The 144,179-nt window shown below is 42.5% G+C and overlaps 3 protein-coding genes across 4 annotated transcripts; 1 reads left to right on the top strand and 2 right to left on the bottom strand.

Annotated features, from left to right (window-relative positions):
- Positions 1-4,546: 4,546 nt before the first annotated feature.
- On the bottom strand, positions 4,547-12,188 carry LOC127231747 (cholesterol 7-alpha-monooxygenase). The gene is made up of 6 exons (XM_051197480.1): positions 12,022-12,188; positions 10,055-10,295; positions 8,594-9,180; positions 7,803-7,933; positions 5,931-6,106; positions 4,547-5,369 (listed from the first exon to the last, which is right to left on the bottom strand). The coding sequence occupies exons 1-6, from the start codon at positions 12,099-12,101 to the stop codon at positions 5,070-5,072; spliced, it is 1,515 nt and encodes a 504-aa protein (XP_051053437.1). The 5' UTR covers positions 12,102-12,188; the 3' UTR covers positions 4,547-5,069.
- A 40,096-nt stretch (positions 12,189-52,284) lies between these two features.
- Positions 52,285-78,954, top strand: Sdcbp (syndecan binding protein). Of its 2 annotated transcripts, none has more exons than XM_051197468.1 (9): positions 52,285-52,361; positions 62,499-62,564; positions 64,651-64,729; positions 66,195-66,304; positions 70,106-70,264; positions 72,109-72,284; positions 74,743-74,914; positions 75,715-75,806; positions 77,828-78,954. In XM_051197468.1, the coding sequence occupies exons 2-9, from the start codon at positions 62,514-62,516 to the stop codon at positions 77,880-77,882; spliced, it is 894 nt and encodes a 297-aa protein (XP_051053425.1). In that variant the 5' UTR covers positions 52,285-52,361; positions 62,499-62,513; the 3' UTR covers positions 77,883-78,954. The 2 variants fall into 2 exon arrangements, with proteins under 2 accessions (XP_051053425.1, XP_051053418.1); XM_051197461.1 differs by having other exon boundaries at positions 70,103-70,264.
- A 514-nt stretch (positions 78,955-79,468) lies between these two features.
- Nsmaf (neutral sphingomyelinase activation associated factor) lies at positions 79,469-130,171 on the bottom strand. Its single transcript, XM_051197411.1, has 31 exons — positions 129,877-130,171; positions 118,012-118,101; positions 114,613-114,691; positions 114,444-114,511; positions 114,333-114,369; positions 112,182-112,232; positions 109,890-109,961; positions 109,472-109,519; positions 109,311-109,363; positions 106,353-106,482; positions 105,936-106,007; positions 104,399-104,507; positions 102,509-102,685; positions 100,718-100,797; positions 100,223-100,313; positions 100,074-100,137; positions 98,930-98,981; positions 98,716-98,836; positions 98,193-98,324; positions 97,565-97,607; positions 96,810-96,973; positions 95,393-95,501; positions 93,218-93,276; positions 90,400-90,467; positions 89,924-89,991; positions 89,399-89,522; positions 87,532-87,615; positions 81,733-81,883; positions 81,261-81,363; positions 81,032-81,141; positions 79,469-80,123 (listed from the first exon to the last, which is right to left on the bottom strand). The coding sequence occupies exons 1-31, from the start codon at positions 129,933-129,935 to the stop codon at positions 80,029-80,031; spliced, it is 2,763 nt and encodes a 920-aa protein (XP_051053368.1). The 5' UTR covers positions 129,936-130,171; the 3' UTR covers positions 79,469-80,028.
- Positions 130,172-144,179: the final 14,008 nt, after the last annotated feature.

Below are 144,179 nucleotides of genomic sequence, written 5' to 3'. Positions count from 1 at the left end.
ATATAATGTGCTACCTGTATAAGATGTAAGGCAGATCTCTAGCATAGTAATCTCTTGTCTCAGTTTGCTGACAGTCTCTGTTCTTTGGCTTCTGTAAGTGACAGGTAACACGGCTTGAATCCCAGTTCCAGAAACACCACCCAAACACTGTTTCCCAGATCTTGTTGTTTCAGAGGCAGAATTCCTTCTCAAAAATCATTCAGGGGAACACTGTCCATTTTTTTCTCTGAAACGTATACATGTGTACACACACACACACACACACACACACACACACACACACACAGGCAAAGTAGCACACCCTCCCACCCTTTCCTCTTTATTTCAAGCCGGTAAGACAAGGTTCTGGTCCATCTGGGTTTAACCGAGTTTCCCTGCTTTTCTTGGCAGAAGAGCAGAGGGCTGTGCATAGTGTCGTGTTGATGCTGGTGGGAAAGACAATAGTCCAACTCGCCATTTCCCTTGAGAGCTCCCCACTCCTGCTCACTGCAATGGACCCAAGAAGCTAGATTCAAAATGGCAAACTTGGAACTTGAAATCATGAAAATCATCAAAGACAACCTCACCAGCATCACACTTCTCAAACCACCTGAACGAAAGCGAGCATGACCAAAGGAAGAAAGGAAAGAATATGCAAACGACTACTCAATCTAGGCCAAAGTGGAGGCCCACTGTGGTTTTTTTTTTTTTTTTTTAACTTTTTTCAAAGTTAATTTTCTCTGTCAGATTCACACAAGTGCTCGTGACTCTAAGGGCCACTTGTTTGACCTATGATAAGTATTGTCAAATCTATAGTCTAATTGGTTTACTACTGCTTTACTAGATAGCACTGAATGGGGAACAGCTCTTTCAAATGGAGTTGACACCCCAGACTGTGTGTACTCACTTATTTTAGCAAAAGCGAGCATTTGGGCCTGGAAGTAGACCCCAGTGATCAAGCACTTGCCTAGAGTGAGTGAGGCCGTGCATCTGATGCCCCATAGGAAAGGTAGACGCTTTTACACATGGAAATATTTCTAGCATTACTTCTTCTTAATTCTTTTGTTTTCCACAGATGTGCTTATAGATGAGCAGAGTGTTAGAAGTCTAAAGCCTGTTATTTGGAGGGTGAACAACATATTGGGAAATGCACAGTTAGCTCAGTGCAAATACCACATAGTGGAAAAATAAGTGATTTCTAGAGTCCCATGTGCCCTATTTTTGCACTGTGAAAAATTTTAAACACAATGCCTTTTCTGTTTACTGACTATCGGCTCCTAACTAAAAGGATCTGGACTACAGACTGTAGATAGGGTGAGAAGGTCTGAGGAGTTTTACCACTGCCTTCTTTCTCATGGTATGGGTGGGACTGGGTTACTATTAGTATGTGTGGTGATAACCTTTGAGAGATGCTTCATAACGAATGCCATCCGTTACTGAGACCAATACTAAAGCCTTGGTTTCCCTTTCTTAAACATATATAACCACAACCCTAAGAACATCACAAGACTACACAACAAGTAGCTCATGTTATGTCAGTGGTCAGAGACCTTTGCTTTTGTCTGAGCTGAGGTGAGGATGACACATAGTTGATATGTGACAGCCTGCCTTGGTTCTCAGAGCCCTCAGACACCTCTCTATTCCTGTTGACCAGCTAATCCCAGGCTGAAGTACCCATACTTTTCGACTGAGTGATGTTCCCAGCCAGTGAAGACCTGGGAACGGGAATGATCTCATAGATTGTTTTTTTTTTGTGTCTTATTTTTTACTGATATGAATTAAACCAGTCTGCTATCTGGACCTCCTGCCAAATCTTGGCTTTGAAGCACATAGCAGCCTGGGTACCAATTCTCACATCTCTGCCATTTGTCACAACATTGGGATGGAGGGCCAATGACTTACCTTCCTAGACTCTCCTTCTTGTGTGACATACAGAGGTGATAGGAACATGAGCCCCAGGGTGGAAACTGCAATGACACATGAGCCATGTGCACATTTGGAATCTACACTGGAAAGTTTCCATTGCTTTGCTCATGCCCATTTCACCTTACATTAGGCTATTATAATAGTTATTAATTATATTTAGTTGGTATAAAACAGGACTTATTAAGATATTTTAACATATATATGTATATGTGTGTGTGTACAGAATTGTTTTTTAATGTAGATTACTTTTTCAAATAAAGTTTTTTTTCTTCAAATTGAATGGTATAGTCTTTAATTCCTAAATTAAGATTATTTCAGATAAAATTATATCTACAGCTTTTTAAATTAATCCCCCTCGTGTATTTAAATTTTAACAGATACTGGTATATTTTTAATAATTTATTTAGTTTTATGTGCATTGGTGTGAGTGTGTCAGATCTCCTGGAACTTGAGGTATAGACAACTGTGAGATGCCATGTGGGCATTGAGCATTGAACCTGGGTCCTCTGGAAGAACAGTCAGTGCTCTTAACCGCTGAGCCATCTCAGGTACTGGTACATTTTTAAGTGGTTTGTTATACAGTTAGAATTGGCAAATACTTGGAAGCTTTTGTCTTTGGCTTTTTGGGTTTGTCTTGTTTGTTGCTGGGTTTTTTTGTTGTTGGTTTTTTCCCCCCCTATGAAGAAGAAACGGTTAAGCTCTGTCTCCTTCTTGTCTGTGCTGCAGCCTCCTGGCTTTTCAATTTCATAGCAAGAAGCTGTAGACAATGGGCCCAGCAGGCAGAGTACTTGCTATTCAAGTGGGAAGATGGAAGCACATCCCCAGCACCACTGTAAATGCAAAGAGGGTGTGGTAACTTCATGCACATCAGTGTCCGGTGCTCAGGAGGCAGAGACCGCACCGGCTGGCCACACCAGCCTATGCATGTGAGGGACCCTGCTCAGTAGAAGGTGGGGGCAACGGAGAAAACACTCAGCATCCATCTCAGGTCTCTACACACTGGCACACATATGTGTGTGTACATGTACTCACCACACACCACACGTGCCTCTACACAAATGCACACCACACAAATACACACACAATAAAAAGGGGAACCATATATGTAATGCGAAAAAGTAGGCATATGGTGTTCCAATAAAAATTTATTCATGGGTGCGCCAATCTGAACTTCATATACTTCACATATGACACAAAATAGTCTTTTGCCTTTTTTCTAAGCATTTAAAATGTAAAAACACTTTGGCTGCACCAAAACAGAAAGAGTAACTTTGGACCGTGGGCTACCAGTTACCAACCATCACCGCACGGGGCTAAGGACATGGAAACAAGGCATCGTCATGGCATCCATCATTCTGTGTATGAAAAATACACCTTTAAAAAGCCATGGAAAGGTGTGTGGATACATTGAATTCAGAGAGTCATAAAACTTATTTGAAAACACACATTAGGAATCCAGTTTAATACATATTAGTATACAACAGAATTCTGTTACTGTTATGCCTCATCTGAACAATTTAATTTTCTTGATTTGGAAAATAACTTCCTAGAAAAGAAAAGGCAAGGGTATGGTGAGTTCAAAGCCTGCTCAGCTATGTGAACCACTCCAGCCAGCTGCATTGCTGTGGGACTCTGTCAATTGAAAAAGAAAGGAAAAATATCCTACTTAGGTAATAACTCCATGACATTATTTAGTGGTAAGATTTAAGGAGTCTTACAGGTTCAGTTGACTGTTGGAGTACTTGCCCAGCATTCCCTAGACCCTGAGTCAGTCCCCCACGCAAAAACATTTTACTAAATTTTCTGTAACCTTAGGGAAACCTTTGAGTGAATGATTACTTTGAATAATTTTGGGTTTCTTGAAATTATGAATATTTTAAATAAATCAGATAAAATTATTTTAACTTATCAGTAGATAAATAAACATTCTATTTCAAAGTTTCAAACACAAATTGTTCATATTTTCATTTCTAAAAGGTAGGTAATTTTAAGCTTACTAGATGTTAAAATATTTTCTTATATTTGTAGTACAAGATAAAAGATAAATATAATTTACATATAAATATATATAGATATGTCAGTAAAAATGGCACAGCTGATAATACTCGTAAAGTACATAGGTAAGGTCTTATTGACTCAGTATTTAAACACTGTTATTGCTTTCCATCTACAAGGTGTTCAGAGATAAAACATAAGACATTTTAAAGGAACATATAATGTTAACATGCATTTAAGGAACTCCACATAATTCATAGTTAATTTTAACTAAAACAGACTATTTAAATGGTCATTTCCTTGGAGTTCTGTTTTTAAATTTCTCCTTTATATTGATTCATAATCAATTATGACATAAAATTGACCTCGTTTATTTCTTTAGGAGGCAAGGTCTCATTCTGTAGCCCTGGTTTGCCTGGAACTCACTCCGTAGACTAGGCTGGCCTCGAACTCACAGAGCTCTGCCTGCCTCTGCCTCCCGAGTGCTGGGATTAAAGGCATCAAAACATCAGAGATGGGGTTCTGGGGAGGTCTCTTTGATCTCTGAAAAACTCTTCTCATTGGTGTGAATGTCAAAAAGAAGAGAGAGAGGCAATTAAAAACTGGGGTGAGAATTTCCAGCAATGATATATTAAAATTGGCAGCAAAGTATAAAAACTTCCCATAGTGTTTCCAGAGCAGCAGCATCACTTTCAAAGCTCTCACCACTAGACATCAAAGAAGTTGAATAACATTTTCCTTTCCCTTTGTGCAAAGCATGATATGATCCCTTAAAACGTTTTTGTAATATATGCTCACACCTGAAGAACTGCACTAGTGAAAAAATAACAATTTCACTAAAACGTGAATTTGAAGCCTTTTCATAATTAATCAGTAGTTTTCATTTTAAAAAGAAAATAAAGCAATTTCCTTAGGAAAAAAAACTTCTGCCAATTGGAATATCTTCACCTTGAAAACAAAAACAAAAGGGAGCGGTGAACCTCAGGCCTCAGCATCTGAGCACCCAGGAACTCAGCGAGGATGCAGAGTGGTGCCCTGGGTACCAGTTCTTTTCACAGGCACAGTCAGTTGCTGGGAAGCATTGGTGAGCATCTGTTCCAAGGGCCTGTTTAGTGAGCCTCCCTGCAGTCCAGCAACATCATCCAGTGCCCTCTGCTTCCAACCACATGTCACAGATGTTTCAATTTATATTTAAACTCAATATCATTTAATGGTGGCAAAATCCCCAAGCCTGCCCTGGATTGGTCTAGAGGAGGACACTTGACGTGGCTCTCCACAAGTTTCAGTTCAAAGTGTGAGAGCATCAGAATCAAAAATTGCTTGATTTCTTGGACAGCAAATAGTCTTCCGGGGCATATTGTGGCTCCCGATCCAAATGGCATGTAGAAATACTTTAGTTTGTTTCCATTGCTATAGAAGGAAGTTTTTGCCTTCTTGTTCTCATCAAGGTATCGATCATATTTAAAAGTCTGCAATAAAGAGACAAGAAGCCAATGAGTTATTATGATAGAAATTTGTCTCATTCTTGACCCATAAGATCCAGTGAGTAATTTTCTACTAATAACACCATTCTCTGAAAGTTAGCACACACCCATCACTGAACAAGGTGATACTGGAAAGAGCTTATGAAGAGCTAGTGGACCAAGAAGCCTCTATGTGCCTGGAGACTCATTCTTCAGTTAGTCAAAAGAAGCAAACGGCTCTAAACGGACATTGGAAGTAGCAAGTCAAATACATTACCCTTCATCAGTGTGAATTTGGGAGAAGGTACTTTTTAAGGGGGGTTAGCTTTGCTATGACTGAAAATATAATCTAGCAGAAACTATGAAATGAATAATATTAGGTCTAAAAGTTCAAAACTCTTGCCTCTATCCAAAGTTTCCAAAAACATGAACATTTATTGTAATAAATGAGACGATCTCCATGGCTTCGATGAGTAAATCAAAGCCGTAACTGCAAATCCATTCCTTATTCCTATTCCTTATCCAGGCTGTCACCTGGATACTGAACTTAGATGAGCAGGAACTTACCAGAGGGTCTGGGTAGATGTCAGGATCCAAATGCATTAGCTGTGGATAAAGAGCTATGATATCATCTTTTCGGATGTTATAGGAACCATCCTCAAGGTGCAGAGTGAAATCCTCCTTGGCAGTGCGGATATTCAGGGATGCACTGGAAAGCCTCAGAGCCTCCTTGATGATGCTATCTAAAGAATTCCAAACAAAAGAAGTAAGAGGGGAGGGAAGGAAAGAGGGTGGGGCACAGGAAATGTCAGTCGGGAGAAAATAATTTACATAGTAAAAATATTTCCAAGTTATTTATTTTTATGTTGCTGGGTGTTTTGCCTGCATGTATGCATGGCTGCTGTCTGCAGAGGTCAGAAGGCGGCGTCAGACCCTTTGGAACTGGAGTCATGATGGTTGTGAGCTACCATGTGGGTGCTGCAAGTCAAACCTGGGTCCTCTGAAAAAGCAGCCAGTGCTCTTAACCACTGAGCCATCTCTCCAGCCCTGAATTGTTGCCTTTAAAGGCTACATTCACATAAAGTCTGGAATGCTTCTGACAATCTGTATACAGAATGAACCAATGGCAGATAACAAATGGCAACTGCCCAAAGCTGCTTCTGTCACCACTGTGCTGTTCTTCTAGACTCAGCTGCTCTGAAAGAGACTTTCAATCTGAGCATCTTAGTCATTGCTTCTCAACCTGTGGGGGTGGGGGTGGGGGGAGTAGAATGACCCTTTCACAGGGGACACCTAAGTCCATCAGAAAACACAGATATTTACAATATGCTTCACAACAGTAGCTAAGTTACGGTTGTGAAGTAGCAGTCAAAGTAGTTTTATGGTTGGGGGTGTCACACAACATGAGAAGTGCATTAAAGGGTCACAGCATTAGGGAAGCCGAGAACCACTGATGTAAGTTAATGACATTTTGGATGATATAATGTTCCTCACCATCAATGGGAACTAGATAAACACCTCTCACTTGATAGATTAGTCTTATTTCTGTAGAACACTAAACAGCTAATCCAACTGGAAAAATTAGTGATCAATTTTGTGTGAATGGTTGTTGACCATTTTGGGGATTAAACATACTGATAAGGAGTCTTTCCAAGCATCTCATGAATCTACTGCTCAGTGTTGAGGAAACCCCATTTTCAGCCATGCATTATCTCTCTGATGGTGTGTAACCACACCCTGCTTCTAGGTAAAGTAAAGCAAGATAAACCTCAGAACTGCTGAAGTCTAGGTGAGGTCCAGTCCTGCCTGCCAGCCTCTAGGTGCCAACTGCCGTGTTCCCAGGGTGCAGGCTACAGTGAGTATGTGATGACAAATGCTTAGCCTTTATTTGCAAGTGAGAGAAGGGAGGCGTCCAAAGCAAAGTGACAAGGCCATCTCCCAAATCAGGCAGCGCTGGATCTAGGCTCTTTCACTTCTAATAAGCTAAACGGCCCTCAAAACATATGGGGGCTTCTGTCCTTTATAGAACAGGATGTAAAAAGGCTGTTTTACTATAACACGTGGTACTACTGTATTCTAGAAAATACAGAAACAAGGGAAGAAAAGCCTCAGCCCCAACACACAAGCCAACCATGCTGCTTTGTTCACATTTAATTCTATGCTTCCTCAACCCTGAGATTATGGTTTTGGAGAACTAAAAAAGGAGGCAAAGGACACAGAGCAACTGAGTATCGAATGTTCTATGCTAGGGCTGCCACCATCCCACCCTCTGACCCTGGTGTTATCCCACCCTCTGGGTCTCAGTTCCTTATTTGTTAGGTAAAAATGGAAGCATCCCCAGTTATCAGACTGCTTGGCGTAATATGGAGAATGCAGTACATGATGTGTTGAGCATTGTTACTGGTGACATGTGAATGAGGGGCAGCCTAGAGAGCACACCTAGTACTGGCAGGTCGTTCAGCTGTATTTGATCCAAATAAATGCCATTCCCTTCAGAGCTGAGCTTTTGGCCAGCACTCTGTAATAGTCCGTTCACTTCTTCACAGGCTGCTCTCAATGCTTCAGGGCTCCTATGAAAAGAGATGTATGGAAAATATTTCCTTATTCAGAGAGCTGCAAATGAATAAGAACTCCATTTCTTTAAATGGAGTGATCGTGTTACCAGGGAGTATGCAATGGAAGGGCATTGCCATTTACTTGTCCTGTATTCTGAACTGGATTCATGTCCTTGAACTCACGAAGGGTCATTGCTATGCAAAAGCAAAGCTTTGATCAGATTTCTATAAACCAATGATTCTAAGAAATTGATGTTACAACTCTGCTATAAATATATAGGCAGCAGGAAAACAGGAATATTCAAATTAGTAAGGCGTGGCCTCTGCCCTTACCACATTGGCAAGTCAGCCATCATTTAAAATCATGATGAAGATTGCAGTCATAGATCTGGCTTGACATTAAGAGGAACACTATGGGGCTAAGAGCAAGACTTGGCCAGGGGACCTGTATTGACCAAGTGCCATCAGATTAAGTTCTGTGGCTTCTGAAACATCCCTTTCTGGTGAGACTCTATTCTTACAAAATGCTACTTCTGAGATATATATGTCAAACACAGGCACGGAGTATCACACTCTTGACCAACAGCAAAGAAAGCTCTGCTGGTCTTTTTGGGGTTTTAGTTAAAATTGTAATTTCTGTCACTATGAAGAATAAACACTTAAATTGCTAGTCACCTGATCATTTGAAATAAGCTCCAGAAAGTTGCAGGAATGGTATTTGCCTGAGAGGCCCAGAGGATAGCGAGGTGTGTCTTGGCCTTCTCCGTGTCGTCAAAGGTGGAGAGAGTGTCATTGAGAAACATGCGCAGACGGATCAGTTCGGAGACCTGATCCCTCACAGAGAGGTTCTCATGCTTCAAGCCCTCAGCCAGCTGCTCCCGGGCCTTATGTGCTGTCTTGAACAAGTGAATAGGGAGGCCTGCCACCAACGCCGGGAAGACTTGGTCAAATTGCTTGAAGTTGTCAAGGTTGTTTAGAATAAGCGCTCTTTGTGTGTCCGGCTTTGAAGTATCTCTGCCAAACAGAGTTAGATACCCGGCTTCGAACATCACTCGGTAGCAGAAGGCGTACATCCCCTCAGTGACCCAGACGGCACTCTTTGACTTAGGAAGATCAGGAGGCCTCAGGACAAATTGGAGGTTTTGCATCATGGCTTCGGAAAGAAGAAGCAAAGCATCTCCCTGGAGGGTTTTGGTGAAAGTGTTGTTTATGTTTTCCGTGGTATTTCCATCACTTGGGTCAATGCTTCTGTGTCCAAATGCCTGGTAGAAAATAAAATCCGTCAAAGGTGGAGGAGCTAAACCTGGGTGTGAGGAAATGGCTGGAAGATGGGCTAAATACATACATACATCTCTGTGTAGCCTTTCCGCATACGATTTCACAGCATTTTCCAAAGGCAAACTAAGATATACTCTTCCTTCTAGGTCAAGTTTAAGTCCCAGATTTTCAGGGAAGCCTCTCTGAACTAATGGAACATTGATTTTTATCTTTACCTTTCTTACTTTGCAGATGCCCTTTAACCAGACTTTAATCTACTTACTGACAGAGACCATGTCTAATATTTTCTTATAAAAAAATCAGTGTTATGTTCTTTAGAATAGAGATTCTTGATAACATGTGCATGATTCTTAAATATTCTGCTGACTTCTTAATGAACGAGACATTCGTGTGCATGATGTGGTAATAGATGTGTTGAGTGTTAGTGTGCCAGCACCCTACTCTGAATGCTGTGTAGATGGCAGCTTGGATGTTACAAGTTTGTACTTTCCTATAGTGTCATTTGGCTCAAGAAGCACTTACAAAGTAATTTATGTATGTCATCGTTAATGACAAATTCACATACATCTACTTTGACTTTTTGTTTTGTTTTGTTTTCTCTGTGGCTTTGGAACCTGTCCTGGAATTAGCTCTGTAGACCAGATCAGGCTGACCTCAAACTCACAGAGATCCGCCTGCCTCTGCCTCCCAAGTGCTGGGATTAAAGGCGTTCACCATCTTGACTTTTTAATACTTGGTACCAAGAGACTTCCTGATTTTATGTTCCCTCTATCCTACAATCTGAAAACATTGGATCAATTGAATAAACTAATACATGAACAGGCTAGGAAATGAATCAAATCTGTATAAACTAATTACCTTCGCAGAAGTAGTGTAATGAAATTTTTTCCAATCAAAATATTTTCCATGACATAACACTTTATGGTATGACAAGGAGTTTGTAATGAAGTGGACATATTTCCCCATTAGTTTGCAGGTAAAAACATGACCATGCTTCCTTTGGTTTGCTCTCAGGAACTCAAGAGGATTGGACCCAAATTTCAGAGCACAGCCCAGGTATGGAATCAACCCATTCTCCAAAGGAGGTTCTCCTGCTTTCCTGAGAGACAGATTTGAGAGGTTTATGAAATTACATGTTTAGCATTTGTATGTAAGCCAGATTTTTCCTGGTTTCTACCACTTATTCCAAGCTACATAACTACAGTTTATAGATACTTCTTTTGGTAGGTTCTACACTCTTTTACTAAAACAGTGGGCTTTTTAGCCTACTAAGATATTGGTGAAGATGGTTACTAAATCTACCCACTCATCAACCCATCCACCAGCCCATCTACAGTCTATCCAGCACCATATATACATACATACCTACATACCTCAAGCACCCATTAAATTGTTTACTATGTCTATGTCTGCAACACAAACAATAAAAGCCCAGAGACAGGCATTCACGCTGAAGATCAGAAAAGCAAAGCAGCCAACCACCAGAGAGTTCTCTACCAAGGCTGGAGCGATCCTACCCTCAGCGTGACTGCAGACTGAATACACTGTGCTCCTGTCTCTACCTGCTTTATATTCTTCTCTAGAGCTGGGAATCGTCAAGTACCACAAACCCCCATCCTCTATGGCTAACTGGTGTGGCTGCTGGGATTAAAGATGTGTGCCACCACTGCCTGGCCTCTATAGCTGATTGCTGTGGCTAGCTAAGCACTCTGATCTTCAGGCAAGCTCTATTTTTTAGATCATAAAGCATCACCACATATTTCTGATTGCTTTTCCCAGTGACAGGGCTGAAATTGTTAACAGAGCTATCAAGATTCTTGCTCTCATTGTAGAAATGAAGCTATCATCTAGTGCTTAAACTTGTTCCATGAATCATTTACCCATATGTCTAAAATGTTTCCTTTTTCCTTTTCTTTGAAGATGTGAAACACCAACTAACAGAAAAGGCTACAGGACTCAAGTTTTTGAACTCTACATAGTTTAAAAATATTGGCATTGAGGTATGGCTCAATGGTGGGGCTCTTTCATAGCACACATGAATCTTCTGTTTGATTGCCTACTCTGAAAGGAGATTATTATTTTGTGTTGATATCTGAAGAGAACATGAATCCCATTTGAAAAATTGTTATAAAATGAAATTGAGTGAGGTAAACATTGGCAGATCATTAACTATAATTTATTGGTGTTTAACTCTCTTAAATGTTTTTATTAGAAATTATAAGCTCATTTATTTATTTTCCAACATAAACGAGTGATCTCTTGTTAGAATAACTAAATAGAATTGATTTGTCCTTTCTTAGCATTAAGACAAGCTATTTAATTAAAACTAGAAACTATCAGGCATAAATTCGAATAAATCTGAAGGCAAAGAAGTTCTTAACAGTAAGACAACAGGCACAGTCTACCTTGCTGAAGATACACCAGGGGTATTCCTGTATTTTAATGTTGGTGTAGCAAAAAAACCCCAGAAGAATACGTACATAGCTAGAGCATCTACTCAGTTCTTGTGACAGAAAGAACCCTTCCAAATGTCACCATTGCCAATTGCACCCTTCGCAGCTTAGTTGTGCCCCATACAAGTACACACAAACATGCATCAACACTTACAATATTTTAGTTATGTTTAAAGATCTGCATTACCATTAGTGTATATGAATATTCAAAGGGAAACTCTACATCTTATTAGGTTTAGTCAAAGAAGTATGGCTTTAAATTTTAAATAAAAAAAGCTAATGTACTAGTATTTTTTGAAACTGTATAATGGTGAGGGTAAAGAACACTAAAAATAAGCTAAAAGACAAATTAAAGAAAAATTCTTTCCATACCTTCTCCTTCTGCCAAAGATAACCCATATACAACAGCACACTACCACAGCAATCCCCCAAATCAAAGAGATGGTCATCATTTTTGCAAAGCAGGAAAAACTCCCAAGAGGAGAGTCTGCACTTAGCCAGGTAAGGCTGCCCCTAAATGGCTCAAACTAGACTCTTTATACGCATAGGACCATGATCCAATAACTTGAACTTGGGTGACCAAAGCAAACAACTAACTATTTGTCCTCCTAGTAGAAAAAAGAAAAAAAATAGTATTACCCGGCCTTGAACTAAGTCCATAGTATCAAAAGAGGCTCCAAAACAAGCAGAGCACTTCAATACTCGATAAGCCGAAGATCTGTCCCTTGTGCGCTGACATAACATCCAAACCCAGGGACGGCAGCTAACTTTGTGCTTCGGTGTGTGTAAAAGGCAGAAGTAAACACACTGCAGATGAGCACATCTCTTACAGATGCTGCGCATGATGTAAACCGAAACAGGCAGGAGATTTTTGTCACGATAATGGTTGTTTATGCTGTTACCTTTAGGAGAAATTAATTTAAGTAATTTTCCAGAAATATACAGTATCCAATCCAAAAGATGACAACAGGTGGGACAACTTTCTTGTTTGATTGCTAGTTTTGTTTGCAGCTTCACAGGTGTTTCATGTTGACCATGACGTGTTATTTTGCCATTATCAAAGAGGGAGGGAGGGAGAGAGAGAGAGAGAGAGAGAGAGAGAGAGAGAGAGAGAGTATTTCTCGATACCTCATCTTCCAGGTAGCCATAGCTTATTTTGAGAATACAATCTCTACTGATTGTTACTTATATATAATCAAGATGTATTTTACTTCAAATAAAGTCTAAAACACTTCTTGGTAGAAAAGTAAATACAAAGCCATTATTTACCTCTTATGCCACCTGCACTATGAACTGCTATATATCCTCCCAAACTTTATTCAACATAATATTTTATTCTGTGCTGGAAATTGAAGCCATGGTCCTTCTTCTCCAAGACAAGCACTCTACCACTGAGTTACACCTGAGCTCCTATTTAATGCAATTATTAATTGAGCACTTCTTTTTACATCTCAGAAACTCTTTAAAGATATTCGGTTTCAGGTATTAACAAGATAGGGAGCTTCACTGCTCTCATGAAGATTCTATTCTAGTGGGGGGGCTGGTATTAAAATATGTTATACATGCATAAAATGAGGTATGGAGAGCTATTGAGGGTGAAGGCAGCTTGAGTATATTGACCAGAGCAGGTTTTTTTTGAAGAGAGGATGCTTGAAATAGAACAGCAAAGGAAAACCATTTCCAGAAGAGGGTAAGGGCGGGGTTCCTGAGCAGAGGATGAACTTGATGTGCTAAAAACCGGAATGAAGGTAGCATCTATTAGAGCAAAATGAATAGAGTACCGTTGGGTTAAAATACGAGACAAGAAGATAGGCAAAAGCTGATTCATATAGCAATATTTGGAAGTGGGAGAGGATCTTGAAAGGCAGCAATAGGTCAGTGTACTATAGTGAACATTTGTAAATCATGGGACAGTGTCAAGTTGACAACTGAATGTAAGAGCCTGTGGTTAGGAGAAAAGAGGGCATTGGAGATGTGCATTTCAAGCCATCAGCACTGGATTGACTTAGAGGTCACCTAGAAGAAAGTAAAGCTGGTGCAGTAAATAGAGTATGACACCACAGTGATCAGTATTGGTCAGAGAGGGAAGAAGAAGTAATAAAAGGAAGAAAGATAAAATATACATACATATATGTCTCTAGATACACATACACACACACACATACACACATATGTCATTGCTATTAATATGTGCTTTGATTTCTACTGCATAAAGTTATTCTACAGGACAACTTATGTAACTAATTTCCTATTGGTGATAATTTGTGTCCTTTCTAGCTTTTGCTATGGACTCCATAGTTGACAGTTTTTGCCTCCCTAATAACAGAGCCCAATTTATTATGTGGTTTATGACTATAATCATTAACATTAATTGCTACACAGCAGGATCAATTTTCTCAGAATCCATTGAGACCTCCTAATGCTTTGTGCACATTAATATAGAATATGACATCTTCTTCTCACACGGCTCTTGAGGAGCCTAACCCATAAGCACCCAGTTACCACAGAGTAACTGAAGAAACAACAATCTCATCTCCAAACAAACCAGCTCTCTAGAGTTGCCTGACCCATAAATCACAGCAAACAAAAATAGACAGGAGGAGCTATAGGTGGCCTTAGTACTGTCTTTGCAGCTTCCCACGAGTCTGTAATCCTGTGGAAATAAGGAGGCTTCAAAACAAGAAGGGAAAAGCACTCTCGTAGCCCTTGGAAGCTTCCTGCAGACTGTTCTTCTTTACAGAGAACAGTGCAAACTCTTTCCAGTGCGACGTGGCTGCCATTTATCTGGACATCTCTTTACCCTGCCCTTTTCTGTCTCACTCTCTCACTGGTAACACCTTCCCAGTGTCGAGCACCCAAGCACACATGTGGAGACAGACACATGCGCAGGACTGTGTAGACTTGAAGAGTCAGACTTCAACACTGATCTTTGTTATGCATGGGTTATGGCTTTCCTTATGAGAAGCACAATTGCTATGTATTCACAAACAGCATCTAGCAGAGCTTCTAACCTGGGGCTGAAAATTCTAATGCTGGTTACAGTTGTCAAAACTACTAGTAGACATCAAGGGGACATCTAAACAATTTTCTGCTAAATACAGTGCACAGAATTACATGCCTGGGTTTGATGACATCTTGGTGTGTTCCTAGCCCAGGACTGGCACTCTGCAGTGTTCAATGAATTCTGCCTCAATGCACAACTCTTTTTCTTAATTCCCTGTTTCAAGTGTTAAAACTTTATTAATTCTCTGTCTCCATGCCGCCCCACCTCTCTCTCTCTCTCTCTCTCGCTCTCTCTCTCTCTCTCTCTCTCTCTCTCTCTCTCTCTCTCTCGCTCTCTCTCTCTCTCTCTCTCTCTCACACACACACACACACACACACACACACACAGAGTGGCATCTACTGCTTGCCAGGCCCTGACTTAGCACTGGGAACACAGTGTAAACACAACAGTGGCCCTGACCTATGGAGTTTCTATTGCACCAGTGTAGGCAGGTGCCCTGAAAAGACGGTTATTTTTGTCAGAAGATGTGGCATTCCAAATTGGGTTTATTTTAACTCTAATGCCTCTTTCATATGTCAGTTTCTTCTTCATTTCTATAGAATATTATAGAAGGCCATAAATCCTGCTGTTTGGAAGAACTTGATCTTGGCCTCAGATACTACAAGGCCCAGTACCCCATCATCACAAACAAAAACGAGCAAAACAGGGTGAAGATGGCTCAGAAGTTAAGAGCCCTTGCAGACGATTCCCTTTTGGTTCCTAGCACCCACACAGGGAAGCTTCCAACTGCCTGTAAAGTAACTGTAGCCAGGAAATCTGATGCCCTCTTATGGTCTCTGTGGATACTTGCACACCAGTGGTGCATACAGATTAATGCAGGAACACACAAACGCACATATGCATAAAAAGAGAAATCTATAAAAATAAATCAACAAAACATGGGAACTTAGACCAGAAGAGTAGGAATGAAAAGGAGACACTGGAGCTGTCAGCATGTAAATGCTGATGGCACATTTAATTGGTCTGCCTATAGAAATACACTAGCGGAGCTGGGGGGGGGGGCGGGGAGGGTAGAGCTCGGTGGTAGCAAAGCTTTCCTGGAATATGTGAGTCCCTAAGTTCAACTCCCAGAGCTGAAGAAAAGGAGGACTGCAATAAAGACCAAACAAAGCAAGTTGATTGCTACAAATGAAGTCAATTGTCAAACTAAGTCACAAGTCTTCTGGTGACTAATTGCCTTTCTGAGCTCACAAATCATTATGAAGGAGCACAGCTGAACTAAATTAAGGTGATTCTTTGCCTTTTCCAGGTCTTTACAATCAAAACTCCATGAAGTACCTATCTCAGAGCCAGTTAGCACAAGGGTATGCTAGAACTGGGCAGTAAATCATCCTTCGACTACTTCAGGCTTTCCTAATAAGTTCTTGGGAACTAAATGAAGCTATAGAAAAGAACTACCTGCATCATGACAAAATAGATTGATTCTCAAGACAGTTTTAACTAGGAAAGGTAGCCCATGGCTGTGAACTCAGCACTTGAGATACTGAAGCAGGACGATTACCTTGACTTCAAGGACAGCCTGGATACATAGTCAGTAATCAAGCAGGACTATATAGCAAAAATCTGTCTGGGGAAAAAAAAACACACATGTAATTTTAAAACCTGAAGTCCTAGATTTAGAGCTATAAGTACCTAGTAAAACTCGGATCCACAAACTTATGTGTAAGTCCTTGGCAACTTCTCAATTTAAGGGTAGTAAAGGCCACCTTATTACAGAGGGAAAGTGGGACATGCCACCATCTAGCTATGTACTAACTAGTTCCTATTTCATGAGTTTTGTTCTCATTAACTTACCCTTTGTGAAAGATACTTCTTAGATGGCGGAAATACAGAGATGAATACACACAAGGAGCCTCTCCTCCCCATGGGGATTCAGCTAATCAAAAGTTAGGAGAGACACTGCTTAGCTTCTGGCATTATTTCTATTATTAGGAAAGGTTAAGCCAATGCATTAGTATTTTGTGCCAAGCCCTTCACTGTCTTGCTCTCCTTACCCACATGACAGTGTTGTGAGATGAACACTGAACACTGTTATCTCTATGTGCAGATGACCTGATTCTGTAAGGCTTTGGCTCCAAGCCTGAGTCAGTCTTGGCTATACTATGCTGCATCCAGGGAAAACTGTATTGCCCAAGCTACTGGAAATCAAGGATAAGTCTTTGCTTTTGTGATAATTCACATCCCAATCTCAGCCTAGTCTATGAAGCTCAACTGTGCCATCCGTTGACAGAACCAATTTGGCATCATGGGGCCGGGGGGCAGGGCAGAGAGAGACAGACACAGAAATGGAGAGAGACACATACAGAGACACAGAGATGGAGAAACAGAGAGACTGAGACAGAGACATGGAGAGAGATACAGAGATGGAAAGAAACTGAGACAGACATGGAGACACAGAGATAGAGAGACAGAGACACAGAGATGGCTTGACACACAGAAACAGAAAGAGAAAGACACTCAAAAAGAAACAAAGACACAGATCTACCACGAGTAGATTATTTTCTTACTTTCTGCATAATGTCCTAAGATGCTCACAGGATTTAACACCAGCGGAATATATCTATAGTTTTCCTATAGATGCTTATGCTTTCTATGTCACATCTAAAATATTTCTAAATCCTGAGGTATGATTTATACTTACATTTTGTTCTCGTGGTTTTTAAATTTTTGTTCTTAAATTTAGACTTCTGGTTAACTTTGAGTTGGCTTTTGTACATGATATGATATAGGTGGCCAATTTCACTCTTTTTTATGTATAGATATTCATCTGTTTCAACACCATCTGCAGAAAAGATTTTCCTTTCCTTAGTAAAAGCTTTTTTAAAATATTATGTATGTGAATGTTTCGCTTGCATGTATGTTCGTGTACCACATCTACGCATGGCGTAGCTGGAGGTCAGAGGAGGGCATTGGGTCCTCTGGCACTGGAGTCATGGACATGACTGCCCTGTGGGTGCATTCACAGAGGGTTGCTGCTGGTTCTACATTAGATGTTAGGTACAATTTGCTCAGTAAAGCAGCTTCTCAGAAAATTTACAAAGTTTTCTACTTCAATCCTCAGTCCAGGACAAGTCTACTAGTCTTCTTAATTTCCTCTTGAATCTACTTGTTTTTTCTCTTTGCCTTTTCTCGTCTTTGCCCTTTGCCTTTTGCCTTCTTTTCCTTTGCTTTGCTTTGCTTTGCTTTGCTTTGATGGCTCTGGGTTTGTGTTTTATTTGTTTATTGTGGTTCTGTTTGGGTTTTTTGTTGTTGTTTTGTTTTTGAACCACAGTTTTATTGCTGCCCTCAAGCTCACAGTGATATTAATGCCTCAGCCCCTCTAGTGCCAGGATCACAACCAGATACAGCTGGCATTTGGAGACAGTTTTGATAGGCTATGTGTTTCTAAAATGTATTAAATGAAAAGAAAAATAGCTTTTATTTATAGCCTTTTATTTTTGTAAAGTAAGCAGCTTCTTTCTTTACTCTCTTTTAATAATTTGATCTCAATTTCCTTTTGCTATGGCTTTGGTGGTTTTTATTTTTATAAGGAACTAATTCATGGGCGTATTGGTTCTATTCCTCTCCCTCCCATCCTCCCATGCCCCCAACTAGTCTCCACCCCTCCCCCAATCCATTCCTCAGGGGGAGTGAGGCCTTCTATGGGTTATCTTCTAAGTCCGTCACATCATTTTGGGCAGGGCCTAGGCCCTCTCCCATGTGCCTAGGCTGAGAGAGTATCCCTTCACAGGGAATGGGCTCCCAAAGTCCATTCGTACACTAGGGATAAATACTGGTTCTACTGTCAATGGTCCCATAGACTACTCAAGCCTCCTAACTGACAGGGGGCCTGGTTTGGTCCTATGCTGGTTTCCCAGCTGCCAGACTGGTGTCCATGAACTCCCACTTGCTCAGTTCAGCTGTTTCTATGGGCTTCCCCAACATGGTCTTGACCCCTTTGCTCATCACTCCTGCCTCTCTACTCCAGGAGTTCAGCTCAGTGTTTAGCTGTGAATCTCTGCTTCTGCTTCCATTAGGGACTGGATGATGGCTCTAGGATGGCCTATAAGGTAGCCATCAATCTCATTATAGGGGAAGGGCATTTAATGTAGCCTCTCCACTATTGCTTAGATTCTTAGTTAGGACACTACTCCTTGTGGATCTCTGTACATTTCCCTAGTGCCGGATTTTTCTTTAAACTTATAATGGCTTCCTCTATTAAGATATCTCTTTTCTTGCTCTCTTCTATTCTTCCCCAGACTCAATCTTCCTGGTCCCTCGTGTTCTCCCCCCTCCTCTTCTCCCCTCCTCCTTCTTCTACCTCCCTCCCTGAAACTTTTGTCTGTTAATGAGCTAACTACAGAGAGACAATTGATTATGGGGGCTGCTGAGCTAAAGCAGCATGTATATTTTAAAGTTATTTTGACTTCAAAATTTTGATCTAAGGATATGTTGCTTTGGAAAAGAGGTTCTGCTTTTGTTTCCACAGAAGATGAAAAGCTGTGGATTCCTTCCAGGCCAATATGGTTTTATCAAACAAGACCCCTTGAAATGGTGACCCAGGTGATCCTACATTTATGACAGCTTCTTCAGGACTGCTGGCTGAAATGACCAGCCACACAGAATACCCCAATCAGGACTTAACCATAATTCTAAATTTTCTCAGGGTCCTCATTAGATTACCAGCACCCCCAATCAGCAGGAAGTAGTCTAGAAAACTATGCCCAAGTTCCTGAAATATAAGTTTATAAATGTTTGTTTTCATTTAAAGGGGTTTGGTGATAAATGGTCAATGGTCACAGTTAATCTCTTTCTAAAGAAAAAAAGGAGGATGTGATATAGAAATGACTGTGTTGGTATGAATTTTGGTTTATTGATACAAATTTAAGGTCAATTTTGTTTTTGGGGTTTTTTGTTGTTGTTTTTGGTTTGGGTTTTTTGTTGTTATTTTGGTTTTTGTTTGTTTGGTTGGTTGGTTTTTTTGTTGTTGTTTTGTTTTTTGTTGTTTTGGTTTTTGAGACAGGATTTCTCTGTGGCTTTGGAGGCTGTCCTGGAACTAGCTCTGTAGACCAGGGTGGCCTTGAACTCACAGAGATCCGCCTGCCTCTGCCTCCTGAGTGCTAGGATTAAAGGCGTGCACCACCAGTGCCCAGATTAAGGTCAATTTTGTTATGCTGTATGTATATTTCTACTCTTAATTAAGGAATTGTGTTTATACAGATCATTTAAAATGTATAATTAAGAAATATAGATTAATATATAGGCATCTATAAAGGTCAAACTTGTAATCGTGTTAGGTTTTCTAGATATACAGAGATATATTTCAGATGGATAGGTAATCTTCAAACACTTCAAAGACTTACAAAATATGGCATTGAAAATGTTTTTAAGAACTTATATTTTCTCTACAGTGAGACACGTTTTCTCTTGGCAGCACCAATTACTTCAAAGAGGATTGAACTGAAGAAACTCATTATGGAGTTTGCCTTCAATGTGGCAAGACTAGCCATTTGGGCAAGAAACTGCTCTTGCCTGGACTGCTTAATGGTATGCTGTATAAACTGGACACACAGGACCCACAGGAAAGTGACTGCTAAACTTGCGAAAACAAGATGGGACAGTCCTTCAGGATTCCTGTTACATGGGAGAGTCTGCCAGACATTCTATAGGATATAGAAAAAGTTTGCCAAAATAGGCAGGACAGTCCTTGAAATTTTCTTGCTTCACTGAAAAGTCTGCCAGGTACTCTAGGCCTGTAGGCTGAAGATGGATGCTCCAACATTCCAGAAGAATTTTGGGTGACTGTCCAGGCAGCCAGATATCTCTGTCATTTCTAGAGTTTTAGAAGCTGCTTACAAGGCACTTCCAATTTACTTAGGAAATATTACTTCCTTCTAGAGTCTTTGATGGAGTTGAAGACAGTTATAATGATAGTTTTCCTTAGTTGTGGTAAAAGATGAATTAGTTATAAAACTTTAAACTCACAAATATAGAACAGATGATGCAATATTTTCTTTAGTACACTAAATATTGATAACTGTTTTGTTATATATAATTTTACTATGTTAAAATTAAAACCTTCTTTTTTTAAAAAAGAGAGAAAGGGGGAGATGATGTGGGATGTCCTTCTGTATGCTGCGAATGTGTCGATAAATAAAGCTGGTTTGGCCAATGGCCAGGAAGAATAGAGAAAGACTGAAAATCCAGACAGAGTTACTGTGAGAAAGAAGGCAGAGTTGGGGAGAAGCCATGTAGAAGCCAGGGAAGCAGATCTGAGGTATCAAGCCATGAACCTCATGGTAAAATATAGAATAATAGAAATGGGTTGATTTAATTGTGAGACCTAGTCTGTAATATGCCCGAACTACTGGTCAAACAATTATAATTAATATTAAGCTTCCGAATGATCATTTAATAAGCAGCTGCAAGGACTAGCAGACAGGAGAGACGCCAGTCCACTGGGACTGGGAGAGACAGAGAAAAACCTCAATTTACACAGCCTTGTATGAGGAATAGGTTCTCAAAATTAGGAGTCCCACATGCAGACCAGCTACACAAGTGTAACATATATGCCAAGGGACTACATCAGTCCCATGCAGGCTCCCTGGTTGTTGGTTCTGATGTGCTGATGCTGGAATGTGTTTATTGTATACCACTGAACTGAACAAGGAGGCAGGTTTAGCTAATCTCAGTAGCAGCTCTCTGCAGGGGAGCAGTCTCAGGCTTCTGTCATCCCAGAGGAGGAAGCTGTGGCCCATAGATTTGTACACACAGTCAACGTTCACACCTAGACCAGAGGAAGACTTTGTTATCTCTTTGAACCTCATCCAGGGAAGCCTGTGCCACTGCAGTGGGGCTGAGCATTGGAGTCCTTGACACAGCTCTGTCCATGTCAACTACGCACATTGGCTCAGGGGGTCCTTTGCTCTCCACATATTCCTCCCTTATATTTTGTCAGTTCGGTTCCTTCGTTTTTTGGAACTTTGCTGTGAGGTGCATGTGTGTTCATTATTGCTTTAACTTTATTTGCCTACTTCTTTGAGAATTATAAAGTGTTCTTTGTATATAAGACAGTTTGTGGTTTACATTGTCTTACCTTTTCCCTATTGTACTCAGCTCTGGCAATAATTGAATACTTTTACCTCATTTTATGCATTTCTGGCAGTTATTAAATGTTTATAACCATGTTACAAGCCATAGTGATATGAATATAAGATAAGATTTTAGTTTGTTTATTCTTTTTTTTTCTTTCTCCTATTTTGTGAATATATTTGTACAAGAAATTTGGTTAGACATCAATCTAAAATGATTAATGCATATATTGCCCTCTAGTGGACACCTTGTCTAAATTATGGTAGTCACCTCACTGGTAGACAATAAATTCCAAAACCCATACTGAATGCCTGAAACTGCAAATAATGTCATACCCATTATTTTTCATATATATGCACACTTGTGATAAAATTTAACTAATATATGAAGAAACATAATAGCAACTAAGTAATAGAAATGGTAAATACTGTAATAAATGTCATGTAAATATGTCCTCCCTCCTTCTGTCACAGCTTGAATGTGAAGCATACTCCACAAGCTCATATGTGTGAAACTTGGTCTCATGTTGAATGGTACTGTCCTGGACAGTGATGAAACCGTAGGAGGATGTGGAATCCATAGCCCCCCCCCCAAAAAAAAGGTCACTGGGGACAAGCCTTAAAGGTTTCATATGCTTCCGGCTCTGCCTCAAGCTCCAATATTCCTATTATGCCATGGTGTAAAAGCTGCTGCCTCACAGCATCAGTGACACAGACTGAGCTACTCCAGCTGCCATGCCTTCTCTGATATCATGTGCTGAAATCCTGGGGCCAAGCAAACCCTTCTCCCTTAAGTCACTTCTGTCAGGTAGAATGTCAGGGCAGTGAGAAAGTGAGTATGTATTGTCTCTCAAGATTTCCTCCTATGGTGTCTTTACCATGCTTCTCTGGGTGATATGCAATAATGCAGTATCTATACACACAACATAGCCTCAGCGAAGTCAGGTAACAGGTATCACTTTGCTTGTTGGTTAAGTGTGTGAGACTATTAGGAACTCTTCCCAAGTGGTTTCTCAGTCTCAGACGGAAACAGACCCCTCTGTTGTGTCTTAATACCATTGATGTATCCACATACATAATTCATATTTTTTCATTCTACTTGCTCTTGCGAGTCTTAATGTCTTCCACTTTCCATACAGTCTCTGCAATTTCATTGACTCTAAGGATGTATTCTATGAAGATGAAAAATGTCTGCCAATCTCCAAGGGATGTGGGCACTTGGTATAGAACCAGGATGCCCCTAGTTATTCCACAGCCCATCTTTCCTTCTAGAACATCTCCATCCCTTTGTGGCTCCACCAACCCACAGAACTTCTCTCTGCCAGGTTGTCACACTAGGCCGGGATTCAAGTCGGGGGACTTTATCCTCCTTCCTGTCCTCCATTCCAGTCTGTCCAGATTTACCCTTAGACCCGCTATGGCCCATAGCCTGAGTCCCTATCCCCAGCTCACCTCCATTGCCTAGGGACTTGCCCTGTTTGTGCACATACAGAGTCCTTTAATTCTTCCCGACTTCCCCTCTCAACCTTCATTCTAACTCATCTCAATTCCTTTGTGACTCCCCCCCCCCCTCCACTGACCTTGAGAACAGTTCTTCATCAAGGACCCCAAGGACACCACACTTGGCTAGGACCAAAGTGGACAATGATGACAAATGAATAGAATAACTATCCAACAAAGACAAGAACAGAAATCTATACCAAGAAATACTTCAGACATCATGGCTTCAGATGCTTAGGTCCCAATGCAAAAACCACAAACATAAATATCCAAGATAATATGCCTTCACCAGAAGCCATCGACCTTATTGTGTTAGGCCCTGAGAAAAGAAATGGAGATGAAGCACAAGACAAAAACTTCAAAATAGCAATTATGAATGTGTTCAAATACCTTAAATGGGATATGGATACATGCCTTAATGAAGATTGTGAACAATTCAAGACATGAGAGTCTAATTTAATAAAGAAATAGCATCACCAAAGAAATAGAAACTGAAATAAAACATGAAAGAAAAAACTCTGGATGTCAATCAAAGGCCTCAGAGATAAGACTCAACAATAAATTAATGATAGTGCATGTGACCCTTCCCACCACCAAGAACCACAGTGTGTTCTGGGACTATTTGGATTTTTGAGGGTGTGCCCTCTAGCCTACATACCAAAAGACTGGGGGAATCGCCATTTTGGAGAAGACTTTTCAACAGGTTTAAGCTTTAGTGCAGGCTGCTCTGCCATATGGGCCCCAGCAGACCCAATGGTACTTAAGGTGTCAGTGGCAGATAGGGATGCTGGGCAGACAGGGATGCTTTTTGTAGCCTTTGGCGGGCTCTATGGGTGAATCACAGGGGAAGACTTTGGAGTTTTAGAGGAAGGCCCTAGTGTCGGCATGTCTCCCTTTGAGAGACAGCTGGATTGCAGGCCTCAGTGGAAACTCAACAGTTGACCACTGAATACCATGAAACCTGAACTGCCCATCATGAGCAGTGTTACCTGACCCATCCAGCCATGAAGTTTGCACAGTAGCAATCCATCACCAAACGGAAGTGATGAGGTCAGGCCAGAGTGGGTCATGATGGCACCATCAAGTTCCATGAAGTTCCTGCTCTTGCTTTCTCCTAGCAGGTACCTGTGGAGGGGAGATTAGGGGTATGGCTTAAGACAGTTCTATGCAGGAGGCAGTTGCCACCCCAAAGCTGACAGCCAGAGGAGGCAACCCTGAATGAAGGACACTGGTGACGAAACCTTCACAGCAGACAGGACTTCGGACAGTTTACGTCTGAAGTTGCTTAGAAAAAAAAAAATGGTTTGATACACAATTATATACAGATCCATGGGCTGTGGCCAGTGATTTGGCTAGGTTATTGGGACTTGGAAAGAGTTGGTTGGATGACGACTAAGGAAGAGATAGCTTCGAACCTGGGCCCCACAAGATGGAAGGAGAGAACCGACTCCCCCAAGTGTGTTTTCTGAACTCCGCACACAGTAGCACGTGTGCATGTGCACGTGCACACATATACACACACACAAGAGTTACAAAATGTTTAAGCATACTCGTACAGTCTGCAATTCACTTGCTACTGGTTTCTAATTTGTTCCTACTATGATGTGTTGAGGTTTTTTATTTTTTAAAATATTTTGATTTTTTAAAGTATGTTGTTGTGGAGTAGTTTTTTTACAGATTTATTTATTATGTATATAGTGTTCTGCCTGGATGTATGACTGCTGGCCTGAAGAGGGCACCAGATCTCATTACGTGTCATTACGAGCCACCATGCGGTTTCTGGGAATTGAACTCAGGACCTTTGGAAGAGCAGGCAGTGCTCTTAACTGCTGAGCCAAATCCCCAGCCTTCATTTTGATTTTTTTTTTTTTATTTACTAGATTTGGTTTATTACTTTAAGTGGGATCTAGTTTGGAGAAAGTTCAATGGGCTGCTGAGAAAAATGTGTCTTGCATAATTTTTGACATATGTCCATTTGACATATCATGCAGGTTAACTCTGAAGTTTCTTTATGAATTTTTATCTGTATGATCTATCTATTGATAGTAGGTGGAACACTGAAGTCAGCCACTGCTATTGTATTTGGATTTCTTTGTCCCTTTGTGTCTGGTATCATTTGTTCTGTGAGACTGAATACACCCATGTTTGGTCCACAGATACTTTTGATGTCATGTGCCCTTTGTCAATATTGATTGACCTGACTTATCTCTTCTGAGTGATTTTGACTTAAATCTTCTCTGTCAGATGTGAGCTGCCCTTGCTCACTTTCAGAGTCCACTTTCCTGAATATAATCTTCCGTTCCTGCATTTTTAGTCTGTGCCTATCTTTGCTAATGAGATGTCTCCTATAGACAGCCTGCAGCCAGTCTCTCTGTCTCTGCATCTCTGTCTTTCTCTGTTTTTCTCTCTCTTTGTCTGCAACCGGTCAGGCTTCATCCTTCCCTTACAGAATTAAGAAGAATATATATAGTGTTATCATCAAGAGAACTGTTTGGCTTCCTGTTTGTTCATCTCTAGGATTTAAAAATGTTGGGTTCTTTCCTGTGTCTCACTGGTTGATTTCCCGGTAAGATTCATTCTTTCCCAAGCTCTCCTGTCTGTGTGTACCCTTCTTTCTTTTCTATGTGTTTTACTCCTTTAAGTATTTTCCACAATTCTGGCCTGGTGCTCATTAACTGCTTTAGTTTCTGATTACTTTGCCTAGTCTTTATTTCTCTTGATTTTAAAGGATAAAATGCTGGGTGCAGTATTGCAAGTTATTTTATTTTATTTTTTTTTACTTAAATGTGAAACAAGCTTGTTTTATATGTCAATCCCAGTTCCCACACCTTCCCGTCCTCCCCTGTTCCCCTCACCACCCCCCATCCCAGCAAGTTATTATATTTCACATATTTAAATATGAGTTCCTCTTTTCCTACAGTTAGTGATTATCATGGCATTTCAGAAATATGAGCCATTATATCCTTGTTGTTCATCCTTCTCCTCCCCCTCCCCCCTCCCCTCATTTCCCTGTCTCTTCTTGGTGGTTCCCTCACTTCACCCCCCCACAGTCCCTTCTCTTCTTTAATGTCATATGAATTCTATTGTTCTCTTTTTTCCTCCATCCCCATTCTATTAACATTCCTTCCTCCCTTCTCAGAGTGCCCTCTCCGATTTTGTAAAACACACACACACACACACACACACACACTAATCTACAGTCTGCATATAAGAGAAAATGTGTTGTTGTTATTTGTCCTTCTGAGCGTTTCATTTCCACTAATGTTCCATTCTTCAGATGCCACGATTTCAATCTTCCTTATGACTTGGTGAAATCTCATCATTCTATATGTACTATTTCTTTACTAATTAGTCGGTTGATGAATATATACGCTAGTTCTGTTTCTTAGCTATTGTGAATAGCAGAGTAGGGTAGCACTAAGCACGCATGTGAGAGGATCTCTGGGGTGTGCTGACTTAGAGGTCTTCATATATATTCCCATGAGCTGTGTGACTCCGTCATGTGGTGGTGGGAATTGTAGGTTTTGGGGGAACCTCCACAACGGCACTAACAGTGGCTGTACTACTTTATTCTTCTCCTAGCAGTAAATCGGGAATCCCTTTCTCCAAGCCCTCACCAGTATTTATTGTCTTTTCTTGACAATGACCACTTTGACTGGAGTGAGGCAGAATAACAAAGCAGTTTAAATTTGAGTTTTCACAATGGTTAAAGACGTTGGTGACTTTCAGAAGTATGTATTGGTTGCTTCCGTTTTTCTTTTGGTAACTGTCCCTTCAATTCGGTAGCTTGTTTATAGATTGCATGATGGCTGGGTTGTTTAAACCTCTCATTTCTGTATATACTTCAGATAACAAGCCTCTGTCTAGAACATAGTTGACAAAGACTAGTTCCCATCTTGTAGGGTAGGCTGTTATGGTATACTTTGTTGTGTACCCTTTTGATCTCACGTAACCCTAAATGTCAATTCTTGAGATTATTTCTTGTGCCATTGTTACCTTTTTCAGAAGGTCCTTGCCTAGACATCCTATGACTTAAAGGTTTTTTTACTCCTGTTTTTTTATTTGCTATTTCAAATATTTCAAATGTTTGGGATCCAAGTACTGAAAACCTGAGAACATTCAGATAAGTTGTATTGCTTTGTTTTTAATATTTCTTTTGTTTTAAAGCTTCAGCTTTGGTAACTGTTAGGAAGAGTAACCCTTCCAGTTTATTTGCAGTGTCTTGTCAAGCAACCTTCTCTTGAAGATTCAACCCCCAGTACCACCGCTCAGAGAGGAGAAAACAAATTACCACCTCACCACCAAAGCAGGAAAGACACAGAAATACAATGAAAATCACTTACAATTACTACACCATCAACAGCTGTCAATAATGTGGAAAAGGTGTGAGGTTAATATTTAATTTAGGTAACAATAAATGAATGAACTAATAGAGTAGGGATGGGAAGAGGAAGTGAAGAAAGGAGTAGAAGTAAATGAAAGAGAATAAAAAGGGAGTAAAGGAGAAGATTGTGGTGGGGAGAAAGAGAATGAGCCAGAAAATTCAGCTGTGGCTTTGATGTCTAGGATGAGGGGCCCTGAGCAGCGTCCTACCCTTTGGCTCTAGTTTTGTTTCTTTCTATCTATCTATCTATCTATCTATCTATCTATCTATCTATCTATCTGAGTTTTTCAAGACAGGGTTTCTCTGTGGCTTTTGAGGCTGTCCTGGAACTCGCTCTTGTAGACCAGGCTGATCTCGAACTCACAGAGAACTGCCTGCCTCTGCCTCCCGAGGGCTGAGACTAAAGGCGAGCACCACCACAGTCCAGCTTGTTATTTTTTAGAATGAACTGTCACCTTAATCAGTCCCTCAGGCTCTTCTTGTCTTCACTAAGTTGTCTCTTGTTACCCTGGGTCTTTTCTCTCTAAAACATGGATGGAAGGTGGCCTAATCCAGCTTTCCCCCCAGAACTCTCCTCCTTTGTAGGGGCAAGGAAGTCTTCGCTCAGAGACATGTCCTAGGGTAGCCTGGAATGTCACACTTAGAGTGGAGTTCCTTCAAGGGAAGAAATGCAATACCTGTTATCTACCTAGAAGGCTAGCAAAGGATGAAGGAGGTCTGCTGCCATAGGCAGCAAAAATGTCACCAGGTCATTGACAATATCCACTCCCAGCCTCCTGGGCCATGTGTTTGACATCCCCGGTTACCTAGTACTCTGAGGGGCAAGGCCCTTTCGCTTCCAATACTTTCTTCCTCAGGGAGATTCTGTATGCTTTCCTGTGCATGCAGTATTGAGTGAATTATCACCAGAATAGTTTTCAACAAATTGTGCTGTGCTTAAATATGCCTGAAATGATCCACTTGAGGTCAGACTCCCGAAGTTTGATCTGATACTGGCTCCTGAGCCGTGCTGAGCCAAGCCTTCCTCCCCCACTCTGCTGTCTGTGAAGCTCACAGGGACCCCTGCACTCCTGGTTTCTAGTATTTCTTTTTAAGGTTGCGTTTTCTCTTGACTCTCATTTAGCCTTTATTTTGACTGAAGGTTAGGGATTACTTTCATAATAAGCAAATCAATTATTTTCCTAATGCAACGAGATTCAGAACTCGAAAATGCAGGCACAGCTGAAGTAATTCTTCAAGCTAGTTCCTTCCCCATGTTTCTACTTTAAGCTCATGTAAGTCGTCAGATATTTCTGCTCTGACATGTCAGTCAGTTTGTGTTAGACGTTACATAGTGTCTGAGTGTCAGAGTTCTGGACAGTGGAGGTGGCTTATGTGGTTTATCTTCTCTCCCCCCCCCATGAAGCTTTACAATATAGTATATGGGTGAGAAGCCTTAGCTTGAAAGACACACTGTCTGCTTCCCTCCAGGTTTTCATATCTCTGCCCATGTCGCATGACTCAGCACTTGTTGCAGACTAGAACATGACATATCTTTTGTATTTGGCCATTATTGTTTGTTCCTGCTGCAACATATAGTTAATTCAATAATGACATTCAAAGGCAAGGCTGGCACCCACAAGGGACTGCAATGCTCTCAGCATTGGGGGTGTAGCGGGGTGGCAGCTGTGAGAACATGGCGTTAACAGGTAGTGTCCAAAGCTACTAAGCTCAGCAGTGTGGTGGATAGCGGGATAGCGAAGCATGCATGGCAGTGATGCAGCAGACAGAAAGACGTCTTTCAAAGATGTCCTCAGCCCTTGAGAATATGTGGAGCAGCTTCTCTGCAGACCTCCGATGAGTTCAAGCGGCACAGAATGTCCTTGGGCATCACATGAGAAACAGATGATCTGAACCCAAAGCATCGCTATTGACTGGGAAAGGAGCCATTTGGACAGTACTAGTTCCTTCTTGCTATGGAAAATTGCCATAACTTCAATGTCTTGAGATAACACGAATGAATATGATCTATGTTCTGAAAAGCAGAACTCTCAAATGGAGCTATGGATTAAATCAAGGGTTTTGCCAGAGCTGGGACCCTCTGGACACTGTAGAACAGAAATGGTCTCTTTGTTTTTGTTTTTTATTTTTTTCCCAGTTCGAGAAACTTCCTATATTCCCTGACACATGCTGATCTGTTACTTGGAATACATCATCCCATGCTCCCAACCCATTTGGATGGGGGTGGGGTGGTCCATGATGCTCTTAATTCCTCCTCTTTCTTTTTCAGCAAGCAAAGAGGAAGCATGTTTCATCTAGTTAGGATTTTATTCAGATGTACACAAAAGCATAAATTAAAGTGGCTTAGGGAAGGTCAACATCTTTTGTTGTTGTTACACAAAAAGAAATTTAGAAGTGAAACCCCAGGATACAAAAATTTCTGTCCTGCTAGTTGACACACCCACATTCCAGACAGCAGGAGGGAGCTAAAGTAGTTGAGCCAAAACCTCCTCGGGGTTTCAAAGTGCTTGGAGTATGTCTCAACAGCCATGTCTAGCCGCCAGAGGTCTACAATAGCCCTGCTTTGCCCAGCAGAGTTCCCAGGTCTTGCTTTTAAGGAAGAAAGGAGAACAAATGTTTGTGAGATAATTGGCTTTCTCTAATTCATATTGCTATTCAAAGTATAAATATCATATACCGTAAAATCTATTAAATAGTGGGAAATTCAAACTTGGCTCCTCTCGTTACAGACACGTATACTGTGATATAAAGGTTCATGGGAGAGGCCGGGAAGGTAGTTTAGTTGGTAAAAGTGCTCTGGCCTCCACATGCATACACACACATGTGCACAAGTACCCGCGATCACACATAGACACACACATATACAAACATGCAAGAATGAACGGAAGGCCGTAAGAAAAGGATTTAGTCACAGTATAGTGTCCAGATTTTGATCTGGTTAATTAATTGCCATCTGCTTATGGGTTGGCACAGATTTTCCTCATGTAGGAGATTAAGAACCAATTTGGTTAATGAACTCCCAGACTTCCTGTGAAGAAAAGAACTTAAGCCCTAATGTTTATTCATTAAGATTTGAGGTTATAGAAATCTTCCAGAATCTTTCAGTGTGACGCAGATAAAATTCCAGGTTGGGTATGGCAACAGAAGCTAGAAATAGAATTACTACAGAGTGGGACCAGCTCTGATGTAGACTCAGAGAAGAGCACCTTGGTCATGTGAGTTTGGGACCTGGATCCTGGGTTTGGGCCTCACACCATTTGGAATACATGAATTATGAGATGGGATGATTGCCCTGAATCACTGGAGTGGGTTCATGGTGAAAGACAAAAAAAGTAATGTTAATGAAGGACTAACCTGGAAACCAATATCTGTTCCTTGGAATTTGCTAACTTCCTATCACAAGGCCCTGAGATAAGAAGAATTCACACTGCCCCTCCTTTCCTGTGAGTCAGCAGGTAGCGAATAGGGTCCTTAGGAAACAAAGAGACAGCTGCAACTCCGGTTTGCCCAGACAAGATTAATTAGCACACCCTGAGGCCCTAAGGTCTGTTGACCTTAATAGCAGACCATCCGGCCTCCAAGGGTCAGGTACTCAATGGACAGAGGGTCCCACCCCCTCCCTAAGCTTGTGGGTTTGCCTTTAAAAACACCTGGGCCCGGGGGAGGGGGCTTCTCTCTAGCCTGCGTGCTGGAGGAGCCCGTTTGTGCAAACGTTTCCTGTTCATTAAAGCCTCTTGCGTGTTGCAGCAACTGGACTGGACATTGAGTTCTTGGGGTATCGACCGAACCTGGAAGACTCCTCATTCTGAGGGTCTTACAGTGGTAATCTCCAGGCTCCTAGATGCCTGGGGCCTGAAAGCGTATGGGACATAAAAGAAGAGTTTAGTCATGTGCTTTTAAGATAAGAAGGGATCTTTTTAATTAAAACAGAATTATATCACTTTCCCCTTTCCTCCCTCCCTCCCTCCCATGCACCCTCCCTCCAATTCCTCCCAGCCCCCCCCAATTAATCGCTTCTTTTTCTTTGATATTTATATATATTGCACAAATATCCAAATGAAACCTGCTGAGTGTGTTATTGGTGCTTGTGTTTATGTAGTTTAAAGGCTGACCACTTTGTATTGGACAACTAATTTAGCCTCTGGGAGAGGCTAAATCCCCCTCTCCCAACTACCACCTCTCATCATAAGGGCTTTTCTTTACAGCAAATGGAGATCATCACAGCAAGCCACATGTTTAAATCATGTGAATTAGCTCACATGAAACTCATAAATGGTGATATCAAAGCAGCTTGAATCACGTGCATGAGATGCTCTCACTGGGCAATCATCTCCTTGTACTTGGGGATGACTTTTCTCCACAGCCGAAGAACAAACCTCAATGACACACATGCCCAGAAGAAGAACCTTCAAAGCAGTGCTTTCTTTTAATGAATCAAAGGCTAAGTTGGTGGTTTCAGGAGCTGCTATGAATTTCTGGTGTTTAAATGATCTGTAGAGTGTGGTGACCTCCGGGAAGGAAGCTGCCAGAAGACAAAGAAAGAAAGATTAGAGGGAGGGAAGAAGGGAGGGAAGGAGGCAGGAAGAGAGGAGGGGAGAAACAGAGGAAGAGAGAGAGAGAGACAGAGAGAGAGAGAAGCTTGGCAGGACAATTGGTCTTTGACAGTAATCTTGTGTACCTTGTATGACTTTCAAACTCCTTGCATCCTGGCAAATACAGTTGTGTTGGTCCTGACAAATATATTGTTTCTGATAAAGGCATAAAAAGCCCGATTGCTGTCAGCAAACATTGTCACCTCAGTCTCCTGTGGGCCCTGGTTTCATTCCTCTCAGCCACATCAGGTGACCTTGGCCCAGTAAATAAGCACGGGCACTTGCAACCCATTCTTCAGACAAACTTGGCTTTCTAGACTGCTTTGCTCCCTGCTTCCTTCCATGACTTCATTTTATTTAACTCCCAGAACCAGTTCTTTGTAAAGACAAAGCTTTAAGCACTCTCCTTTTGTACTCTTTCTGAAGAAGCTGCTAAACAGAGAGTGACAGGCTTGGGACTCTTCCACTCAACACCGGAGGGACATGTCCAGAAGCTCAGGAAGATGGACAGCAAAGTCAAAGGCAGATGGCCATGTGGCCCCCTAGAGTATAAAGTTGTTCATTTGCTACCTGCTTAGAGAGGTTGCTGTCAGGAAGGGGATGGAGACCAGAACTGAGAACTGAGGGATTGCAACAGTCACCTCTGTATACAGGATACATTCCAAGACACTGTGGTAGGCTAGGGCATATATACTATGTCTTTTCTATCCATGTAAGCTTTTACCATAAGTTAGTTTATAGACTAAACGTAGTGGGTGTAAGTAAGATGTTAACAATGGATAGTAACATTTAGAACAGTCACAGAGGACTGGAGTAACTGTTACAGGGACACTTCTTTCCCTTCTCCTGGAGTATCTGTGGGTTGTAATTACCTTCTCTCTGTGATAATGGGAATAAGACAGTGCTGACAGGCTCAGCTGGGGGCCAGGGAAGAGGTATGTAAGGAGCCAGGTGATTAAAGACAATGTATACAGTTGTTGGAAGATGTGACATAATTTATACAGGACTGAATTAAGTGTTCTTGGTTCCAAGGACATTTAGTAAAGAATCACCCAAAAGTGGCTTCTTTCCAGAATGGGTTAACATAAAGAGTTACACATCGGTCACACTTACTGCTTATTCATGGTTCCACAAACATCTGGTAGCAGCTTCTTAACTAAGTCAAGCTGGATGCCCACACGGGTGCCATGTCTATTCCCTTCATCCCACCCACACCAGACTTCATAAGAATAGCCCAGGACACTTCTTGGACCCATAGGCCACAGCAACACTACAGAGAAGACAACATATGACCAATAAGAGGCTCTGTGCGCTCAGGCTACGGTAGTCCACTTTAGGATGGTGGAGATGCTATTCTAGCATCTCTCTAGGGCATCTCCAGTGAAATGCAAGATTGTCTGCCTCACTGTCTACCTTTCTTTTCTTTTCTGGTTTGGTTTGGCTTTTGTTTTGTTTTTCAAGGCAGGGTTTCTCTATATTGCTTTGGAACCTGACCTGGAACTCGCTCTGTAGACCAGGCTGGTGTCGAGCTCACAGAGATCTTCCTGCCTTTGCCTCCCAAGTGCTGGGATTAAAGGCGTGTACCACCAACTCCTGGCACTGTCTACTTTCCATAAGGCAAAATGTTACATTTATGGTTGTCTGTGACACACACACACACACACACACACACACACACACACACACACACACACGGTGCACGACAACAGTAAGAGGTTCTATCTGTCCACTGCTCTTATGTCCTGAGGAGTCACAAGCCCCTTGCAATGTACTCAGACCTTTCTTTCATCACAGCATGTGCTGGCAACAGCTGATCCTGAGGTTCAAAATGTGGGATGAAAGGTGATCCTCCGCCTCCTCTTCCTCCTCCTCTTCCTCCCCCTCCTCCTCAAGGAATTCTTCTGTTTTTAATTAGAATTTTTTTCTTTTGCTTTTTTTACTCATTTTACATACCAACCACAGTTCCCCCTCCCTCCTGCCCCTCCTCCACTCCCCACCTCCCTTCAACTCACCCCTTCCACGCCTCAGAAAGGGTAAGGCCTCCTATGGGGAGTCAACAAAGCCTGGCATATTCAGTTGAGGCAGGACCAAGCCCCTCAACCCCCTCAAGGCTGAGCAAGGCTTCCAAATGTCAGCTCATGCACTGAGGACAGATCCTGGTCCCACTGCCAGGGGTCTCACAAACAGACCAGGCTATGAAACTGTCGCCTGCATGCAGAGGCCCTGTGTCAGTCCATGGAGGCTCCCCAGCTAGGAGTCTAGTGTCAGTGAGTTCCCACAGGTTCCGGTCAGCTGTCTCTGTGAGTCTCCCTGTCAGGGTCTTCCCCCTTACTCCTCCCTCTCTCCCACTAGACTCCCAGAGCTCAGCCTGTGAGCAGGGTAGAGGTAGAGGTGGATCTCTGCATCTGCTTCGATCAGTCACTGGATGAAGGTGCTATGATGACAGGTTAATCACCAATCTGATTACAGATTAGGAGCCCTCTCCACTATTACTAGGAGTCTTATCTGGGGCCATTTTTGCGGATTCCTGGGAATTTCCTTGGCACCAGGTACCTCCCTAGCCCCATAATGGCTCCCACTATCAAGATATCTCTTTCATTGCTCTCCCACTCCATCCCTCCACCAACTTAACCATCCCTATCCCTCATGTTCTCATCCCCATCCCCTCCTCTTTATCCCCCAGTTTGCCCATGAAATCTTATCTATTTCTCCTTCCCAGGGTCCCTCTTAGGGTCTTCCCTCAAGAAATTCTCAAGGAATGCCATGCTTTCTGTTGCAGACCCTCAAATGGAGGTGGCAGGCTCTTCCCAGACAGCTCATTTAGGATATGCACTGCTCCAACCAGGCAGACCTTCCCCTCCTTGAGGGACAGGGCATCTGCTCGCATACACAAAGTGTCTTTTAACAGACTGTTATACATCTCCATAACCCCCGTTTTTCCAGTTTGCTTTATGGTGCTGTGATGAATACTACAGCCAAAAGCAACTTGGGGAGGGAAGGTTTTATTCCCTTACACTTGGCAGTTCATCACTGAGGGAGAAGGCAGGAGCTTGAAGCAGAAACCACAGAGGCACCCTCCTTACTGGCTTGCTCTCTATGGATTGTTAAGTTTTCTTTCTTACACGGTCCAGGGTTGCCCACCTGTGGTCAGCCCACTGTGGACTGGGTTCTCCCATGCCAGTCATCAAGGAAAGGCCCCCACAGTATGGGATACTTGATCACACTGCGAAGCTTCAAGACCGTGTTAATAAATTAACCTTCAGTGGAGGCATCAATGGAGCCAGCAGACAAGAATTAGCCGTAGAGAGTGCAGAGGACCTGGAAAGATGGATAGAGAGATGCATAGTAAGAAGTAAGGAGGCTTGCAGTCCTTTTGGAATGAAGGGGAGATGCTTTCTTGCTGGGTCTCCAGCCAAAAGGGAAGGTCAGCTGGTTGCTTCTCAGCTTCCTGAGCTGGCATATTTTCACCTCAACATCTGAGCCTTCACTGGCAAATAGAGCAACTTAAAGAAAAATAACCAATGTCTGCAGGCCAATCTGATGGAGGCTCCTTCTCTCCAGGTGACTCTAGTTTGTGTCATGTTGACAAAAACAACACAAAACAAACAAACAAACCTAACCAGCACACTTGCTTCCCAGGGGCAGTATGACGCATGCAGTTTCCATTTAATGTTCATCTGGAGGCTTGAGTACCAGTAAAGTGAGACATCGTGGCCAGCTATAAACCAGGCAGAGGTGTGTCCAGGCCCGTGGGGTTGGGACCTTGCCAATGGAGAGAATAGCCCTTGCTGAGGGTATGCCAGGAGATCCGAGGACATAGCTTTTATACTCCTACTGGCCCAGACGGAACCTCTGGTACCACTGAGAGAGGGAGGCTTCAGCTGGTTCCACAGGACTAACAGCACCTCCTATGGCTGGTGATCTATTCCAGGTAGAATGAGAATGAGATCTATCCACATCTGTGCTCCTGACTTCTGCCTGGAGGGTGACTTAGCCTTTGTTTCTCCTCCTGGATGGGGGTGGGGGATCATCTGGACAGGTCATAGTGTTCTTCCTTCTTTTCTGACTTCCCACGCTGCCCAGGACTATCGTCACCTCCTATGTATGCTGGCCATCATAGTCGTGCAGAGAAAGATCCAAATGCACGTCGAGATTGGCAATGGCAACAGTCAAACCCCTCATTCTGGGGGTGAAATGCCACATATCGGGGCCACAATAGTTCACATCACACATATCCCCTACTGTCTGAATAAAGACAGAGTATACACCTATCCCATATTATCTGAATAAAGGCAGTGTACAAAGTCCTTTTAGTCCTAAGCCCTGGCAATTTGCCAGTACCACACCATACCAGAAAGGTTGCAGCTGCCATCCAGCTCGTTACCAAGTGTTCTCCCAGACTCTATGGTCTCAGGACAAGCAAATATTTCCTTCAGAGGGATGCGGGGGGGGGGGCAGGGGTGGATTGGCAAGGCCAATTTCTCCACCCACTCTGCAGTGCATTGTCTGCACCTCCAGAGCTGAGTGGGGTGCAGCAGTCAGGCAGGGCCTGGCTCCCCTGGACTCTGCCCTGCCTTCCCAGCTGCAGCTCTGTGCGATTACAGGGAATGTAGGGCGTGGTGTCTGTGGCTATCATCTGCATTGGGCCTGATGACACTGACCCAGGGGCTGCTCTGCCTCCACCCTCTGCTCAATCACCAGTGGAGCTTGCAACAGTAGGTGGGGCATTTCCTCATACTTTGCCTCCCCTCGGATGGAGGGTCCTTAGGGAGCTAGTGCTCCAGTCATATTCCCAGGATTCCAGCTCCTCCACAGCTCTGACTCACTCACTGGCTTCCCACTGCAGGACATCTTTGTGACAAGCCTCTATGGCTAGCCAGCATATCCTTTCTGCTGTCTGTGGTCTGTTCCTTTCCTGTCAGAGCATCCACCCAGACCCCCAGAGCTATTCCCCAGGAAGAGGACACTGCACAGCCTTCTACTGGGGGCCCAGTAGGCAAGAAAGGCCACCTCACTCCTATGTGCCTCCTTCAGCCACTGTGGAGGATGGTTCATTTGTGTCTGGGGCCCTGCCCTACACTGCTGCCTATGCCAAATGGTGAGGCTGAGTTCAGGGGTCAGAGTGGAGGGTCATGCAGAGCTGGGAGATTTAAAAGGATGCCTGGATACGCTGGGAGATGAGCACTTTTTTTTTTTTTTTTTTTTTTTTTTTTTTAGTCCCATTTTATAGAGACATTTCATAAGGAAGCACACAAAAGTGGCGTCTTGCCAGAGCTGGTTACATAATGAGTTACGCAACAATCACATTTATTGCTTACTCATGTTTCCATGGATATCCTGGGGCAGGTACCCGGACACCCATGCCATTGCCATGTTGCCCGTGCTGAGAATGAGGTAGGTGCTCTAGGCGCCCATGCCTTGTTGGATTCGTGTGGAAGAGGGACGCATGCACTTTGCAGTGGCTCACAGTCTGTGGGGATTACAAAGGGTTAAGAGGTAAGTGGCATAAGCAGCACCCTGGAATGGGATGACTCATGTCTTGGATGGGACACGACAGGATAGAGCAGATGGTCCCAGAGTACTTCCACACTCAACAGCTTAAAATTGGTAAATCATTTATTACTAGGCATTTCTGTTAACATTTTTACCATTATTATCAGTAATTGAAATAGAAGGAACTAAGACCACAATTAGGGAGGGTACAATGTGTCTGAATAGTTTTGAGGGATGTCTAACTTTTTGCTAGACATTGAGATGAATAATGTGTGAGGGTCTAAGCACCCAGTTTTAACTTGATTTGCAAAAGATGACAGTTGAGGGTCCTCGCATTCCCTTGCTATGTAGAGTGGATTATGGGTCCTGGGTCCTAAGAATAATGCTTTGCGTGTATATGTGAGAAGGACATGTGGTGTGCATGTGACCATATGCACACACATGTATGCGCGGGACAGAAGACCTTAGGTGTCATTCTTTCTCAGGAGCCATCACTTTGTGATTTTGTTGTTTGTTTTTGAGGTGGGTTTCTCATTGTTAGACCTAGAGGTTTCTAGTTAGGCTAAGCTAGCTGATAGGAGAGTGGGGTGGGGATGGGGGGGGGGCCGGAGTGGGGGTGGGGAGGGGAGTGGGGAGGGTGCTTCCAACTCCACTCTTCACACATCACAGACATTTCCCCAGTGCCCAGCCTTATACTCAAAGCAGGTTTGTTTGTGCTGAACACATGGAATACAAGCTCAGTTTTATGCCAGTGGCCTAGCTCAGAGGATTAGTCTACCTTCCCCAAACACGGCCAGGACCCTATCTATCTCCGTGTTGTAGAAAGCCAAGCCAGCGAGGGCTCTGACTGTGTTCTGTCCACGTTGCTTCTGCTGAGACTGCTCATGGAGACTTGCAGCTTTAACGCTTGCAGGCCTCTTCTGTCTCCCAGTTCCCGGAGCCACACACAGATCTTTCTCCCAAGACTCACTTGTTGATTCTCTACGACTCTTTGCATAGAAGCTCTATGTGTGGGGCCAGTTATGTGCACTGAGATGTAGCTCCTTCACAGGACCAATTATTGGGGAAGAATTCAAAACCCTTAAAGGGGAATGAGGTCTTTTATACAAAGCCAGGAGCACAGTGCTCTCTGACCTCCAGGTGTAGCCTCTGGCGGTCTTGAGGAACCTCGCCATATAATATAGGCTTTTTTTTTTTTTTTTTTTTTTTTTTTTTTTAGTATTTTTTATTTACAAAAGGAATCCCAAGATCCCAAGTTAAAGATTTAACAGATGTTGTAGCTGCAGATGTTGCAAGAGAAGTCCATTCTTCTCCCAGCACAGCTACAGCTCATGACTAAACTTGAACAGGCAAAGAAAAGCATCTCAACTTACTTTTCTGACAGTCGCCACGATGACAGAAACCTAAAGTCCTAAAGTGCTAAGATGTATATAAATACTATAGGTTTTAGAAGAAGGAAAATAAGGTTCCTGTTCAGTTCCTCAGGCATTGCTCCAATATCAAAGATTACCAGAAGCAGAGGCGGCTCAGCTCTCAGGCAGATGAAAAGAGACAGCAGGAAGAAAAGACCACTCCTTAAAAAAAGTGAAAATGTAGAAAGGCTATAGCGAAAGCTGAAGGGCATGGCTAAGATCCAGTGCTCAAATTAGTGTCGTTGTCCAATTATCTACATGCAGGAAAATCGGTGAATAAAAGAGCTTGTAGGCTGAAGTTTCTGTCCCTCCTGGTCCCACAGCCCTTAAATTCCAATAAACACACAGAAGCTTATATTAATTATAAATGGTTTGGCCAATGGCTCAGGCTTCTTTTATGGCTAGCTCTCTCTTAATTATTAACCTATTTCTATTAATCTATGTATCTCCACGAGGCCTTGGCTTCCTGGAGAATGTTCGGAGTCCTACATGGCATCTCCCTGGAGGCTCCTCTCTCCGTTCCTTTCCCAGAATTCTTCCTGCCTGGCTATATCCTGCCTGTCCAGTGGCTGAAATAGCTTTATCCATCAACCAATAAGGGAAACATATTCACAGCATACAGAAGGCCATCTGTCATCAAGAACTATATAATTTTCTGTAGGAATATGATCAGACATATCTTGTACTCCAGGATGTGTACACAACTGTGTCATTGAGGCTAGCATCTGGAACATGCTCTGCCACTTGGAAATGAGCCTTTGGCACCATTCCTAAGGGCATGTGTATTCATAACTTAGAGTGGAGTCCCAGAGAGAATTCCACACTTGAGAGCAAAAAGGTTATCACGCTGAAGGCGTTCCGGCCATGTCCTGGAAAGAACAGGTCAATAAACGATGGTACCAGTGTCAACATGGCACACACCTGGCAAAGGACAGATTATTAAAATTTAAGATGAATACAAATGGCCACAAGATATTGTAGTATTCCTGTAAAAATTGCCCCAAACACTGGTGCCTTACATCCTCTTTACTAATGTAGTAATATCAAAGCTACTATACTACATCCTTGCACGTTTTCTATCGTTTCTTTTTATTATTTTCTGTTATAGGACTCTTGCTTCAAATAGGCTAGCATGTTGTAAAATCTCTCTCCTTGTAAGTAGTGTTGGTGACAACCAACTCAAGAAGACGGAGTTTTGAAACACAATGAGTCACCAACAATCTGTGCAATAACTGAAACTCCCTTTCCAAAAAGAGTCACAAGTCACTTTAGTTCTGTCTTAACTCTTCTATATACTACAGATACTTTTTAGAGGGAAGATATTTCAAAACAAGGAGGATTTTAATTAGAGAAGCAGAAGGCAGACTAGAGATACAGCTCAGTGTTAAAGTGCTGGCTTAGCTTGCCAGCTAAGGTAGGGGGTGGGTGGGTGGGGACAGGGGTGGCAACAGAGACAATGCATTACTTCTGAAACAGGGTTCAATGAAAAGGTCTGGGGATTCAAGTGTCGCATAATTACCTTATATTGCTCAAGTGTTTTAATATGCATGGCTTTGGTTAACAGTGTTTTTACCAGATGGAAGAGGTTATGCGACTCTATACATGTTTCACAAGGAAACCTGTTAGGCTAGAGCAACTTTAAAAACAGCCTTGTAACATGTTCAGTTTAGCAACGGGGACTTTCTAACTTACATAGGTGTCATCTTTGCTGAATCTGTGTGTTAAATGATATTAAGGAATAATTATTCACCTTCACGAATACCTAAGCTTTACACAACGATCTATTGTGATGCTCTTTGTGTTGTTTGTGTTGTTATTGAACCCACAGCTTCTCACACAGCAGGCAAGCACTCTACCTCTAAGGAGTCCTGCCGGTCTTCAATGTTCTTATTAAATAGGGAACTACTCTCGTACATTCTGGGTGCCATTCAACAGACAATGTGATGTGTTCAGAGACATGTTTTCTTCTCCATGAGTTTCTCTAGGATGATGAGCAGCTGCAGTTGCCTGCTTATGACCTGTACAAGATCTAGTCAGTGGCGATTCCAGGACAAATCTGCGAAGCTGAGGAGCTATTGGCAGCTGATGACTGCTGGGAGAGGGAGAGTTAGTTTTCTTAAAGGGTTCAGCCCCAGTGAGTTGCCCATGTTCAGGTTGGTGGCCTTGGACCATGCTCTTATGAGGAGTTCTAGTGGCCCATGTACTTACAGGGAGGTCTAGTTGGACTGATCGGGTTCTAAAAAACAGAAAGGAGGACATGAAGTTGAGAGGGTGGATGGGAGGAGTTGGAGGGAGATATAATCAAAATACATTGTATACATCTGTGATATTCTAAGGATATATATATATATTAGAAATAGATATATTATATATTATAAATACATATTATATATTAGAAATATATATTATATGTTAAAAATATATATTATATAATAGAAAAACAGAGCCAGGGCCTTTTTATTCCTGAGGAGGGTAGCTGGGGAGTGTTTTCGGGTGGTCTTCCTGATTCACAGTGTTCACAATCTTGCTGCTATAATTAGCACTCTCTGGGCAGGATGGGTGGGGGGAGTTCTGGGACCAAGGCTGATCTAAGTAAGGACTTTCGGGAAGCTGCCTGTCATGTGGCTGAGACTTTTCAAAAGTGGAAGTTACATCCCTCAGCAGAATGGCCAACTCCTTTGAGCTTTGTGGCAAAAGCAGCAGTAATTTCCGAGGAGGAAATTCTTAGTCCTGAAGATTAGATTTTATGATAATTACTTCAGTTTTACTTGGTTCAAATAAACAGTAATACACTTTAGGCACAGCGTGAGGCAGGTGCTTAGGGGGTTTTATAAGCAGCTGTTGGTTGACCATGGCCTACCAGGATGATTGCCAGGGTATGTACACATTTACAGACTTTTCTTTCAAACCAGGCTATTGAAAATCCTAAATAAAAACATGTTCTGGAAAATAAAATTAGGATCAGTAGCCAATCTGTGGTTGGTCCTGCGCCTCAGGGGTCCTTCTGGCTAAGCAGATGCTGCCAGAAAAATCAAGGTAACCTCTTAAATTAATTCATAAAAAAAAATTAAGGAGGAATAAGACAGGAGTTTAGGACAGTTTTATTAGAATTTAAAAGAAAAATAACACAGGCTAGGAAAACTATAAACCTCAAAAACTACTGAGAGGTGGAACATGGAAGAGAAAAGGGAAACTTCTAGGCTGCTTGAGTTTAGCAGGCTTGGTGTCTGCTGAGTGGGGGCAGACATGACAGAGATAGAGATGGGTGCTTTGGAGAAAGAAGGAAGCCCAAAGTTCTAGGGAAGCAATAGAATGGGCTGGGGTTAGGGTTAAGCGACATGGCTTGCTCTGTGAGAGTCTGCGCTGGGGCAGGGATTCTGGAAATTAAAAGTACATTAGCCCACTAAAGAAGATTCTGCCTGCCTGGTAGCACGGCTTAAGGCAGGCCCACTTTGCTAGGAGGAGTTTCACCTAAGAGTCAGAAACCCTAATTTCTAGACCAGAGGAGGGTTCTGTTAATGGGCCTTCATTGCTATTCTAACCTGATCATGCTTGGTCCTAAAATAGTAATACTTTAATTTTCCTATATTTTCACAAAGATTATTCAAATACAAGAGTCATGCACAGTCAAAATTCGGAGATAAAAATCCCACTATGTGACACAGACTGGAATTAGGCTCCTGATTCTCCTGCCTCAACCTTCTGAGTGTTGGGATTATATATGCCAGCATACCAGGCTGATTGCATTTCTTTACTTTGTCAATGAGCCTCATTTATGGCCCAGAGGAGGTGGAGAACGCCTTTAATCCCAGCACTTGGGAGGCAGAAGCAGATGGATCATTGTGAGTTCGAGGCCAGCCTGGTGTACACGAGCTAGTTCCAGAACAACTAACTGCCAAAGCCACAAGGAAACCCAGTCTCGAAAAAACAAAACAAAACAAACAAAAAAATTACTGTGTGTGAATGAAAAGGAGGATATTACTGCTCCAAGATAGGTTTTCATTGTGAGTATGGCAGAGTACATCTGGAGGCATCTGGAATAGTCCAGACTGAAGTGGGCCGTGGGGGTGGGGTCAAGAAGGAAAGAGAAGAAAGAAAGGGCGTAATGGGGCCAAGACCGAGGCATGCGAGTGTACGACTGACTCAAGTGGGCAGGATTATATAGCAATGAAAAGCTGGGGAAGAGAAGCAAAGTCCTTGGGCTGCAGATGGTCAGGCTAGGGGGCGGGGCGGGTGAGAAGTGCTGGGAGGAGCCACGGTACTCAGCCAGAGGCCGGTGGTTTCTTTGGGACCTGACACTGTGTGTATTCTACACGTCTCCAGCCGTCTTCTCTCTTCTTCTTTTTTTCTTTTTCTTTGTCTTTTTCTTTTTTTAAATCTAGTGCTAGGGATTGAGCCCAGGACTTGGTACATGCTAGGCAAGAACTGTAGCAGTGAGCTGTGCATGTAGCCCAAAAGGGGTGCTGTTGTTTCATTCTTTGTTGAGTTCTTATAGTTAATCTGTCCTTCTGCTTTCTGCCAGATAAAGGACTCCCTAGGTGTTCTAACCTCAGAACACTCTCCCATCTCAAAATGCTAAACTCAATTATACCTTCAAAAGTGCCTTTTACCATGTGATTTAGGACATTAGAGTATAATTAACCTTTTTTTAAAAAAATTTTTTTTTTATTTTGTGTCCATGAGTATGTGGAATATTCCTTTACAGTGTGTGAATATATGTTGCTGAGATTGGTTTAATAAAGAAGTTGACTGGCCAATAGCTGGACAAGATAACATTAGATGGGAGAGCCAGACTAAGAGCACTGGGAAGAAGGGTGAACTCAGAGGGGTTGCCATTCAGATGGAGAGGAAGCAAGATTTTCTGGAGAGATAAAAGCCATGAGCCTCGTGGCAGCACACAGGTTAACAGGAATGGGTTAATTTAAGCTGTAAGAGCTACTTAGTAATAAGCCTGAGCTATCAGCCAAGCATTTATAATTAATATTACGTCTCCGTGTTGTTTATTTGGGAACTTGCAGGATGGAAAGAAAAGTCCTCCTACATAAGTACTTGTCTACACGTGTGTGTATTGAGTTTGCTGGAATTGGAGTTACAAATGGTTGTAAGCTTCCATGAGGGTTCTGGGAAGTAATCCAAACTCTGCTGCAAAAGCAGGAAATACTCATAACCTCTGAGTTCTCTTTCCATCCTTGGGTAGTATGTAGACATCTTCCAGGAGCTGATATTAAACCCACAACTGGTAATGCATATAAACTTCAGCTCTAATAAATCCTACAAACTTCTAATCTTCTTGCCTCATATATGTGCTCATCTAAGTGTACCTTATCTCAGAAACTGAGCCACTACCAACGTCTTGCATATGTCAGAACACTGGGAATCATCTGGTTAGCTCCCTGTAATTAATCCACACCTGACCAATTGAAAGATTTTAGTTTGCAGAGCAAGGATGTAGGAAAGGGGAATGAGACTAATTCTTGCAATCAGAATACAGAAAATCATAAAGAATGGATGTTGACATGGGAGGAAAAAACAGGAATTATGAGAACAAGAAAAGTTACTATGGTGATGGGGCTAGTGGTTATATGCTAGACTGATCTTGTTGAATAGGGCTAGTGACAGCCAAGAGAAAGCCAGAGTATGAAAGAAGTTTCTCACAGGTCTTGGCCCACAACAAGGAAATAGGCCCCCAACCCTGGAACAAAAGGTCCCAGGTAAACAGACCTGTCTGGGTCATACCTGGCCAACAGACAGCCTGGGGACTTTCCAAGTCATTCTATGGTTTATCCTTTGAATAAGAACAGGTCATACCTGGATGATCTCTCAAACATGAGATCATACTTTGTAATCCATCACCTGGTGCCCCATGCATGTATGCTGACTGCGGTCTTTCTCTAAAAAAAGGAGCCTGAACCCTTTGAGGGGTGTGTAGCTTTCCCCGAGATTGCTGTCACCCGAGTGCACTCGTTTAATAAACACCTCTTGTTTGTTTTGGTGTTTGTGTCATGAGGCTCTCCCACCGGCCCATCAGGACCCCAGAATTAGGGTCTAACACAACTATTATGTCTTTCTAGCTCCTCTTCTTAAAGTTATCTCAGTGTTGAATTTTCTACATATCCACCCACAGTAACTGAAACATAAAGACTACTGTGGGAGACCCCTGTACCAGTTCCTCTTTCAGTTGCTATGACAAATACCTGAAGCTGGGCGCTTAGCGCTTTATTGAGCTCACGGTGTTCAAGATGGAAAGTCCAAGAGATCAGATAGTCCTACCTGTTCAGCTTCTGGTGAGAGTCTACTTGGTTGTGTCACAATTTGACCTAAAAATGGAAAGAAGTCACCAAGTGTAAAAGGGGAAGATCACATGGGCAGACAGGAAGCCAGAGAAGGATTGAGAAGTTTGGTCTTTTATGTCAACTAAATGTTTCCACAAGCCAGGTATGAATTCTCCCTCCCCCAGGATAATGCCACCAACCACTCATCCCCTTTAACTAGGCACATCTCTTAAAGGCTCCAAATACTTCTTAATGCCACCATATTGGGGATCAGCTGGCCTTTGGGGAGCAGACCACATTGAAATCATGATGCAGACTTGTTAGTACATATAATCTGGGTGCCACTCTTTTAATGTAACAGGATCATGCTCCTCTGTGTGCATCAAGCACCTCCTGCTCTCAGGCTTACCTTGCTTATGCATTTGTCTCTCATCCTGGGGTTCTAACCACAAGGCCTTTCAGCTGCTGAGTGTATCAACTTCAAAGCTGCATGTGCTTTTCCCTTTGCCTGGGACACTCTTCCTCCATTAGTCATGTGGTAAATTCCTGCCCTTCAGGCTAAAAGCTGCAATCTAAGGACGCCTTAGTGAACTCCTAAGCTAATTGATTCCTTTGTAATATCATTTTATAGTGCCTGCGCTCTTTTCCTTCAAATGCCTATTGGAGCATTGTATAGCTATGCATTACTTTATTCTTTAAAAAAAAAAAGTGGCTTGAGCTGATATAGTGGCACATGCCTATAAACTTTGTACTCAGGAGGCAGAGACAGGGGGATCTCTGAGTTTGAGGCTAGTTTGTTCTATTTGAGGCCAGCCTGCTACAGAGTTCTAGGACAGCCAGGGCTATCCAGAAAAACCCTGTATAAAAAGTGAAACAAACAAACATACAAAACCCAGTATTTTGTGTTTATAGGAAAATTGACCTAATAGCACAGAAATTTCACATACATTCCTTCTACCCTGCACACAACTTTCCATGCTATAAACATACATTTATGCAGTAATACACTTAGCATAATCCATAACTAAATATGGATATAATATTAACTGAAAACCACAGTGTTCATCAGAACCCTCTCTGTGTTGTACACTATGTTCTGTTCTGTCAACAGTTCTCTGACACCAACTGAATGTTCTAGTATTCAAAATTCAGCTTTGATACTGAGTGCTTCGGTTCACCACAGACGCCCTTCTGGTAAATATTGCCAACAAAATTGCCCTCAGCTCCCTCATACTACTCTCTAACTAGTGCATTCATTTATAGGTGGCCACATCCCCGCCTCCTCGGGCTTAATGATTTGCTAGGATGACTCAGAGAGCTCACTAAGAGGACTGCGTTTAGGATTGTAGGAATTTTTTTTTTCTTTTTTGAGAATACAGCTGAACAGGTGAAGAAGTACAAGGCTAAGGCCCAGAAGATCCCAATGGCAAAGGCCTTTGTCCTTTCAGAGAGGGCCTGAGTTATCACACTATCTACTAACCAAGAGCTCCAGGAGCCCTGACGCCTACAGGGTTTTGATGTGGCATTTCATGGTCTGACCAAATGCATCAACTCAGACTTCAGACCTTTCCTCTTTGGTGGTGACTGAAAGCTCAGCCCTAACCACATGCTTGGTGTTTCTTTCTGGTGACCACTTTCAGCCTTAGTCCAGCCATAAACAAAGACCCTTATCACTCAGAAAGCAACATTAAAGGGTCTTTGAAGATTTGTGATAGGAACTAGGGAAAAAGAGCACATAGGTACCTATGTACACATGCATATACGTCATATATAAACAATCTTATCACACACACACACATAAAGCAATACACCTGCCTTATGTTCTTTAACAAATGCATAATATGTATCTACTGTTGTGGCATTACAAAAATGTCTAAAAATCTCTTGCAATTCACATACTTAGCCATTTCTCTGCCTTTCTCAAATCCTAATAATCCCTGGTATTTTTACCATCTACAATTTTGCTGTTTCTAGGATTTAATATTACTAAAACCACACAGTACTGTCGTCATTTTAGGTTGGTTTTTAAAATTAATCTAAGTGTCTTTCTTTCAAAGAAGGTGTTACTAGGTAGGCCAGTCTGGCCTCCAGCTTACAGTCCTGCCATCCATACATTCTTAGTGCTGGCATTGCATCTGTGTACTGCCAAATCTTGTTGTGGCTTTATAGCTTATTAGAGTGTGTGTGTGTGTGTGTTTGTGTGTGTGTGTATGTGCGCGCACGCGCACGGGTACACAAGAGTGCACTTATGCACCTATGTTTGCAGGTGTACCTGCACATTTGTGTAATTGCATGGGAAGTTCACAGGTCAACAATAGTGTGGTAGTTTGAATGTTATTGACTCCCATAAGCTCCCAGGGAGTAGCACTGCTAAGAGGTGTGTCTTTCTTGGAGTGGGTGTGGCCTTGTTGGAGGAAGTGTGTCACTGTGGAGGTGGGCTTTGAGGTTTTCTATGCTCAAGATACGGCCCAGTGTCACAGTTTAAGTTTCTATTGCATTCTGGTCAAGATGTAGCAGTTACCATGTGTAAGGGGTTCGGTTTTTCCACCCGCCGCCACTCTCGTCCGGCAGCTGCGCCAGCCCCAAATAACACACAGAGACTCTGTATTCGATATAATCTGTTGGCCTGGTTACTATTTTCTTATTGGCTAGCTCTATCTTAAGTATTAACCCATTTGTGTTAATCTATGTATTTCCACGTGGTCTTCTTACCCGGAGCCGGCTGCCGCATACTGCTCTCTCCCGGCTCTCCATCTTGACTCCTCCTTACTACTTCCTATTTCCTCCTTGTCTCCTAGTCCCTCCTATCTTCCTTTCCTATTGGCCAACAGTGCTTTATTATTAACCAGTATGAGAAACATATACAGAATGACATCTCCCATCATCTCCTCTTTTCTGTCTAAATAAAAAGAAGTGTTTTAACCTTAACATAGCAAAATATATTATACAACAGTTATCAAGTAAGAATCACAGTTAACAATATTTAGTCCATTAACATTTAGCAAGATTTGAAGAAAATATTTCATCATCTATTCTATCTTTGTGTGTCTAAAGTCTAAGTAACTTATCTTTAATCCTAACTAATGAAAACTATAACCATAACTATCTGTCTTCAACTCCTTCAAAGACCACAGAAGGATAATATATAAGCTCTAGAAATGACAGAGACAACTCACTGCCTGGTCACGCAAAGTTCTTTTGTAATCTTTTATCTTCAGCCCATAGGCCATAGTGTGTCTAGCAGACTCTTCAGCAACGCAGGAAACTTTAAACTGTCTTCTTGTATTGGCAGTTTATCAGTCACTTTTTTCTGTGTCTTGCATACTGTCTCGCAGACTCTTCCATGAAGCAGGAACTCTGTAGCAATGTCCATCTTGAATCAGCAGTCACTTTTCTGTGGGTCCTGCATGTCCAGTTTATACAGCATAAAGTCAAACAGTCCAGACAAGAGCAGTATCTTGTCCAAATGGCTAGTCTTGCCATATTGGAAGTAAACTCCATAATGTGTTTCTTTAATGTCCATCTTCCTTTTTGACGCAGGTGGTGTTACCAGGAGCATTTATGTCTCATTGTCAAGTAAAACCCTAAATCATTTTAAATGCCATATTCTGTAGGTCTTTGAAAGATTTGAAGAATTTCTATCTATCTCAAATACATCTCTGCATATCTAGAAAACCTAACTCACCTAGCTATGTTTTGACTATTATAGGTAACTATCTAAAATCTGTACTAAATTATACATTACATTTTTAAATGAACTATATAAACACAATACATAAACAAGAAGAGAAATATACATATAACAACATTGACCTTAAATTGTATCAATAAATGAAAATCCATTCCAAAACAAAGTATTCATAATTCATAAAACAAAGTATACCATAATTCCCTTTTTACCTTTAAAAAGAATTGGCTATGATCATTAACCATTTATAACCAAGTCCATTTAAATGAAAACAAACATTTATAAACAATATTTGGGAATTTGGGCGTCGTTCTTTCCAAACTACTTCCTGCTGATAGGGGGCGCTGTCGTGGGGATCCTAAGAAGATGGCTGTAGTCTGCAAGGTTGCCTCGTTCAAGCTATCTCCCTTGCCCAATCGCTCATTTTTTTAAACTTTGAATGATGAACTCCATTTGTTTCTCTGTTCACTTCACAAGAAGATCTCGGTAGCCAAATGGCAATTATGAATCACTTTGATATAAATATTCACGCACAGTTGTTTTGTGGATCTAACTTTTCAGCCAATTTAAGTGCCTAGAAGAATGGCTAATGATACAAATGATACATACGACGAAATTACAGCTAGATTTGTAAGGTTCTAGATTTCTGTCCAGTGGCTATGTTCCTGAGTGCTCCTCCATTCTAGCTGGCAGTCAGTGTGATCAATGCTTTGGATTTTGGCATTCTGCCAGATATGTATTGCGATCTTACTTTTATGTTTCCAGTCTCCTGGTGTCGTAGGATTCTAAACTTCTTCTTACAAATTGCCCGCATCTATATCTTCTTTCCTGGGATGTTTGGTCAGAGCTTTTGTCAAATTTCTAATGACTCTGAGCTTTTATTTATTTATTTATTTATTTAGAGACAAGATTTCTCTGGGTAGCTCCTGGCTGTCCTGGAACTCACTCTGTAGACCAGGCTGGCCTTGAACTCAGAGGTCCATCTGCCTCTGCCTGCTAAGCATTGGGGTTAAAGGCCTGTACCACCATTGCCCAGCTCATCGACTTTTTCGTTGTTGAGATTTAAGTGTTATTGGTGTCTTGGAAAGATAAATCCTTTCTCAGATGTATGTTCTTACTGCCTTTTTCCACTCCTAGTTTGTACCTTGTTTTCTCTGGACTATCTTTCAAAGCGCAAGAGCTTTTCTTTTTAATGATGACCAGCTTGTCAAGTGTTCCTTCCATGGACTGTGCATTTGTTATTGCATCTAAAAGCTTCTTCCCAAACCCAAACTCCCATAGATTTTCTCCTGTATTATTTTGTGGAATTTTTAGAGTTTTACATTTTAAATTTAGGGTCATAATCCATCTCAAAGTGGTTTTTATTTTATTCTTATTTTATTTCTTTTGTTTTTCGAGACAGGTTTCTCTGTGGCTTTGGAGGCTGTCCTGGAACTAGCTCTGTAGACCAGGCTGGCCTCAAACTCACAGAGATCTGCTTGCCTCTGCCTCCCGAGTGCTGGGATTAAAGACATGTGCCACCAACCCCTGGCCTCACTGAACAGATTTTCAAAGTTTTCCTTTGAAGACTTTGTTTTTGTGTCAAAGATCTATTCAGTGTATTTGTTGAGTCTAGTTCTATGCCCGGCGTGCCTTCCAGGTTGATAGGTTTTTGCAACAAGCACTCTTCCCCCACTGAGCCAACTTGCTAGTCTTGGTCTTTTGTTTTACTTATAAACGGTGGAATCAGTTTTTTTAGTATATCTTCCTGACAGGATCGGAACTGAAATTGCATGATATCTATCTATAGATGACTCTTCCTACTTATAAACATGGCATCTTTCACTCCTCTGTCAACACAAAACCACAGCTCTCATCTTAAAGGGCATAAGAGTTTATTTTGGAGCCATTTTGATTATCCATAGCCAGGGAGCACAAATTTAGGTTACCCCAAACATAGTGCTCCTATGTGGAAATAGTTTTATGCAGTTCTTTCTTTTAAAAACAGAGAAAGCCATAAATCAAGGGAAGTTTAAAACACATAGATGAGTACATCAGAGAGTTAGGTACATAGAAACCGGGAAGCTTTTCTATAGGTTCAAGCTGCTCTCTGAAGGCATTTCGAGCTTTTGGATTGGTAGAAGCTAGCTGCCAGCTAATTCAATAGATTCTAAAGGACTTTTAACTGTTGCCACAGGATGTTAGTTTGGACACAGGGGGGAAGGGAATGGCTGTTCTGGAGGGTCAGCATTTAGGCCAACATAAGGTAATCATGTCTCTGGACCTGCAACATCTCAACCTCTCTACAGTATGAAATTCTAATTAGACATTCCGTCTGTGGAGGCAGATTCCTTCAGGAGTTTTTCTTCACACCCTCACCTTTCAGACAGACAGACACTGCAATCAACTAGGCTCGTAGTTAAGTATTTTTATTTTGATGTATTTTTAATTTCCAATTCCAATTGCTCATTTGGGGCAGATAGGGAAGTAACTGACTTCTGTATATTAACCTTGTATCCCGGCAACCTTGTTGTAACTGCTTAATACTGTTTACAAAGATAACCATCACGCCATCTGTGAACAGAGCTGCATTTCTTCCTTTTTCAGTTGTGTATTTTTACAAGTTTCTCATTAGTCAAGCCATAAGCTCCCCCAAGTTCAAATTTTCATTCTATTTGTCATGGATTTAATACTTATTGTTTTATTAGTTGCCAGATGTAAAATTTCAAGTTACTGTGACGCTAAATAATTTAGCTAGACAATTGGTTTTGCAAGCTAATGCTGTCATTATCGGTTACTAGGAATCGTTCAAGTAATGGCCTCTGCCATGGAATGTTGCAGGGGTCTCGTAGATTAATGTCGACCAAAACCATAGCGGAGTTCTCGTATCTGCATCCTCAACTCAGAAATCAGTGTGTGTTTTTGGATGAGGACGTGGCTTTCATTTTTGTTTGTGCGATACGGAGAGCAACCGTCAGCAGCCAATGAGCATTCGTTCTGGGAACAAAGGGTAGTAAAAGGCGCCGGGCTCGCAGGGAAACGAGGCGGGTGCCGGGTCCTGGGCGGATTTCGGTGGAGGATGCTGGGCCGGGAGGTCGCTCGGGCTGCGCCGCGTTGTCATGGGAACGGCGGGTGCGCCTGCGCCTGCGCGGCGGAAGGCGGGGGCGGCGGTGACGCGCAGGGCGGGCGGTGAGGTTCGCTAGTCCCGTGCCGGAGCGGAGCGGAGCGAGCGGCAGCAGCAGGACGTCCTCGGTGCAGGTGAGTGGCCGCGAGGTTCCGGGACCCCGGCAGGTCCGGGAAGGTGCTCGGGGCTCCAGGCGAGCCCGGCCGGTTCCTCACCTGCACTCGGCCGTTCTTGATCGCGTCCTTGGCGGCGTCAGGGCGGCCCCGGCGGGGACCGACCCGAGGCGACAACGGTTAGCGGCTGAGCCGCGGCTCTTGGAGGGGGCGGGGAGAGCCGGGGAGGGACGGGGCTTGCAGCGGGTGTGTGCACAGGAACTGTCCCTGGAGGTCTGGTGACTCAGCTCTCGCTCGAAGATTTCCTTCTAATACCGGGCGGAGGGCGGCTGTGGACGTGGAAAGTTTCCAGTTTTCGAAGTGCAGTTAGGGAGCCGTGGAGTGTGTGGAATCGTCTGTTGTATTCGTCCCGTCTTCAGACACATAGCAGTGTTTTTCCCTTAGAGAGTGTAGGGTTTGAAATTCTTCACATGCATGCCAGTACACCAAGAGCAATGTTTGAAAACGAAAGTTACACGAAAATAGCTGCTGGCTTTGTAAATTGTCATGCTTTTGAAATATGAAGGTGATACATTAAGTAGATAGATTTGTGAGGCCGAGGACTGAATTTTTTTTCTTCTTTGTTTTCTTCCATCCTGTTAACAACTTACTTCCTTAAACTTGTAGGTCTTACGTGGTACATGAGTATTACTGACCCAGTGGTGTATGCCAGGAAGTAAGGAAATTTCAGTAAACAGTCACTCCATTATAACCGAAGTTACTCAACTTTGGGAGCGGGTTTTAGCTATGTGCTGGAACCATTAAAGACGACTTAAAATCATGAACAGGAAGAGGCTGATTAACAATTAAATGCATTCTTTAATTAGGCAGTCCCTTAAAATCAGAATGACATCATTTCCCTCCTCCTCCCCCCCCCCTTTATGCCGGATCTGATGATGGTAACTGCTCATCAACTCGAATGTGTGTCCGTGTCTCTTAACCATTGTGAAGATTTCAGATATCTCTCTGTTCTAGCACATCACTGTTCCTTTTGTTTTTCTTGCTCTTGGGTTATCAAAACACAGTACTGATTCCATATCTCAACTACCAATGGGTTCTGTCAGTACTGTTTATTTCTCTGGTCAAATGTAGTATCTTTACTAACTTGAGTGGTTTGGGATAATGGTGAGAGAGTTACCAATTTTTGTTCCTTGTTTAAAGAGACTTCTGGTTTAGGCTTATAAACATTAAGTAGAATAATCAGTGTAGTTGACTTTAAAAAAGCCTTCTGGCCACCTTCCTTTCATGACTGCCTGGGGTTGGTTGGCCTCTACAAACATGCACAGTAAACCTGGAATACAAATAGAGTTGGGAAAGGAAACTGTAACACCCTCTTAGAGAGAGAGGGTGGTCCGGACTTGTCTAAAAATACCTCAGGACCAAGTTCTTCCTGGCCACTAAGAGTCTTGTTTTCCATACTAAATAGAAATACTTTTTTATTCACTGATTCTCAGGTTTGAAGAATTTCCGCTAGAAAGACGTCATTGAAAACCTCAGAGTGTATGTCATTGGGTCCTTCGCTTTACGCCTGCTGGTCTTACACAAATCACCTTTCTCTTTTAATTTTTGTCTTTGCTACTGTGGCTGAAAGAGTAAAATTGTAGATTTTTATTATGCTCAGCAGTAGCAACAACAAAAACCCAGTTATTCCAAAACATCACATCCCTCCTTTGAGGTATGAGTAGGTCAAAGGTCCAGAAGCAATCCATATTGCTTTGAGGGTGCTGAGGGACACATTGACAGTTCCTTTCTTTTTTGTTTTGTTTTGTTTTTCCGGACAGGGTTTTTCTGTGTAACAGCCTCAGCTGTCCTGGAAGTTCCTTCATCAGTGACTGATTTCCTCAAATGATACTAAGAAAGCAAGGAAACAAACAACAAACGAAAGCCCTAAGTTGCCTCCAGAAATGATAGGATTGCTCAGAACAAGCATTAATCTACTTGTCCCATCCATAGTGACTGTCTTCTCTAGACAGATGACATTTTTATAGTCCTTTTTGCTGTTGTCTTTGCTTTGAAGAGATTCTGGTATTACCCAAATCATTAGGGGAAAAAAAATCTCTAAATAGACTCGTCTTGGGGTGATATTTTCTAAAGCCTACTGGTGCATTAGGTTCAGGGCTTTCCAAATAAGACGTGGCAGAGTATTGTGGTCTCAGCAGGTATGGGGTAGACCAAACCTGCTTGAGAGTTGATGGTTGAAAGCATGGGTTCTTTCCAAGCATAAGACCAGCAGAGTAGCTTCTATGGAGGTTGCAGTCAAACTCCACAGATGGCCAGGGCTTTAGGTGTTGATTTTACTTCCGGAGCCTTCAGGTGCTTGGGGGATAAATCCCAATGGTGGCGATGCCATCACTCCTGAATTCTGTGGCCTAGTCAGCACATGATGGTTTAATAAAAGAATTAAAAGGGATTAAAATGAGAACTCTTCACCGATGTACTTTTTTCTCCTAATTCAAGTTGATCATTGTAAAATTCCAGTCCAGGGAAGTTTCACAGTTCTGCAAAAGGAGCTCAGTACTTTTGACACTTGGAATGAGATCAGAGACTTAGCCCTTGTGACTGGGGATGAAGGAAAAGGAAAGGAAACGGGGAGCAATTTCGGGGGAGCTGTTGTGTATCCTGGGATCTGAATGCCAGATTCAGCCTCAACTAGTGGGACGTGGTGCAGGTCACATAGATGGATTCATAATTTGCTGTCGACATAGTAATTAAATGGTCCCCTTCTTCCTGGAAAGGGATTCGTTTGTTTTTCCAGTTGTGGTATAAAAGATAAATGCCTATGATTTCATCACCCAGTAACAGTAAACACTTAGCGTGAGTGATTTTGTTGGATTTTTGGAGCACTGTCGCTTCTGTGGAACAGAAGGAAGGAGGTGCAGAGAGGCTGGAACCAGTCTTGATCCTGCAGAAGGAGGTCGTTGAAGGCCCAGTTCTGTCCTCGGAGCCTCTCCTCACAGCATCAGCACTCTGACCTGTTCTTGTGAGCTGTGGAAGGAAGGCTACACAGGTGCATGTGTAGAAGGCTAGGATTGCTGAGCAGAGGAGAAAGCATTTGTCCTGTGCTGCCTTCTAGACTGTCGAGTTGACTGAGTTTAGAAGGGACTTCATTCTAAAGGAGAATCGTGAGAGCAGAAAATGCCATGTGTGAGGTCTGTGAACATCTCATTTGTTGTAGCAGAGAAAGGTTGGCTAGCTATACAAAAGGACAGCATTGAGGGCGACCAATAGGGGGCAGAGTGGCAAACTCACATCCTAGTTAGAGAAGTCAGCCTGTTCTTGGAGGGAGGGGCCAGGAGGGCTATCCCTTGTCTCAAGCTGAAAGTAGATCAAAGTTCAGAGGCCTGAAGGGAAGGGAAGTTTAAGCAAAAGTAGATCAAGGAGTATACTTTTTGTTCACCAAGGAGAAACCATTCAGTTAATTGTTGATAGGGGAAAAGGAAACAAAACACTAGGGTCAGACACTGGCCTAAAGCAAAGAGCATCCGTCATAATGCAGAGGCGATCTTTGCAGAGATGGGAGAGTCTTTCTCACAGCTGCCTGCGGGGGTCAGCCGGCCTCTCCACTCCTGCCCCGTGCCCCTCCCGCCCCATTCGGTGCTTCTCTATTCCATTTGTACACTATAATAAACACGGACGATAAGTAACATTTTGCTGACGTATGAGTATTTCTGTCACGTCATGGAACTTGAGGAGGATGTTACAGGAACACTTGCTTTATAGGCCATCATGCTGACACAGAACTTGTTAATCCTTCCAGGTGAGAATAAGACCACTCCCACAATTTGTGAGCCAACTTTGAAGCAAGCTTTATTGCAAATACTGGACAGGACAGTGGGCACTGGCCATGTCCATACCTGGGATTTCTAGAGAATGACCACAAATTGTAATAGGCAGGCGCCTATAAAGGCAAACCCCACAAACCCACAGGGCATCGACACACTTCCCGCCTTCGTCCAATGTGAGTAAGCATACATCCTGCTCATGCACTTCCTGCTTATGTGTGGTCAAGCACATCTTGTGCAGTTGGGCAACCAATCTTGTTTACAAAAGTGAAAATAAGTGGCTTATTACCTTGCATGAACAGAAGCCTCCAGTACTCCAGGAAGTGTCCTTGGGCAAGTGGGGCTTACAAGTTAGAGGTTTTATAGATCTCTGAAGTACAGTCATTTAAACACAGCTTTAGCCTTCAGAAACTTCAGAAGAGAGAAGGGACTGGAAATTTGCTTTAGGAAAATGCCCCAAACTCCCAAATCTGGGGAAAGGAAACGACAGTCAAGAAACCCTGTACACAGCAGATTGGAGCAAGTCAGAAGTGTCAGATTAGCAAACTTGATTTGTGAGAGCTGCAGGAGAAGAACAGCTCATCCTGTACCAGGGGTCCTGGGAGGGTTACCAGCAGAGTTTTCAGTAGAACTTGTACAGGCGAGTGCTTACATATCCAAAGTTTGGGAAGCCTTCTGCTAAGCATTCTAAGTAGCAGAACTGCCCTTCTTAGACCTAACAGCCATAGTGCCCTAGGAAAAACGTGGAGAGTTTCCTATCAGGCCTGCCCTTTGACAGGTGCTAAAGGGAGTCCAACAAATGGCCTCTAAGAGGGTGTTCACCAGCAAAATGTGTGGAAGCACAGAGCTCACTTGTAAAAGGTAAGAATGGAGTCTGTGAGGCAAGCCTGACCCCCTGAGTTTGATTCCTGTAACCCATGGTCCATGGAAGGAGAGAGGTACCAGTGCTGAAAATTGTTACCCCTCCCACAGGGTGATCAGCTTCCTCAAGGTAACCACACAGGGTTAGGTAATGCAGATGAGAGCAGGTCAGAAGTGAATTGCTACACACACACACACTCGTACACACGCACACTCACACGCGCACACACGCACACGCACGCACACACACGCACACACACGAGAGAGAATGGTGAGGAGAAAGGCAAAAAGCGAGGAGAGAGCAAACCACAGAATGTTGGCCAGGAAGTTCCAGGTACATAAAGACCAAACTGCTAAGCGGAAGACAAAGAAATTCGTGAACAAATGGAAAAAGCCAGCTGTCTACACTGTACAAGATACGCTGTAGAGACATGGGCTGAAACCGGAAGGGTGATACGAGTGTAAATGGTAAAGCAAACAAATGATTAACTGGAGCAGTTGTTTGTCCTCAGTGAATAAAAGAGGGTGTCTTTCCTCCAGGCCAGGGGTTCCCAACCTTCCTAATGCCGCCGCCACCCTTTAATACGCTTCCTCGTGTTGTGGTGACCCCAGCCGTAAAATTATTCCGTTGCTACTTCATAAGTGTAATTTTTCTGCTGTTACGAATCTCATGATAAATATCTGATATGTAGTATATCTGATGAGTGCCCCCCCCCCCCCCCCCCGTGAAAAGGCTTTCGAATCTCAAGGGGGTCACAGTCCATAGACTGAGGACCACTGTCCCAGGCCTTTGATGTTTCGTCACATAAGCCAAGTCGCCCTACTTTCTGTCCCCTCCCTCTAAGTTCAGTAATGTGAGAGATGTACTCAAACCTCAGCAAAACATTTTGTCCTTCCCAGTTCGTTATAGATATTACTATTTTCTTCCTTTCTCTTTTTCTTTTTTTTTTTTTTTTTTTTTTTTTTTTTTTTTTTGCTTTTTAAGACAGGATTCCACTTTGTAGCCCTGGCTGTCATAGAACTTACTCAGTAGACCTGACTGGTTTCGAATTCATAAAGAGCCCCTTGTCTCTGCCTCCTGAGTGCTGGGATTAGATATTATTATTATATGACAGTGAGTTGAACATATTTTGTGTGCTGTAGTAAGCATAGGAACAGTGGCTCTCAACCTGTGGGTCCTGACCCCTTTGGAGGTCAAAAGACCCTTTCACAGGGGTCACATATTAGAATTCTGCATGACAGATGTTTACTTTACAATTCATAACAGTAGCAAAATTATAGTTACGAAGTAGCGACGGAAATAATTTTATGATTGGGGGTCACTACATCTTGAAGAATTGTGTTAAAAGAGTTGCAGTAGGAAGGTTGAGAACCACTGGCCTAGGACACACCAAAAACAAAGGTGTGTTGATGTAATACTAAAAGCACTCACGTAGAAAGCAAACAGCTATATGCACATACTACCTTAGATTCTTCAAATACATAATGCAAATAGGGTTGAAGGAGAAACAGATAGCACCATAATGGATTTTCTCATCAGAGCTCTGATAGTGGAGAGGACACCCAAATGGAGCATTAGCAAGACAGCGGGAGACTTGAGCAGTCCTATAGAGCAAATGGACCTAAAGACATTAGCAGGACAACCCATCCATTTCATAGAAGACACTTCCGTGCGCAGCATACTCCTGAGAAAGATCACCCATGAAGTCATTATATCTTAACAGTTTTAAGACTGTGTCAAGCATCTTTGTGACCACAGTGTAAGTAGAAATCAAAATATACTCTTCAACGTTTTTTTAAGGTAAAAGAAGAAATTGAAGGAGAAACTAAAAAAAAAAAAAAGCCATTGACAAGCAAAAATAAAATACAATGGATACAGACTTAAGGAGCAGTTACAGGCAGTTGTAAACTGTCAATACTGGCACTGGGAACTGATCTTTTAAAGAGTAGTATGTGCTCTTAACCACCCAACTTATCATCCCAAAACTGTTCACAGTAGATCAAAGATACAAACATAATAGCCAAATCTATTAAATTCTTAGACAAAACAGTGTTTTAATGACCATGGATGATTTTTTTTTATGTTGCATTTAATGCACAAATAGCCAGGAGGAAACACTTTAACTTTACCAAAACAAAAACACTTCTGTGCTGTAGAAGGCACTCAGAATGAAAGACAACCTAAAGAACGAAAGGAAAGTATTTGGACATCATGTGTGATGGGAGTATGTGATGTCTGAATGTGTCCGCTCCTCCAGAATTCGTTGTTTGACTCTGTAAGCACCGAGAGGAAGGTGAGTGCTTGGGCCTGAGAGCAGGAGGGCCCTGCTCTCACGAGTGGGGCTGCTACCCTTACAGCAGGGGTTCCATAGAGCTGCCTTGTGGGGACATGCTGGCACAGGGCATGATGTTTTTACCTTGTCCTTGGACTTTCTGGTGTGCACAACTTTGTAAAGTAAAGTTGTATTTATGAGCCAGCTCCATTGATTTTTGCAACCTACATTGATTAAGAAGCTAATATCTAGACTATAAGCAGAACTATTATCATTAAAAAATAATAATTTAGTCAAATAAACAGGCATATTTGAATGTATTTGAATGGGCGTTTCTTAGAAGATATAAATGTACTAAGGTTCTCAAGTGGCCAAGCACATGAAAGAATGCCAGCATTGTTCGTTAGTTGTTACGGAAATGAAATTCCAACCACAGTAAGATGCAGTTTCACTCCTAGAGTGGCCATTATCAGAACCACAGACTGTAGCATTGAGAAATGGAGAAAGAATTCTGAGAATATAAAAATAGTATAAAATCCTTTTAGAAACCAGTTTCCTAGTTTACAAAAAAGTTAAATATAGAGTTATCATGTTGATTTAGAAGTTATGTTTTTAGCTATGTATATGTGTATGTATATACATACCAAAAGAATTAAAGGTATGTCTTTATATAAAAATTTCTAAAGGGTGTGGCATGCATGTGCTCGCGCGCGCACACACACAATACTTACAAGTAATGCAGAAGAGTTAGCATTATCAATAGCATTCTTCTTATTATTGGCCCCAAATTACAGATCAGAATGAATACACATAAAGTGGTATATAAACTGTGTACTGTATTCAGACTTAGGATAAAAGCACTAGTAGGTTCAGTGACATTGCTGAACCTTTAAATTATCATACATTATAAAAGAAGCCAGACAAAAGGCCATCATTCTACAATCCCGGTCAAAATGCCCACATTAGGTAAATTCCTGTCCACTTGGGCATGCATGTTATTGCCATGTTGGTGAGACTTCATGAGTGTAACTTCTGACATTACTAGGATACACAGTCTTACAGTATTCCCACCCCATCTGCAGTGTTCCCTGAGCCTTAGGTGCAGGAGTGTTTTGTGGATGTGTCCATTGGGACCGGGTCCCACAACTCTGAATTTTGTTTGGTTGTGGTTTCTGTCTTGGTCTCCATCTGTTGCAGAACGGGATGAAGACTACACGTTAAGGACAGTTTAGAATATCTCCTCCAGTAGGTTCTCTTCCAGTATCCATGACTTCTCTAGCACTGAGTAGTTAGCTAGGTTTCTAGTACAGGCATGGTTTCCTTCTTGTTGTGCAGGTCTTAAGTCCCAATTAAAGGGTTGGTTACCGAGAAGGTACTTGTGCCACTATTGCGCCCTTAGTGTTAATCATGCCATAGTGGTTGTTGATGTGGCTCATAGGCATCATAGCTGGACGGGGCTGTTGGTTGTCTCCTGTTTTGGAAGCTTGTATGATGCCATCTGGTACCATGAATGCTGGTCCTTGGAGAGGAGGCACTCAGGGAAGTTCCAACTCAGGAGTCTCTGTTTCTGGAATGCATGTTATGTTCAGCAATAGAGACATATTTTCCATCTCTAGGGGGCAACCAAGGGCAGTAGCTATAGGCTGTATGTTGTGGTAGTCTCTTAGGAAGCTGTCTTAGTTATGATTTCTATTGCTGTGAAGAGACATCATGGACATGGCAACTATTACAAAGGAAAACATTAATTGGGCTGGCTTATAGTTTCAGAGGTTCAGTCCATTATCATCATTGTGGTACATAGGGACACACAGACATACATGGTGCTGGAGATGGGGCTAAGAGTCCTACATCGTGATCAGAAGGCAACAGGAAATGATCTGAGACACTGGACATGGCATGAGCGAAAGATACCTCAAAGCCCACCCCCACAGTGACACACTTCCTCCAGCAAGGCTGTACCTACTCTAGCAAAGCCACACCTCCTAGTAGTACCATTCGCTGTGGGGGGCATTTTCTTTCAAACCATCACAACAGCCTGGACCAATAACAAATGAGGGCTTAGCTACTACTAGGAGTGAGGGAGTGCAGCACAGAAACAACTGCCTGCTGATAGTTGGGCTCAGTGCCTTGGGAGGTGCTCCTTAGTACACACGGTGGAACCTCCAGTGAATGTTTGCTATAGCATGCCACGTTTTAGAATTTGCCGCAAAGCCATATGAAAGGGTCTGGGCTACCTGCTCCAGCCTGATGGCTTTCTGTTGCTCTTCTGCTCAACATAAGTGGGCTAAGCTGCTAGAGAAGCATGTCCTTTGGGGGCCTTGTTGGAGAGGGTGTTGACCCAGCACGGCTGAGTGGCTCTTCGTACCCCTGGCAGCCTGTGCTGAGTATCATCCTGCCTTCTGTCAGGAGGGCAGTATCTAAAAGGTTCAGCTCTGTTTTTGGAGAGCAGGAAATAAGGAGTAGATTTGGAAATGGTAGTTGATGCACTGGCTCAGTAATTTGCTAAAACCTTTTAACAATTAGGATACATTCTGATTTATTTGGTTAAGTGGGAAGTCTTGGGTGTGTATCTCAGAATGTCTAAGCAAAATGTAAAATATGTAATATTTTAGAGAATTTTATTTTAAATTGTTGCAAAAAGCAGTTTATGGTAGCTTAAAAAACCGTGAATAGCATAGAAATATTAAAAATGAAAGATAATAATTTCCTTCTTGGATCTGTTCCCTCGAGATAAAAACCATTGCTAACAAATAAACAGATGGCATATGTTAGTTTTTCCTTGTATATATGTGTATTATCCCAGCATACTGTTTGCTCTTGATTTGCTGTTAGAAGGTAATGGATCTTGTGAAAGGCCGTTCCCTGACCCTGGTTTTGCTAAGGGCTACTGTCAGCTAAGCATAAGTCACATGCCTCTTTTCTTTGATATTCACAACTTGTGAAATGAAGGCAGCTTTACTTATTAAGGTTTAAAACCCGCATGAATATAGGTGGTAGCTATGGTAACAGAGAAAGAGTTCGATAACAACTGTTAAATGTTAACAACTATGATATGCCTTAACTAGTCCTGTTGTTATGGCTTTTGAACTTACATGTTTATTGTATTAAACAACATTGTCCATGTTTATGTTTATGTTCATATTGCTGGCTGTGCATACTGTGTATGTTTCTGTGACATTAGAAAATGTTTTTTTTTTCTTTAGAAAAAACTTGCAAAAATGTCTCTTTACCCATCTCTTGAAGATTTGAAGGTAGACAAAGTAATTCAGGTATGTTTGCTTTTCATCTTAAGAATTATTTCCTAACATGTTTACTTGTGAAATGAATTGGGAAACATGCATTTGTTGGTGTATTCCTATGTCTGTATAGATATGTTGTAGACTAAAACATCTCAAGGAGACTAGAAATTCTCTTTTATCTCTCTCTATCTTGTTAGCCCATGTGTGCATGTGTGTGCCATGGACATGTGAGTGCAAACTCACCATGAGACCAGAAGAGGTCTCCCCGGAGCTGGTGTTGTAGGTGGATGTGAGCTGCCAGGCTCCACAGGCTCCAGTGCTGGGAACTGAACTTGCATCTGCTTCAAGAACACTATACGCTCTCCAGCGTAACCTCTGAGCCACCTCTCCAGCCAGATAGAATTTCTTTAAATTTTGTTTTACAATCTTCAGAAGACATCATATTCTTAGTACAGTTTAAAATTGCATATAACTCCTATAAGTGTATACTATGCACATCAGCCTTTAGATAGTCGCGGTTCTGTGTAAAGTTGGTACAGTTTTTCTTGATACCGTAGTCTGGCGAAGGGAGAGTAAACAGGGCACTAGCCGTGGCTCTGGTGTCCTAGGGACTGAGGTAGTGGCACTAGGAATGGAAATTGCTCCGTGGACAGTTAGTTTTCCAGCATCAGCCTAGGAAGGATGTGAAATGTAGCTTCCAGCATCTGAAGTGTGCAGTGAGCTGCAGAGGAGGGATGCTTCTAAGCTGTGAGGGGCATGGTCAGTCATTTTACTTGTCTGCTGTTTCTTTCTGTAATGTTCAGTTTTTCCCCTCCTGTAGTAATTTTCACAAAGTTCATCCGGGCATACACTCTTTCCATAAAGCTGTTATTTGAAATATTCAAGCTAAAATCAGCCAGTATTACATCAGCACATTTAGGATTAAACACACAGTTTGCAAAGAATGATTTTTGACCATGTTTTTTCTTTAATAGACTCGAACTTAAATTAACCACAGTTGACTTTCAGCAGAGGATTTTCACTGTGAAAATAAATACAGAAGGCAGTTGATGCTGACGATGGTTTCCTGGGCTTCAGTGTATGTCAGCTGACCCCTTTAAGAGAAGCAGACTCCTTTAAAGGACCTTCAGTGTTCAGAGCAGAGAACTGGCTGCCGGGAGATGGAGCAGGGACAGGTGCAGACTTCCTTTAGAGGACCTTCAGTGTTCAGAGCAGAGAACTAGCTGCCGGGAGATGGAGCAGGGACAGGTGCAGACTTCCTTTAGAGGACCTTCAGTGTTCAGAGCAGAGAACTAGCTGCCGGGAGATGGAGCAGGGCCAGGTGCAGACTTCCTTTAGAGGACCTTCAGTGTTCAGAGCAGAGAACTGGCTGCCGGGAGATGGAGCAGGGCCAGGCACGGGTAGGGCATGGCTCTTCTGTCCCTGCTAGATTTCAGAACATTCCTAGTCCAGCCTTTTGGGCTAGTTCTGCCGCATTATCTCGGGTCGGTGACTCGTGTGTGCTTTTTTCTTGAGATTCCCTGGCAAGAAGTTACAGAGGAGTGTTAGTTACATTCCTTCTTGTCTTCTGGTCTTCTGCACCTCAGCAGTGAACTGGCAGTTCATGTTTTGTAAGTTATTTTACAGTAGCCATTAGGCTGTGGCATTCAGCACCACATAATCCTAGAACCTTTATCTATTTCAAACTCTTAATAGCCTGTGCTTGTCTGTTAAGCACGAAGACCGGGCTTCAGTCCATCCCCAGCATTAAATAAACCGAGCATAGTGGCATGCGCCTGTAATCCTAGCACTTGAGAGGTGGAGGCAGGAGGATCGGGAGTTGATGGTAATGCAGTGCTCAACTAAATGAGGAGTTTGAGGCTAGCCTGGACCACATTAGGCTTCGTCTCAAATATCAACAGAGAAAGCGCATACAGTTGATTTATTTGTAGGAAAGTGGTATTGTTTAGTTTTTAAAGTACTCCTAAAATTAATTATTTATAGATTTCCTTTGGAAAAGAAATGGTTGCTGAAGTATTAAAATGAAACTTTGAGTAAAAGTTGAATTGTTCATTTCTTCTGGGAAGTTCCAGATTTAACTTGTAAACCACATAAGTATCTGCATTTTCTTTTCCAGGCTCAGGCGGCCTTTTCTGCCAGCCCCGCCAGCCAGGCAGTCTTGGTGGATGTTTCTGCTCCTTTCCCTCCAGATGGAAGTAAGTTCATACTTTGGGCTCATTTCCCTTAGACAGAAATACATACAGAGCCCTTTTCCCCTGAAGTTCAGAATCCCAGGATTTTGACATGTTATATGAATTTGTGATTATCAATCTAGTAGCGGTAAGGAAGAATGGCTTATTATAGAACTAACCTGTGTTTAATCAAGAGAGTGCTCTGCGAGCACGGAGATGTGCTTTAGGGCATAATAAAATTTTATTTTAGTTTGAGCCATAGTCCTTAACTAGCCTATTCGTTAAGGGGAGAGTACTGTCTCATGGAGCTTCAACTTTCCTGATTGCTGTAGCTGCTCCCGTCTCCCTTTGGGTCTTACATCAATCCAACAGTCACTGTTCAGACTCCATAGATTCAGGGGCTTCAGCAAAGCCGCGAAGTTTCTGTAGCCCTTCATCGTCTGTGTGGTCATCTAACTTTTTTCTTTGGAGTGAATCTACTTTGAAGTGAACATAGATCATAGGAAAAGATTTTGGAAGAAGCACACTTCCAGAAATGTTCACTATTGTTAATGTTTAAAAAAATCTGTCTGATTTCATTGGGCTGCGGCTGTCACTGTTCAAGAGGTAGGAAACTGAGTGACTTTACAAGCTCTGACTTTGTCTCCCGTTATCGAGAGGAACCATCACAACCCATAGCTCTTTATGGGGTGAGTTCAGCAGTGTGACAGTACATACTTCGGTCGTTCTGAGCAAGAGAATTTGTGCCATAATCCCCAAATTTCTAATTCATAAGGTTATGGTATGAAACAGAAAGGGCAAGATCATTTCTTTAGGAAAGTTATTTTTACCTTTGAGTAGGCACCCCTCAGTATTCTCCATTTCTACCTCTAAATTTTGTATCTGTGCTGTGAACATGTACAATTTTCCCTTGTTTTCCTTAGAGAAAGGCAGGAGTCGCTAGCGTTGGGTGGTACGGTATGATGAGCGTCCAGCAGGGGTCAAACGCAGACAGGAGGATTGTGCAGGTCTGCTGATGGCTAGAAGGCTTCCGTTTGTGTCTCCTTACTTATTTCAACACTAAGGTCTTGCTGTCTGGCCCTGGCTGGTCTCAGATTTGGGGCAGTCCTCCGACTTCTGCCACATGGGTGGAGCTCTGGCTTACAGCCATGTGCCACCACAGCCAGCACTAGACCATGTTACACGAGGGGCTCGAACACCTGCAGACTGTGAAGCGAGTGCCTCATGGCCACAGAAGGATAGCTGTGCAGGAGAGCTCAGACTCTCTCAGATGTATTTGTATTTTAGGACTTCCACATTAAAATTTTTATGGATTCTTTTCTTTCTAATTGTGGCAGAGACGGGGAAATATCCTTCCGATTTATGGATCCTTTAAATGTGTCTAAATCTTTGCACCTTAAATGTGGATTTTTAAAATAAAACACACTCCATAGTAAGTTATTATTTTGAATATTCTGCCAATGCCTTTTTCTTCATTTGTTTATATTAGACCTCTATCCTAAACTGTACCCAGAGCTCTCCCAATACATGGGACTGACTTTAAGTGAAGAAGAAATATGTGCAAATATGCCCATGGTCCCTGGAGCACCAACCCAAGGGGTATGTACAGTAGAATTTTGAATTTTATAAAATGTTATTTATACATACTATACATAGATGTAAACTGGTATTCATAGCAAACTTACATATTTACAACTTTAGTGTTGCCTTCTCAGATTTTAGGCTTCTTTCTTTCGTCTGTGTGTGTTTGGTTTTTTGAGATGGGTTTTCTAGGGTATAGCCCTGGTTATTATGGAATTTACTCTGCTATTCAGAGATCCACCTGCGTCTGCCTCCTGAATGCTGGGATTGAAGGTATGTACCACCATACCCAGCCTGATTTTAGATTTCTCTATAGATGTATTTCTGAACATTGTCGTTCACTGTTGAATTTATTAAGTCTTCGGCATTCTGTCCTTTCCTAAGACCTTGTGATTGGGCCTCTGCCATGTTTTGGTTAGTTTTCCCCTTTTTAGTTGGTGTGCTTGCATTGAGTTTTATACTTCCGACCTTGACTGTACAGTTAATTCTTCCATGTCCGAGCAATTATTATTTTAAATAGTATTGCATTGCTGATAGACTAGTCGTTGGAAGTATACACCTGACATGCTACTTTGCTCATAATTTTAATATTCCTCCTATAATTGGAAGCCAAGTTTCCTGTAATTAGGCTGAGGTGCTAGGCTTACATATAACATAGAGCACTTGATGTAATTACAGTTACATACTTCATGACTGAATCTGCTTCTGTGCTCTCGCCATAATGCCACTGTTTAACACAGTACCTGCCATTTATTTGTTGAAATTTCAATATTTATTGGAAGCTTACTTGAATTAGTCAGGATCCAGTTGAAAACATAGTATTTCAACTGAGGCAATTTAAGAAACTAGTCAGAGATTTCCAAGGAATAAGCAGAGCCCAGGTAGAAGTACAGAAAGCCAGCTGCTGTCCTGGGATGGAAGGGGTAATCTGCTGGGACCTAGAGAAGCTTATGTTGCAGCCCGTTGCATCCTAGACCTTGGGAAGCATTTCTGGTAGTTGTACCTCCCCCCCCCCACTGCTCCCCCCCACACCCAGGAGTTGGGCGAGTTGGTGAGAGATGGCTCCATGGCTACGGAACTTGCTGCTCTTTCAGAGGAGTGCCAGAGAATCTCAGGATTTCTTCTGGCCCCCTTGGGCATCCACACAAGTAACCCTCAGAGATACACATACAGACACATTATATGAAAGTAGATCTTTACGAAGGAGGTATGGAGAGACATAAAGGTTAATTGCTGTATTTATAGAAAGTTTATCTTCTAACACAGAAAAAAAGGCACTTAGAGGAATTATTTTAGTGACTGGCTCGGAGGTTCCAGTTAGTGTGTCTGACTTCCTTCGCCCAGGCCCGCTGTCTTCTTCCCTTTGCTTTGATCAGCACACCAGTGTCCCCTCCTCATTCGCTCGTTTATTCCGGGAAGGGACTCTGGTTCCCTTAGAAGTGTCTACATAATGAGGCTCTTTGGTGTGCTCTTTTCTTTCTCTGTCATTTTGTTATATTTAATTTGTTCTGGAGATTTCTAGTAACTCTTCCATATAATGACATTTTCATTTCACGTACTGTATATCTTTTGTCTTTGTGTTCCATCTAGTCCTCTCTCCCAAATTTATTAAAATCATGTATATTGAACGTTTATATCGTATTATGTATCAGTTTGTGTATGTTGTGATAAGTTCCCACAGTCACGCCAATGAATAGATCTCCTCCTAGAGTTACAATGTTTTAGAATGTAGTTATAACACTAGCAAGTTTCAGTTGCACAGTATTGACAGTCATGGTTACTGCGCTGTTCCTTGTTGCTCCAGACTTATTTTTATCATTGGAAGTCTGTCTACTTTGTCCATCTCTCCATTCCTCCTCTGCCCATCCCTTTCCCCCTTTAATCCTGAGACTCTGTTTATAGTTTTCGTGTCAACATCAGACTATACTATCGTTTAGTCTCTGACATATTTCCTTTAGTTTATTACCCTCCAGAGTCATCATACTGTCCATTTGCCCATGTTTTTGTGGCTTGAGTAATATGACATTGTGTATTTCTAAACAACATTTTCTTTATTCATTCATCTCTTGACAGACACTTGTTTCTAAGCTTTGGTCACTATGAGTAATGCTGCAGTGAACATGGTCATGCAGTTATCATTGGGATGTAGGGATTTTATTTTCCTTTTGCTTGTACCCGGAAGTGGGGTTGTTTGACCCATGGCAAATGTGTTCTCTTTTTATGAGGATCCTCCATAAGATTTTTCATTACGGTTATACTAAGTATATGGTTTATGGCAGTGCACGGAAGTTTACCAGCACTCTGTCTTCTTGATAGGTACACTGTTATGTGAGGTGGTAATGTAATGTTCTGGCTTTCTTTGATTTGCATGTTCTAATGATAAGTGATCCCTTTCACATACCCATAAAGCCGCTTGTTATCTTTGGGAAAATAAGTAGGCATGTAGCCCATTTTTTAATTAAGTTACTTGCTCTTTTTTGTTTTTTAAAGATTGTATTTATTTAGTGTGCAGTGTTCTGCCTGCACATCAGAAGAGGACATCAGATCTCATTACAGGTGGTTGTGAGCCACCATATGGTTGCTGGGAATTGAACTCAGGACCTCAGGAAGAGCAATCAGTGTTCTTAACCTCTGAGCCATCTTCTCTTCAACCCCTGAGTTACTTGCTTTTCTGCTGTTAAGTTTTGAGTTCTTTATACATCTGGATACTTGCCCCTTAATACATGATTTGAGAATAACTTCTCCATTCCCATGGGTTGTTCTCAGTTTGGTGAATGCCTCTTTTGCTGTGACCTCTTTTGTTTGTTTTGAGGCATGGTCTCTCTATGTAGACCATGATGGCCTTGAACTTAAAGATCTACTTCTGCTAGGATCAAATGTGTGTGCCACTATGCCTGGCCCCAGCTGTGAAGAAACTTTTTAAGTTTGATGCAGTCCTACTTACTTACATATGTTTGCTTATGCTTCTGGTATGGAAATTAAAAAGAAAAATACATTGTTAAGATACGTATCAAAGAGATTTGTGTTTTCTCCTAGCTTTATGTTGTCAGCAGATTTTAACAGTTAAGGTTTTTTTTAATCCATTCGAAACTGGTGTATTTGGTATAAGGTCAGCCCCAGCCACTGCTCTGCTCGTGGATGTTTCTGTGTTCTCAATCCCATTACACACGTGGTGGCTTGGTCAAAAATAGTTTTACTTTTTTTTATTTTATGTCATCTCTTTATTTCATTCCTGATGTAAGTCCTTGTTCATATTAAGCTTATTTTTAAATTGGTAATTTTATTATTATACCACAGAAATTCTCTGGAAAATGCATGTTGCAAAAATCCAGTGTGACCTCTTAGTTCTAGGAAATTGTGTTTGAAATGAAGGTAAATAAGCATAGCTGTTGGTAACAGGGGCATCTTGCGAGAAATGATTCATGTGTTGCTTTTGGTGCCATGCCAACTTCATGGAGTGTACATACACAGCCTGAGGTCATAAGACCTCATTGGACAATGCAGTCTTTTGAGAATCCTGCCTCTTACATGTTCTCTGGTTGACACAGTTCAGCAGCAGATGAACTTGAAACACAGGAGTGCCAGTTGTCACAAAGTAACAAGCCTGGAGCAAACTTCTCTGCCCAAGGATAATGGAGTAAATTAGTAGAGGGATGGAGAAATAAAAACCAGTGTCATTATTGTAAAACCCAGACTTTACCTGAGGGGACTTTGTAGAGTAGTATTTGTAAGAACTAGAACTGTGCATGGTCCAGTGTTCTGTAGATTACTTGCAAGGAAAGTGTTTCTAACTGGCCAATTATGTGATTTTTCCAGCAGCTGGTGGCAAGACCATCCAGCGTGAACTACATGGTAGCACCTGTGACAGGTAACGATGCTGGAATTCGGAGAGCAGAAATCAAGCAAGGGATTCGTGAAGTTATTTTGTGTAAGGATCAAGATGGAAAAATTGGGCTCAGACTTAAGTCAATAGATAATGTAAGTATTTGTATTTTTGAATTTATATAACTAGAGGATGAATTTTTAATATCAAATAATTAGAAATGAAAACAGTTTGGCCAGCTGTAACGACACATCTGCAATGAGGCATGTTATTAAGCTGCTGACTTAATTTTCCACCTGTTTGGAAGAAGCTGGGCTGGAGCTTGCAAGCAGATCACTCCCTGCAAAGGAGCCTTTCTTTTTGATCCTCTTCACTGAAATGATGTCACTGGGTTTGCATAAATCATGTGACAGAGTGTGTGTGATAGGATTTTAGGCTTGACGCCTATGGGAGCGTGTGGAAGTAAACGCAAAATTGACGAGTGAGAATTTGGCATGCATTTATAAACTAAGTGATGATTATTTGAGATGCTTTTGCAAGTTTGTTATTTCTCTCTATAAAACTTGCACTTGAGGACCCGGCGTTGGTGGTGCACGCCTTTAGTCCCAGCACTCAGTAGGCAGAGGCCAGTCTGGTCTTCAGAGCTAGTTCCAGGACAGGCTCCAAAGCAATACAGAGAAACCCTGTCTCGAAAAACCAAAAAACCATAAAACCAAAAAACAACAAAACTAAACTTGCACTTGATAGGCCATTTGTGAACAAGTTCTTTGTAATTCAGGCAGTAAATCCCCTTGCCACACTAATGACATGAAGCCAGGTTTCTCAGATACATTTTAAAACCTCAATTTATGATTTTCTTTTCTATTTCTTTTGTTTTAATAGCCACTATCTTACTGATTCTGTTAGCTCAGTGAGTCCATCTTCCCACAGACAGGATAAGTGGCCCACTGTTGAGGTGCATGAGGCTGACTTGGGCAGGAACGCCACACTACCTTTCCACTCACAGGGCTGAGAGCATGATTGTGTGTAGCCCCTCGGCACATGTTCAAGACACACCATTGTGTTGTCGTAAAGCCCTGACCTCACTGAGGTCCACCATCCCCTCCCGTGAGAGAGGTGTACGCAGCAGAGGAGCTTCGGGTCCTCTGGCACCGTCATGGTTTGTACAGCGCGGTGCTGGCCGCTCATGCCACCCACCTCATAGGAGAAGTGATGTCTGCCCACCTTAGACTGTAGGGAAGGTCTAACCCTACAGAAGTGCCTGCAGGTCCGTAGCTGTCCTCTTTTATGCTTGTCTATTTGCTTCAACATCTGATTGATTTTACGTAAGTATGAGTATCTGTGCGAGTTAGTCGTTAGAGCTACTTTTCTGAATTTCATAACGGGTCATTTCTAAGCATTCATGTTGTAGTTAGCAGGCTTATCATTTTGAAGAGATGAGAAAGTGGTCTTTGAACTAAAAGCATGTAATTATTGCCTCAAACTATCATTTATTTTTAAAATTAATTTTGTTTTGAGTGTTGGCTGCATGTGTGTATGTGCGTACCACGCGCATGCCTGGTGCCCTCAGAGGTCAGAACGTGATGCCAGATCCCCAGGAACTAGAGTCACCCATAGTTGTGAGCCACCATGTTGGTAGTGGGAACTGAATCTGAGTCCTCTGTAGCAAGCCCTCTTCATGCTGAGCAATCTACCCAGGCAGTAAAGTAAATCCAGACAAGCAGTGCGTGGTGTGGTCAGTACCTGCAGTGTAGAGGTTTGCATTTGGTAGTGTTGCGCCGTTTCTGTCACTTGACTCTGTGCTGCGGGGTGATAGGACCAAGGTTGCTCACGTAGGTCCCCACTGAGATGTATTTGTTTGTTTTGTTTTTTTCAGGTGTTGCTGCTTGAATAAGTCTTGTTTCTTTTAAAGAAATGACTTGACATCCCATACAATACTGGGAAGAGTTCTGATCAGCCGTAGCAGTGATAAATGATAAATTGTTTTCTTCTTACCTAGGGTATATTTGTTCAGCTAGTCCAGGCCAATTCCCCAGCCTCCCTGGTTGGTCTGAGATTTGGGGACCAAGTATTGCAGATCAACGGTGACAACTGTGCGGGCTGGAGCTCTGATAAGGCACACAAGGTGCTCAAGCAGGCATTTGGAGAGAAGATCACCATGACCATTCGGGACAGGTGAGCTGCTGAGACCCCCGTGGTGAAAATGGAGATTCAGGCTAGCGCCTCGGTTTTCCTTTTAGGATTCCTTAGTCTTGCAGTTGTGTGCTGAAGCTCTTTCTTGTATAGTTACATTGTTTCCACGGAGAACTGATTTTGGGTATATACTTTCCCACACTTTATGGGAGTCTGTCTTCTAAGCCATGGGTTTCCATCTGTATCGTCTTTAGAATGGGTGTCTATGCTAAAGGAGTAACTAAGAGTACAGCAACCATGGGCTCACTTGAAGCCCACTGCTTAAGCATCCTATGTCACCACCCTCTGTCGTGAGGACTGTAAAGGTCACAGGTTCCCAAAAACTTACTTCTGAAACCAAATCTGGTCTCTGGGGGGATGGTAAAAGAGGGTGAAGTGTTCTGCATGGTAGGTAGGCAGGCTATTCTTATCTTAAACTAAAAATAACATTGGTCTAAAATTTTTTATTAAATTCTTGACTATATCAAAAATTGAAAATGGAAAAGTTTGTCATTTCCTTTTTAATCTGTAAGCAGAATTGCATAAAGTTGGACCAGTCTTGGCAAGACGTCTTTGGTTAAAAGTACACACTGTTCTTCGAGAGGACCAAGTTTGGAAGGGTACAACTGCCTGAAACTCCAGCCCCAGGGTCTCCAACACCTTTTTTCTGCATATAGGCACCTGCATTCACACACACAGACCCACTTACATCCTTAACAAAAACCATTAACATTGCAAAGAAAAAGATACCACACGTTGAAATCAGCCAGACCCGGAGACTAGAAATCTCAGTGAATCTCTATGCAGTTAGAGTAGCTGTCTGGAACAGAAGCTGGGAGGCTGCACATTGGGTATTTTCACTTTGGAATATTTTTTTTTGACAGTTACCCACCACCTTAAACAAATCCATGAGAGTTAGAACTAACAAAAAAAGCAGTTTTTGTATTCATGAGTAATACATGTTTACTACCCGAGTCCAGCCCTTCCTCATGCTGTAATAGTTATTCTCCGTGTGTGTGTGTGTGTGTGTGTGTGTGTGTGTGTGTGTGTGTGTGTGTGTGTGTGTGTGTGTTTTATTGGCTAGGTTCTGCATATAATGTGCTTATTTCCTAGGATTTTGTTAATTTGAGTATAGTATACATTCTAAGTCCATTTTTTTCTCGCAAGTTTTATGAATCCATTTTTCTTCAGAGCGGAATACTACTCATATATACATACATACATACATACATACATACATAAATACGTATGTATATTAATTTTTACCCTTTCAGCCTACTGAACATCTAGGTTAATTCCACTTGTTGCTATAGTGAGTCTCAATGAGTGTGGGACACAGGTATCTGCAATAGGGTACGGAGTCTCTGGGTGAATGCCCAGGAGTGAAGTAGTGCGATCATGTGGTAGTTCTATTTTTAATGTCTTGAAAAATTTCCAAAGTTATTTCCACAACTACTCGGTTACTTTGTACTACCCCCCCCCCCCCCCCCCAGTTTTTGATAATAGCCATTCTAACGACTTATCCCAAAGCAGTTCTCATTTGCTTTTTGTTTGTGGCTAGTAATACTGAACTTTTCCTTTTTTTGGGACAGGGTTTCTCCGAGTAGCCCTGGCTGGGCCTCACTGTAGACCAGGCTGACCTCAGACTTAGATTTGCCTGTCTCTGTGTCCTGAGCACTAGCTAGTTCCACCACTGCCTGGCTGAACTTTTTTTAAAATAGTTACTAGACATTTTAAACTTTTTTGAAAAAAATATTTACTAAGTTCATCTGTCCGTTTGTTGACTGATGTTTTTATTTCCTTGGTATGTCTGCAGTATGGCTGGGTCTGCCTTGCTGCGTGTCTTCCTCTGTTATCCAGAAACACTTCATTTTCAGGTGGTTCTGCCTGTCGATACTTGGGGTTACTTCCTTTGCTGTGGGTGTTCTGTTAAGAGAGTTATTGTTGACCCTAATATCTTGAATATGTTTTCTTCTAGAAGTTGGAGCATTTTAGGTTAATACATTAAGGCATGGTGGCATACACCTTTAACCCCAGAGAGGCAGGTGGATCTCAGTGAGGAAACATGTATTGATATCTCCAAAGTATGGCGGGCTGTAAAGAAAAACATACTGATAACTCCACAAAGTAGCATGTTCTGTTTTCTCAAACTTAACAGAACGGTATCTTGATTAAGCAAGACCGTCAAATCATGAGACTAAGAAAGGCTGCTGAGGTAGGTGTCCCTTGTATAGTGTCAGAGCCATAATAAATTATTAGAAAAAGCACCTACTGCCTGTCACCTAGCACTTGGGAGGCAGAGGCAGGCGAATCTCTGTGAGTTCGAGGTCAGCCTGGTCTATAGAGCGCATTCCAGGACAGGCCCCAAAGCTACACAAAGAGTGTTCATGTGGCAGTTTGTGGTATGTCTGTTGAAATATGAAATTAAAGTTTCAGTCTAACACAGCACTTATGCTTACAGGCCCTTTGAGCGGACAATTACTATGCATAAGGACAGCAGTGGACATGTTGGCTTTATCTTTAAAAGTGGAAAAATCACATCCATAGTGAAAGATAGTTCTGCTGCCAGAAATGGCCTTCTCACTGACCATCACATCTGTGAGATCAACGGGCAGAATGTCATTGGTTTGAAGGTAAGGAACACAATGGACCCTGGTTTGGGAGCCGTTTTATTTTAGGCAACATTCAGGTGGTGTGACTTTCCTGATGCCCTTCAAACACTGAAACTTGGGAGATCAATATCAGAGCTATGGTCTTGGGCCATTACCTGCAATTATCTTTTCCATACCAAGGTCCCTAAACTATGATTCTATGGTTTCTCTCTAGCTAGAATTCTGTGGAGAGATGCGCAGAGGCATTTTAGACCTTGTGAATGGATGAGTGTCCAACAGTTTTCAGTTCAGAAATACAGGAAAGGAATAGGTCTTGGTATATATTAATACTTTGTTTTTATAGAATTTGATCTATAGTTTTTGTGGGCATTTTTGTTTGTTTGCTTGTTTGTAGACAAGGTCTCTCTACATAGCCCTCATAGTACTCACTATATAGCTCATGCTGTTCTCTGACTTAGATGTGCCTACTTCTGCAGTGCTGGGTCAAAGGCATGAGAAACCCTGCTCGGCACATACATCCTTGAATTGAGATATCTTAAGATTTAAAGGTTTTAAGTAAGACTTTAATTCATAAATTCTAGAATACAGTTGACTGTGTATGGGGCAAGCTCTCCATCATCAAGTAAGGGAAGGCTTGTGTTTAGTACCTTCCAATTTGGTACCAGCTTAAAACACACATCTGTAAGATTAAAATTCAGACATACCAGAGATTGGGACTCTAGCGATATTAGCAAATATAGTGTGATTTTTACCTAACAATTACTGTTTCATGTTTATTAAATAAAGCCTCAGTGAAATTAAATTATATTTTGTTCCACCAGGACTCTCAGATTGCAGACATACTGTCAACAGCCGGGACTGTAGTTACCATTACAATCATGCCTGCTTTTATCTTTGAACATATTATTAAACGGTAAGTGGGTCAGCTCTACTTTTGCTTGCTGTCACCTGAAACAAATGTAAATACTACTTGAAGTTTACAGTTCTGCGTATTAGAAATCTAGTCATGGTGGTTATGATGGTGGGGGTTTCTGTAACAGTTTCCTGAAGCCGTTTGGACCCAGATAAACACACAAAGCCATATTAGTTATAAAAGTGATGGCTGATGACTAGGGCTTCTTATTGGCTAGCTGTCTTAATTATTAACCAATTTCTATCAATCTATGTATTGCCATGATGCTGTGGCTTACCCGGTAATGCCCTTGGCATGGTGTTAGTCCTTAGGCAGCCCAGACTCTTGTGTTCTGGGCTCATTCCACCTACCTTTCCCAGAATTCTCCTTATCTCCTAGATCCACCTTTCTGCCTCATTGCCGAACAATGTTTTATTCATTAACCAATAAGAGAAACATATACAGGAGGATAATCACATTATCTCCTCTTTTTTGTCTAAATAAAAAGAAGGGTTTTAATTTTAACATAGTAAAATTATACCTAGTTATCAAGTAAGAACTATAGTCAACAATGTTTAGCACATTAACATTTGGCAAAATTTAAAGAAAATATTCTATCATCTATCCTATCTTTGTGAGTCTAAAGTCTTATATGTGACTTATCTTTTATTATAACTAAGGAAAACCATAACTGTAACTGTCTTCAACTCCATCAAAGACCACAGAAGGATAATATGTAAACTCTAGAATTGATAGAGAGATGTTACCCAAAGTTTCTCTGAAATGTTGGAGCATCCATCTTCAGCCCATATGCCACAGTGTGTCTGGCAGACTACTCAGTAAAGCAGGAAATTTCAAACTGTACACCTGTATTGGCAGCTTATCAATCATTTTTGTCTGTGTCTGGCAGACTCTTCCATGACGCAGGAACCCATCGTGTTTTGCAAGTTCAGCAGTCACTTTGCTGTGGGTCCTGCATGCATCAGTCAAGAACAGTTTCTTGTCCAAATGGCTATTTCTGCCATGTTGCAGGCAAACTCCATAATGAGTTTCCTCGATGCCCATCTTCTTCTCTGTAGTAATTGGTTTTGTCAGGAGCAGTTGTGTCTCTTTACTATGAAAAACCCTAATGCCACATTCTGTAGGTCTTTGAAAGGTTTGAAGAATATCCATTTGAAATATATCTATATATCTAGAAAATCTAAGTTTTGACTATTATAGGGGACTATATATAATCTGTATTTAATTACATATTACATTTTTAAATGAGTTATATAAATACAATACCTAAACAAGAGGATAAATATACATATAATAAAATTGACCTTAAATTATATCAGTAAGTCAAAGTCCATACCAATGCAAAGTATTCATTTCTATATCAGGTTCCTTGCCTGTGCGATATTAAGAGTGGCTGTTGCTATTCTTTGCAATATGTCTCAGGAGGTAGAGAGGTCCGTGGTGCTTGCTCTCTGTCCCCCAGGACTTAGGAGTATAAAGTCCATAAGATCTGACAAGGGCCAGGAAGGGATGATTCTATCTTCTTTAGTATTGGTACCGTATCTTGGAAACCCTTCATTCAGAATCCTGATAAAGCATTCGAAAGTGAGATTTGGAAGATAAATAAGCCTAACCTTTGTAATGAAATCTTTGTATTTTTGAGTAGAATGCAGCTAAGAACCCTCAGAAGGGAAAATATTATGAAGACTTGATTATTCTGTAGTTTTCTTTTTTTTTTTAAGCTATCAGTATGTCCCTTCTCCACCTTTTCTTCTAACTCCATAGCCTTGCTGTTTTGTTTTATTTTAATTAAACAGCCAGTCTTAAGGTAAAAGACTTGCCCCTTCTCTAGCATGTCAACCATGGTGCAGATATCTAGTGTCCCTGGACAGTCGTAGACAACTCAGTTATCAGTTCCGTAGCTCTGAGCTCTTTAAAGATCTTTAGACAGTAGTGCTACACTGGAATTGGGGTTGTCTTGGGTTACCCATGGCATCTGTGAAAATAAGACAAGCGTTCTATAATGAGTGGCTCTCTTGTAGGATGGCACCAAGCATTATGAAAAGCCTGATGGACCACACCATTCCTGAGGTTTAGAAACCTTGAACAACGCATCACAGCTGAATGTTTCCAGTTTTCTTCTTCGGCAACTTCTATATTTCGCATATGAAGCTTTCCGGGAGCCAGGGAGAATATGCTGCATGGGGACCTGTCTATCGTCCATCATGGCTGGGAACCTCACTATCTGATGTCTTCTGCAGATTTTAAGATAGGTGTAGCCTTATCCTGGTTTTACAGATGTGAAACTTACTGACTTTCTTAGAATCGTTTCTTTACTGGAAACCTGATGTTTTATAAGCCATTGTGGTTAGGATGAGTGGTGTAGGCTTAGCTGTGTGAGAACTGGTCACCCTGTCCTCAATGAAGCCCAGTGCTAGTCATGTGCTTGAGTTCTGTGGCACACCTAGATTTTAGAACATCAGCATAGTACATTGAGGGTGATTGCCTTTGGTAGTTACTTTAAATTTTCTCTGTATGAGTGTGTAAAATTCCAGTTAATCAACACTGGTTTCATTCCACAAAAGCATTATATAATGTGTGTAGTTTGCAAGAGACTCATGATTGTCACTAAATTTTAACTACCTTCACCTAATATGCTTCAACTGTCGCCTTAACTACAGCAAGCATTTAGAATAAAAGCCAAAATAGAATTATTGCTGCCTTTCGAGACCTGAGTGTTAGTTCTCTTTTAAGCTGGTATCTGCCAGCCTCAAGCAGCTCACTGCTAAGCGGAGCTGCCTAGTTGTGTGGAGATTTTCTAGTCACTGCATAAAGGAAATGCCTACAAGTTGCCGTTATCGCTTTCTGAAAAACAAATCACTATATATTTCCTGTAAACGTTGTTATATAAACAGAACAAGTTTAGGGGGTCTCCTTTTCACTTGTCGATTAAGTGAGCAATATTTAATTTGGCATTTGAATCCTAACATTATGTAACTTAGCTACTTTGGGATCATCTTAGAATGTTTCCCTAGCCATTTTAATGTGTTCTATTTTCTGACTCCGTCCTCTAAACAAAAATGGCAATGACACTTTTATCTTGATTTTTTTTTCCTCCTTCTAGTAATATCCTGATATCATCCTATTAAACGTATAAAGCTGTTAACTTTCAGTGTGTTATTCCTTCAGTCCTCTCATATCTGGGGTCTCTGAGAACAGTTCTGGAGCTAAGACGTCTGCAGATACACTTGTCTGAGATCCCTAGATGGCCCCATACACTTGTAGGTGATGAAGGAGCCTGGCGAGGCTGCTGCATTTCTAGGGAAACCAGAGACCACCCACATGAATTCAATCACACTTAAAACTGACTTTGCAGTTTCTACTACTTAGGTCTGCTTTGGGAATTTTCCTCTTAACTACACTGTAACAGTGCTATCAACAGTGCAGAACATTTGCAGTCATGTGGTTGTTGTTCAGAGATTAAATAAAGAGAAAATCATAGCTGTTGCTGTATAACTTACCAGGTTGGAAACTTACATTTCCTAGTTTTTCTACCTTGCTGTCTGAACTTGATTCTGGAGGTAGACCCAAAAGAAATGAAATTATATTTGTCAGTAAATACGGATTTCTAGAGGACCAATACGTGTGATTCTTAAATTATTTAAATAAGAAAAGGGACATGCTTTCATTACAGAAAAATATTTTTAATGTAGAAAAGATGAACATTTAAGTAGCGCAATGAAATATAAACCGTTACTATACACAGTAATGGACTTACTGTTATAAGGGCCGTTATTCCTCCCCCAGATTCTTAGAATCTGGCGCACGGCACTCTAGAAAGGAAAGAGTCCATGGAAACACATGGAAAAACCTTGTGGCAACTGGGCAGCTTGGATCCAAGGCTCCTGCACCTCTTCTTGGAGAACTGAGCTGGCCAGTGCTGCCTGATGCTCCTCAGTCCAACTGATATTTCTTCTTGTCCTCTCCCACCCCGTGCAGTCTTCTACCCATCACCACACGCCACAGTCCTCTGTTCTTGCCCCTAACACTGCCGTGTTTTTTACTTGCCCTAATCGATGATGACAAGTGGCTTTGAATGGAGTCACCATGATTTAGGAAGTTGGCACCACAAAATTCTTCATGTGGTGAAACTTCTAAGTACTACCGTTGCACATTCACCAGTTAAAGGTTTGGTTTAAAAACACATTAAATAGAATTGAACTTAATAGAGAGGAAAAGGCACTCAATACTGCAATTTCCAGAACATAATTTGTCTGTCTTCTCCTCCTGTGATGATGCTGCTACACTGTTCATTCATCCACATGCATGTCACGGCTCCTGAAAGACAGGGAGGGTTGCAACCACGGGCAGACTCGGTGACTGCACTGATGGCCTGGGTGTGCTTACACAGAGGAAGCAATCACTAACCCTTGTCTTCCCACAATAGCAGCTGACTGTAAGTTTGAAAGCACCTGCTTCTGTGGAGAACTTCAGAGCATTTCAATATGAATCTAACAGCAAATGATTGATGCCAACACACACCTTTGCAAATGGTATAAGAAAAAAAAAAATCAAGAGATTTATGGGAAGGGAAATGGGCAACCTGTGTGGCTAGGTATGCAGATTTATGCCTTTTTCACTGAAAGGTTCCTGTATGAATTACTACATAATTGTAAGATGCCCGTCTAAGAAAAAATAAAGCATATGAAATTATGGCAAGAGAAGAGAAGAGGTGAGGTAGGGCTCAGTGGAAAGAGAGAACGGTTAAAACAGCCCTGCAAATGTAAGCTGAGTCTCCAAGCTGAGTCTCCAGGAGCCGGCAAAAGAAGGGAGAGGGAAGAGAGACTTTTCCATGGCTCCGTATGTTGGTAATTCTCCCCACAGAATGCTTCCAGTAAGATCCATGTGGGATCCACAGGCAAACAGCCCTCAGGTCTGGGATATAGGAGTCGCATCCTGATACTAGTAGTTAGGAGGATGCCTTAGTTTCCGTAGTTCCATTGTCTTTTGGTTTGCATTATTTTTAAGGATCGGTTGCACAGCTTTGCCATAGTTTTTAATTCTCTGTATGGAAGTAAAGATTTCTCTCAGAGGCTAAAATAAATAGAAATCTTACGGAATCTGAAACACACACCACTGGACAATCAGAATGTGCACACATGGGGTCTGCCTAAGAGTAGTCCTTGTTGGAAGGGGGCCCGAGTCAGAGAGCTCACCGGCAGATGCAGTAGCTGCACTCCACTCACCTGTGTGGCCCTGTATCCGCTCACTGATTTTTGCTCCAAGGAGGTCCCAAACAAACAGCTCACCAGACCGACTTCCAGATAAGACAGAATTTCCATCCCAGACGAAGCACCTACAAGCATGATCAGGAGACTCCATCATAAGGGAAGTGGGCGGCCCTGGTCAGGCAGGACCAGATGAAACAAACAATCACCAACAGACAGATGCCATCTCTGCACTCAGCAGCTGTACCTCTGTGGCTCCTCAGAGGCCATGGAGGAGATGAGCGTGCCCGTCTGCACATCGATCACCTTCAGGCAGCCGTCTACTCCCGTGCTGAGGACATGGCGACTATCTGCCATAAAGACATAGGGAATGGCTTCAGGAAGCAGGTCTCATCACTCAGACGTGATTCTGAAGCTCCTACCTACTTCCTTTTCCTTGAGCTCCTTCAAGTTTCCCCCCCCCCCCCCCAGTATCTAAGACCCTTTGTTAAGGCCCTTTGTTATGAGGTCATTTCTATCATACATGTTGATTCCTCCAGCTGGGGAATTAAAAGCAATATCCAACTTATAAGTTACCAGAACCAAAAGAATATACATCCAGACATGAACCAGCCTTAGCTATAGGCAAAACCTCCTGTTAGTAAGGAGTGTTCCTTTAATTTTTAATTTCAGACTTCTAGCTGAGCTTACGTGTTCTATGTCAAAAGGATAATGCTTACCTGGGCTAAAAGCAGCATCACATACTGTCCCTGAATGGCATGAAATCTGGTGTAATAATGTTGCTGTAGTGAGGTCCCAAATATTCACCATGCCGTCTTTGGTGCCAGAAACTAACAGTGTGCTTACAGCATTTAAATTGATGGTATTGACCTAAGAAAAAATAATGATAATTAACTCAGATTTCTCGTTAACTATGACTTTTCCAGGATCCTTAAATTATCCACTCACAATAAGAAAAATTAAACTTTACTGTGTGCTGGTACAACTATTATGATTGCATTATATTTTAGTATTATCTTGTCAAAGACCATTTATTTTAAAATGACATAATATTCTAAGTATGCTAAAAAATACAAGTATATGAAATAATAATGGGGGTTGTCATCTTGTTTTCAAATAGCCTAAAATTGTCTCAAAAAGACTACTATACCCAACGTCAGCCACAGTTGGAAGAGAAAGAAAAACTTCCATGGCCCAAACAGCCTTAGAAAAAACATATCTAGGAACAAGAAAGAAACAACAAAATGCGAAACAGAATACTGGAAACAATATTCTGAGGAGAGAAATATGCACAGCTAAGTGACTAGAAAGAAAAAAATGAAGCCTAATTTAATGAAGGACAAGCAACTAAAAACACCAATCAGAAAAACAGAATCAAATTGAGGGCAATCAACACATACCTTCTGATAATAACTAAATATTGATGGATTAAAAAACAAACCTAATAATGGAATTAAACATAGATTAACACACAATCATAGTAGATGATTTTTAACAACCCACCAAATAGGTCATTTGGACAAAAAAAAAAAAAAAAAAAAAAAAAAAAAGACACATCAGAATTAAATATTATCTTACTTCGTATGATCCTAACATCTACAGAATATTTCTCCAAAATATTAAATACTACCTGGAAGCTTTTCTAAAACAGACAACATGCTGGAACACAAAGCAAACCTTTGAAATAATCCCATGTATCCTATGTAACCATTATGTAAGAAAACAAAGTCAATAGCAAATAAAAGTCTAGTAAGTATATAGACTCATGGAGATTAAGCAACTCAGTACTCAATGATGATTGGGTCAAAGAAGAAATCATAAAGAAATAAAATTTTCTTATATTTTTGGTTGTGAGCCTAGCCTTTAATGGCTAGCCATCTCTCCAGACCAAGAAATAAGATATTCTTGAAAACAAATGAAAATGAAACACATTACAACAAAACCTCTGAGACACTGAAAATAATCATATGAGGGAAATTTATATTTTTCAGTGCCTACATTAAAAAGCCAGAAAGCATAAATAAATGACTTAATGATGCAACTCAAGAATTTAGAAAAACAAGAACAAACCAAGTGGCTAGTAAATAATAAAAATTAAATCAGAAATTAAATAGAAAAAAAATATAAAAAAAAAATCAATGAATTTAAGAGCTTGTTCTTTGAGAAGATAAACAAGATGGATAGACCCTTGGTCTCATAATCAGGAAGAAAACCGGGCTGCCCACCACCTCCACTCCTTTTCAATCCAGTGCGAGAAGCTCTGAGCAATAAGGCAAGAGAAGAAAATTAAAAAGTCGGAAAAGAAGTCAAATTACCCCGATTTGATCTGATACTGTACATAAGAGATCTCAGAAATTCGACTATAAACTTGGAGAAACTACCATTTCAGCAAAGTGGCCGAGAACAAAATCAACTTAGAAAAAGCTTTCTATACATCAACAAACACACTGAGAAAGATTATGGGTACCTTTCCACTTAAAATAGCATCAAACTCAATAAAATATCTTTGGATAAACTTAACCAAGGAAGTAAAAGACCTCTGCAGCGGAAACTTCAAATCTCCAAAGAAAGTTTGACAAAGACACTAGAAAATGAAAAGACAACCTGTGGGTGTCCATAAAGATGGCTGCACTCCATCTTGGCACAAGGGCAGAGAGTTCAAAGTGGTCAGTAAGTCATAAGACCTAAAGGTCAATGGTGTGGCTACTTTAGACTGTCAAGGCTAAGGAAGGAGAAGTTGAGTCTGAGGTGTGGCTACTCCTGACCTTAAGGCTAGGGAACAAGAAGTTGGAGCTAAGGTGTGGTTACTGAACCCTTAGAGCAAGTGAGGAAGACAAGTCTGTTCCGTACACATACTGTGTTACCCCTTTTGGTTATAGTGAATAAGAGTGGTGAAAAATAAACTCATGGCTTTTTAGTATTGACTGATTTGCTCTCCTGACCTTTATTCTGTCTGTCCTTAGCTAGCCTTTCCCTCATCCACACTCCCCCACTCAGGTACAGGTATTGACTGATTTGCTCTCCTGACCTTTATTCTGTCCTTAGCTAGCCTTTCCCTCATCCACACACCCCCCCCTCAGGTACAGACTTGGGGCTGCTTGGCTGGCTCAGATTGCAGCCCCACAAAGACCGCTCCTGACAATACCCATGTTCAAGGATCAGTATTGTGAAAATGACCATCTTACCAAAAGCAATTTACACATTCAATGCAATTTCACAACATTCTTCACAAGAAAAGAAAGAACCCTAAAATTCAAGTGGAATCAGAACAGACTCCAGATAGTTAAAGCAACCCTGAGCAAAACGAATAATACAGGAGAGATTGTAATTCCAGACTTGTAATTAAACAACATGGTACTGAAACAAAAATAGGCATGTGGGCCAAAGAAATAAAAGGAAAGACCCAAATATGAGGATTCATAACTACCATCATCTGATTATTTGATATAAAGGCAAAAAACAAATCCTGGATAAAAGATAGCATTTTCTAGAAATGGTACTGGCAAAACTGGATGTCAATATGCAGAAGAATGAAATCACACCCATATATATCCAAGTGGGTCAAAGACCTCAGTTTTAAATCCAGGACAATGTAAAGATGCTAGAGGAAACCACAGGCAGTGTTCAGTACCATGTAAGTATAAGAAAGGACTTTTTAAGCACAACTCGGTTTGCCAAGGACTTAAGGCAAGCAATTGACAAGGAGGACTTCACAAAACTAAAAAGCTTCCAAATAGCTAAAAAAAAAAAAAAAAAAAAAACAGCTAGTTGAAGAAGAAACCCACAGGATAGGAGAGAATTAATCCCCACGGGAAACAAGGAAGTAAAACAAAGCAAAAAACAAAACAAAAAATCCCAAAGAGTCAAGGAAATAAATGACCCAATTGAAAAAATGGGCTAGGGATCTAAACCAAGTTCTCAATAGAAGAAGTAAAAGTAGCTAAAAATACCTCAAAAGGTGTTCATCATTCTTAGCAGTTAGGGAAATGAAAATTCAAACTACTTTGAGATTTCACCTGACCCCAATCAGAGTGGCTAAGATCGACAAAACAGTTGACAACAAATGCTGAGAGTTTGTTAAGACAAAGGGGCCTTCCTTCATTGTGGGTGGGGATGCAAATTGGTGCAGCCACTCTGGAAAAACGTATGGAGGATCAAAAGAAACTGAGAAATAATGCAAGGGACTCAACATCCTATTCCACAGGTATTTGCTCAGCCATATCCATTACTACCCTGTTCACACTAGCTAAGGAGTGGAAACAACTTGAGCATGCAACAGATAATTAAGTGGGGAGTGAAAATGTGACGCAATGGTATACAATGCAATACTGTACCCAAAAATGAAACTTTCAGGCAAATAGATGGAGCCAAAAAAGATGATACTGAGTGAGGAAACCCGGACCCAGAGAGACTGATGTCCCATGTCCTTTCTCATCGCAGTTCCCAGCTCCAAACGTGAGTAGACAACCCAGAAACCAAGAGCGTATATGAAGGGACCACAGGTGTGTGGGGAGAGGGGGGAATAGCAGGTACAGGTGAAGTAGAAAACGGAATAATGAGGAGGGGGCTCCAGCTGGGGGAGATCAATTCAGAAAAGACAGGGAGGGTAGCACCAAAGTTGTTAGAAAATTGATAATGCCTCAAGGAGTCATAGTGCTTTATATTGACATAAAGTTATACACAATACATATGCACACACACATAAGAAGTTAAACCCCTGGGCTGACAGTGCTCCCCACAAGAATCATATACTAACAAATTCTCTGGTACTGGGCGTGAGAAATTGCCTACTGAATGGTCATGGTAGTTCAGATGGCCTCCCCAAACAAATATAGACTATTGATACAGCTCTTGGTTGCCTCTGATGAGTTGAGGCTGGGCTCTTATTCCTGAGGACACAGAACTCAGATGACTTGAGCTGGATCTGACCTGAAAGCCTCTTTTCTGTGGTCTAGCTTCCATGGTTCCAGGAATTAATTACTATGCACGTTGCTAGGGGCAAGCAGCCATTAAACAGTCTTATCCGGCTCTAACACCCAGGAACCAAGACAATTCCCAGCATGGTATGGTATGTACGGAAGCACAGTAAGTGGCACTCACATACCAGAGGCAACCAACAACTATCTAATTGCACTTAATGTCACTGAACAGGAAGGAAGCATTCCTGGTACATTCCTAACTTAGCCAGCATCTAGAGACTAGTGAGGTCTAAGACTTTAGACAATAATCTACTACCAGCACTTTGCTAAACCTTGTTCTTACACCCACAGATAAGAGTAGTTAACCGCCCCTAATCAAAGAAGACTCTGTTTAAAGCAAATGGAGACCATTATGGAAAACCACAACTGGACACTGCAGAGGTTAACAAATTGAGGGGAGCCCAATTCCAGTGCGTACATCTGCACCACAGCTCCTGCATCTGTGGCTCAAGGAACATGGAGAAGAGTGGGCAGATAGAATGTAAGCATCAGAATGCCAGGAGTCAGCTGTGAAATAGGCTACATAGACAAGACTGGAACAGTGACAATGTCAATGGACATGCTAATGTGGAAAAGGGGAAATTTCACAGGGTCTCACAACTAGACAAGGAACTAGGCAATTCATGACTACCAGGAGAAGGAGATTAACCTTTCCCAGGAATGAGCTTTCTTATTGTTCGATGCAGAGTAGTCAGCCTTGAAACCATCTATACACCACCAACAAAAGCAGACTCAGCAGGCTGTACATATATGTATGTATATCTGTGCATACACACATACGCGTATGTAACAATAATAAAAAAAAGAGGCTATCGGACTTGGTAGGGGGCTCAAGGGACATTAGGTGGGAGGGACTGAAGGAAGGGAATGGAGGCGAGAAGGTGATATAATTCTATTTCAATTAAAAATATAAGTTCAAACGTTAACTTGGAATAATAAATCATACTAAGGTGCCAAACTACTTGAAGAAGGGCTGATCCATGACTATTTGAAGGTTCTGTAAAATGAAAGATCTCTCCATTGGAATACAATATTGCGTTGCATATTGAGTGTCTTCAACTTCATAATTTGAAGGCCATGAAAACTCAGCACCAATTCACAGGTTCTGGGCAAAGGCAGTACTGTATACTACAGCCTAAGACATAGCAATGACTCAATAAGCCACCAGGAACAAGTTCTACTTTGGGTGTGCTGCTAGGCTGTGCATTCTTGGCCATCCCAGACAGCTTGTCAGTGTTCTCAGTTTGGGGATGGGTATCTCTGGAACCTTCTAGGTCAGACAGCATGAAAGCATATGGTCCCATCTTAGAACTGACATTTTGAAAATTAACTGGGACAGAAGCTAATTCTCTCAGGTAAATGTGCAAACAAACCAATTAGAGGTAGACAAGAAGGCAGAATCAAATACCTAACAGGATCAGCCAAAGAGCTGGCCTATAATCGTTAATATGCAAAAGTAAATGGAGGGAAAAATGTACACAAATCCAAGTTCTTAACCCCCCCCCCACTCTGGACCTAGAGCTTTGCTGTTAGACTCACACTGACATCATGTTCCAGCTCAGCCAGCAAGTCAAACTGGTGTCTTTTGGTGCCTGGCATTTCCGCAGGAACACCGGACCACACCTAGGACAGAGCATATTGCAGAAGGAATTTGTAAGGTGTAATACAAAATTCTCCACACATTTGCAAAAGATTCCCATCCAGCATGTCTGCCAGTGAAGGCTGGGATAGGTCCAGCATCTCCCCATGGGCTTTCTCCCTACAGGCACACACATGTCTCTGTCTACATCCCTTGAATGTGTTGCTGTTTGGTTTAAGCACTGTGTGAATCAAGGTGATGTTGAATGTACAAGTGTTGCCGTGTCTAGTGTTTCAAGAAGTAGGTAACCAAATCCCATATTATACTATTATGTATAGTATTATCTATAAGGTTGGGAAAAGAATTCCGACAAGCTCTGCAAAAAAAAAAAAAAAAAACATAATGGTTTTTGTTTCTTTCATGTACATAGAATCAAGCAGGAAACCTAAGGTAAAGAGCACTGGAGCGGTCTGTATGGGAAAAGCACCAGGGAGTCTGAAGAGAAGGTGCAGAAACTGAGAATATGTGGATTCGTGTTTCACATTTAAACACACTGATCTTTCAATGATTCCTCAACATAACACACTGTTAGGATTAACGGTCAACTAGGAGGGCTCTAGTCTTTGTCTGCAGTCAGCAAGAAGGCTCTGATTCTGTCTCTGAACACCTGGGTAAACACACTGCAGAAAGACACAGTGAGACAAACCCTGCTATTGAAGACACAATGCATGTGTATTGAAGGAACTAAAAAATCAAGCTGGAACTGACCTGGACATTTCTTCCCTGCAGGCAAGTGTCAACCACAGTGGTGGGTGTAGCTCATGAGTGGATTTATCAAACTGCGGGTCTGCATGCTATTAGACTGACATGGCAATCAAAATGTGCTTGCTGTATACAATAATGGCTTTCCAAGTGGATCTGAAGTCTACTCCACAGGAAGGAATCCACATCTTGTTCTATAAACCCAGTCAAAGCCCATGGCTGGAGAAGTCCTAGGCCTTAGGCGAAAGCCTATTACTGCTGTTTTGCTGAATGGTCACATTTGCCAATCTGCTATCTACATATTTATGTGTAGCTGCATGGATGGGCGCTGCTCTCAACCGTGGTCAGGGAAGCTGCTTCCTGCGGTAGGAAAGAGTCAGTGTAGACACTCCTAATTGGTCAAAAGTGCTAAGAGTACGTGACTGTTGATCTCTCAGTTCTTCATGGACATTCTATCAATCGTCTGTAGGATGGGGAGAGCGCTATGAAATGTCTTCTGGATATGCCATGGCTATTGCGCTCATGAACTTACTTCCTAAGTTCTTATGCTACCTGCATAAGACTTCCACAACATTTCATCATGGATAGGAGAAGCCCTCATGAAGCTCTGTCCCTAGTTAAGCAGTTATTGACAACTTGTTGGGTAAGGGGTGTCATTTTCCTTCAGAGCTGTGACTTCTAATAGGCTACTCAAGTTCCTGTGGATGGCCTACATCCATGCTGCATGAAGGCAACACTAACTGAAATCTGATTTAAAAAAAAAAAAAAAAAAAAAAAAAAAAAAAAGAGGAGGAGGATTTCAACATTCGAGGAGGAAGTACTGTGAGAGTCAAAAGGAGGGGCAATTGTGTTGGGTATGACCAAGATACATCATATGCATGTGTAAAACTATCAAAGAATAAAAACGCTATTTGGAGGAAATGCACAGCACATAAACTTTAAGAAAATAGAATAATAATAATGTATCCTTATATATCATTTACATCCTGAACATATTGCTAGTAAGCTGAATGGCCCACAATATTTTATGATCAAATATTTTTCAGTTAAAAAGTATATACAAACCTTTACGGTAGAGTCCCAAGATGCAGAATATAGCCTGTCATTATGCCAACAGATCTTACTGACAGCATCATCATGTCCCATCAATGTGTCTTGACGTCTTCCAAATGCTATGGAATAAAAATAGCTAAAAGATAGCAACAACTGTTAAAATAATAGCCAAGCTTAATTTTAAGATTCTTAAACATGCATTTAAGAAACAAACATTATTTCTAAACTACTAATGATTACTAGAATTACAAATTGCTTGTTCTTATTAAGGGAAAAATATTCAACATTTGAATTTTAAATTAGATTATTTCCGAATCTGTCTTAGCTACATTTCACCTGAGTTTAAAAGTTAGAAAAAAATCAGATTCTAATTGGAGAAACTATTACATTAAAATAATGATATTTGAACCCAGTGATACTGTCCTCATCTCTAATATGTATCCTCTAGTGGAAGGTCCTCTTATCCCTCAGTTCCACATGTGAGGCAGCCACTAAGCACGAGGAATTAATTACATAGCAGCAGGCACAGACACATACACATTGTTATCCCATGAAGAACTTATGACAGTGGTATCTCCTGGCAAAAGTAAACAAGATGATAAAGCCTGAAATACAAGAGATTTGATATTAATGACTTGCAATAAATAGTAAATTAGATTCTTTCTATGGTGGCTTTCCTCATAACTACCCAGGGTTTAGAGTTGCTAAGTCCAGGTATATGCCTTTCTCCTAAATGCTCAAATTTGTCAGAAATACTGTGACCCAGCCTGATGCTTCTTGGGCTCCCATACAGCTGAAGGGCTCTCTTTGTCCCCAATCCACATCGAGGAGCCAGGGTCTACTAGGCAAACACTCAAGCATGGAATTACATCCCAAGCTACATGGGTTTCTTTCTTTTTTTTTTTTTTTTTTTATGTTCTCTCTCTCTTTCTCTTTCCTGTTTTCTATTCCTAATCGGGCTCAATCTTCCTGGTCGCACGTGTTTTCTAATAACACTGATAAGATGAACTTACCATATTTGAAAATGATACACTTCGTTGCAGCATTTTGGATTCTTTAGAAAACATCTTCAGAGTGGAATCTAAGAGTAAGAACAGAGGTGAATGTCTCCCAAAGCATTATAGTTGCCAAAGTCAGCTGCCCTACTTACACTTGGAGGGTAGAAGTCAGGGTCACTCCACGGAAAACTGAGTGTGTGCAGGGATTGGAGACCTGGCCACCATTAGGATTCTGTGACTATACGTTCATGACAGGTCAGCTGAAATCGCAGAAGCCCAGCGCAGACACGGTTTACCACTGACCTTTCTGTGGGCCTGCAGGCACAGGGAAGCCCCACGCTCAAGTGTGGAAAAGATATAGAGGAGGGAGGCAGAACTCTTAGTATTAAAACAAATTTTATCTCTTTAAAAAAGATTTTCAGGCGTGTGAGTGTGCATATAAGTTTTTGTTTTTGTTGTTATTTTTTTGTTTCCCCTGCATTTATGTGTACCCCACGCATGCCAGCTGCCAGCAAAGACCAGAAAGAAGGTGTTGGGTCCCCTGGAACTGGAGTTCTCGATGGTTATAAACTAACAAGTGTGCTGGAACCACACCCATGTTCTCTAAAGAGTAGTATTTTTAAAAACTGGGCCATCTCTCCAGGCCCAATTTTAATTTTAAGAAAACAAAGATGTTGGCAATAGAGGTATTTTGGAGTGACATTTTTTTCTGCATTATTTATAGATGAGGACTAGTTTTAGTTTTATTTTCTTTTTTTTTACTGAGGAAGGAAAATGTTTTGTGCCTAAAGTAGGTACAGAATCCTGAGCTCCGCCTCCCCCTCCCCCCACACACTAGTGTTTTATAAAGAGATGGAGCAAAGCTGAGCTGGAATGGGAAAGAAAGGCAGAGTTAAAGATAACAAACTGGATGACAGCAGGGCTACAGAAACCGTGATGGAGCCACAGATTCCAGTCAAACATTTCTATTCCCTCAGCAGGTCAGATGCCAGTCAAGCGTGTGCACTGGCTGGGGAACCACTGGCTTATGAAAGAATAATAATGCAGGGTGAAAATACCCAAATGTTTAATTTTCTGGACTGATAGACATTGTCCAAGTTCACCAACACACACTGTTAAAAACCCAGAGCAGAGGCTCAGTGAACACATACTACGCTGGGGTCAAAGCCATGATTATGACCTCCAGCACCACAAACAAATCCCAAGATCCACAACTTAATGTTGCTAAGGACAGATATTCTATAATGCAGTAACCTACTTCCCAAATATCCAACATGATAACTGTCAGAACGGGCTTTTAATAAAATTCTGCTCTACAGTAAAACTTCACATTTCAACCTAATCGTGGCAACAGAATTCCTAAAAACTCACGAACAGTAGGACTTTCCTTAGCGCTGACTTGGAAACAAACACAAAAGACAAAACACACAGCACTTGACCTTGACTGTTCCTTTCAGGGTGTCATTAATCTTGGAACAACAACCCAATTTGCTTTTGACCCTGTTAGGCAGTTCTTAGTCTCACCACCAAGTCTACTAAAGACAGTTTGACCATTTACAGAAGCATTACAGAAGCATAAAGCAGCTAAGACACTTTTCTGAAAACCAACGCTACTCTCCCAGCACTAGAAATCACCGGGTTAAAGACAGGTGCGGATAACCGTGAATCGGAGCGAGAAATTTAACCTCAAGGCAAATATTAGAATGCGTACAAACCAGTAACACAAAGCATAAAAATATAAACTCTAGAAATTTAAATTAAAACAAAACTACTAGTGTTTGACATTAACAAAAACGCATTCTTTTACTTTGCAAACTCACAAAGTGGTACAATTCATAAGCTGGGGGAGATCTGAAGCCTTGATGGTCAGAACTCATGGTTTACAAGGTCACGTGAGTGCAAAGATGTGAAGATTTGACAAACCATGCCGGACTAACCCTACAAACCACTAGCTCAATGGTATTCAACCTTCCCAATGCTGCAGCCCTTTAGTTCAGTTCCTCATGTTGAGGTGAACCCCATGCACAACACTATTTTGTTGCTACTCCATAACTGTAATTTTGCTACTGTTACAAAGCATAATGTAAATCTCCTACATGCAGGGTATGTGTTATGTGACCCCTGTGAAAGGGTCATTCCATCCCAAAGGAGTCATAACCACTGGTTTAAAAGACCTGAGTGTTTGTTGGTTGCTTAATGGATAAACACAGTGGCTAGAAATTAGTAAAACTCAAATGGCTTCCTCCTGACATGCCCAGTGTAGGGTCCCGCATGTAACCCTTCCTACACAATCGTTTTGTAGACGTTTGGAAAGATTCTACTTTATGGGATCCAAGGTGGTATGTGAGGAGAAAAGAATGAAATGCTACAGGTAGCATACATACCACAGCAACAGAATGGGGCCACAGTGGTTCAGCTACCCTGAGGAACTTCTCTAGCGCATCATTATAAACGTGACAGACAGGAACTACAGTCTCCTGTACTCATCTAGGACTAAAGAGCAGTAGCGTCATGAAAAACAGCCACTAGCTTTGTTGGAACTGGTGATCCTGACACGAAATCACACTTCAATTAATGACAGACAGACCTCCAGGAAGACATATCTGCAGCAAGAGATGAATTTCGCTGTTTTTTTTTTTTTTTTTTTTTTTTTTTTTAGACCAGCACAGCCAAATTCTAATGTATCAGTAAGGTACAGTTCTAAGTCAGTAAGGCACAGGTACATTATTAATATATGAATACACTGTCATGTTATAACCTTACTGCACATGCCAGTACAGTAAAGCTCAGACACTGATTGCAGCTAAATAGCTTCTCAGGTGGGAAAACGTACCTTGTGATGTGGTAAAGACCGAAGAGCCATTGCAAGACACTGCTATCCCTGTAACCGCCCTGTTGGAAGTCAGAGTTTTATAAATTACCATTAGCCATGTGCTGGGACACCCGCTTTACTTTTACTAAGCTCCCTTCATTTTGTCTTCATAGCTTCTTGACTCAGCCTGTTCCCTGTGTGTCCCTGCCATTACCAGTCATTGCTCGGCAATGGCCACCCTTGCTCAAACAACACCCGACTGCTAGAAAACACTCCCACTCTTGGCTCCTCAAGATGCTGGATGTGTTTCTGACAAGTGGAAACTGCTCTCCCACAGTCCCACCTTACCTGACCATCCCCAAAGAGACTGTTCTTTATACTCAGCTTGCTTCATTCAGAACACACTGTCTCTAATGTCTGCCAATGGTGTGTGCATGGAGTTCTAGTGGGCCCTTTTAAAGAACATCTGAGGCTCAACCATTAAACGTTATTTGTATGAACACAGTTTATTCACACCTTCACCATCTCGTCTTGGACCACATGGTCTCTTTCTACTTCCCTTTCTGGGAAGTTGATGGAAGAAAAGCTATTCTAAAAGAAACAAGGTAGAACTAGCTATGTTCAAGATGCTGTGTGCTGCTTTGAGTCATACTCCTAACACAAAGCAGGCATTAGCACACCCAGATCTACTCATAACCGATGGAACATGTGGCCACCACCTGTGTGGGATTGCTGAGAGCCATGGAGCTGTACCAGGGCCTGGGCTCAGGCTTGGGTTCTTTATGATGCAGGCTAGGCCCATTAGACCAGCCTCTTAGCTTTCCTACCAGAGTACATGAACGTCTTCAGCAGAGTGGACACAGAAGGCTCCCATCCACAAACCCAATGTCCTTGGAGTTATGGGTGTCATTTAAGAAATTATGCAGATTTTATGTTTATGTATGTTTCTCTCCTTCCTTCTCTCCATGCCTTTTAGTCATTCTGCACATCCTTTTTTCCTCTCACCCTCTGACTTCATTATCTTATTTATGGTGCCTTTCTTTTCCTACCCCTGTGTTACCATTATCTTGCAAAAGACCTTTATCAATTTCCCCATACATCCATTCACTCACCCACCCACACTTATTACACTTTTTGCATGTGAATACGTGTGTGGTATGCATGTGTACTCACATTTGCATGTCTGTAGAAACATGTGTCTGTGTGAGGGGACATGCATGTGGAATACCAAAGTTGACATCGGATTTCTTCCCTGCTGGCTCTCTGCATATTTTAGGAGGCAGGGTCTCCCACTGAATCTCTGGCTAGCTAGCTTGCCCAGGGATCCTCTGTCTCTGTCTGCCAAGTTCTGGGATTACACATGGCCATTGTACCTGCTCAGCTTTTACATGGGTTCTGAATTACAGGTGGCCACCGTTCCTGTCACTTTTACATGGGTTCTGGGATTAGAGATGGCCACTGTACCTGCCACTTTGACATGGGTTCTAGGGATCTAAATTCCAGTGCCAACATGAGCTTTATCCATTGAGGTACTTTGTTAGCCTGGTTCGTTCTTTCTTCCCTCCTTCCTTCCTTCCTTCCTTTTTTTTTTTTTTTTCTCAAAGATATACTTTTACCTACACTATCAGTAAGTTCAGAGCTTGGTAGCAGACATGCTTGCCCCATAATTTCCCACTTTTTAAGATTTGAGGGGCATATACAGTTTACAGGCACAAAACTACAGGCTGTCTGCTAGCCCAATGTCTTTCTAGAACAATGGTTCTCAACCTGTGGGTTGTAACCCCTTTGGGGTCAAGTGACCTTTTCACAGGGGTTACATATCAAACATCCTACATATCAGGTTTACTAACAGTAATTTGCTTCCTAACAGTAGCAAAATTACAGTGATGAAGTAGCAACAAAATGATTTTATGGTTGGGGGTCACCACAAAACAAGAAATCTTTTTGAAGAGTCCCAAAATTAGGAAGTCTGAGCACCACTGTTCTAGAACAACCCATGACAGAAATGACAGTATGGAAGAGGATGGGGGCCAAAACAAGCCATTTCGTGCCAAAATTTTCTTTGCTACAATGGCTTCACATCACGAACATTTTGGACTAGAAACCAATGACTGTACACTGAATGGACACTTCCCAGGTGACCCCTACACCAAAACCCCAGCTTCTATACAGACTGGAAGCACAAGGTACTCTCACTCTTTGTGGATTTTGTACTGCTCGTGTAGCTGCAACTTGGTGATATTATTCCAGGCCAGACTTCTGCTTTCCTCGGTCAGGTCTTCAAACGACTCCTCCCCTGGAGAAACTACACAAAACTGGTGCTAAGAGAGTCAGTCGATCACAGAGAGGCAACTGCATCAGGTTCACCCTAATTTCCTATTAAAATCAAGGAACCAAGAAAACAAGCCACCCACCAAATATGCTTTCAAAGGCATTCATTATATAGCCCAACGTTAGCAGAGAACAGGCTTCCCAGTGCTTGTAGAGTCCTGACGTGTCCAGTGGCTTAGGCCTCATGGGAAATAAACGTCCGAGTAGTCATTTCCTTCTCAACCTTCCCCTCTGTAAAACCTGACTGTTGCCTAGGAATGCTGAAGCTTTACTTTGGTTTTGAGAAAGAGAAAGAAAACAAGAAATCAAACAAGGCTTCGGGTTTCTCAAAGGGTTTCTGGTCAGAAGTAAGAGCATGAAGAAAGGCTGGAGCAATTATCCCGGTTAAAACAGTACGGTGGTAGTTAGGGTTGGCGACTAAGGGATGAAGACAGCATTTCTGATCTAACCCTGTATGTCTTCAAGTAGTATTTTAAGCTGCTTCTAGGTCAAGCCCTCACAGTAAAATACTGGAAAAAGCAGGCTTTAGCTACACTTGCTGCATCCCTCATGGGTGTCATGAGACAAAACTGGAAGAAAAGGAAACATTTTGCTAATGAGATGCTTTGTGCTGTCACGTGGCTCCTTACGTGAGGCTCTATGACATGCGGAATGTGGTGACATGGCTGATGAAGTGGGACCTTTCCATCCTTAAAGTTCATCTCAGCAGCCAGCAAGGCCTGGATGGAAGAGATCCTCTACACACACTTGCCACACGTTAATAAGAAAATTACATAAGAACCAAGAAGCAAATCAGTTTGAATTGAATTCAAGTTCTGTATGTGGGTTTGGCAGGGACAAGGCCAGGGGAGGTCAGTTCTAGAAAAGTGTGGAGGAGTTAACTATTGAAGCATGCATGGCCGGGAACGTATGTCTTGACAGTGCTGCTAAGCACTGAGTGGCAACTTCAAAACCACAGGATCAGAGGGAGCCAGGACAATCATGGTCACAGTAAATGACCATTTCACAAAGTTGATAGTTACAAATACCCTTCAACAAAAACATAAGTAGAAGAAATATATTTGTTTGCTTTGTGGTGCTTGGGCCTGAGCCTAAGGCCATGCACATACTAGGAAGGTAGGAGCTTTGCCACCGAAACAGCCCAAAACCTCCTACAGATGCCAATCAAACATCTTTAGCAACTCAGTAGTTTGTGTTTCATCTCTGCTTCAGAATCTTCAGACACATGTTAATCACAAAAGGCAAAGGCCCTCACATTACATTTACTCTTTACAAGACTTACCTGGGGAGTCTGTCACAGAAGTGCTGTAGCTGGAGGCCTGGGACACACTTTTAAATTTGGGGGTGATCCTTCGAGGATGTGGTGTCACAAACAACTGTTTTGGTGTCTGCCCAAATTCCAAAATTTGGGTCAGCATGGCTACTTTCTCATCAGGATCCTCAATGCTTTAGGAAGAAACACAAAAGATGCAATAACCCACCAGGTTCAAGTCCCTGAGGCATGGACTTCAAACAGTACAGGTCAACTGGGAGACAAAATTAAAATAAAAAGCCACCATGGGCAAGGAGCTTCATACACCTTTACATATTTTTTTTCTTTGTTTGTTTTGTTTTGAGACAGGGTTTCTGTGTAGCCCTGGCTGTCCTGGAACTCACTCTGTAGACCAGGCTGGCCTTGAACTCAAAGATCTGCCTGCTTCTGCCTCCAGAGTGCTGGGATTAATACTGCCAGGCGGTGGTGGTGGATGCCATGAATGTATGGGTGCCTGAGGCGGCCAGAAGCCGGCATTAGATTCACCAGAGCTGTCTAACCTGGGTGCTAGGAATCAAATTCAAGTCCTTTCAAAGAGCTGCAAGAGCTTTTAATTGCTGAGCTATCTCTCTGGCCCCGATTTTCTGTGTCTTAGCAACTAACAATGTTGAAAGCAAGACATAAATCATTTCAAAATTTCTATACCTTCTCAAATAAGTGTATTAATAATTCAGATAGAAGTGTATTATAGAGAAGCAGAGACACCTTGTTAGACAAATCCATACCTGTTCAAGTCTACGCCACCTTCATAGGTCAGAGGATGAAATACTGAAGGAGAGATGTAAACATCATTAAAAAAACATATATTTAGTTATAAATACCCTGGCCAGAATCTAAACAACTCAAAACTGTATTCAAAGAAACTCATTTTCCTTTGTGAAACACTACAGTAAAATTAACTTGTATTATCTTTTGGTGAACAAAATGGTAATTGGTCTATGTGCTGGGCTATTGTCTGGGTGTTTTCCTTGGTTAGCATCGCGTTCTCCCTTAGAGATGCATTAGTCACACCCTGGTGTGACTGTGTTTCATGTGTGTCACTTCTAGATGTCAGCCCAAGTCCCTGGCTGCTCACACAGAAACCTGAGGCAGATAAGCACTAAGCCCAAAGAGCTGGACAGCTGCTGTCTTCTTCATGCTTAAGAGCAGACTTTGGGCCTTCAAGGCATCAAAAGTCACTGTTCTATAATAGAGGCTTTTGCTTGGTTTGCAGAGTTTAGACATGTAGCCCAGTCTGGTGTTGAGCTCACATCCCCCGTCTTCAGCCTGCAGAGCACTGGGTCTCCAGCTCATTTGTCTGCCTGCTTGCTTTCTGAGCACACAATAAGTGAGTCATCAGCCAGTGTTACATACCGTTATGGGCGCCTACAGCCTCACTCCCTCTTTGCTTATAGCCAAATATCAGATCGATCCACTCGTGAAGGTGCTCGGACACATAGCTGCTTTCCAAGGCATCTTTGTTCTTCTGGAGAAAGTCTTGGGGACCTATGAGGGTAGATGTCATCAGAATTTTATGCCATCTCTATTATACTTTCATTCCTCGTACCTATCCATTTGTGCATAAAACTTCTAGGAGATAAGAGATACATTTCTTCCCTTTTATAGACATACATATTTCTAATGAGTTTTATTATCCACCTTACATAATTTCTTTTCTGGGAAAAGTGGCAGGAACCATTTTTATAACACTTAAGTCTGTCAAGCATATATCGATGTCTTTATAATGTAGACTCAGCGTACTTCTAATTGGGGTAGACAAATTCTAGCTGAATTAAGTAGGCATTTCTAAAAGTCACAAACAATACAGTACAATGAATGACATCACAACTGCACTATCTGGGAAGGCAAGCACGGCCACGCCTCAGGAGGTACTCACTTGAGGCCCATGCAGGAAGCTCCACGTCCTCAACCATCTGCCCGCCTTGTCTCTTTCCCAGATCCAACTTCAGACTATTGACTAAAAAGCTGACGTCTTCATCATAAAATTCTGGAATCAACTGCAAGTGGGTGGCGGGGGGTGGGGGGCAACATGTTTTTGAAGGATTTAGAAAGCAAAGCCCTGTGGACCGCCAGCTTCCTGAACTGCTTACCTCTTTAAAATCCGTTGCACCATCCAGACAGTTTTTCCAGGTTTCTGCAATACTAGATAGGAAAAAGAGTGATGCGCCCGTGATCAGCCTGAGCTACTGACAGCAGCTTTCAGCTTTCCTGTAACCCTCCCAGTAACACCTACTGCTCTGGGCTCTGGCGCTCCAGCTTTCTCTCTGACACAGATTTTAACATGCACTTGAGGCCCCTTGAAAAGTGTGGCCCCAGGGGCTGGTGGAACTTCACCAGACTGGAGCAAGCCCGTCACCCCACACCACCACATGCACACTGCCCCGTGGGAGATGCACACCACACCACCCCACACCACCACATGCACACTGCCCCGTGGGAGATGCACACCACACCATCCCACACTGCCACATGAACACAGTCCTATGGGAGGTGCACACCACACCCATCCTACACCACCCACATGCACAGTGTGTCAATAGAGAATAATTAAATAAGTTGAGGTATATTTTAAAATATGACACAATACATTTTTAATTCATTGTTTCAAAATATTCTTCATAGTATGGGGGGAAAAAACTGCTCAGACTACACAGGACGGGAGAAAAATCTGTATTTAAAGCTAGCTCTGTGCTAACCTGGGTGTGGTGGCACATGCCTTTAATTCCAGTACTCAAGAGGCAGAGAAAACCTGTCCTGAAACAAACAAAACAAGAATCTGTTCCTAGGGCTGGAGAGACAGTTCAGGGGACCTGGGATAGATTCCCAGCACCCACATGGCGGATCACAACCATCAGTAACTCCAGTCCCAGATCACCTTCTGGCTTCTGTAGCTAGGGCATGCACTTATGTATAAAATATACACATATGTATAAAATAAATTAAAAATAATAAAAAACAGACACACATAATTCAAGTGTGAGAGAAATGACTTATTTTTAAGACAAGGTCTCACCCTGGCTATCCTAGAGCTCTCTATAAAGACCAGGCTGGCCTGGAACTTTCAAAGATCTACCTGCCTCTGCTTCTTGAGTACTGGGGTTAAAAGTATATGCCTTCAGGCCTGGTTAGGCTTTACATGTCTTTGCATTTTTGTTTATATCTAGTATATTCAAACACACATACTGCATATATAAAGTCAGTAAGTGTTCAATATGGTGGGGTGTTTTATCAAACCTGTTGAACATTCTATCCGCATTATCAAATCTTCCGTTCTGTAGACATAGCATATACTCTGGTGCTAGAGGGGGGGAAAACAGGGTTAAATCAGAGTGTGGAACTGTCTGAGAATCCAAGTGAAACTGTGGGGGATGCTAGAGGCTTACCGATCCTAACGAGGTAAAAGAGCACATAGCCCGGGGAAGAGTAGTGGCTCCCATACATGAACTTCGGCTCAGGCATTTCCTGGTATCGAGTCTACAACATAAGAGCAAACAGCTTCATGTCGACTGTGAGACAGTAAATGACCCAAGGTGTCAACCCTTAGCAGAGATCCTGACCCATTCACTGTTCCTCACGGCAGAGGACCAGTGAGAATGTGCATGTGCGACAGTGCGTATTTCCAGGCTTCTGGTGCTGACATCCAACAAAACAGAGCTAATTGTGTGTGCCTGTTTCGCAGTTTATCAAAGATTATCTTCATGAAAATGATTCAAGCAGGTCATCCTTCTACTTCCCAAATGGAAGACAAGCACACACGAACGGCTATCTGCTGGTCATGGCAGGAAAGGGCTAAGTATGGGGACTGAGCTTCAGTTACTGAGCAGGCACAGGCCATGATTTGTGAGGCTGCTTTGAAGCCGCGAGCCCCACACACATACCAGTAGTCTCTCCAGCCGTTCCTGATTTAGGGCTCCCACTGGCTTACTAAGATCTCGGAAGGTTCCGGGATTTGACAAATCTGTAAACATAGAAACGGTGACATGCGCCGAGTTCACATTTATTTCTACAGAGTAGTCTTAAAACGGAGATAAACCCACAAGTAGTAAGTACTGATGTTATTTATATAGCTGGAGAAAACAACACTATATACACTTAAAAGTAACATCTGTAGCATGAGACACCATGAGTACAGACTGTTTAAAAAAAGAGATTTTCTGTAGTAGGCCAGATGGGTCTGTGGGTAAAGACACCTGTCATGGAGGCTGACATCCTGAGTTCAATCCCTGTGGCCCACACGGTAGAGGGAGAGAACTGGCTTCCACAGGTTGTCTTCTAACCTTGGCATATGTGCACTCACACCCTAACCCCACCCCCAAACACAAAGAAATAAATAACTGTCACTTTAACATACTTTCTAACCCAATATTAAAGAAGCCCAATCTAAGTAAAATTACAAAAACAAAATTTTTAATCCATATGCTTCTACTAAGTTTTACTTTCTATGTCTGAACTAGACAGAATATGCTTTCGTGACATTAGAATTTTTTTTTTTCTTTCCTGCTTTTTGAAACAGGATTTCTCTGTGTAGCCCTGGCTGTCCTGGAACTCACTCTGTAGACCAGGCTGGCCTCGAACTCACAGAGATCCACCTGCCTCTACCTCCAGAGTGCAGAGATTTAAGGCATGTGCCACCACCACCCAGCTATATCAGCAAAATTTAAAAATCAAAGATTGAAAAATTACCCAAGAAATATATTCTTATATCCCTAGACAATATATTACCACTTTCAATGACAAAGGGTTCAACTTACTGAACTGTCAAAAAGAAGTATTTGATCATAATGTACAATTTTACAATGCTAAATAAAATTACAATGCTATCTAATTTTAGAAGTATTATTTAAGGGAGAATGAAAGAAGTAGCCATGTCATGAGAATTAAAGTGTTGTGATAGTCTTGAATGCCAATTTGAGTGGACTGAGAAATCTAAATTAGTCAGATGTTTCTGGGTGTGTCTACCCTGGCATTCCCTGAAACAACCAGATGAGAAGGGCTCTTACCTAATGGTAACCCTTTAGTTGATGCATAATATGATGTCAGTATTAAAAGGAGTGAAGAGAGGAGGCAGGGCCTTTGGAGGAGGACGGCCACTAGGGTATGTCTTCCAGGCCACAGCTTGTCCTAGCCCTTGGCTCTATTCTTCCCTGCTTCCTGGCTACCATACTCAATGTCCTTGCCATGTTGCACTGAACCCTTTGAAACCGTGGGATAAAATCAATCCTTCCCCCTACAATTTGATTTTCTCAGGTGCTTTGTCATAGTAACAACACAAAAGCCCGAGGAATACTGTTACCTCTCATAATCTGACTGTGGATCAGTTCCATTTCCTCCTGTGATTAGTGGATGGTGGATCCCCCCCCCATATTCAAAATTCCAGTGTGAATTTAAAACAATAAACAATGAAATTTTCAGTGAGAAATTTAAATATTTCAAAACTCGGCACTTACACATAACAATGGCAAGAATGAATTAAAACTACGCACGCATTTCCTATGTATCACCTTCGAGAAGCGGTAAATACACACAGAACACTGTTTATATGACACCATATTTTGAAATGGAAATTGGCAACCTTTAGTGAGGAAACTGAAATGAGTTCTAATTTGTTCCTGCAATCCAATGTGATATAAAACTGAAACGCATCCTCCCTTTTGGAAGCAGATTCTCACCTAATTCCGGGCTGGAGTAGTCATTTATTATCCACGGAAACACGGGGTACTGGGAGAGGTCATTGCAGCTGCGGTCAGCCAGGTTGTTGAGGTGGAGCAGGTACTGGTAGTTGGAGAGGTGGCCCCGCTGCCACTGCAGCGTGTAACTCTCTGCGGGGTGCTCCGTAACATGGTGCTCTGGGGAGAGGGTCCGAGTGGTCACCGTCCTTCACAGAGGACTGGCTAGCTCCTACTTACTGTGACAGAGCTGCCTCAGTGTTTTCAAACTGGCTGTTGATGTGTTTTCACAAAGATCCAGGATAAGAAGTTATTAAATATATTGACCTACTATCAAACCACTCCCAAGTGTTACCTAACTTGAACAAATATAAGACCATGGAGTGAACATACAGGTATCACGTGGCAACAGATGACAGTTGCCCAATGGATAACACAGAGAGTTCTAGCAAATGTGCTCCGCTTTGATGGATTTTTAGAAAGCATGGCCACTTGTGCACTCTCCCCTCACTTTTTATGAAGTCAGAATAAACCCGTATTTGGCTTAATTAATGCTATTTTTTTAGGTTCTGGAGACTGAACTACTGCCAATTTGTCAATAGCGACATATTATCTGTGAACTTGAAAAACGCAGAACTGCCAAAGAAAAAGAGAGATTTTTGTAGGACTAATTGTTAAAGCAGAACAAAGAGGAAGGTTCTCCCGGGGAAAAGGGCCTCTCAGTGAGAACCACAATTTTAAGAAGCTCAGAATGACTCAACTGTCCTACAAATAAATTGGATTTCTGAACCTAGAGCTCTTCACTGCATGTACCGAGCATTGTGACCCCTATGTTGTTTCATTGCATATGTATTTTTATTTACTTCTTACCAAGTTTCTAGTTAGCTACCAGGAAAGGCCTCAAAAAATGAATTTTTTTTTTTTTTTAGCTCTTGGAATCCTCTGGAAAAGCTTGAGCAAACTTAGAAATGAGCTCAGATAGTGTGGCAGATGGAGAGCAGGTAGAAAGAGGGAGTAACTTTGACTGCAACTTCAGCATTCACCTTAAGATGGCGAGTTTTCTATTGTGGGGCGGCTCAGAATACAAAACAAGCTTATAATAAATCTCTGCTCACTCACATGTTAATGTAAAGGGCTCAGTGAGGGGAAAAATAAGTAGAGGCTACTGTGAGATAAAATAGATTCCTCCTGAAATAAAAGCCTTTCCTAAAGGGAAATTTCAGTTCCGGGAAAGATATCCCTCACCACACATCTAGAAATGACCTCACTGTACATTAGAGAGAAACCGATTAGGATACATTAATAAAATGTCAACTTCCACTTAAAACTCATTCCTTTTTCGTGATATGACATTCATGTAAATTAGGAATTTAATCTAGTCATATAGCTCAATAAGACTGATGAAGATATAGGAAACTTTTTCGGTAAAGCTTCCCATTTTCCATGAGGGCTAAGTAATCATTCCTAAGGACAGTAGATTCTATTCCAAGGGAGCTGAGCACAGAGGGTTCACCTACTCCTTCCACAGTGTCCTGGCTCTGTGATGAACACCTCAACTAATGATCACAGACACATTCTCCCTCCTTAAAGAAAAAAAAAAAAAAAAAAACTCAAATTTTTAAATCATGATCATGACACGACAAAACTCTCGGGTAGACTCTCTGTAAACCACTCAAGCTGGAGGTCATTAAAATAGAGAAGCATTTAAACATATTCATCAAGACCTTTCAAAACATACAAATGAGCTATTACCAAAATGAATTCACATTTCCCTAGTCTCTAGGATATGCTATCAGAATAAAAAAGTAAAACTATGGCGAAGCATCATTTCTTCTCTTCTTTGCCATCCTGGCTGCTTTCACATGCACAGACAATGTAGTGAGGGCAGCAAACCTAGGTACGTGGCGATATAGAAATAGAGGTCATCTCTGTCTTGAGGCTCATAGAACTTTAGGTATATGTCGGAACACAGGTCATCTTCTGTGCAAAACACTTCGAGGCCCTAAAAATTCAGAAAGAACAAAACAAATAGCTCCATGTCCATCCTGAAATCACAGAAGTACACACATAAAAGTCAGCCAAGCATTTATATGCTTGAACTTTAGACCTTGCTTACATTTATGATTTGACTAAGGATATATATTCCTATATTCATATATGTTTTCTCACAAATATCTTGAGAATAAGAGATGTACATCTGGCAAACAATGTAATGCTTTTTAGTAGCAAATATTGACAATGATGATAGCTTACTGTTCTGAAATTTAAAATTAGATTGCCAATGAACCCACATTTCCTTCCTGCAGATATTTAGTTTTCTTGCACAAATTGAATAACTAAGAAATACAACAAATTAATAATCAAACAACCCATTTAATTATGGCTATTTTAAAGGACACTATGAGGTGAATGTCTGTTTTCTTAGCACTAGGGAGGCAGAGGCAGGAAATCTTGAGCTTGGAGCCACCTGGGCTGCAGTAAGGCCAAGTCTCAAGAGAAAAGAAAGCTGTCAGCTTCGTGGGCATTGTGCTGGCAAAGCAGTATGGGTGAAGACAGCCAGGAGGGCCCAGATGGATCCTGGGCTCAAGTTCGGGCCATTGATAATCACTAGGGAGTTAACTCCGGGGCTCACAACTGCTTTATCTGTAGTGTACAGGGCTGTGGTGGAAACGTGAGAGGCTAAGCACTGCTAATTTCTTCACGTTTACTGACTGCTCTCCGATACTGACAGCACAAGATTTTTTAATAGTACCTGCCTTCTGTAATTTTCAACTATCTAAGAAATGGATATAAAGCAGGTAGAAAAGTGCTTGGATTTTACAAATTAAAAGTACAAAAATGAGTTACTTATAGCCTGCAAAAGAAAAGAATTTATATTGACATCAGTTCAAAACACCTCGGAACCGTCTACTCAGCAGTGACTACTTTCTAAGGTGCAAATGTGAGATAAATGTCAGAGAATGCTGTTTGCATAGTGAGGAAGTGGCAGAAGAAGCAACCCTATGATCTAGTGGTTACCTTCTCCATTTCTCTCTAAGCTCGGAGGCTAAATTAACCGGCATGTCTGTATTACTGTTCTCTCCCACTATAGTAAAGAATTGCTTTTAAGGGTCTTCCCTGTTTCTCTGAGACCCTGCTGAAGTAAGCATGTGGCAGGACTCTGGACTGCTCTGCAAGAACCGTTCTGGCCTTAGCCCAGAAGTTCTGAAAATTCAGGAGTGAGAAACTCAAGGACTGTCTAGCCTTTTTTGCTCTTTGAACAAAAAATATTTCTGCAACACAACCTCTTACTTCCAGAGCAGAGTCATTCTTCTGTCAATGTCTAGCTTCCACATGTCCACATACAGCACACCGGGCTTTCAGGCCCGCAGAACTGCAGGTCTGGCAATCACCCACAGGGCACTGCACTGCACGTGTGAACTGAACTCACCAAAGGCATGAGGCCGTGCCGCCTTTTGTAAATGCGCCGAACATCTTGGAGTGTTATCTGGACCACAGGTTTCTTTAAAAAGTACAAAGGCAGTGTCAAGCGTCATCATTCTAACACAACTAGAAGTTTCTTTACACACTACTAGGAATAAGGAAGGTCCTTCAGGATGGCTGAATGGGGATCAGAGGAGGTGAGTGTGTACCCAACCCCACAGGGCATTAGGAAGCCACACTGCTACCAGGGGCTGTCATTTGAGCTTCCCCTAAAAAGTGAGGGGAAGTAACTCAAGTCACTCAGGACAGTAACTCTGAGGTCAGGTCCTAGAAAATTGGACTGAAAGGCAGAAGCAAGCACTGGCACTGCCCTGTGACCTACACATGCAGCCTGTGACCTATGCATGCAGTGTGATCTACTTACTGGGTGTCCATTGAGAGGCTGGAAATACAGGTTGGTGTCTGTAATGCACACATGTCCCGGATTTGTCACCAAAGGTGTTACCATCTCTGCTTTGCACTCCATATGCAGCTTTTCAGAAACATTTTGGAACCTGCAAAGATGTTTTGTAGCAAAAGTCAGAAGCTGATCTACTTTCTAGGTTTAACCACCCTGTAAAATTGTCTGCTGCCTAAACACTAAAATTAATATGAAAAAGGTAGACATGTAAATTGTCTGTTTAAATAGGTTGGCATTCTTTTAGATGGTATAATGGAAGCCCGGATTTTTATTAACATAAGAGATTACATACCACAGAAACAAAATCTTTCCCAAAATAAATAGTCTTAAAGCTATTCCTACATCCCTGCAATACCCTACTTTTACATCCTTAAGAGCTACTTGTACAATGCAGATACCACCCGCTATTATCCCAGCATGAGGGAGTCTGAGGCAGGAACCCAACCTGAGTTTCAGAGTAGCCTGGGCTACAGAGCAAGACCATATCATTAGCACATTTACTTATTCAGGTTTTGAACACATAATTCCAATTACTTAAAGCTCAGCTTGATTTCTATACATAAAATCACTCAAGGATGCCTTTTCTACCCTTAAAATGTTTAACTAAAAAATAAACTCCATTTCTGATTTGTTAATTTAAAAAGTAGTGCAGAAACAACAAAATTGTCAATATTTTAGGGCAATGACTTGGTTAAAAAAACTGGATTAAAAGCCAATCTCGTGGGCCTGGGAGTGCAGCTCAGCAAGAGAGTGTGTGCTCATCACGCAGGAGCCCTAGTTCAATCCAGGCACCAAAGACAAGTGAAGAAAGAAAGAGATACAGGACAGGACACCGGAACAAACTATTCTCTAAATAAAAACGGAAAAACTGGAAGCGACCCCCGAGGCTCTCACCTAATGATCACAATCAACTCGTAAGTTGAACAATCCCCATGAGTTCTTAGAACCAACCAGAAACCCAAGGGTGCAGACATTTAATTGACTGCAAGGAGGAAGAGACAAACAGGCCAGTGGCAGAAGGATGGTGGCCTCATAGGAGCAATAATGTCTGAATGCCAGGGCAGCTTCAGAGAAAGGGAAGGAATTCCATAATCATTACTGCAGCTCTCTCCAGAAATAGTGAGCAAGTCGACAAAGCAGCCATGTGGTATGTACACTGGAAATAACCATCAGGTGAGCACTATTACAGAGACTGGATTCTAGAGCTATTGGAAACAAGAAATATTCACCAGTATCGACCATGTACTGGACTATGAGAGAGACAAATTCAAACAAATACCAAAAGAATGGCACACAGAACATACTTTCAGATCAAATAATATTAAAAATCAGCAACAGTAAGATAACTATAAAGTCCCCCAACTGTGTGAAAAGTAAGCAACATATTTCTAATCACCTATAGGTTTTTTTTTTTTTTTTAAAAAAAAAAAGAGGCAGAAGTCGATTGATTACAAAATGAACAACAAAGAAACCACAGTGGGGGGAGGGCCAAGTTAAAACACTACTGAAGCAAAAGAAAAGCCTGCTACTGCTCAGGTGCTCTTAGCCCCTAAGCGAAGCTTCCTCTGCTCTCTGTGAGCTGAAGAAAAATCACACAAGCGCCTATCAGCTTCAAATAAAATGGCTGACTAGAAAAATAACGAAGACAAAAGGCTTTAGTTGAGGTGAATACAATTGGTAATCCCTTCACAACACTGATGAGGGAAAATGGAAAGCCAAAAGCATCAAGAGAAGGCATGTATACCCCAGACTAGGGAGTCTGCTGGTGTCCTTAAAACTTCTGGGAGTCACATGGTGGGAGAGAACTGACTAATCAGAGTTGTCCTCTGACCTCTACACACGCCTCAGGGCATGCACATGCCTGCGGCCCACGCCCAACTACATAAAAAAATGTTTTAAATGTTAAAGGACACTAAGAAATACATGCCTAATAAGTCAAATAAAATGGACACAGTTTTGAAATATACAGTTAGTTTATCAAAAAAGATCCAGAAAAGCTGCTTGCCAATTATAATACTGTATCCACATCTAAGGCAAGAAATAACCACGAAGCTAGGATAATAAAAATAGCACCATTATTTTCGGAAACTGTATCGCACACCTAATGAAGCCAAGGATCAATGGGCAAACCATTAGGACAGTAAGTATACTCTCTTGGTCCCCGTGGGGGGATGATAGAAAAGTACTCAATACAATTTGAAGGGTCAAAGGAAGACTCTCTTGAAGAACTGACAGCCAAGCTAAAATCAGAAAGCCTAGTTAGCCAGAAGCAAAAGACAGGCAGGTACACATTCCAAGCAAGAGAAGACAAGGGCTAAGATGAAGGGGGGAGAGGAAAGAGAATGGGGGAAGAGGAGAACACAACAAAGGCTTAGAGGGCAGAGAGTAGGTAACCACCAGGACCTTGCTCCATTTGCAAGCAGCCAGAGCCTAGAACTCATGAGTGCCAACAGCCACCCAGAGCACTGAGCAGTGAAGAAGCAGAATAACTTCCAAGAGCCAAGAGATACATGTGTCCTTTTTCACAGGACACAGGTCGGTGGGGGGGGGGTACTGGGGAAGGAGACTACATTGAGAAGATGGACTCAGGGTTGCTATGGTGGCTGGGGTGATTCCAGTGGGGAAGGCAAGCCAGAGAGATGGCGGTGGTGGGATGCACAGACTTCCTAAGTGGCAGACATCAGGAAGGAGATGAGCAGAGGAAGCTTGAGAGTTACCATTGTTAGGCTGGCCCATTCCCTAAGATAAGCATGTTTGGAATAAGACGATGTAAGCCGTGCTGGAGCTAGAACTAAAGCCTCATACATGTTAGACAATGCTCCCCACATCCCAGCCCACATCAGTGTTGACCGTGCTGAAAGAGGCCTACAGACGGAGCTGTTCACTGCATTCTAGTCAGAAAACAAAATCTTGAAATCTTACCTGTTTTTGTCAAATGATGTCCTAGCCAATCGCGACTGCAAGATAGCTGTTATCTATGAGAAGAACCATTTTAAAAATATATATATATATATGGCCATTAGTACCAGTTTGCTTATTGGAAGCTAACTCCTAGTCAGACAGCAGTTGTCCAGAACACTTACCATGGCCGTTTGGTCACCAAGTTTATCAAGACAGGATGCCCTGTGCAACTACAATGTGATAAATACACACAATTAGTTTCCAGGCAGGCAACATCAGGTATTTCTTTAGAGGCAATGGGAAAACACTGATTAGGCTGCCACTTAGTAATAGTGGAGATCGCTTTTGATGTCTGTGGCTTTTCCTCCTTAGGTTGCCATATTCAAATAAATCAGCATTCTTAGAGACGTGACAATTATTTGGGTAAAATGAAACACGAGACTTAAAAGATGGTTTCTGAGCAGATGTGGTGGTGCATGCCGGAACCCAGTTCCATGGAGGGAGAGTCAGGGGGAGGTCAGCCTGAGCTATCCATACGGGGCCCTGCTTCCCTCTAACTCTGCTGTGTTCTGTGGCTGTGAGACTATATGGCTGGCTTACCTGTAGCAATGTCTCCACGACGTCTTCCACCTTGCCAGAAACCTCCAGTTCAAAGACATGCTCCATTTTTCCCTGGTGAGGACAGAAGCATCAGCACGTCAGCTTTTAGAGCATCTGCATGGCGGCTGCCATGCGTCTGCCCGTGTCCCCAGAACTGAGAGAGGACGAGCAAGTACAAGGCCCAAGGCTGTTTCGTCCCTCACTGCCTTCCAGGCACCTGCACTCAGTGTGGACTTCCTGTGCTCGTTCCCTGAGAGGTGGAGTTAGTTTTATGTTGAGTCTTTCTTCGTGTGTAACACAGGCGGCTTGTTTTCCGTCCTCCTAACGCTGCTTTGCTCTCATAACCTGGCATTCTGTTTTTTGTCTCATTTGTCATGCAATGTTTGCAACTCTCTCTCTCTCTTCTCTTAATTGATCTACTGGTGGCTGGAGAACATGGAGTCTAGCAGCTCTATCTGTGGCTTTCCCATTCTCTTTCCACCTCAGTGTGGTTGGGCAGGGATTTCAACCTTACCTTTCCTAAGGCTTGTTTTTTGACCTGACGTGTGATGTGTATCACTATGTCTGGAATGTTCTGTGCTGTCCATGAGTCTACCTGGCCTGCAGTGTTGGCTCCTGGCGGGTGTTCTCTGTATGTTCTTCTCATTGCTGAGTCGGGTGGAAATCTCTCACTGTCCCTGTGTTGATAGCTACTCTCCCTCAGCTGCCTCATATTCGCTCCATACACTGAGGTGCCCCAGGACAGGAGCACATGTACATGATGGCCCGTATTACATGTCAACTTGATTGGGCCACAAAATGCCAGTATATACCAGTAAGCATTGTTTCTGTAGGTCCATGAGGGAGTATTGGAGTGGAATTAAAACCAAATCATTAGACTGAGACAGACTGACCTCTTTTATGTAAGTGAGCCTTGTCTGCCAAGGTCCAAAGAGAACAAAAGACTACAGACTTTGTGACTATCTTCCTGCTGGAACGCTGGCCTTCCCCTCTCTTCCGACAGACTCATCTTACTTTGTGGGATCTTCAGAGACTAATGTCTCAAAAAATTATCTCCCAATTGGTTCCTTTAATAAATTCCTTATAACGTTTTCTGTCTCAATCTCCCCATGCACTGTGCATGCACAGGTGTGCTTGTGCACACGTGCAAACACAAACGCACACAAATGGAACATCCTGATGGTCTACGCCCCCACACCCTCACATGCATCAATGTCTACGGCCTGGCACTTGAGATACAGGTTTGTACTTTAGATGCTGCTCGAGGAAAGGTACCCAGGAGTGCCCTCAGCCTGAGAGAAGGGGACTTTTGCCAAAGTGTAGAGGCCTTGTCATGGCAAGAGAAACGTCATAAGGCAAGATGCATTTATCAAGGAGAAAGGGACACTCACACGTAGTGGCCAAGCCCCTGGGTCATCTGCACACGCAACTTTTCTTGTCTACAAAACTCTTAAGCAGTGTGAGTTTCACAAGCTGCTGGATAAGATACTGCAGGCTGGCCTGCATCTGCAGCTGATTCAGCATGCCGCCTGGGTTTGCAGAGAGTGTGGCCTTGTTAGGAGCTAGCTCCACCCCTTAGTCCTATAAAAACTCCTTTAATAGGAGTGATACCTTGGCTACACAATTGCTTCAGCATGAAGGCTAACATCATAGGCCACTTCAAAGATATGCCTATGCTTCCTTGATAAATCCTTGTAACTTCCACCAAATTAAGACCTTACAAGTTTGTTACCAAATACGAGGTATTTGATAAACTAAGTGTTTCTTGAGTAATCTTAAAAATATATTTTCAGTAATGTTAGGCAAAAAGTTCTCAGTGATACACAGTAAATATGCTTATAAATTTGTGCACTCTGACTTCAGTTCCTTCCTTTCTTAAAAAGATGTTCACTTTATTTTGTGTGTATAGTTATTTTGCCTGCATACATGTCCATGTACCATGTGTCTGCAGTGCCTCCAGACGCCAGAAGAGGACATTGGATCCTCTAGAACTGGAGTTACAAATGGTTTTTAGCTGCCATGTGTGCCACAAAACCCAGTGCTCTTAACCCCTGAGCCATCTCTCCATTTCTTCCACTTCTAATATAGTATGATCTCTAAGCTTTTGCTGTTAGGGCTAAACTTTTGCTATTAGGCTAAAGGGCTAAGGATCCTGTGGGTACTTTTGCAATAACTGTGCTTTGAAGTGCTCAGTATTATCATATTTGATTAAAGACGCTAACAGAACCATAAAAACTTTACTATTCAAAATCACTGCACAAATGTCCAATAATACATGAAAACTTTACTTACCCGTTCTATCTTATATGGTGCCACGATATTGTGTTCTTTAATGAAATAGACCTGAGAATGCAAAGCAGCACTGAAATTACCAAGTTTTCACCATGAAGAATTCCTATAAAGAGCCCGTGAATTCAACGTTTACATTGTTGCGCAAGCTCCAGTTGGAAGTCTTTCTGGATTGTTCTCCTTTATGCACTGGAACTACTAAATCATCTGCACATTGCCAGGCTTGTCTTTAGCATACATACCCAGACAACGAGGAGCTCTCACCAGCCTCTGCAGAGCACCAGGGTTCAGGATACACTCAGGGTCCCCTGGCTTCACCCTTGACCTTCACCAGAAGGTTTCACACGCAGACAACTTAGGTCTGATTCCTCCTCTAGCTCCCTTGATTTTCTCATTTGCTCTTTACTCTACAGCCTTACCATGGTTCAGAGGCTGCCATGACAGTGGCCCGCTCCTATTCAGCCCTCCTTCCTCCGGGTGTGTTCTGCTCTGACCCTCCTACCCTCACTCTGCTCAACTCCTACATCCCACGATCACTGCCCGCTCGCCTTGCTGGCACGGCTCAGTGGCTCTCTTTCCTACCACTCTGTTTCAATGAGCACAGAAACGCTCCCTAGGATGCCTGGGACACTTCTGTCCTGCTTTTCATTTTCTTCATCACATTTCTCACTAACTGACATTGGAGGAGAGATTTTTTTTCCCCCCTCTCCATCCATCTCCCCTAAGGAACATATAGCTTAAAACTAATATTTATATACACACACATAACACACATAGGAGCATGTTATTCCAACAGCAATAACAACAACATCTGAAAGCAAAACTCTGTACCAAAACCCATTTCTGAGCGTTGGTGAAAGTTCTTCCCCTATGAAGTTTAAAATAATCCTTGAAATTGTAGCTTGAGCCTGAGTCCCCTTGACTTTGAATTGGTTTGATCTGAGATCTCTTCCTAAAACTATAAAAGAGGAAGGACACTGAGCTGTATTTCTAAAATCAAGTTATTAAACCTTTACAAAGACGGATAGTTCTCTAAAGAAAATGTTACTTTTAGGGGGGAAAAAGTACCCTTTCCTTCCAAGATATGAATGCCCTGCAATCAGCTCACGATGCAATAAGAAACACAATTGTGAGCACACAGGACTGGGGATGGTAACAGGGTTCCCCCACAAAGCACCAACGGGCTGTACCTGTTTGCATTTGGGGCATTAAATGCGAACTTGAAGATAGCCCATCTCTTCTTTGTTTAAAACTGGAACTGCAGAACGTACTAAGAGAAAGTGACTTAATTCAAAAATCTCCCAGATTTCATCCGATAAATGTCAAGGCATGTTAAACTGTGTTCTATGAATAAAGGGTTCGGTGATTGAGAGGCAGCTCCTGCCGCCTCCCACTGCACACATACCCCTGCCCCCCAGATACTTCAGGCACTGTCCTGTGCAAATCTCTGAACTAAGAGCTCAAGTGTGCCACTCCATCAGAGAATGTTTCTCTGGACCTCGCCAGCGCACAGAACTAGAGTGCCGCAGGAGTCCAGGCAACCCAGAGGACATCCTGCGGCCCACTAAGAATGTGAGGTCAAAGACCAAAAGAACAAAGAAAGACCTCTGCCCTTTTTTTATTTAACTTCTTAAATCTGCAAACTAATCAATGAGATGCCAGCAGAAAAACCACATTTTAGTTGTCACACGATGCCAATACTGAATTGAGTACAACGGTGGGCACGTAAGTAAAACCAGTGGGTATCTGGGATGAACAAAAGATGATAGGGCATTCCTGACCGGAGAGCTGTCATGCATAAGCCTGGGGTCCCTTCCTGGGTGGCACTGGCTTCCCAGCTTTAGCAGTGGGCTACGCTTCCTTTCCTCCAACCTTCTGCACTGATCCTGAGGACTAACTGCAGTTCTTAGACCTAGTAAACTTGGAGGGTCCAGTGGGAGAATCCTACCCTTTTAACAAGTTTCTCAATGACTAAATTCTAAGGCATTTAAACAGCTATTTTCAAGTGTTTTCAGTTGAACTCTGTATAAGTGAATAACTTCATAATGCAAAAAAAAAAAAAATTACAGACACTCATGCACAGAAACCTTCACACAAGTTTGGAAAAATATATACTAGCATTTCTAGTAAACATTTTTACTAGATGCTTCTTACCTGTCTGAAAATGAGTGAAATACCTGAAGATTTTGCCCTGGAATGCAGAAAAAAGTCATCAGACATGGAAAACTTTCATTGAAGCAAAATTAAAAGTGAAAAATGACGTACTTTGCAAAGTGTCTATTGGCGGCATTTTCTCCATATTTCCCTATTTTTAAACAATCTCTCAAAGGAATCTGTATAAAATTAGAGAGAATATTAGACAAATACGCAAAGATGAAAATACACATGTGCACACAACTAGGAATGTTTCTGCTCATATTTAAAGCACCTTTACCTTAATGATGGGCTGGGATATTGCATCTGGTTCAAAAATCACTGATTTTGAACATATTTTTAAGGAGCCTCTGGTTTTCCTAGGAGCCAAAGGAGAAGAGATTATTTGCTGGGCATCAGGGCAATCATAAAACCTTATTTATTTTAACTAAACTGTGGATTGCTAAGGTGTCAACTAATAAAAGCTTGGCAACTGCAGAAAGGGTACAGCACAATGGCAAACGACCATGCCCCTTCAGTCCGCTCCCTGCAGGCTGCAGAAACCTGCTAAAGTTGTGGCTTTGCTATTGAGTGCAGCCCCATAACCCCACTAATTGTCATCATCATCATCATCATCATTATTATTATTATGTCTTCAAACTGCTCCCCAGAGAAACCCAGGCTTGGAAGCTGGCACATGCCACAACTGCCATGTTTTCAGCAGACTGCATGGGTTCCTCACCCTCTGCATCTGGAGGAACTGCTCAGAAAACTACAATCAATTACATAAAAGGTTGTGTGTGTGTGTGTGTGTGTGTGTGTGTGTTTTCTTTTTTTGCTTTTTTAAATGATGGAAAAATTAAGTTTGAATATTACACACAAAGTACCATAAACAATGATTTTGAAGTATTCAGGGGAAAAAAATACTTCATGGCAATAAGCAATTTTAAAGTTATGTGATGTGGTATCAGATATGGGCTGACCACTTAGTTTCCTAGGACACGCATACGGCTTTCCTAAGTTTCGGGGAAAAAATGTGCTCAAGTGCCTTAGGGGCCACGGTTAATTTAGGCCAATATGCCTCGCCTTTACTTTCTCCCATCAGTTGATTTCATCAGTGATTAAACCTAGATAACAGCTTATGGTGATGTCCGACACATTTAAGGGAATACTTACTGTAACTATGAAAAATTAAGATAGTTTCCAAAAAGCACAAGTACGTACAAGTATAGCTTATTTGATGTTACAACTTTTCTCTCATTTTCATGTGTATGTGCATGTGATGTGTGCTCATGTCTGTACATACACACATGTGCACATGCACACGGAGGGCCATGGGTGATGCTGCAGTCACCCTCTATCACTCTTGCACCTTATCCTTTGTGGCAGGACCCCCCCACCCCCACCCCACCCCCAGCCACACTCAGAGTTCATGGAGATGGCTAGTTTCACTCTGGGGAAGCCCGCCTTCTGTCTTCCGAGGCTGGAATTGCAGGCTGGCTGCCGTTCCCAGCCTGAACTTCACATAGTTCTGGGGGGCCAAACTCTAGTCCTCATGAGCGCACAATGCGCGCTTTCACCACTGAGTCATCTTCCCAGCCCTTGGTTGGTATCTGGGTGAATCCTCTCACTTTGTCCATCCAGGGTTCTTGGGATACCCTACTCTAACGGGAGCCACTCCATAAAGTCAACCAACTCAGATTTTTTTTTTTTAATTTTATAAAGTTCCAAAACCAAAACTAAGATTTGCTATGCATCAAGCACTGTGCTGAATGGATGGGAACTAAGAGCTACATAGACACCCTGTTCAGTGATGGACATAACAGATGTGTTAAGAAAACAAGAAGATGCTTGAAGGGTGTGTGCAGATGCTACAACACTTTTTGTAAGGGACCTGAGCCATTCAAGGACTTGGGTATCTGAGAATCTAAAGAGAAAAATCAGTGGCTCTTTATCTCTATATAACTTAGAACTCTAAAGCCCACACTGAGAAGTACAGTTGCAAAGTCCGAGTGTGGCCTCCCAACCCTACATAAACGCTCTCCTCCTCTGTGGAAGGAAGTATTTCCTGGAGTTTCCTGGTCATCATCACTACTCAATATATGCATTGAATGGATGAGCAGGTCCATCCTGCAGAAGTTCACAATTCAGTTTACAATCTTTCTCAAAGGAATTTGAAATTTTACATGTTTTTCATGTTGTTAAGTGCATTTACTTTTTTTTAGCTCTATTTATTTATTATATATAAGTGCATGCATGCCCAAACTTATCAACAGTTACATTTTTTAATAGTATGAAATTTCCAAGTATAAGCAAATAGGACAGAAGATGCCCACATACCCATCATCTATCTACATTTAGCACTGGTCATTTCTGCTTCTTGCAAAAGCCCCTCCCTAGCCCAGCTGGTCCACACACAGAGCTCTGAGAAAGCCCTTTTAATAATGGCTTTATCATTACCCGGCTTAAAAATGAATTACTCCTTAAGGTCTTCAAATATACTGTGTTCAAACATCTTCCATTTCACACATGTGTTTTCATAGTTTGTTTACTCAAATCCAAACCCAAACAGAGTTCACATTACATGTGATGGATATACTCCTCACACTTGCTAATCTAAAATTATTTTCCCACTTAATGGCTTTTTCTGTTGTCTTGGGAATTGCGGACAAGAGCCTCCCACTGAAACAGCAGCCCCACCTCCCAGCCCATAAAGGCTGCTTGCTGCCTCTGTGTGATACTCCTCTACCATGCCCTTCCTTTACATCATCCATGAGATTAGATCATGTCCTGTTGCAACCTCTGACAATACCTCAGGGCAGGGACATGCAGCGCCCTCACACCAGCAGATTCGAAGGACTTAAGGTGCTATTAATCTTGACATGGCCATTGCAAAACTTCTCAGTGACCTATCACTAATGCATTTAACAGCCCTTGAAGATTACAATATACTATATAATATGGTAAATAGTCCCCGTGAAGATCCAGGCAGAAGTATCTTTATAGATCATGGAGTCTCTGTCACGGGGTGATCATACATGGGCTCAGGGAAGCAAATGGCAGTGGCTGCTCCAAGTGTCAGATACCAGTAAAAGCAGGTGACCCTCAGACTGGGCCCAAAGGCTGTGTGCAGTTTGCTGACCCCTCATATAGAGAGAGCCATTGCTTTGTCTGGGGATTTAAATTCTATTCGCTACATTGTATTTACTAGCTAGAATTTTCCAACCAATAATAACTTCTTCTTAATCAGCAATTCAGTGACAGGGAAGTACAATTTGTACAAGGAAAACAAAAATCCAAAGACAAAACAATGCTTTGATCCATAGCTTTCAAAAAAATCGAACCAAGCAACTGGATCTGTTTTTAAAAGAGTAATCAGTAGTTATGGAAGAAGCAGATTTTGCTCTGGGTCATGTTGCATTATTTATTACTTCATTTGGAAGAGGCTGACATCTTTCAGTGGTCCATGGTTTTCGCTCATCACTTCATTATCATCACAGTGACTGAGACCAGGGTGCACTGTGTGACAAGAGGGATGCTCGGCAGCCTCAGAGGAGCCACAGCCACCGTAAGTTATGCCACCATCTTGTTACCTAACTAAAAAGAGGGAAGAGGGGACTCCTAGGCAGCCGTGCTTTACTTTGAAGACATCAGACCTCACTGAGTCTATGAGTACCCAGAGCTGTGTGCGCTCGCTCACCTTTCCTCGTGGCTGGCTTGGCTCTGGACGTGAAACGCTGTGTGCTGCTCAAAGTAGTACTCCTCCAAGTTGAGCAGCAGCAAGGAAAACCTAAACATGGAAGAGGGAGACAGGTTCATGGCGCACCTGGTTTACGGGAAGTATACAAGGCTTTGCACATAAAAGGCCTACTCCCCACATCCCCAGGCAGAACTCTGTGGGGCCCACGCTCCTCTCTCCCATGCCCCAAATGGAGCCAGCCTTTCCCAGCGCAGATGCTCTCCTTATACACACAAGTCCCAAACTGTGTGAAATAGTGTTGAGACAACCTTGCTCTCCTCCCCAGGGAATTTTCATGTCCCCTGATGGTGCATGTCAGGCTTCCCTGCCCCTGCCCTGCCATAACCATAAGACTGTGTCCCCACCCTGACTTCAGTTCTTGTGACGCCCATGAGGCAATGAGCTCCGGGAGTCAGGTGTGAAGATGGCGACAACCAGCCTGATGTTTTAGACCATGCATGGTTAGTAAGTTAAACAAACGGAGTTGTATCGTTCCTTCAGGTCTCAGTGCTCTGAACTCTGGAAGTATGTGACAGCAGAAATGTACAGGGGTGAGGTGACTTGGATAAAGGAGATTGATGCTCAAGCCTGAGTGATTCCTGAAACCCCTGTGGAAGGAAAGAACTGGCTCCTGAGAGTTGTCCACAGACCTCCATGCGTGCACCATGGTGAGGGCACATGTATAACTAAAAAAATAAAATAAAGTAATAATTTAGTTGAACTGCTACAGAAATAAACATTAGGCAAAAAGTGAAAAACGTCATGTCGCTGGCTGCAGAGTATGAGCAGGGACAGCATCTAGAGTCGTGGAGAAAGCTTTCAGACAGTGTCAGACAGCAGGCCCATCTAGACGCTCTGCCGCCCTTCGGGAAGACATCTAGACTAAATGTGGATTACAAAGAATACTGCTTATTTTGCTTCCTCCTGAAACAAAACTAGATGTGAATAAAATATTTTCAAATGACAAAACCCAAAGATATCAAAGCAAGGAAGAGGCGGGAGCCTATCTGTGGGAGGCAGAGAGCAGAAGGAAACTAGCCGCACACAGAAATCAGAGTGCGGATGCTTCCCGAGACGGGCACCTCACATCTGAAAACCAATGCAAGCACAGGGCTTTACCCAGTGCCAAGCATCAAAGAGTCACTCCATGATGAGTAGCTCTGATGTGAGAGAGCAAGACCCAAACAAGCACAGGAATCCAAACAGAGCAGACAGAGAGCACGCAGGCAGGGTCAGAAGGAAGGGCAAAGACTACTTATTAACACCACAGAGTAACACCCGGACAAGCAGGAAGAGCATACAAGAAGGACTAGACAACACCAGGAACAGAAAGTCAAAACACTCTAATAAGCACGAGAGACTGTTCTTTCAAAAAAACAAGCTGACCCAAAAGACTGACTCATGAGAGTAAAATTAACTATAAGAGAACTAGCTTTACCAACTATCTAAGTTTTATTGACCTGTCCATTTTTAAAATTTCTGAACAAGAATTAGTCATAAATTAGGTTTAGTGTCCAGTATATTGAAAATAAATTAGGTAGTCATAAGCCGAAGTACCCGAGTGCAACCGGAAATGCTTTGCAGCTACCTGAGTTCCAGTTGAGTCAGCAGCCACGGAAGGGGGGGGGGCATTCCTTTGATGTGTCAGGAAGGCACCAGCTAGGAATTTACTCACTAATTAACACCCTAAATTGTGGCAGCACCCCAGTGGGCTGATGTGCACCCCTTCCTTCTGATCCCTGCTATCCCCTCCTCCCCACAGGGTGGGGGAAACAGAGAGGTGTTCTTCAACAAGACACGGGCGGGCTGGACAAGGCTAGGAAACCCAGATCACCTTCCAAAACAACTGTCCTTCTACGTGGCAATTAAGACAGATGTTCGCCCACTTTGTAGCACTAAATCTACCATACATTAATAGTAGTTTCCTTTGCTTAGAAATATTACATTTTACAAGACATGCAAACCTACAGAGAAAGAACCTAAGGAGCTATCTGTTTCGTTTCTGGTATCTGCATTAAAGCATTTACTGGTATCTGCATTAAAATGTTCTATGTGAAAATTATTTCAATTAACTTTCAACAGTAATTTCCAAACAATATGCTCTATGGACTAAAAAAAAAAAAAAAAAAAAAAAAAACCTGAATGCTTTAAAACCTTTAAAGTCAGGCCTGGAGAGGCTGCTCAGTGGTTAAGAGCACTGACTGCTCTTCCAGATGGACCCGAGTTCAATTCCCAACACCCACATGGCAGCTCACAAGTGTCTGTAATTCTAGTCCCAGGGTACTGACAATCTCACACATACATGCATGCAAAACACCAATGCACATAATAATAAGTTATCTTTTAAAAACTTTACAACATTTTTGCAATTTCATGAATTGCACTCTCACACATTATTAATATTATAGCTCAACATTAATTACGTCTCATAATTAATGTACCCATGGCTTGCACAGTCTTAGTTTAACCCACCTTCGTAGTGTGGGTCATTTTGTAGATACATTTTGTCATTTTGGAAGGCAGCTATGCTCACCACTATACCACCAACGCCATTTTGTCATTTTGGAAGTCATTTATTTACATTAAACACATGCATTCTATCTATCCTGGAGTCACTTGAAATTCAAAGCACATTGACATGCTTAACACTTGACTGCTCTACTCCAGACAGCCAGAAGGATAACCACTGCACGCACAGCAAAAACGACTCCACAGTTACCCCCAATCATGTTGATGGTGGGGACACACATGTCCCCACCATCAGGTCTGTATCTAGGCTACACATGTAAATCTGGCACAAGATCATTGGGAAAAGTGCTTTGACCTGGGTGACACTGCACCAGCCACAGGAAAACCAGGCTGTCCAGGATTTGTCACCCATACCCTGAATACCCTAACTACCCTCAGCTTAAGCCAGGCTGCTGTGATCCTACCAGGGAGCTGGTTGAACGAAGTGATCATTTAAAATTCAAAAACCAAAACAAACAGGGTGGGGGAAGGGGAAGAGGGAAGCCTTCTTGGAATTTGAAATAAGGAAGAGATTAAGAAAACAGGTAGATATTAAAAGCGCGATCACAGTCTGGTGTGAATGCCACTCCGACCACGCCCCTGCCTCCTCCCCCTCTCCCCAGTAGCAAAGTCTGAAGAGAGTTGTAGGGGCAGAAAGAGAAAGAGCAAAATCTGTCCTTATCCATCATAATAGTCACACCCACCACCCCTATAACAGGGCCAGGCACACAAGAGAGAGGCTTAACACAGTTACTTAAACGTTTGCACGACAGGAAAGCAGTCCAAAACCCCCGGGGAAAACTGCCTCCCTTTTATGCTTAAGCCCATGAGACACAAAGTAGACAGCTGCGTGGAAATGTGAATGAAGAAGGAGCTCGATGGAGAGTCACCCAACAGCAGTTATGCTGAGGACTCCTGGCCCTGCGTATGGTCAATACTCCTCACGGTGAAGGGCTGCCTGCAAGAGAGGAACAGAAACTGACACCCTTAGTTTCTGTGGCTGGTTACATTATGGGAGAGGACTCCATGGCGGAGCTCCTGGAGGACCAGGAGGGGGCAGGAGCAGGAGCAGGAGGCCAGGACCTCACTTCTGAGACATTTGCAGTTCTGGAGAATTCTTCCAGACTCAACAATTAGACTCCATCTAACTGTATGAGCATCAATCTCCCATCTTAATTTTGTTCACCCACAATCAGTTACAAACAAACAGCAACCAAACAGAAACACATTAGCTTCTGTCCAAGTGACAGTGACTAAACTATACACTTCATTGTCCACCTTCCAATCAGAACTCAGCCCACAGAGATTAGAGGACCAGAGCAGGACTTTCACCGGTAGTTCATGCTGGAGATCTGTGACAATTCCCTCCTGTGGTCTATGGACCTTCTGTCCATCCAGCACCAACACCAGCTAGTACATTTGTATTCCTTCAGCAACACTCAGAGTTGCCGCTACACAACTGCAATCCTACTGGCAAGCTCTCATGGCATTTTACATCAGCAGACACCCTGATGTGTCTCCTGCATCTTCACACATTTTATGAAAGAAATTATCTTTCAGACGACGACTGTCATTGTCATGAGAAGAGTCTCTTTCTCTGTCCTAAGTCTAAGGGGCCCCACCTAATAGCTACATGTGTCCTCATTTCAAACACAAGTTCAGAAAACTTTGGTGTTGTGTTCTTAACCTGCAGCATTTCTCAAAGCTTCCATTCAGAGGGTGTTCCAATGGTCTTGCAGCCAGTTAAACTTCTGGACTCGGATCTGGAAAATAGCGTGGAGGGGGCCCTATCACACAACCACTGTGTTTGCCCGCCTTGCCTTCTGTAAAGGCAATTTGGACTAGAAGTTTGATGATTAGTGCATTTACTTCTTAAGTGAAAGTGTTTTCCAGAACTGCCCAGTAATAATGGCTATATTTTAAGTTTCAATACTGCTTTCTTTAAAAGCCTAGGTTTTTAGGTAAGTCCCCAATCCCTTGACGCAAATGGGTAAACCAAGACTTTTTCTGAAGGTTTCTACACTGCTACTTGGTTCGTTGACGTCTCTTTGATGTTCAGCATCAAGTAAAAGTCCCATGCTCTCTGCATTAGGCTAAACTAACACTTTAAAAAGCGAAGTGTGGAGCTGTAATTAGCTCAACTAAGCTTCTCAGCATTAGTCACCATTGCCACTTCCTGTTTTCTGATCTCACTCAGGTACACTTGGTCACATTTTCCCCTGTCCACTGGCAGGGCCTGCAATGAACGGATGCCCACATGTTATCTCTGTTCCTCTTTCCAGAAGGTCCTCACTGTGTGGGCCCCACCGGCACTGCTCCAGAATTCCACAAACAGGGAGGAATTTTGCATCTGCTTGGTATTTGGAACTCCCTGCCCCTCCTAGCAGGCTCACACTTGTGCATACATCTGCAGCTTTCAGCACTGGTTTCTTATCACAAGTGCCATGCCCCCCACGCTTCGGTGACACCAAAAAATGCATTAACCCCTGGCCTCGTGTGCTCTCTGTGGCTGTGATAAACTCCACGACCAAAACCAACTTAGGGAGGAGAGTTTTTATTTCCGATTACAGGCTACAGCAAATCTCCCAGAGCAGTAGCTCTCAACATGGGGCGGAACAACCCTTTCACAGGCGTCAACTAAGACCATCAGAAAACGTATTTGTATTGCAGTTCATGACTGTGGCAAAATTATACTTAGGAAGTAGCAACAAAAGTAGTTTTATGGTTGGGAGTCACAACGCGAAGAAAAGGCTTCAGAATTAGGGAGACCAGGGTAGAAACTTGGAGGCAGGCAGTGAAGAACCTTGGGAGGAGCACAGCTTGCTTCCAGGTTCAGGTAAAACTAACTTTCTTGCACAACCCAGAACCACCTGCTCAGGATAGCACCTCCCACAGTGGGTGGGGCCTCCTCCATGAATTAGCAACCAGACAATGCCTGGACAGACAGCTCCCAGGCCAATCTGATGGAGGCAATTCCTCACTTGAGGTCCCCTCTTCCCACACCTCTAGTCAGTGTCAGGTTATCCATATTCTACAAATTTGCATAGAAATACCTGAGTGACTGAACAGTGTTTGTAGTTCCTTTACCCATTGGCTCATGTAAATTACTGGTCCCTCTCCCTGTGCAGACGCTGTGGTCCCAGCAAAGCCAAATTCACTATTCCAGCTGACTTTTGTGGTCCTTCCCCTCCACAGTAAGGCTCCATTACTTAGCCCAACTCTAAGAAAGTATACTCTCTACTCAATGGGTGCGATGATTACTTCCTGACCCAGCTCAGCTAACGAAACCCCTTCCATTGACACTACCCACAAAGCCTGGTACTTCTGATTTCAAGCTTGCACAATCTATGATGTGGCAGAAACATGGCCAATGCTCTTAAACATCCTTCAGCTTTCTCACTCATCAAGACTCACAGCCCAGTGGGACCGGATGACCAAGCCCAGTAGTGAAGTGCTCACCGCGCACATTCAGGGCCTTGGTGCAATCTGCGGCACACACGCGCACATTCAGGGCCTTGGTGCAATCTGCGGCACACACAAAGCTGTGGCCCCCGGGAGTCATGAGACAGTACTCAGAGAGGCAGAGCTGGAAAGAAGCAAACAGAGACAAAGCACGGCTGCCTAACTGACATCACGCTGAGTTCTCTGCCTTTTGCCTGCACGAGATCATCTAGGAAGTGGGTTAAAATGAGATCTTGATGTGGACCTGGGCTGGGGCCCATGACTCTTGCTGGCTAGCGAGCTCCAGGCATGCTCATGCCGCTGGCCTCTGGGATGCGGCGCGACTAAGATTCCAGTATCACATAAAATGGGCTTCCGTCACACCAGAATCATTTTAAACTTGAGACCTTAATAATGAATGCCACTCAGCTGTTCGCCTGCCTTGTACTGGAAACAGAAAGGCTGAACTTGGGCCCAAGAACTCAGTGCTAATGCTTGTTTGCACTCTCCTTGTGACTCACAGTTCCACAGATTCTAGCTCACCCTGGCAGGAAGCAGCAGCAGCTAACATCAAAGTCCCAAGACACAGAAAGAACTGACTGAGCTAAGGGTTTCCTTCCTGTTCCTCTCATCACAGAATGGCCATTACATTCTGCATGTGTCCTGCCCTCTGTTAATCTTCTCTGGAAATGTCTTCACACACACTTAGAGGTGTGTGCACAGGTGCTTCCCAATGCAACCAAGGTGACAGAATTAGCCATCGCACATGACCAAGCTACGTGGCCCTGCCAAATCATTTATTTAGTTACTTAAGTTCAACTATAAGAGGTAGTGGTCGGGGGGGGGGGGTACTGAATAGGTAACCTTATTTAGAAAACAGACCAGGAAAAAAAAATCTGAGTTTAAAGAAATCAGCAGGGCTGGATAAATGGCAGCACCCACCACAGAGAGGAGGCCCCCAAGCTTCCAGAGAAGATATCCCATTATAAACAACAATTCAACAGTAGCAGTTCTGGTTTGGTGCAGATGAGAAGGTGGTGATCTGGGAAGCTGCCCAGAAGCTGGCTTTGGTTTATGTTTAAGGCTGAAAATCCCTCCTGTCAACAGGCTTAGATCCAGCTTCCAAATGACTGTTCCTAACGCTGGACAGGGATACCACAAACCCTGCCAGATCTGATGGATTTAGGTAGTTCCCAGTTAAGCCAGCGGGGGGGGGGGGGGGGGGGTAGAGACAACCCAATGCCACAAATGCTGGGCTGCCCAGGGCTAACCAGCAGGACCTACTGTGTCTTGACACCTGGTCATTCTGCAGAGTTCACGTTTCCCCCTAACTCCAGTGGCAAAGGTGGGTAGCTCAGTGATGTTCAAGAGAGCAGGACATATCAACAGCCAACCATTTCTCTGCTAGTAGAATCATGATCTACCACTTCTCTAGTAAGTCCTGGCCTATTCTCTGGTCATCTATCTGCCTTTGTTTAGAATCTTCAAAAACGGTAAGCAAATGGTACATCCAGCAAGATTACTCTCAAAGCAAGGGTAAAAGAAGGGTATGTTCACACATGCAAAAACAAAAGCAATTGACTATCAATTAGATCCCACTTGGGGGAACTTTAACAGGATATTATTAAGAAAGAAAATTTCCATAAGGAAAACATGACTTGCAGAGGGAAAACCCTTCAGAGACAGTAGCAAGCACACACATAAAACCACACAGTTATTAACCAGGCAACCACAATGCTTAATGTGTAGATCTAACTGGACAACAGATCTAACTGGACAACAGTGGACTATAATTTAGTATGGGACAACAGAGTAATTGTTCCAGGGCCTGCACATCGGTAGAGAGGAAGGAGAGAATGATTAGCTTCAGATATTAAAACAAAGATGAAATTAGAGCATAGAACCCCACACTCTGCATTCACTTAATCCAAAAGAAAAGGGGTCGGGGAGGAGATGAGGTCAAAGAATGCAGTAAGATAGCAGAAATAAGTCTGCAATGGTACTAAATGAAATTTTCCTGAAGACTGAGATTCAAAATGAACTACTAAAAAATGTCAACAAGCCCGACACCCCAAATTTGCTGCTTTGGATCCACACTGTAGAAGCAGAGAAGTGACTCCTACAGCTGACCTCCACTCACACATGTCCACACACATGTACATTCGAAAAATAAATCAGCAAAAGTAATTTTTTAAGTTTAAAAGTTAGATAACATGCATTCATGCATAAAACACAAGGTTATAGAAAAATTAAAAGGATGGAAAATTTTGTATATTGAAAATCACCTGATACAACTATGTAACTATTAGATAAAACAAATTACTAGAAACAGTGAGGTTATTATAAGGTTCCTAAAAGATCCACTTAAAAAAAAAGACAATTCTAAGTTTCTCATAAAATACAAATCAACAGTAAGTAACAGGACTTGATAGAACGTTTGCCTTCCATCTGCAGGGGGCTATGTTCAATCCCCAGCATCCCCAGTACTGAGGGGGGGGAAAACAAGTAAAAAAAAAAAAATAATTCTAATCAATTAAAATAAAAAAACACAATTTTCAAAATCTTTCAAGTTGAAAATGTTAGAACAGTTTCTAAATGTCTGGTGTTAAAATTAAGATCACTGGAGTACTTAGAAGAAACCAGGCCAAAGATGTAACTCAGAGAAGTGTTTGCCTACCGCGCATGAGGCCCTGAGTCCAATCCCCAGTACATCAACAACAAAAACGGAAAATGTCACTGCGCCACGGTTGATACAATGTTGGGTGTGATGCATGCGTGTACCACAGCACTTGGGAGGTGAGGGCAAGAGGGTCAATGATCAAGTCTAGCCTGTACTGCCTGTGATCCCATCTCATAAAAGGAGGGAAGAAAGCAAAGAGGGAAAGAAGCTAAAACTTCAGTAACCACTCTTACTCAAATCACACTTAAAGGATGCAGTTGATGCAGATCATACAGAAAGAAAAAAAAAAAGCTCCAATTCCACTTATGGGCAGATTCTTGTTTTGGAATAAATTAATATGAAATAACAACAGAATAAGGATATATGCTACTAAGCATTTTTGATGAAGCCAATGTAAATCCTAAGTCAACCAAATATTTGCAACATATATTTTCTCTCTCAATGATTTATAAGTGAAAAAAAATGAAGCAATTTTATAAAGGTTCAACTTTTGTGATCCATTACATTCCTGAGTGACTGAATGCTGAGTCTGCAATTTATCTCCTTTTTAATTCTGGCATAACCCACAAAAGGGATATAAAAAAACTAGAAGATTACACAGGAGAATAATAAATCACTTAGTATTCTGAAAAATATTTTTAATAAATGCAAACTCAATTGATAAACAAACATGTCGAATAAAAGGAATTTAATATCCGTGTAACCAAGGAATCATATGTCCATGGGCTCTCTAAGGCCAACTGGAAGTCTCTGGAATGCCTGCAAAACTATTCATGTAACATGTAGGCATACAAGAGAAAACCAAGGAACGCTAACATTTTATCCTGACATGACGGCTCACAAACCACAGCTGTTCACTGTATTACATCACAGAAAGAAAACTTCTGCTTTGAAGGCATGTGTCTCATCTGTGTAAACTTCTACAAAAGTAAGATTAAAAATAGTTGTGAAGATAAAATTTAAATAGGACAACTCAGAAATAGAATAGCAAGCGGCAGTTTGTAGGACATCCTCATTTCCTTACCCACTGACCACGCCTGCCATGCTCAGTTATTTCAGAGAATATATGTGAATTTGTCTCTTCTGTCAACATCTAATCATGATATTTTAAAATAACTGGAAAATTAATATGGCTGCTGACAGAATGGTAGGGATACAAAGCACTTAATTTGAACAAACAGAACTGATTTGCATTCTGGTCCTGAAAATTACTAAAGCAATTTTTTTCCCCAAAAAACTTCAGCAAATAGTACCAGTGCTTGGCTATTCATTCACACCAGAAGTGCGGGGCAGTGTGGGGTTAGCAAGTAGCAGCACAGGATTCCTACTGAAGTTGAATTTTAGAGAAACATTATCATTAACCTACACTAAGGTTTTAGTATAAATATGTCCCTAAATCTCCATGGGAACATATGCCAGAAAATTATCTGAAATTAATATTTAACTGAGTGACTCATATGGTACCTAACAATTCAAGGCAGGCTTCTTTCTCCACCGTCTCAAATGCTATGTACAATACCATCTCCAGCCACCTCCATCCATTAAACGTCTAGAATACATGTCCACTTTGTTGCACCCTTTCTCCTGTAATCGCTGGGATCCAAACTCCTGGCACAAAATCTCCTCAACAAGCTCTGCTTATTCTAATTGGAGCTGAATCAGCAATCGGAGACATGGGCTAACTTCAGTCTCTCTTTCTCTGGGGTCACTGTTCTGCAGGCAGTTATAGAAATCTAAAATCCCAAACTCAGTATGAGAGGAGCCAGTGAGCGCACAGTGCAGAGGAGAGGCCTCTGGTTATCTCTCACACTAGCCTCAAACTCCCCTGGAGAAGGAACAGTTCTCGGAGATAGCGGGAGCCAAAGGCCTTTATCATAGTGCTCATTTGTCCTTAAGGTTGCCACATGATAGATACGCCGAGAAACACGAGTGCAGAAATGTTAAATTTGGGTCTCAGCAAGGTTGGTTTTCCAAAGTTAACTTTTAAAAGTTGGCCTTTTTGAATGAATTGTATGATTTATAAAGACTTTCCTTGATTTAAGTTTAAATCTCACAGTCAGAGATACTTCCCTAATTAAAAAATATATTTCTGTGTACCCTAAGATTGAAAAGCCATTAGGCAAAGAAAAAAAATTGGGGTGACCTGGAAGTAGAATTCAATGTCAATGATGATTGGAGAGAATAGTTGATGTTGATAGCTGATAAATGCTTGGGCTAGAACTCTTACCTGGGAGTGAGTGCTGTGTGCCTAACACATAAACAAAACAGCATATGCTGGAAATAGCAATGACAGCAGGTTCTCCTACCATTACAAAACAGTGCAAGACATCAAAACAACAGTCAGAATGTAAAGACAAAACAGAACAAAACAACATTGCCGGTTTTCCTGTTCATCACTGAAGCCACAGGGTTATTACAAATGAGTATCAATAAAGTCTAGAACACGACAAACAGTTCAAGCGTTTAAAACGTCCATGCTCATGGATGCAAAAAACACAGCACCAACAAGTCTTTGCAAGTCGTTGGTGCCAGACAAAGAAACCCCATGTAAACTCAGGTGGGAAATGCAATTTCAGAACAGACCACCTGGTCAGCCCAACATCACAGATTAAAGAGCGATGGTCGTTTGGGAAGGAAGCGGCAGGTTGAGTAATAGCTACAGGTCAAGGGAAATCCACCCAGAATTAAAAACTGCATCTGCGTCTCCAGTTATAACCAGCTTTGCTGGCTCTACCGAGCGACAACTTGACAGTCCGACCGCAGCTCCCACAAACCCCGTGTTTGCAAAAAGCGGTGGAGCCGGCATTCCTACTGGAAGCACTGCTGGATTATCCGCGGGCGTGCGGGTCACACAAGCGCCCTGGGAAGGACACGCGGGACGGAAGTGCGCTTCCCTCGAAGGGGACGGGATCGGAGGGAGGCCGGCGCTCTTTACCCGAGTCCTTCCTGGGCCGCGGGGGACCGCGATCGCCCCTCGGCTCCCCACGCAGGCCGGCTGCGGGGCGCGGGGCGCGGGGCCCGGTGCGCGGGGACGGACGCGGGCTGCTCGGCCCCACGCGGGCGCGGGCCGCCCGTGCCTTCGCGTCCCGAGGTCCCCTGCAGCCGGGCCCACTCGCGGCTCCCGGACCCGGAGGCGGCCGCGGCCTGTGGGAGAGCGCCCAGATGCCGCCCGGCCCCCGGCCCCCCGGCCCGCGCACCTCTCCTTGGAGTAGAGCTGCAGCTGCTGCTCGCGCTGCCTCTTCCGGGTGAACGCCATGGAGGCCCGGGGCGCGCAGGCCGCCGACTGTCCCCAGCAGTCCCGAGCGGCGCCGCCCGGCGGCCGAGAGCCCCACGCTGCGCCCCAGGGCCCGCGGCGTCCCCACCGCGCTCACCGCAGCATCCTCGCGTGGGGACTCGGGCTCGGGCGACGCCGTGACTCAGGCCCGGAGGAGGGGCGCGCGCTGACCTGGGGCGGCGGGCGGCAGCCGCGTCCTGCACGGTCCCGACTAACCTCTGCAGCGCTGCGGCGGCGGCGGCGTGCGGACGATCGCACACGAGAAAGCCCGGGCTTGCCCGGGAGACCCCCAGTTGCTGGCGCCGGGACTAGAAAAATAGCAACGGTTAGGATTTTCAGTCCCAAATTGCAGTTATTGAAATAATCGATGGCATTTTTTTTTAAGTAACATCACTAATGATGGACCACCTAAGTGTCAACAACTCGCCCATTTTTAGTCTATCAGGCTATATGGTTCTGACTAATATTCACAGATAGGTGCAACTGTGACCACAGTGTTAGGATATTTTTATCGGCCCAAAGAGAAACCTTTACATTTGAGCAATCCCTATTTCTTAGCTGCCTCTCCACAAACCTTTGCCTAGAAAAACTACTTAACTTCCTTTCTCTAGGAATTTGCCTAGTGTGGACATTTCAAATAAAAAAAAAAAAAGCCATACGACATATGTGGTCTTGTGTCTGACGTCTTTCATTTAGCATAATGCTTTCAAGGTTCATGAGCTGTAGCATAAGTCAAGGTTCCATTTCTTTTTCTCACTGAAGTGTATTCCATTGTATTCCATACTTCATTTCCATTAATATATTGAGCAATTGCTAGGCATGTCAGGGTTTCCACCTCTTGGCTATTAAGAATAATGCAGCTATAAGCATTCATGGACCCGTTTTTGTATGCATACACTTGCATTTCTGTAGAGAGGAGTTGAAATCAAGGAGTGGAGCTGCTAAACTAATAACTCCATCTGAACTTTGAAAAACTGCCATACTGTTTCAAAGTAGTGAAGAAAGGCTCTGACCTCCAACATACTTGCTATCTTTTGCATTAAATCCAAGCACGACTGGTATTTCATGGGGTTTGCACACTGCCGTAAGATTATGAGAATTGCTGAGGTACCGTGTGAGAAGTTTCTATGTGAGAAATGTTACAGTAGATGCTATGGAGTCAGAGGAGAAAATGATAGAAGCAGGTAAGGAAAGAACAGACCAGATATGCCTTTTCTCTCTATTAAACACTGAAGAAAGCTTGGCCCCAGGCAGCTTGAGAATGACAGATTCTCTCCTTGACTAAACAGTCAGGTTGCTTGAGTCTCCTTAAGTAGGTCTTTACCTTGGCCAACAAAACCTGTGAACTTCCGGCTAGTACCCTCTCCACATGACTTCAGCCCTGGCACCATTTCTAACAGTTCCCTCGGATGGCCAGAGCCCCTTTTGGTGCCTGTTCAAAGCTGCCAAGAGAGCTTACTGTTTGTTCTAGCCTACATAATCTGGTACACTTGCTGAAAAGGCTCATGGAGTAGGAAGGGAGCTGCCAGCAAAGTGCCTGCCCCATAAGAGCGGAGATCTGAGTATCTACCCCAGCACCCATGTGAGAAATAGAACAAGCATGATAGTTACTGTACCCCAGCATCCATGTGAGAAATAAAACGAGCATGGCAGATACTGTAACCCAGCACTGAGAAATCTGAGACCGCAGATCCTTAGCCACTCTAAGTCAGTCAGACAATCAGAGACCCTGTCTCAAGAAGAAAAACAAACAAACGAGCAATGGTGGTTAGCAATAGAGGAGCTCCCCTGACATTGTCCTCTGGCCTCCATACATGTGCACACTGCCCAGGAGGACACAAACATGAACATGGGGCCCATACTTATACCACCACACATACACCAACAAATAACTTCCAAAAGGGTTACTTTTTTTTAGTCATTCCCACTCCTTTGTTCCTTTAGAATGCACGTGTATCTCCGGCAACTCAGAAGTGGTTTTTTTTCAAGGGCCTAAGAGCCATTCTTTTGAAATGTCCTCCTGTGTGGGAAGAAAGAATTCTCTAACTCCTAGAATAGCCAGCTAGCAGACACAGCTGCCTAGCCGTGTTTATAATGATTAACCCTTTGCAGTCTTTTACTCTCTCAACTCTCAGAGCCTCGGATGGCCCCTTCTGAGTCCGCAGTGTCCATTTAGAGTGTTCACTGCACCTTTCCACAAAGTGAAGTTGAGTTCATCTCCTGCACCTATAGCAACAGCACATTTCTGATTGAAAGTGGAACTTCCTACTTGAAGCCTTTCCTGGACAAGAAGAAGGGAGAAATATTTTCCAAGGGTTTCCTTCAACATTCGCCCAGAAGAGAGGTGTTTACGCTGTATTAGTTTGTTAGGAGCTAGACATTTTCTAGCACCACCCAATCTCTACCTAACCGCTTTTTTTCTCTTGTGCTCCATCTTTGTTTGTATGTCTTAAAGGTATAAATGTTCCTCTCAAAGACTAACTTCTTTCTTCCCAGCAAGTGAGGATCTGGAACTAGCTTCCTTCTGTCATTCTCCTAGTTGATCTATCTCATCGATTGGATTATTCCCACCTGAATGGCAGTGTATCTTTTTTTCATTTCATTGAAAATAGATTATTTTGTCGTACAATATATCCTGATTACAGTTTCACCTCTCTACTCTTCTGAGTTCCCCCCCCACCCCTCCCCTGCTCCCCTTCCTTTCTGTCTATCACTAGAAAAGAACAGGCTTCTAAGACAAAACAACCAAATATAACAAAATAAAATACGTGACGAAGCGGAAACTGTCGTATCAAAGTTGGATATGGCAACCCAACAGGAGGAGAAGAGCCCCACGAGCAGGCACAGGAGTCAGAGGCTCACTTGTTCTTACAGTCAGGAGTCCCACGAAAATACCAAGCTTAGCTATGCTACATCTGCAGAGGGCCTGATGCCGACCCCCCCCCCCCCCCGCAGGCCCTGTGTTTGCTGCTCAGTCTCTGTGAGCTCTTGTGAGCCTGGCTTAGTTGATTCAGAGGGTCTCGTACTCCTGGTGTCTTCCATCTCCTCTGGTTCTTACAATTTTCCACCTCCTCTCTGGTGGAGGGTAACATATTTTTAAGATTAAGACGAGCTTTCCCTTATCTTGCATTTCCTTCCAGCATCTCATTCCTGACAGAGCTTCTTGACGTTTCTGCTTGCCCATCCTGTTTCCATTTATTTTTTTGTTTTCATCTTTTTTGGTCCATTTTGATTTACTACCTCTCCTCCACAATGCTTCCTTGTCAAACTCCACATTTATTGGTCACTATAAGCTTCTTCTTTTCTGAGCTCTCAGCAGAACCCCGAATAGCTGAAACAGCATTCGGCATAGCTCCTCTCTGGAGTACTTCATTACTCCAAGCTCCCCTGGTTTCCTTGCTTTTCTCCTGCTGACTGCTTTTCACTCCCTACGGCTTGATCCCTTTTCCTACTCCACCCCGTATGCTTGACTTCACAGTGTTGAGTCTCTGTGCTCACTGACCAGTGACTTAACCTGTCTGTAACAGGTACTGAAGAGCAATGGAGGACAGAAATCACTGCTAGCCTTAAGCTGTTTGTTCTGGCTCAGGATAAACATCTGAAAAGATTTGGGTAAGTCTATTTATAAGTTAGGGTGTGTGTGTGTGTGTGTGTGTGTTGATTATGAAGTTGAACGACAGGGCGGCTTTGAAGGGATACTGAAACCTTGGCCCCTTCCTCTGACAATGGGTGCCTTTCCACAAGGCCTGAAGAAACGAAACTGAAACTCTAGGACAAAGGAGTTCTTTCTTCCCTCAGGTTGGTCTTCTCTCCGGAATTTTGTCACAGCAGCAGAAAGCTGACTAATTGTCGAAATCAACTGAGTAGCTACAGCTGTAGGTTTTGTCATGCAGACCTACCTTTCAGGTCAGACATGAGGAGAACGGTTAGGATTGAGAGCCAAGAGTGAACAGTGAGTAGAAGCTGACTGAGGGATACCTTTGGAACAAAAGTCTTTTTGAAGAACAGAATTCCTGTCAGCACTGGACTTCCAGCAAGGCAAAGCAAAGGTTCAACTCAGTCTTAGCTTCATCTTTGAGGGTGGGAAACTACAGTTTGAGGTACAGTTACCACAGATTTTGATTATCCCACCTCCCAGGAAATGTGAGCTCTGGAGAGGCCTCATCCCTTCATCCTCACAAAAACTTGGAGGCTGTGTTCGTCTTCATTCTGGGAAGTTGTTTACAGTTGCAAAGTGTAACTGGAACACTTAGCAATGTGTTATTTTCAGTTTGCTGGTCAAGCTCTGGGTCCTATATTTTTATTTTTTTCGAGACAGGGTTTCTCTGTAGCTTTAGAGCCTATCCTGGCACTCGCTCTGTAGACCAGACTGGCCTCGAACTCACAGAGATCTGCCTGCCTCTGCCGCCCAAGTGCTGGGATTAAAGGCGTGCACTGCACGGCCAATGCATTTGTGGAACTTTATGCATATTATCAGTTCTCAAAACCTAAGACAGGGACTCTCATCCAAAATTGGTGGGGGTACAAATAAAAAAAAAAATCATAGAAACAAGTTTTCTCAAAAACTTAAAACTAGAAATACAATATGACCCCTCTGTTTCATTCCTGGCATATACCCATATACTACCATAGAGAAATTTCTACTCTGTTCATTGCTCCTCATCATAGCAAAGAACTGGAATTAGCCTAGATGTCCACCAACAGGTGAGCAGATGAGGAAAACTTTATATATATTGAACCACTCTTCAGTTCTAAAGAAAAATGAAATCACAAAATCTGTAGGGAAATAAATGGTTGGACTTAGAGAGTTAGAGTATATACTATTAAGTGTGATTATATAATCCTCAAAAGAAAAAAAAACCCCACATATTCTCCCCGTAATGCAGAACTTTTCCAATAAAATGGGTTCATATAAAAACAAACATATAGCCTGGCAGTAGTGCTACATACCTTTAATCCCAGCACTTGGGAGACAAAGGCAGGCAGATCTATGTGAGTTTGAGGCCTGGTCTACAGAGCAAGTGCCAGGACAGGCTCCAAAGCTACACAGAGAAACCCTGTCTCAAACAAAACAAAACAAAACAAACAAACAAAAAATGCAATGTATGCTACAGTATGGCATGTAGAAGAGAGAACAAGAAAGGGTTAACAGTGGGGAATGAGGGAGGGCTAAATGCAGATAGTAGACAGGGAGCACAGATGAATTGTTTTTCTAATTCTGTCATGAATTTTCATTTTTATTGATGGATAAGTTTATAACAATACATTTGATAGAGAAAGTATAAAACCCAACCTGAATTGCCAAGCTTTAGAATGGTTCTTCTAACTAAAGAAGTTCATTGAGAGTGTAAGGGTCTGAGAGAATGACACAGGCAGTATGGAAGAGCAAGAGTGTTTATTCCAGTCTATGCAGAGGGACAGTTATGTTATCTCAAACACGATTGGTCAAGCAAACAGCAGTTATATTAGTATAGTTTTGATTGGCTGAGGTTTTTTTCTTTGCCGTACTTGGGTAAGTTTTAAAGGGGTTGCAAGAACTGCCCTTGAGACACTGCGGGGCTGACTCAGGCGGTGTTCCTGCTCTCTCCCTTGTCCCTGAATGTAATCTGTTGAAAAATGGCCCTTTGTTGGGAGAGACACCTGTTGGGCTCCTCAGAGAGCTGAACTCGAAATTCAGTTGTAAAAGTGAGAAAGTTTAACCCCCCAAGGCTTTGGGTATGGTAACTTCAGTTTGCGATTTTGTTTTTAACTTCCATGTTTTTTAATAACGTAATTTTAAAAGCTTGCTCTTGTGGCTAGTTTTGCCTCTGAAGTTCTGATTGCCCTTCCTCAGTTGCTCTTTCTTGAGCTACTGAGGAAATGCCCTGCTATGTTGCCCAGGCTAGCCTCAAACTCATGAGCTCAAGTAATCCTCATACCCTCAGCCTCTCAACTCCCGACACCCACACCCATTCCTGCCTTTATGTCCAACTGCTGAAAAAAGCCAAGGCACGTCGTAACCCAGCGCTTCTCAACCTGTGGGTCGATGAATCCTTTCACAGGGGTGGCATAAGACCATTGGAAAACACATGTATTTACATTACAATTCATGAATCATAACAGTAGCAAACTTATGGTTATGAAGTAGCAACAGAAATAATTTTATGGTTGGGGGTCACCACAACATGAGGAACTAAACTAAAGGGTCACAGCATTAGGGAGGCCGAGGACCACTGTGTTAAAGGGTCTCAGATTTAGGGAGGCTGAGGACCAGTGTGTTAAAGGATCACAGTGTTGGGGAGGCTAAGGACCACAGTGTTAAAGGATCAGTGTTGGGGAGGCTGAGAATCGGTGTGTTAAAGGATCACAGTGTTAGGGAGGCTGAGGACCACTGTGTTAACAGATCACAGTGTTAGGGAGGCTGAGGACCAGTGTGTTAAAGGATCACAGTGTTGGGGAGGCTGAGGACCAGTGTGTTAAAGGATCACAGTGTTAGGGAGGCTGAGGACCACAGTGTTAAAGGATCACAGTGTTGGGGAGGCTGAGGACCACAGTGTTAAAGGATCACAGTGTTGGGGAGGCTGAGAATCAGTGTGTTAAAGGATCAGTGTTGGGGAGGCTGAGAATCAGTGTGTTAAAGGATCACAGTGTTGGGGAGGCTGAGGACCAGTGTGTTAAAGGATCACAGTGTTAGGGAGGCTGAGGACCAGTGTGTTAACGGATCACAGTGTTGGGGAGGCTGAGGACCACAGTGTTAAAGGATCAGTGTTGGGGAGGCTGAGAATCGGTGTGTTAAAGGATCACAGTGTTAGGGAGGCTGAGGACCACTGTGTTAACAGATCACAGTGTTAGGGAGGCTGAGGACCACTGTGTTAAAGGATCACAGTGTTGGGGAGGCTGAGGACCACAGTGTTAAAGGATCACAGTGTTGGGGAGGCTGAGGACCAGTGTGTTACAGGATCACAGTGTTGGGGAGGCTGAGGACCACAGTGTTAAAGGATCAGTATTGGGGAGGCTGAGAATCAGTGTGTTACAGGATCACAGTGTTAGGGAAGCTGAGGACCTCAATGGCATAGCTGAGAGAGCTGGTCCTGATCCTCGCCTGAGGGGTGGTCCCAATGGAGCCCAGACAGGACTAACTCAGTACCACCCTGGACCACATCTAGGGCTGAGTTGGCCCACCCAAATATCCTCCTCTTCTCTGCTGCTGTAGCATGTGACAGGGTTAGGATCTCCATGACTCAGGGAACAGTAGTATATTCAAGAGAAGTTTCAGTGAGGGTCCAGTAGTGATGGTGTTGCAAAAGCCAGAGTCCTTGAATCAGACCAACAACTCAAACCATTTGGACAAAAGGATGTCCTGCATGACACATCACAGCTAAGACCACTGTGACAAATGAACATGCGATGGAGGGGCAGGGAAGACAGAGGGGCAAAGTGGCCTTCTTCTTCCTTTTTCTTTTAAAATTATTTTCTTTTGGGGAGGGAGGTGACTGGGAGAGGAAAAGGATTGGCCTACATGATGTGAAATTCCCAAAGACTCAATAAAACTTATGCTAATAATAAAAAACTAAACACATACACACACACACACACACACACACACACACACAATAACAACAAACCCCAAAACATATGTTTCTATTTGCAGCTGCTTCATAATTATCAACCAGAATTTACTTGGAATTACCTTTTGGCAAACACTGAGATCAGTAGTTTGCGTTCATTTTTCTCCTTTGATCCTGATGGGAGGATAGTCTCTGATTCTCCATGACTAAACATCAACCATTTGTTCAGATTCATTGATACTCTAGGTGGGTCTCTCTCTTCCTCCTGATCTCATTCTCTATCTCTGTCCCTATCCTTTATCCCCTATCCCCCTCTTCTCTCCTTTTACCTCTCCCCCTCCTCCCTCCCATCATCATTCTTTCTCTCCCTCCTTGTATTTTAGGGTACTGAAGATTGAAATTTCATCTTCACCTGCTAGAGGATGTTGGCTAACATCCCAAGTAACACAGTATGTCTTCCCCAGCATCACAGTGGGCAGTTTGTCAGCATCCTCTCTGTAGGCCAGGACTTCTTAATATTTCTCAGGCATGACAAGACCAGGTGTATAGGATGTACCTGGGCTGTATTTTACATCATGATACCCGAGTGTCCAGTTAATCCTGGTCGTTGCATTGGTGGGATTTAGAATCACCAGAGAAACCACCAGGGACATATTGTCTGTAACAATTTTCTAGATCAAATTAATTGATGTAGATAGACTCAACTATAAATGTGGGCAGCTCCATGCCATGGCCTGGGGGGGGGGGCTGGACTACAAAGGGAGATAGTGAAATGACCAGCATTCATGTCCCTGCTGCCGATGAAGACATAGTTGCTTCCAGCTCCTGCAGCCATGCCTCTGGGGCATCAAAAACTGTGTGACAAAATAAACCCTTTCTTCCTTAACTTACTTTGGTCAGGCATTTTGTCACTGGAACCTAATATAAGGAGGGGCAAGAGACCCTGACTTGATGGGGAGAGCTCTTGACACCGGGTCCAGCGGCAGCCACAGACTGTAGCAATCCCTTAAACTCACAATCTCGCCAGCCAACCTAGCACTGCCAGCCGCTGCTCCTCAGCAATGGCATGGCTTGTTGGCAAAGGCTTAAGGTCACTTTCTGAGATCATTCTGTTATGCCCAGTCATCAGGAGATGCCAGCTCAGGCTTTAATGATAACAGGCACAGTTCTACGCAGTAAGTGGCGCTGATGGTATTTGAACCATGACTGCCTGACCCAAGGTCTATTTGCTTACTCTTTGCAGCAGCAACTTTGAGGTTAAAGAGCGTGATGATTATCAGGATTTAGTAGAAAACTCAAGGGCCTCCTGGAGGGAAAATTGTCCTCCCTTTTCTGTGCATTAAAGGGCAGCTGCAACAATCTGTTGGTAAGAAAGAGTCTGTCCCAAACAGTTCTACCTCACAACTCTCATCTCAAGCATCTTGGACACATAGATCCCACCCCCCCCCCAACCCCTGCAAAAAAAAAAAAAAAAAAAAAAAAAAAAAAAGAAGGAAAAGGAGAAGGCATAGTGCAGGCTCCAGTCTATGACTTCAACCCCAGCATTTCCTTTCCTTGAGCTTCACTTAGTGCCATTTAGAATAATTTTGATTTTACAAACCCATGTTTTAAATTTGTTGAGTTGTACGGGTGTTTTGTTGGCATGTATGTCTGTGGATCATGTGACAGCTGGCACGCACAGTACCAGAAGAGGGCGTTGGATGTTCCGGGACTGTATTACACAAAGTTGTGAGTTGCCATGTGAGTGCCGGGAGCTGAACTCTGGTTTCTCTTCAAGCCCCACAAGCGCTCTGCTGTTGAGCCATCTCCCCAGCCCCTGCAGATTCATTTCTATTGGGTTTAGTGAGGCATAATATGCATGCAATGAAGTTCACCGATTTTAATTGTAAATGGGATGGATTTTGACAAATTGTGCAGTCTTATAACCACCACAGTTGTGATACAAAAAAAAAAAAAAAAAAAAGTACCATTTTTTTCCTTATGCCCTACAATGAGGAGCCCCCATCATTCCATGTCTTCAGAAACAACCAATCTTCTTCCTGTCACTATAGGTTTATTTTCTTTTTCTCAGATTTTCACACAGTTGGAATGTGGGCCACACGTGCGTTATTTTCATTGCTCACTCAGAAATGACATTTGGACTGCTATGGAAAAACCTAGATTATAATTTGTTAAGTTTATTAAAACTGCTATCAGGGCTGTAGTCTCTAAGCCAAATCAGAGACATGGCACTCGGATGTAGGTAAGGTGAGGATTTTTAAAGGTGAAGACCACACTTACTTCATTTCTGCAGAATTTGCTGACTTGAGAAACTGCACACTCCCCCTGCACACACCGATAAGAGAGTTTACAGAAGCTGAACATGTGGTTAATCATTTCACAACAGTTACACTCTTCTGGGGGAGGGGGCAGGTTTTGAGGAGCTCATCTTTCAGGAATTTAGATCAGAGGCCACCATCTGCTAAAGGGGGGTGCCTGGTACAAAATGGAGTTTCCTTAACCATCACAAGAGCAGCTAAACCAAGTTTCTCTTTTCAACAGTTGATGGATCTAGGCTGTTGGTTGTTTTTAGGTGTTGCGAATGAAGCTGCTTCTAAGATCTAAGTCTTGGTCAGGATGTATGTTTCTCCACCTACTATTGCTTAGAGAATATCCTACATTTCCAGAAAACATCCCAACTGTGTTGTATGCCATATGATATAAGAACTTTCCATGATCTGAAATCTCAGATCTTCTGACACAGCCTCCCAAGTTCTGGGACAGCTGAGGCTACACTACTGAATTAAGTCAGTTTGAAATACAGCATGAGACCCTGTCTCAAAAAAAAAAAAAAAAAAAAAAAAAAAAAAAAAAGAAAGAAAGAAAGAAAAAGAAAAAGGACCGTGAATTTTCTTATCTGTAAGTGTTTTCCAAGCCAAGTTTATGTTCCATTGATAATTCAGTGATGGTAAGGACTAGCAATAGATGGCAATGGGACACATAGCATCTTAGTCCTTACACCTAAAATGACAGCATACCATGGCAAGGGCTCCAAAGACACTAAGAGTTGAGATGGCCCGGAAAAACATGTTACCTGGAGCTGGCTTGGGTCCCCTCCCCACTAAGTTAATGCCACGAGGCCCTAAGCTTTCCCTCAGGGTGGCTGTATCTGGAGATGTGATCTTTAGGACATTATCATAGCCGAATCTGGGCACAATGTTGCAGCTTCAGAGGGGGCCGCGTGGATGTTTCTCTCTCCACATGACCAGTGATCAGAACAGCCTGCTTTTATGTGCATAGGCAGAGAAGGGTGTTTGCATCTTTCATGCAGAGGAGTCCTGTGTAGTCTCTGCCACCAGGGATCAATCCCAGCATTATACCTTCCAGTCAGTGAAAGCAATCCCCATGCTAGGCCACCAGGGGAGCATTTCTCAGGCCTAAGTGGAAACAGTTGGGTTTCCAGCTCAGGGTGGCGGAGTCCACCAATTCCTGCAAGAGCATGGTGTGATGTTGTGATGTTGACTGAGATGGTGCTGGTTTCCACCTTGAGGGAGGCAGATGTGATCATTTTGTAGATTCCTCAAGGAGTCCAGAAACTGTTAAAAAATGACTGGCTCTGGAATAAAAAAAGTCCAGCCTTTTGTTCAAAGGATCAAAGAGAGTCCAACACCTGTTAATTAGGCAGCGGAGGGGGGGGGCGCTAAATGGTTAAAAGGCCTAAAAGGCCCCTCCACCCGCTTTTGCCTACTTATTCATTTATAGCTTGAAAGTTCTGCTTCTAAACTGATAGTGCAGGCAGACGACTCCAAGGAAACAGCTTCATCTAGACATAACAAGACAGGTAGACATATGAGCTCACAGAGACTATGACAGCACATACAAGACCTGCCCAGGTTCAAACTAGACAAAATCCCAGCACTGAGAAGGGAAAGTGGACACAATCACACTTCTAACCAAGAAGATGTTTAAAATGATACCTCCTGGTAAACGGGAAATCTGTTTCCTTCAATGGAGCTTCACTAGGCATATCAACCACTCCAGGGCAGGCCCGCTTCGAGGAGTATTGTCTGATGTCTAGCAGACCCCAAGTTTTCCTTGTTCTGCTTTGTTGAACTTTGGCTTTTTTTTTTTTTTTTTTAATGCCATCATTGACTTTCTTTCTTTCTTTCTTTCTTTCTTTCTTTCTTTCTTTCTTCCTTCCTTCCTTCCTTCCTTCCTTCCTTCCTTCCTTCCTTTCTTTCTTTCTTCCTTTCTTCCTTTCTTTTTTTTTTAAGAGAGCACATGAAGTTGGGTAGGTAGGGAGGTATGGATAGATCTGGGAAGATTGGGGGAGGGGAAAATGGATTAAAACATATTGCATGCATTTTTAAATAAACAATTAAAAATAGAGACTGGAGAGATGGTTCAGTGGTTAAGAGCACTGGCTGCTCTTCCAGAGGACCCAGGTTCAATTCCCAGCACCCAGGAGTGGCACCACCCACAATGGGCAGGGTCCTCTCATATTAAACACTAATTTAAAAAAATACCTTTCAGGCTTGCCTACAGTCTGATAGTATGGAAGTTTTTTTTTTTTTTTTTTTTTTTTTTTTTTTAATTCAAGTTTCCTACTCTTAGATGACTCTAACTTGAGTCAAGTTGACATAAAACACAGCAAAAACAGTTACCCTTGGCTACAAAGAGAGTTTAATTCCAAAATACATGAGACACTATTTCAAAACTAAAAGTTTAAGCTAAGTAAAAAAGTTAAAAATAACTTACAATAGTGATTTTTAATAGTGCTTAACACCTGTTCAGTGACCTTGGACAAGTAGGTTCTTTTCCATTTAGCCCAAGAAGATCAGAGAACCTGTAGGATAGGATGTTGGGTGGACCAGCCACAGGATGCAGACACTCTGAAGAATGGGGACAAGATAAAGAAAAAAACTTGATGGGCCAGAGCCAACACCTTCCTTTCCATATCCTTGTTGGAGTTCCTAAGATGTTAGGAGATGATAATATTTCTTGTGTGACATTCCTGATGCCAGTAACTTTTAAGGAATTCTGGTGTCTAAAGACAGAAGAATGAGTAATGGTTTAGGTACCACAAAATGAAACCCCAAGACAGCTCTCCCTTGTTCTTTATGTGCTTGGGGCATGGGAATGCAGGATTTTGAGGAATATAGGACTAAAGACTTTGGAGGAAAAGGATCTATGAGGATGAGATCCCACTGTGAATGGTGACCTCAGAAGCTTGGGCTCTAATGATGGCTGAGTTAAATCGATAGATATGGCATGATGAATTAGTTGGCAGCAGAAAAGTAAAATATTTGGCTTCTGCTTATTTCTGCATCATAAGCTGAATGGGAAGCTTTGCTGGAAGTGTGAACTGTACCAAATGGCTCTGTGGTCATTTATGTACTCAAGTATTTGCAAAGTTGCTGTGGATTTAGCGATTCCTCTTTACCATAATCAAATCAAGACAAAATTCATCTTCTATTTCAGCCATCACCAATCGCCAATCATAACACTCGTAATTAAGTTGAGCAGAATAGATACTGAATCTCCAATAATTTTACAGTTTCCTATTGTCAGCCTGAGATTGGAATATATTGTAATGCATTTGCTTGTCTGCTTGTTCACCTTATTCTAATAAGAGATTTTTTTATAACATCAATTATGATCACTTTAATTACAGGAGTTATTTTATTGGTTATAATAAAGCCAATTTCCCTCACAAAGTATCTATAGAAGATTTAACATCTTCTGATTCTTTTTTAAAATTTAAATTAGAAACAACCTTATTTTATTTTTTAATTAATTAATTAATTAATTTTTTATTTTACATGTCGATCCCAGTTCCCTCTCCCTCCCTCCCTTTTTTCCCTCTTACCCTCTCTACCCCCTCACATGCACCCTGACCACCTTCCCCTCCCATCCCTCCACCCCAATTCCACATGTAGGGCAATGCCATCCAGGTGGGGTCATGTAAATCTGTCAAGTCATTTGAAGTAGGGACTAGGACTTCTCTTCTGTCTCTAGGTTAAGGGAGTGTCCCTCCATGGGGGATGAGCCCACAAGGTCCTTTTGTATACCAGGAATACATGCTGGTTACACTGTCTGAGGTCCCTTAGACTGTTCAGTCTTTTTCTAGCAGAGACCCATGTTCAGGGGGTCTGAGTCAGTCCCATGCTGGCTTCCCAGCTATCAGTCTGGGGGCCCGTTAGCTCCTCCTTGTTCAGGTCAGCTGTCTCTATGTGTTTCTGCAACCTGGTCTTGTCCTCTCCCTCTGCATCTGGGATGTAGTTCAACTCAGTGTTTAGTTATGGGTGTTTGCTTCTGTTTCCAACAGGTACTAGATGAGGGCTCCATGATGGTGGATAAGTTAATTGAAACTACCTTATTTTATATACCAATCCCAGTTTCCTCTCCCTCCCATTCTCCCCTGCTCCTCACCGACCCCCATCCCATCCCTCTTCTGCTCCATAGCAAGGCTGAGGCCTTCATGGGGGATCATCAAAGTCTGTCACATCATTTGGGGAAGGGCCTAGGTCCTCCCCCAGGTATAAACGCTGTTCCATTACCAGGGCTCCCATACACTGCCCAGGCCTCCTAACTGTCACCCACGTGCAGGGGGCCTGCTTCCTTCCTATGTGGGCTTCCAAGCTGTCAGTCTGGGGTCTACAAGCTTCCCCTTTTTTAGGCCAGCTGTTTCTTTGGGTTT

Source organism: Phodopus roborovskii, unplaced genomic scaffold (genome assembly GCF_943737965.1).
Source record: "Phodopus roborovskii unplaced genomic scaffold, PHOROB, whole genome shotgun sequence".
Lineage (NCBI taxonomy): Eukaryota > Metazoa > Chordata > Mammalia > Rodentia > Cricetidae > Phodopus > Phodopus roborovskii.
This window is presented reverse-complemented; position numbering and strand designations above follow the sequence as displayed.

Excerpts from the sequence above, each read along its gene's own strand:
- LOC127231747 (XM_051197480.1), bottom strand. The coding sequence starts at position 12,101 with ATGATGACCATCTCTTTGATTTGGGGGATTGCTGTGGTAGTGTGCTGT. Across the intron at positions 10,296-12,021 it reads ATCTTTGGCAGAAGGAGAAG|GAAAGCAGGAGAACCTCCTT; the intron begins GTATGGAAAGAA and ends TCTGTCTCTCAG. Across the intron at positions 9,181-10,054 it reads ATTACACTACTTCTGCGAAG|GCATTTGGACACAGAAGCAT; the intron begins GTAATTAGTTTA and ends ATTTTCTACCAG.
- Sdcbp (XM_051197461.1), top strand. The coding sequence starts at position 62,514 with ATGTCTCTTTACCCATCTCTTGAAGATTTGAAGGTAGACAAAGTAATT. Across the intron at positions 62,565-64,650 it reads AGGTAGACAAAGTAATTCAG|GCTCAGGCGGCCTTTTCTGC; the intron begins GTATGTTTGCTT and ends TTTCTTTTCCAG. Across the intron at positions 66,305-70,102 it reads CTGGAGCACCAACCCAAGGG|CAGCTGGTGGCAAGACCATC; the intron begins GTATGTACAGTA and ends TGATTTTTCCAG.
- Nsmaf (XM_051197411.1), bottom strand. The coding sequence starts at position 129,935 with ATGGCGTTCACCCGGAAGAGGCAGCGCGAGCAGCAGCTGCAGCTCTAC. Across the intron at positions 109,520-109,889 it reads TCGTGGAGACATTGCTACAG|TTGCACAGGGCATCCTGTCT; the intron begins GTAAGCCAGCCA and ends ATCACATTGTAG. Across the intron at positions 109,364-109,471 it reads TTGGTGACCAAACGGCCATG|ATAACAGCTATCTTGCAGTC; the intron begins GTAAGTGTTCTG and ends TTCTTCTCATAG.